This window comes from Hydractinia symbiolongicarpus, chromosome 4, assembly GCF_029227915.1.
Source record: "Hydractinia symbiolongicarpus strain clone_291-10 chromosome 4, HSymV2.1, whole genome shotgun sequence".
In the NCBI taxonomy this organism is placed as follows: domain Eukaryota; kingdom Metazoa; phylum Cnidaria; class Hydrozoa; order Anthoathecata; family Hydractiniidae; genus Hydractinia; species Hydractinia symbiolongicarpus.
This window is the reverse complement of record NC_079878.1, coordinates 20,168,675-20,285,181: the sequence shown is the minus strand read 5'-3', so window position 1 is coordinate 20,285,181 and position 116,507 is coordinate 20,168,675. Positions and strand designations below refer to the sequence as shown.

General features: G+C 33.7%; 9 protein-coding genes across 14 annotated transcripts; 5 read left to right on the top strand and 4 right to left on the bottom strand.

Moving 5' to 3' along the window:
- Positions 1–8,139: 8,139 nt before the first annotated feature.
- Positions 8,140–17,793, top strand: LOC130641734 (uncharacterized). Of its 2 annotated transcripts, XM_057448673.1 has the most exons (5): positions 8,256–8,275; positions 8,545–8,693; positions 14,183–15,067; positions 15,243–16,351; positions 16,730–17,793. In XM_057448673.1, the coding sequence occupies exons 3-5, from the start codon at positions 14,201–14,203 to the stop codon at positions 17,292–17,294; spliced, it is 2,541 nt and encodes an 846-aa protein (XP_057304656.1). In that variant the 5' UTR covers positions 8,256–8,275; positions 8,545–8,693; positions 14,183–14,200; the 3' UTR covers positions 17,295–17,793. The 2 variants fall into 2 exon arrangements, with proteins under 2 accessions (XP_057304657.1, XP_057304656.1); XM_057448674.1 differs by lacking the exon at positions 8,545–8,693 and having other exon boundaries at positions 8,140–8,275.
- A 3,342-nt stretch (positions 17,794–21,135) lies between these two features.
- LOC130641733 (uncharacterized) lies at positions 21,136–40,454 on the top strand. Of its 3 annotated transcripts, none has more exons than XM_057448670.1 (5): positions 21,136–21,320; positions 24,389–24,538; positions 27,557–28,306; positions 28,470–29,578; positions 29,734–30,815. In XM_057448670.1, exons 1-5 carry the CDS (start codon positions 21,318–21,320, stop codon positions 30,398–30,400), a joined length of 2,679 nt encoding a protein of 892 aa, XP_057304653.1. In that variant the 5' UTR covers positions 21,136–21,317; the 3' UTR covers positions 30,401–30,815. The 3 variants fall into 3 exon arrangements, with proteins under 3 accessions (XP_057304653.1, XP_057304655.1, XP_057304654.1); XM_057448672.1 differs by lacking the exons at positions 27,557–28,306; positions 28,470–29,578; positions 29,734–30,815 and adding exons at positions 35,626–36,375; positions 36,538–37,646; positions 38,164–40,454 and having other exon boundaries at positions 21,147–21,320; XM_057448671.1 differs by lacking the exon at positions 21,136–21,320 and having other exon boundaries at positions 24,373–24,538.
- A 9,474-nt stretch (positions 40,455–49,928) lies between these two features.
- On the bottom strand, positions 49,929–51,583 carry LOC130640675 (rhamnose-binding lectin-like). The gene is made up of 4 exons (XM_057447194.1): positions 51,395–51,583; positions 50,771–51,068; positions 50,397–50,684; positions 49,929–50,314 (listed from the first exon to the last, which is right to left on the bottom strand). The coding sequence occupies exons 1-4, from the start codon at positions 51,447–51,449 to the stop codon at positions 50,281–50,283; spliced, it is 675 nt and encodes a 224-aa protein (XP_057303177.1). The 5' UTR covers positions 51,450–51,583; the 3' UTR covers positions 49,929–50,280.
- A 2,540-nt stretch (positions 51,584–54,123) lies between these two features.
- On the bottom strand, positions 54,124–60,213 carry LOC130641731 (macrophage mannose receptor 1-like). The gene is made up of 9 exons (XM_057448667.1): positions 59,980–60,213; positions 58,278–58,449; positions 57,908–58,017; positions 57,649–57,714; positions 57,330–57,480; positions 56,542–56,804; positions 55,937–56,149; positions 54,945–55,157; positions 54,124–54,426 (listed from the first exon to the last, which is right to left on the bottom strand). The coding sequence occupies exons 1-9, from the start codon at positions 60,038–60,040 to the stop codon at positions 54,197–54,199; spliced, it is 1,479 nt and encodes a 492-aa protein (XP_057304650.1). The 5' UTR covers positions 60,041–60,213; the 3' UTR covers positions 54,124–54,196.
- Positions 60,214–65,040: 4,827 nt separating this feature from the next.
- LOC130641732 (protein UXT-like) lies at positions 65,041–66,372 on the top strand. The gene has a single exon (XM_057448669.1). It carries the CDS (start codon positions 65,250–65,252, stop codon positions 65,766–65,768), a length of 519 nt encoding a protein of 172 aa, XP_057304652.1. The 5' UTR covers positions 65,041–65,249; the 3' UTR covers positions 65,769–66,372.
- Positions 66,373–68,239: 1,867 nt separating this feature from the next.
- LOC130641725 (uncharacterized) lies at positions 68,240–80,262 on the top strand. Its single transcript, XM_057448662.1, has 22 exons — positions 68,240–68,411; positions 68,573–68,661; positions 69,437–69,970; positions 70,175–70,347; positions 70,640–70,685; positions 70,905–71,041; positions 71,769–71,942; positions 72,306–72,380; positions 72,590–72,726; positions 73,346–73,452; positions 73,958–74,028; positions 74,105–74,218; positions 74,713–74,937; positions 75,135–75,311; positions 75,771–75,897; positions 76,628–76,804; positions 77,066–77,248; positions 77,680–77,703; positions 77,851–77,922; positions 78,173–78,371; positions 78,986–79,140; positions 79,519–80,262. The coding sequence occupies exons 2-22, from the start codon at positions 68,575–68,577 to the stop codon at positions 79,600–79,602; spliced, it is 3,078 nt and encodes a 1,025-aa protein (XP_057304645.1). The 5' UTR covers positions 68,240–68,411; positions 68,573–68,574; the 3' UTR covers positions 79,603–80,262.
- A 2,390-nt stretch (positions 80,263–82,652) lies between these two features.
- Positions 82,653–115,843, bottom strand: LOC130641727 (uncharacterized). 3 transcript variants are annotated; one of them, XR_008982499.1, is made up of 14 exons: positions 115,693–115,842; positions 114,198–114,260; positions 112,446–112,742; positions 112,219–112,323; positions 112,014–112,055; positions 111,662–111,862; positions 111,186–111,293; positions 110,569–110,757; positions 109,751–109,855; positions 108,713–109,037; positions 108,047–108,171; positions 107,727–107,744; positions 83,518–83,652; positions 82,653–83,429 (listed from the first exon to the last, which is right to left on the bottom strand). XR_008982499.1 is itself a non-coding variant. In XM_057448665.1 (13 exons), the coding sequence occupies exons 1-12, from the start codon at positions 115,693–115,695 to the stop codon at positions 107,736–107,738; spliced, it is 1,572 nt and encodes a 523-aa protein (XP_057304648.1). In that variant the 5' UTR covers positions 115,696–115,842; the 3' UTR covers positions 104,131–104,372; positions 107,727–107,735. The 3 variants fall into 3 exon arrangements, 2 of the variants coding, with proteins under 2 accessions (XP_057304648.1, XP_057304647.1); XM_057448665.1 differs by lacking the exons at positions 82,653–83,429; positions 83,518–83,652 and adding an exon at positions 104,131–104,372; XM_057448664.1 differs by lacking the exons at positions 82,653–83,429; positions 83,518–83,652; positions 107,727–107,744 and having other exon boundaries at positions 107,889–108,171; positions 115,693–115,843.
- LOC130641726 (uncharacterized) lies at positions 95,253–97,417 on the bottom strand. Its single transcript, XM_057448663.1, has 2 exons — positions 97,282–97,417; positions 95,253–97,153 (listed from the first exon to the last, which is right to left on the bottom strand). The coding sequence occupies exons 1-2, from the start codon at positions 97,391–97,393 to the stop codon at positions 95,553–95,555; spliced, it is 1,713 nt and encodes a 570-aa protein (XP_057304646.1). The 5' UTR covers positions 97,394–97,417; the 3' UTR covers positions 95,253–95,552.
- Positions 95,550–98,488, top strand: LOC130641730 (uncharacterized). The gene is made up of 2 exons (XM_057448666.1): positions 95,550–97,422; positions 97,725–98,488. Exon 2 carries the CDS (start codon positions 97,749–97,751, stop codon positions 98,397–98,399), a length of 651 nt encoding a protein of 216 aa, XP_057304649.1. The 5' UTR covers positions 95,550–97,422; positions 97,725–97,748; the 3' UTR covers positions 98,400–98,488.
- Positions 115,844–116,507: the final 664 nt, after the last annotated feature.

Sequence of the window (116,507 nt, the reverse complement as noted above, 5' to 3'; positions counted from 1 at the left end):
GCATAAGATTATTATTCTACACTCACGTGTTTATAACTTCAATATGGCAGTCATTTGTAGTGTTTTGGAAAACAAAACGCTTAAAGCAGAGTACTGAAGAATCGTTCAAATAACTGTTACTGTGCAAGATTATATCAAGTAAGAGGGAGTGGGAAGCAGGGAAGCGTTTTGAGCTTTACTACAGGCATCACGGCCTTTTACCGCCCTTAGACAACCTAAACAGCATAACAATCCACTCCTGAAATTCCCTATTTTAAATCTGGTACTTCTCAACTTCGTCCCCGAGACCCGTTTATGTATTTTTGTATTCGCGCCGTCCCCTAGGAACAAGGTTGGTTACTTCTTCTTTCATTCACGCATAATTTAGGCAGCTAGTCATAGTCCAAGCATTTTAGGTAAGCTGACACTTCGCAGGGACGGGTCATTATAGTCGTTTTATTGATTATGAATTTTGATAGATAAAACTGTGCGTACGAGGTTGCCAAAACTCTGAAAGCATAAGGAGAAACAGTGTATAGATATACAAAAGGCATTTCTTTAAGACTGCTTATCGCCAACCGAACTACACTGTAGAAGACTTTGAATTCAAAACTTAATATTTTCTAGGATTTTGAAAAATAGTCAGCTGGATATAGCAATAGTTGTATAGGTTAACTGTCTGTTGTTAGTTTACCAACGGCATTTTTCAACCTAAATAACGAAATAAACTCTTTAACAACATGGTTTATGGGGTAGTCTTCAACATTCAGCTAGATGGTAAACTAACCTTTTAAGACTTTTGTTCTTCTTTAGCTAATTTTAGCAATCAAGTTTGAAAGTATTGATGTCTGAATCACAGCCAAACGTTATAAAACTGAAGATAGGAAACTCGCTATGACTAATAAAAATTGTAAATCATGTTTCTCCCACTGGCGCCATGTTGAAATCGTCATGTTTTTCTTCGCAACCGACCGTTTGACAATGACCACCCTTAAAATTAAATTTTTTTCTCGCCTCTGAAATGAACCTTCATGTAAAATGTAAATAATTTCATATCGGCATGACTTTCGTTTCATTTCTTCCCTGACATCAACTTTCATCTAAATAACCTCTTATGCTGACAAAAAATCAACACGGAAATGAGTTTCATTTTTGTCGAAGTTATGTAAACTATTATAAAGGGTAGACAAGAGACGGAAATTAAATTCTCATTTCGCCATCAAAATTAAATTCTCATTCCGCCCCCGAAATAAAATTCCCAATTATGATTTTAAATTAATCGTCCGATCGACGATTTTCTACCCGAAACACACAAAACTTCAAAACAGGGGGAGGTTAATTTAATGCAATTAATAATCGACAGAAATCTTGACTGCCAAGTTAATACCATACTAGAGGATTTTATCTTTTTCTTTGTGGATTGTTAATAAAATCTATTTTTTTGTTTATTCAGCTGTCATATTTAATACGGACATCCGAGACTTTGAATGGTTTAACACAGAAACTCTGGAAATGATTGGACAGCCTAATACTCACACCGAAGTATTGAAATATAACTGTGTTATTCCTGTGATTTAAACTGAAAAGCAGCTAAAACGAAGTAATTTAAGGTCATTTTGGGAGGCCTGGGATCCAATTTTTTTCAGCTCTTAACCATGTTGCACACCGTTTTGTGGCTCCTCTGTGTCGCCGGCACTTTTAATCGAATTCCCTTATAGAATATGGCCTCACGAGGGAAAGTCATTTGTTTGAATAATTTAAAGTCGAATTATCAGGATTCGAATTATCAGACAAACTTTAAATGTTAAAGGGAAACTATTTTATCTGATTTAAAAAAAAGGCAAATTGATGTTGAATAAAAGTTCATGATGCTAGTGTTGATTTCCAAAACCAGACTGAATGTTTTGGTCTGCTCCATAAAAAAGTGATGGACATAAGTCAATACACACAAAATTATCAAACAAGAAAAGGTTAAAGATTGAAATAGAAAAAATGTTAATTAACACGTGATAAATATTTTTATTTATATACTAGTCGATAAGGCCCGTGGAGAAATCCACTTAGGCAGAAGCACAATTATAAAATAGGTTGTTTTAGACGTCAGCAGTGCAGATACAAAAAAGAAATTGGCGAAATTTAGTTTCTTTGTTGTCTGTAATGGGTAGAGGCTGAAACGCATGATCAAAATAATCTATAGGATCAAATGTTTTCGACGGACGACTAAGGAGATATAAGGGTTTAAAAATTTTGTTGACGTCAGCAAGGACCTGCCCCAAAACACAATTTTTTTAAAAAACATTTGTATACCTGTTGCCTTCATCGTGTAGATCTTAAAATGCTGATCAAGAAAATGTATAGGATCGTGTATCTTTGACAAACAGTTGTTGATTCATGTTTGGAGAACTTATTTCGAGGAAAGGACGGTATTTGGAATTGTCTAATTCGCGACGAACACGGTCCATGACTTACAACCTAATATAAACTTGTTATGGGGTTAGGACATTTTTGCCGGCGCTATATTTCCCCCAATAGCTCGGGAATGGATAGGCTTAATCCCAAATATACCAATTTTTTAATATGACTTTCCATAACTTGCAATTAGACACCTGCCTGCCAAATTTTTAGTTTCCATAATTCCTAGAACCATCGATGAAATGATATTACTTGAAACTAGCCCTTTAAATTAATCAATAAAGTCTATCAATCTTCGTTGACATTATTAGAACTTGAAGCTTATACAATAGCTTTATTTCGTCAGGGAGAATCGTCTTGTGAAGTTATGATAAGTGATTGAAGTTCGTTTTAGAACTTGTGGAATATGATTTAAAGCAGACCATGGTATTGTGGTCAATTTTCGAGTTACTAATGACGTCACAAAAAAGTGATGACCTAAGCAAAAAATTATTGCCACCATTTTGTTCTTCTTAGGGTATACTAAAACTGCACCAAATTTTATATCATTTGGGAAAGCCACTTCCACTCCAGATTTATCAACCTCAAAACGGTGCAGTATATCTATGGTTAAAATTCCTAAATTCTTAAACTCAGAAGGTATAGCCATTATTATTTCTATTCTACAGTAGACTCCCGGTTATTCGAACCTGCACTTATTCGAATAATTCGGTTATTCGAAGTGAGATGGCGTTCCCCTTGGATCTGTTTACCCAACTCAGGCAAAAACACTCTCGGTTATTCGAACTTCAGTTATTCGAATAATTCGGTTATTCGAAGTGATTTTTATTCCCCTTGGGGCCAATTATAGGCTAAGTCACCCTCAGTTATTCGAATTTTTCTTATTGGGAGATCGTCGAGTGAGAACATTGATTTTCTGCGATTAAGACACTTTTTTTCTTCAAAAAATCAGGTTTCAATATTCATGGCTATTTACACTCTTCAAGCAATTTCTTCAAAAGTTCAATATTCTCCTTCGGTCCAGAGAATTGAAGCAAACAGGGGATCCTCAATCCCTTATCATCTCCAAAGTTAGTTCTTTTCCCTGTCACTTTTACTTTGCAAGTACACAACATCTCTGACTTCAGAAAGTAAAATATCGTTTTGGCAAATTTTCCTGTTTTTCCTTTAGGCAAATGACCAACAATATCTTATATTTACTAGATACATTTTCTTTATAACTTTCATATTTTAAAACCTGTTAACAATTTGTTCAAATTTATTCTTTCTTCAAAAAGTAAAAATTCTTTGTGTTTACACGCTCAACTGAACCACAATGCCTCAATTACTTAAGAAAAGTCCATCCCATTAAGGTTAAGTTGAAAATCTGGCGGGAAAACGAATTTTTCAGTTATTCGAACTCCCGGTTATTCGAAGTAAATTCTTATCCCCCTTGAGGCTTCGAATAACCGGGAGTCTACTGTATTAATTCCGAGTCAATTTTTTCTTTCTTGCATTACTACTTCGCCTAAGGAATCACACTATAATCGATTACCACAGCCAAGCTAACTGTTTTTTCTAGCCTTATGTTTGCGATTTAACTAGTGATAAAATAAGAAAGATTTTCTAAATGCACTAAAAAAATCAAGAACAAGTAGGAAACAAGGTAAAGTATGCGCTATTGTGTAAAAAAAAGCATTTTAACGAAATATACTTTGCGATTTATAAAAGGGCATTATCATACAAATAACACACAGTTATTGCACAATGCCCATTAAATTTTTTTAAGAACTTAGACTCAAAGAATGAAATTACCTCAACGGAATGTATTTTCGCGAGAGTTAAATGAGTAACACACTTATTGCTTATAGAATACAAATTTTCGAACCAGTTTAGTCATTATTCTTATTTCTCTGCTGTTATAAACAATATACTCTTTTGTTTTAATCTGAAATCCCAGCCTATTCTTATCAAACAAATTTTCACAAAGATAAAATCGAGTATCATAAGTTAACGATTATTCATGAAATAGTTAAAGGCATTTCGTCCTTCATCAGCATCTACGTCCCAACTAATTTGATCAGAGAAATCCTCAAGTCTGCCATTGACGTTAGAGTCCCCAAGACTTGGATAAGCAGTTACACTAATGACTTTTCCCTCCTTCTACAGCTTTCAAATTGTGGGCGAAAGAAAATATTTTTAATCTATAGATAAATAATCAAGGTGCGAATCAGGTCAAAAATTGGTTAATTCACGCAAACACAATGGCTCATTGTCCCCAAATTTTGCTAAACCCCCAGATTTTGAAAAATTGAATTTTGCCTAAATTTAATTTCGCGAATGAAAGATTGACAAAAATTCGCGAGAACATATTCTCGCGATTAGCAACATTGGCAACTAGAGCATTTCGTGAAAAGCATAAAATATTAATTTTGAAGTTTTGAGTTTTACCGTCAGTCTTCCAAAGTGAATTTTAGTTGTCAATGGGCACTTTAGAAAAAATCTCTGTATGTATATCTATGGGGTTAGATAGCGGACAAAATTCAATATGTCAAATTGATAAGTCAATAAGCGTAGTTTGATTAATCAATTTAACATTGCGACTATCAAATTGAAGATTGAAAACCATCAATTTGAAGATTGATATGTCAATTCAACAAACAGTTTGAAATAGTGTCATTCAAATTGAAAGATAGATATTGAAATCAAATTTGTGTATCAACATCGTTGTTTCAAATTGAGAGTCATTAAAACAATCAAGTTTCAGGTATTTTTCCGCCACTTAATATTCTTCGATTCGAAATACTTCAGTCCAAGGTAAACAAGAATCGGTCTGAAGAATACAATGTAATTTTTTAAAGATTACTGTGGTCGGTAAATTGATTATAACATTTGTAGTGTTAATACCTGTTTTACATTGCAAAAATATATGGCACGAATTATTTTCTTTTTTTCTAACTTTTTAAATTGTATAAACTAAAGTTATATTTCTATTGTGAACTGTCCTCCAAAACAACAACTAATTTGCAAGATTTTTTTATATTATTGTAAATATGAAGTAAAATTCAAAATTGTAAAAATATTTGTCAGTGTATACTTAGTATTACTTAGCGTATTACTTAGTCATGTTTCACGTGATGTTCATAAATCAATATAGCGAACACAAATCCTCGTGTTTCACCTGATGCTGAAACTTTCCAGGCATATGTTTTAAGAAATATAGATTATTTTATACAAAATTTGAGTAATGCTAATGCAGGCACATGCACGAAAAAGTTGTTAGATTACACCGCATCTCGCATGGAATATTATATTACGAGGCGAGGAAGAATCGTTCGTTTTTTTCTGAGGTCTTGCTTGTTCTTGTTCTCTTGCTCTCTGCTGTAATGGAAGAGAGTCTTCGATGAAATCTAAATAACTTTCGCTTTGGTTTGTTGTGGCCTTTCCCGCTTCCGCCGTTTTACAAACTTTAAACACAAAGGTGGAGTGCTTTAGGAGAACACGGTACAAACCACAGACCGGAATACAAAGTCGGCTGTGAAGTCAGATTATCAAGACTGACCTTGGCTGAAAGTTATACACGACTTTGAGAGTCAAACAATTCCATTGATTTTTTAAGTTGACGAATTTGTAATTCTTCGAAATGTCTCAAAAACAGTCTCGATTTGTTATCTCAACTTCCAATTTCACGACCGATTATGTGGGAATAGATATTGTAATTTAATGAATTGAATGTCAATTGGATAAATTGACTTATGAATTTGACATATTGAATTTGTCCGCTATCTAACCTCATATATATATGTATCTATGCATTAATTCTTGAATTTTGTTTACGCTTGGAGAGTTCTGTGTGAATAATTTGTGCTGAACGTTTTGGCAACCTCGTACCCATAAGACTTAAGACTATCCAAAGACTCCTCAGTTATGTTGATATGTTTGTCCTCAGCGTTATATTTTTCTGGGAATGAAAACATGTTATTAGGTATTCCAGTTGGTAATTCTAATCCTGATTGATGCCTTATGCGATGAGAGTTCCACATACGACAAAATGTATCGCATTCTCTTTGAAATACAGGAATGAAAATATAGGATAGCATTTTACGATCGAATGTGCAACTCGGGTCATACAAATGGGATAATAGTAAGACCATACATTGCTCCTTTAAGTATTTTTCGAACCGTTCATGCAAATCCTGCCACCATCTTTCTATTTTGTTAGAGGTTGATTTCCCATACTCAATACACTTAGTGCTGTCCTCCAGATCACAGAATTTGTCAACTAAGTATGCATGTATTACTCCAGTCTCGCTTCCACGATCCATGCGTAAATACATAGGCAATTTCTTTGTTTCTAGAAGATACTCAGTGTAGAATTTTTCCAATCAAATTTGGGTCAGAGTTCGACGTCCATACTTTAAAAAAAATTATTTTTCTGGAAAACGTGTCTAGACAACCATACACGGCGAGAGGAAATGTCGAATTTTGATATCCCATCATTTTGTCATGCCCATCAATAGAAAAAGTCCATCCTGGCCCATCAGAAATAAACGGTCTTTTCAGAGTTTTTTTCTTTTTTTCACATTTCTATACCCCATTCCATCAGGATCTAAATCGAATAACACATCTGCTACAAGATTCCTAGGTACACAAATATGGTGTTCCGTTCTGAGTTTATGATTCATGGCGCGATGTCCTAGTAATTTGCCAGGACCTTGCAACTCACATTAAACGGCTTCCTTAACAGTTGGTAAAGGCGTTGCATTGTCGACATACTTTATTTGAAAAAATTTCAATCGCCTGGCTAAGGTTGGAACAGTCCAGCAGTATTGTGGATACTTCTTTCGAACAAAGTCAACTATTTTTGACCGTTTCATATTCTGTTCCACCTAACATTTCAGTTCCTCATGCAAAGAAATATCTTTGCGCCAATCAGCCACGTTGTCTCATTTCAACAAGCCCTGCATAAGTTACGCGTATAAAGCAGATCAGCGTTGTGAAGGGGAACTTCCCGGTGATCTTGATTTTGATACTCATGGGCCACGTCGACGGTTTCATTTTAAAGAAAAAGAAAAGAAAGATAAACAATACAACAATTTTGTTTTGACTTTATATATTTTTTCTTTAAATAAATAATAATTAAAAAAAATAATAAAATTAAAATAATAATTAAAGAAAAAAAGAACTTCTAAGAACGATTTTTTTCAACATTTATTCATTTTATTGCTTTTTTACGTTGATATCCATGGACCACCATACATGTGGCCCCACATTTAGCAACTTGTACAGAATTACCATGCTGTAAAGTTTCACTTTTGAAGTGAAACTGTGCAGAATGAATGAGACTTTGACGTAACAAATTCGACCGACGAGGAATAATTTATTGAATAACTCACAATGTAAATTAAATGTAAATTTTTGCAATATTTTTCTGTTACCATATTTAGTAACTATACTCGAATAATTTTATCGTCTAGGGGGGCCCTAACTCCTTGCTTTAAACATTTTCTCTTTATCCAAAACACAACAAATGGCTGCCATATTAAACGTTACGAACATGCACGTGCAGAATAACACTCCTACTTATATTCATAAATAGTTTTGGAAGGCTGGACACAAGGTAAATCGATTGCTCTTTAAAAATACACTTGTACTTTTTTCATCTGCGTTAATTACGTATGCGTAAGTTCAAGGGAAAATCACCATGGGGAAATCCCCATGGGGAAATCCCCATCAAGGTGCACATGCGCAAACGTACAAACACAATAGTTGTTATTCTATATTATAATGTTCTAAGAAAACGCAGACAATTCCCTTGTTTGTTGAACTAGCCGAATGAACAAAACAAGTTGCAACACGTAAAAGGCGTTGGATTTTTCTTGTAAGCAAAAAAACACGCAGGATGGTAAGCTTATTATATTCTATATTTCATGCAGTTAGTGAATTATTATAAGAATTAATAAAATATAAAAGAGCGAGTGTTACGAAATACGAAAGCTACAAAGTTTGTGGTTGTTGGAAAAAGATATATTTATGTAGTAAAAATTAATTTTAAAACTTTCGAAATCCAGTTATTGATGTTAAAAGCTGGCTTCTGATATGAATCTCTTTGTAGTCTATCATTAATTTAGTTTTCTAAAGGAGTGTCAAGCATGCATCTATCTTTAATTCTAGTTTTAAATAATTTTAAAATAATTTAAGTACAGGTATTTATTCACGGAGGTTTCAATGCGTAGTAACAATAACACTTTACTTGGCTAGTGGAAAAATCGATATATGGTGACATTTGTTAGGCGAAATTGTATTTTTATCAGTGGATAGAAGTAAGTTTAACAAAACTATATGACTTAAATCTCCAGTTACTAAATCCAACCCAGGCTACTGTTTTCTGTGTGGTTTGTTTGGATTCTGTAGGAATCATAGACAAATGTGTTTATAGAAGATATTTATGTTGGTGTTACGAGACCTTATCATCATTGTAAACACTTTTTTAAGGATTTAGATGAGTAGAAAATGTGCTATCTAACTCAACATGCTTAGATAAGAAAACTGTCCATCATTAACGCTATTTTGATATCTCTAATTTTGTGTAAGAAGAAAAATATTTGGTCAAAAGTGAACTTTTTGTACAGGGAGAACATAAAGCAAATTTTAGACTATTAAAAATTTTAAAAATCAAAGATTTAGTTACATATTTACACTTCTTTTTTATTTACACGAATATTTTCGCACTCTAAAACTTTACACCGTATACATCTTTTTTGTCTTGTCTGTAAAATTTTTTATTATTAAAAACAATTTTAGGTGCTGGCTGAGATTAACCAGGAAAAAATTGTCTTCGTCATGAGACTGAGGAAAGTTATAATTGATCATATGAAAGTGTGGTTCTATAGGTCCAGGGAAAACAAAATTGTGACTTAAAATTGCAACAAAATAAGGAAAGCTCAAATCAATGCTTATGAAACGAAAAAAAGTCTAAATTTTGCCATAAGATAGGAACAACATGTAACATTCTCTCTAATAAATATTTTTTTTAAATGCGTTTGTTTCTTTTGTCATACTAGTCAGTGGCCCGTGGATACATCCACGGGTTCACCCGTCCTTTATTTACCGTATTTCGTGTGTCTCGGTACTGCAGTTACTATTTTGCGTTACAGGCAGACGTGTACGGGTATTATAATATAGATCTAATGACTGCGAAGTAATACTCATATTGGCATTACGGCGCTGTTTATAAACACATTCTGTAAATAAGGCTGAATCGTGAGGTTATGCCACCTCTTTCCCAGCGCTAATTGTCTCTATTTATATAGGGACGGCAAGACGAACGAACATGTCTTTTTCCGGTCATCTAAAAAGAGACAACAGGCGCTGGGAAAGAGGTTGGAAGTTATGTTCTCACTAGTGGGCTAAAATATGCTCTGCAAAAATAAGAACATCAAGTCGCAAAACAAATTTTACTGGTTCTGATAAAAAAGCATTTCTTTCTTATAAGCCTTTTTATATACATGTTGCCGTTTTGTAGTAACAAACCGTCAACGTCTTTCCCAGGGCTTTTTTTTATTTTTGATATTAGCACGATGTTCGTTTTCGCAATCTCAAATATTGAAAAACAAAACAAACAAACATGGGGATCCGGCCCACAAGCCGGTCATTTGCTTGTATCCTTCACTACAATAGTTTACAATCTTTCCTAAAAATATCGTTTTACTGAACGCAACAAGCACCCTCGTCCCTAGGGACTTTTTCCGTATTCAATAAGATATACAATACCTGGAGACGAGGTTGCGCGACAAGTTAAAGACTGAATATATGGCTAATACACGACAGGGCGTAGAGGTGAAAATCTTCAGTGTAAAAAGCTGTGAGCTATATATATATCTGTGAAAACAAATACACCAAAAAATTTGCTTCCAAGGTTCTTCTCTTGGAATGCGATGACTCATCTCTTGCATCACGTATGGTTGTACTATTATATTCTCTTCTCTGATCCTTATTCTGCGTAAATTATAACTTCCATTACGTCAGCAAATGCGCCATTATGAATGCAGCCATTTCAAAGCAGCGTGGTCATTTGATGAGAAAAGCTAAATTTGAATAAAATGTTTAGGCTTTTTTGGAGAAACTAGATCGGGAGGAATCTTATAATTATTGAATTCATTATCTACACCAGATATATTTTCGATATAAACAGGTTGTTTTGAAGTGGGAAGTCCCCTGTAAGTCTAAAGAATTGCTATTGTGAGCTTACTGCCTCACAAGCTTAAGTTGGCATGGTAACACAAACTATCTTTAGAATGTTTTACAAAACAAAAGGTGATTCTGGGAAAAGTAAAAATAAATGTTTTTGTAGCTACTTATGCAATTTGATAAACATAATGCACACCACAACAAAAGTTGTGGGTTATTAACAAAAACCATAATTTTTGTTTTGATTGATTACTTTAAAAAATCCAAGGTTTTTGATGAGTCACTTTGTTGTCAAGGAAAATAACGAAAGGACACTAAAAACCTTAATCTCATTCCACGCAAAAAGATATGTAAATAAACCATTTAAACAACCTCGCCCCAGGACTCTCCTACGCCTATACTAAAAGAACGCATCAGGCTATCAAAAATTAGTAGATTCGTGGGGACGAGGTTTCCAAAAGGACTGCGTCGAACAAATCTCCGTTTTTTATACCAGTGACTCTCTCTATCTCGAACTTGCGAAGGACTAAACAATTTGTTCGAGATAAAGAAAGTTTAAGATATAGAGGCAATTCTCTTAAAAAGTTAAAAATTTTGTTAACCAGAGCAAAAGTGCGAATTAAAGGTTGATTGAAAGTGAATTTGACTTCTTGATGGAATGCTTAGAAGAAATTCATACATTAGTTAAAGTTAAATATGTTTAAAAAAATATGTACTATCTCATTGCTTGAAAGATTTCGGTCTCTCGTTCATACATAGCCGTCCCAAAGAATCATTTCACCTGCTCACCTTTGTCGCTAAACAAGGCAGTATCTTTCAACACATCTAAAGTAGATTAAAATTCTGATCTTGACGGATTCCGCACAAAAGGATCAAATATTTCACCGATTGAAACCTTGTAATCTCTTTCTCTCTCTAAACTAAGAAAATTAAGTGGATTTTTCCACGTGTTCAAAAAACTAGTCTTATATAATAATGCTGTAAATGTGTGTGTGTGTTTTCACTAATGTGTGTTTACCGGCACCAAAGTGTGTATAAACACCGCCTTAACGGCACCAACTATTTTATCGGCACCAATTTTGGTGCCGGTAAATTTATTGCTGCTATGCCCATAAAATAGAACCAAAATTTTTGAAAAATAAAAGTGTTTTTAGTCTGTCATATATGCATCACATCTACTACAAGGCCGATAAACTTCCTTACTTTGCTTTCTTTTGCTTTACTTTAACCATAAACACTATAAATTTCTACGTGTGTTAAAACGTGGGTTTAGCGGAACCTGAAAAAAACAAACTTTATATTTGATTTTTCTTTTTTATGTTTTGTTTTTTGTTAACATATACTTCTGAGTAACTACTAACTAAAATATTCCGTTAAAAATTATTTTGGAGGTTTTGCAGTTTTTATTTAAGATCTCTACATATATTATTTTGGCCGCAAGAAATATGTAGTTCTGAAACCACACGAAAAAACTTTGTTGTGACAGAAATTGTAAAATTAAAAGACGACCAAACACGTGGTTTTTTCATGAGCCACTAAAAATCCTTTGTAATAACACCCGTGTTCTTTGTGTTCACAACGGTTTCACTGCAGATTTATTTTACTTAACTTATAATACGTGCATGCAATCTGCATGCAATTTACAGGACATTTAAACACAACAGTATTGTAGGCCATAGATATAATTTATTTTATCTCTATGTGTAGCCCATATATGGCGAATGAATAAAAGACTTTTGGTTGGTTTAATAAGTATTGTTGATTTGCTTTATAATATCAGTGAGGTTTTTGATACGTTTCACTAAAATATTTTATTAAGTATACATTTGCTGAAAAAATTAAAGAAACTCCTAGTCCTGGCTAATTCAGGAGTTGGAGTTTTAAGCAAAATACATTAATTCACAAACGTGTAGCTTACAAGTGGCTGGTGGTTATTTTTTGAATCACAAAAAAGTGCAAAATGAAATTATAGAGTGGAATATAACAAATTCCCACCAGGGAATTTCCTAATTTGATATTTTTGTTGTCAAATTTATACATAAAAATAGCTCTTAACCAAACAGAGTGGAAGGGGGACCAGAATGAAATTTTACATAAAATGTTTCCAAAAAATTGAACAGGACAAGCGATGGTAAGGGACAGCAATCCCAAACTGCAGTGATTATTACCAAAACTACAAAACTGTTTCCACAAGCGATGGTAAGGGACAGCAATTGCAAACTGCAGTGATTATTACCAAAACTACAAAACTGTTTCCAGACAGGTTACGAAAGGCAAGCCTTTTATCGTTAAAGTTAGTGATCTTAAGGGCTTTAGCGCCTACATTTTAGTTATTCCAAATGTATTATGTGCCATAAAAAGTCATAGGATGGCAAAAAGGCTTTCATGAACCTGAAAGATTGGCTCAGAAATAGCAATGTATTTCTTAAAGAAAAAAAACTTATTCCTGTTCTTATAGTTTTATACATAATATATTTATACATTTATGTCAGGGAAAACTTTTTCTGTTTTTTTTTCTGTTATTCTTTATTAAGGCAGTTCAGAAACCTGACCTTGCACTTTCCATCTGCAAAATTAAAACTAAGAGTGAAACACTTTTACAATATCGCGCAGTAGCCTCCTGGTTAATAAAAGCCCCACGGGCGATAAGAATTTGCTTCGAATAACCGAAATTTTGAATAACTGAAAATTTCACCCGGGTTGTGGAGGTGTTTATAAAAAAAGATATATTCAGATACTACTGTACTGTTTTAACTAATAATAATACCAGAAACAACTTATGAAGGCTTAAGAAATCTTTTATTAAAGCTGGCTTTTTTGTTTCACAATAGTGTTTACTGCCGTGGCTGTTATAGATGAGAAAGAGAATGTAGTGGGGCATTTAACAAAAGGAACAAGTGGAAAATACGCAAAGACCATCTTGGTCATGACAAAGAATAAGAATTCCTTGTTTTCTCTATTTTTCTAGAAATGGAGAAATGATGGAAGTGTTGAAAAGGTTGCTTTGTACATAGTTCTATTTTTATGAACAACATGAATCGAATATTTTCATCTTCAAAGCTTTTTCTTAAAGTTAAAAAACCTTATTTTTGCTTTACATTTTCAATAACTGGGTGAGTATTGGGTCCAGGGAGTAAGATAACAGCCTTAAATAACTGAAATTTTAAATAACCGAGGGAAATTTACATTAAATTCTGTTAAAACATTTGGCGGAAAATACAATCTTTTCATATAACCTAAAATTTTGAATATGTGCAGGTTCGAATATAGTCTACTGTACTTTATATAAAATATTGTTTGCCCGTGTAATAGTTTGCGTAAGTTCCTTGTTGTTAAAGCGCGCTGTAAGTCTATCTGTGGGCCAAAGATGATAGTTGCGAGCAGAGCTGGGAAAATTCTTGTGGATTTTTTCACGTGTTAACGACTAGTTTATCAAAAAAGAGCTTTCCTGTTTTACCGGACGTTGCGCAAGCTTGGTTCTTTCCAGTTTGGATAATTTATCCCATTACACATGACAAATCCATGTATATATTATATTTTTCGTACACATTATAAATGTGTAAAAAACGTGCTGAAAGAAGTTTTGAAAAGATCAATAAACATTTTGAGTTGCTTTTTTTAGACTAGTGATTAATGCACAATGGCGGAACCCGACCGTAACGCACTTGGGGCAGAGGGGGAAACTGAAACGAATGAATCAACTACAGAAACCTCCACCTACGGTTTATTAATGGCCGCTGGTATTGTTGTGATGGGCATCGCCATTCATTTAACAAACATTTCCCTCCCGTATTTGTCAAGAGACCTTCTAACCGTGCTTGCAGTAGTTTGTGGGCTACTAGGATTCGTGCATCAATTCATGACAATTCATATGCAAAACAAAATAAAAATGTTAGAAAAAGAGCAAAAAGATAGAGAAAGAAATCTGAAGGAAAAACAAAGGCAAGAAGAAGAAGAAAAAGAAAGAATTCTTCAAAAAAAGCAAGCGCAGGAAAAAGAAGAAAGAGATTTAAAAGAAAAACAAAGGCTACAGGAAGAGGAAGAGGCCACAATAAGAAGAAAACAGACACTTAAAAACGATCTAAAAGGTTCGTTTGAGCAGGTTCTCGATACAATGTTGGTATGTCGTACACATATTGAGAGAGAGCAAGCAAATGTCAATGATTATCTAGACGTTAGCGAAATGCATTTGGAGCTGGAAGCAATTAAACAAAATATAAATGACGCATTATCCCAATTTAGCACTTTACACAGCGAAAAAAGAACAGTTATATCAGAATCTTTTGATGTTCTTGATCAGATGAATGTAATTACCAGCTTCAATAAAGAAGCTGAAATAAAAAAGGAGGAGCTGAAACTATATCAGAAAAGATTGGAAGAAGTAAAAACAGTTTATGGCGCAACATCATATGGTCGACTAGCAAGAAAAGTTAAATCTCAATCAGTTCTCATTAAAGAAGAAAACGGTCTTGAATTGTATAAATTACCAGTAAAATTGATCGACTCGGTAAATACTTCTATTTAAGCTAGCTTCTATTTAAATTCTATTAAAAAACTATTTAAATCTAGTTGCGTATGTTGGCATTTAGCAATGCGATGGACACAGTGGTCTCAAATAGACATTCTGATTTAGAAGTTTCTATGTAACTTACACAGGATTCTATACTTTTCTCTTATTCTAGGATTCGACGAACAAGCTGAGACTCTACGAGTTAGGTCAGGAAAATCCATCGAAATCCAACAAATATATAATGATGGCAGGAATGACAGGTGCTGGAAAAAGTTTGCTAATTAACAACATAATTAATTACGTGTATGGCGTGACATACAGAGATAAATTTCGCTTTCAGCTGATTGTGGACGAAGAAGAGATAAAAGAACGTGGGCCAAATGCTTCAAGGAGCAAAGCAGAAAGCATGACTAGTTGGGTTAGCAGTTTTGTCCTTCATCATGATGAAGGATTTCGAATTAATTACAGCTTGACGATCATTGACACACCTGGTTTCGGTGACACACGTGGCATAAAATACGATGAAATGATAATTGACCAAATACGTAAATTTTTCGATAGTGAAAATGTATGTCCAGTAAAAGAACTTTCTTGTATAGGACTTGTGATACAAGCAAGTCAAGCAAGAATAACAGAAGAGCAAAAATACATTTTTGATCAAGTTTTAAACATCTTTGGCAAAGATATGACAGACAATATATTTTTGTTGTTTACATTTGCCGACGCTCAAGCACCTCCTGCTTTGGAAGTTGTAAAGAATAACAAAATTCCATTTAATAAAGATGCTTCTTTCAAGTTCAATAATTCAGCATTGTATGCTCCGAATAATGATGTGGCTAGCGATCACTCTTGGGTATTTGGTTACGATAGTTTGGAAAAGTTTTTCAATTACCTAGGTAAGATCATTTCAACAAGTTTAGATCTGACAAAAGAAGTGCTCAAGAAAAGAGATGGTTTGAAATCTCTATTGGAATGTTTACAAAAGGAAATTGACAAGGGGATGGACATGCTTCAGTGCATCGAAAATATGATTAACGACATTCTTGCATTAAAAGGCACCATGAGAGCAAACAAAGATTATAAAATCAAGTCAAAGAGGTATCCCCAGACAACGAAAGTCATCAATCACAATATAACAAATTGTAAGGCATGTATGTTTACATGTCACGATCCATGTTACATTGATGGCGATAACAAAGAGGGCTGTGCATCTATGAACAACGGAGAGTGTGTTACTTGTCCTGGAAAATGTCCTTGGGACAGTCATTCAAACGGAGACAGGTAATTTCTTTTGAAATATTGATTGACGTATCGCCCCACAATAAAATCTATTGTTTAATTATATTCTGTTTACATTAAAAAAATTCATTACGGTTACTATATGCTGGCAACAGTCAAAAAGAATCTCAGGTACCTAAATAAAAGTAATTTGTCTATCTATCGGTTTCTGTACTACTGTTAATCTTTTTCAGTGCGATAATAATCCTAACACCTATATTCGCGTTTGCATTTTTTTATATTAATTATTGTGCGCAAAATATGATGTGATGTCGGTCTCACAAGAGTTTTTGTTATTTTTAATTGTCTCTAATAATTTAATGTTATAATTTAAAGTTTCGTATTAAAGAAGTTACGAATTACAATTTCTCCATTGTTTAGAATTTATGTTTATGACGAGATTGAAGTTGAAAGCACAGTTGAAGACATGATGAATAGATACCAAATTGCCGTGAATGACAAAGATGGCAAAAGAAAGTTGTTACTCAGTATGCTAACAGAATACAGAGCGTATAGAGAAGCAACGTTCAACAACATACGATCCGCGTCGCTGGCTGCCAAATCCTTGGAAGAAATAGCACTTCGTCAAAGTTTTCTAACAAATGTGACATATATTGAAAGGTTAATCAAATCCGAAGAAGCCAGCAGTCGACCCAACAAGAAAGTACGTCTTGAGCAGTTGGATCATTTCAGGAAAATAGCTTTAACTCTGCAACAGGCGCGTACAGATCCGAACAGTCTCACTGCAACAGTTAGCAATTACGAAGCCACCATTTTGAATGCGATCAAAAACATCAAAGATGAAATAAAGGATGGTCATTCTTACTTTTCTGGTAATTATGAATCGAGGGCGCATAATAATTCGAGTAGAAACCGAAAAGTTGATGAGGTTAACAAAAAGACAACAAAATCAAATAAAGGAGGATTTTTTGGATTATTTGCGTAAACACAAAGACTTTTAAATATTTTGCAACCTATAAAAGTAGTAATCCAAGCCTTTAGGCGAGGAAAATAAAGACAAAAAATACCAGAACGATATTTTAATATTTTTTTTTTTTATATTTTCTGTTAAAGTTTTGCGCCATGCAACATATGAGATATTGTATTTACGTCTCCCCTCTTAGCCAATCTCGTTAGAGATACTTTCGTGGTAGTGATAATTAGAGTTATAATTAATTGTAGATTTATTAAAAAATAGTGAGTCTATATAATTGTCGCTGCTTGAGAGCAACAAGAATCCAATGTGGAGTTTAGCGCTCGTTTTCTTCTTTTTGTTTCTTTTCCAACAATATTGGCGTATCTGCAAATTCTTGTTTAAACGCTTTTTTATTTTTGCGGGGACTTCCACATGGTAAGACTTTATTATAATTTGGCACGTGTTAATTTTGGGTTTATTAGTAGTTATTCCTGTAGTTTATACTTCTGAATGTTCCTTTAAAAACGTTCTTGTTTTCTTTTCCGATGTTCGACTTAAGCCAATTCACTCAGTCTAACGACTACTTTAAGGGATGAAACTACCGCGAAATTTTTGTTTTGCAATTTTAGCATGGTTTATAGAAGAAAATAAGGTTAAATTACTAGGAAACGTTTTTCCGCAAAAGTTTTTTTTACTAAAATTCACTTCCCTTTAGTATAAATACTTCTTGTTAACACAAATCACAAATAATATTGTCTCTAAAAAACGGTCATTCTGAAATTTTAGCTACGAAGACCTAGGGACTTTGTGTAATGTCATTTTAAACAATGTTGAAGAAAGTGTAGTACACCTAAAAAATATACGGCTCTTATAATAGAGACTAGCCGGGATAGCCGGCGTCGAGACACCGGCTTAAGCCACAAGTGGAGTGACTAATAAGAACCATAAACTGTTTCACACTTTCAGGTGGAGCGCTTCAGTGAAGGTATGCAGTATGTCGTAAATAGAGTGAAGCTCATGCAACATTATGGTGTTTCCGGTGTAACATATTTTTAAAAAAACTTTCCTAAAACTTCAGCTGAAATAAAAACACAACCCGTTCATACCCTATCATAATTTTTGCACTAAGCCTTAGTGCTTGTTAGTGCTCGAGAAACAGAACTAATGAGCGACAATGGGCACTAAGGAGCGTTGAAACTGATTCTCACTTATGAAAAAAACACGAGATATCGCTCGTTAGTGCTCTTTAGTGCCGGGTGAGAACTAAGCTTTACAGTGAATGTTACTCCAGGCTGGGTACTTACTACATGTAAACATTGTCGCACATTCATATAGGTGTAATATTCTTTTCTAAAAAAACCTTTATCGAAACTTCGGTTAAACAGAAACGCAGGAAACAGCCTGTTGTCAACATTAGGCTAAGCGCTTAGTACAGGCAAATCGTGTTAACCTAGGCTGAAGGTACACTCTGTTGTTAACACTGGGCTAAGCTCTTAATATACCGTGTTGCACATGCGTATAGACGTAATAACCCCTTCAAAAAACCTTTATCGCAACGTCAGTTTAACCCTATTAAGGCCACAGGGAGAGAGGGAGGGGTAGGGCAAGAAGTTTTCACTAATACTTTTATGCCTGCGTTGCTGGTCAACAAGTTTTATATGCTTTTCTCATTTGTTTGTAAGCATTTCTCAATAAAAAAATGTATAGAACTAATCTTTGAACTATGTCTCTAACAAGGTGCGTATATATATTTGACTTAATATTAACATAATATTTGTTAAGTTGGCGCCTTAAAGGGTCTTAAACTTAGTCAAAAAAGCTATCGAAGAACATTAGCGTACGCGTTCCTGCCAAGAAAAGAAGAAAATGTCATTAGATTACCGATCTATATAGTAATGAAAGTAGTTACGTTTCCAGCCTCATCACTTGCATGCTCGTAAATTGTTAAAGGGATAAAATTTAACCCAAATTAGAACATGGTGTGTCAAAGGAGGGAGAAAAAGACTAGTCAAGAATAAAGCCAACCTCTGACATGCGTTTTGATGAAGAATTTTAAGAAAGCTCTGTGTACGAGGTCGCTAAACTTTCTGCATGTCCTAAAATTTTATCAACCATTCTTATCACTGCAGACAGAAGCTTCTTTTTAAAAATACATTCTTTTTTGTATGTAAGCTATAATCCCCTGCACGCGAGAGCTTATTTCAAAGGATCATGCACTCTCACACAAGCAAAACCGAGATGAGTTTTGCTTGTGTGAGAGTGCATGTGAAAAAATGAAAGAAGAGGCATGAACTTAATTTGATACAACATTGTCCTCATCAAACACAAAAAAATATACGACACACAAATTCTTAGCTGCCATTCTTAAATACATAGCTATATATACATTATAATAAAAATTAGTTTTGTTTGTCTGTTTGCTTTCAAAAAACAGCCAAAGGTATGGTCTTTTTCCAGAAGTTTATAATATCAGAAAAGCACAATAACAGCAGCTTTCAGCAAGAAAATAGTAGAGAATCTTTAATTCAGTGAAATAAGAAATTACGATAATTCGTATCCATTGTACTGAAAATGGCCTCACCACCGCCGCCGCCGCACCAAAGAGGTAAACGAACAAACCATACTACTCCGTATGTGTGATTTAATTAATCCAAACTGTGACCAGAGGTATTTGAAAATCAACAAAAATCAGTTATTTTGGGATTATTGCATAGAATGACACAAAAATCTATTCTTTTGACATTGTGCATATTGTAAATGAAATCATGGTGACATCTAGTTACTGACAGACAGTCTAAAGAATGTCTATATGTATATCTATGCACTCTTGGATTTTGGTTATGCTTACAGAGTTTTTTTAAGTACTTTATGCTAAACGTTTTGGCAACCTCAGTGTCAAGCCTTGGTTTGTCATCTAAACTTGTTATGCGTCCTGACTTGAGTGTCAAACGCCCTTTGTTTTACACACTATTCTGCCGACCAGGTGAAGTGTTTAAAATATAACTACTTGGAACCGCCTCCACATTATACGAAAATTAACGAAATAGGACAACTTAAGAGTTGTTTTTTACACCGATTTTACGGCTTCAGGGGGGTAAAAGGGCGGGAGTGCCCTGTTGTTGGGCACGCTACCCTTCTAAGAACCAGCTCTCGTTGATTTTAATTGCCCTTATATGCCGGATAGCTTCTTCAAAACTATTTTGTGACAGAGCTGGCTGAACCAATGTGGCTACAATTATAGTATCATAAATGCTTTAGAAAAATTTCGCTTGATGTAACCTAGCGCAATAAGTTTTTTCAATTATAAACATGATTCTCTAACATCTTGCTTTAGACGTTTTTCTTCATCTAAAACCCAACAAATTACTGTCATGTTGAATGTCATGAACACGCGAGTGCACAATAACACTCGCTATTATCTCTTTGTTAGTAACAGTCGTATTCTGTCTGTCTGGCCGCAAGTAAAACGTTGTACTACGGAAACACAAAATGCAGCATATAGAGGACGGGCGAACTGACTAATATCTCTATAATAATAACCATCGTCGTTGTGGCTATCTAGTTAGGCTGTTTTCTGTATTTTTTTTAAACCGAAGTTGCAATAAAGGTTTTTTGTGTGCGCTTCATTCGTTTTACGACATACTTCGTAACAATACTAAAGATGTGTGGCATGATTTACGGCTCTTATTGACGTGTAACGCTGCTTCGCACAATTACTTGTAGCTAAGCCCGGGGTTTCGACGCCAGATCACCGGGTTAGTTTATATAAAGTTACAGAAGCTTGGACACAAGTTAGTAGCTTTTAATCTTATAATGCACTGTTGTATTTTTTTATCTGCGTTCAATATGTATGTGTACATATTAAATATCAAGGGGAAACCACCATGGGGAAACCCCCATTTGTTATTCTATATTACCAGTAATGTCTGAAAAAACGCAGAAAGTTTCTTGGCTAAAAATAGTCCACGGTTTATTGAACCAGCGGAATGCATAAATCAAGTTGCGACACGTAAAAGGCGTTTGATTTTTCTTGCAAGCGAAGCAACACGCAGGATGGTAAGTTTATTATTTTCTATATTCTATGCAGTTAGTAAATTATTATAAGGATTACATAAATATATAGAAGAGCGAGTTTTGTATTTGATTAGTGTAGTAAAATACGAAAGCTGCAAATTTTGTGGATATTGAAAAGAAATTTATGTGATAAAAATTCATTTTAGAACTTTCAAAATCGAGATATTGATGTCAAACTGGCCTCTGATATAAATATATTTATTTATCTTTGTAATATAGCAACAATTTATTTTGAGGGTTTGACCTAGATTGGGGAAAAATCACAGGCAGGGGATTGCTTTCTTCTGTTTATTGTAAAGGGAGTGAAGGGAGTAGAGAGCACGAGTGAAGTCATCATAACAAAGCAACTTTCAGAAACATGCTAAATGTTATAAAACATAAAGTATAGGTGTTTACCAATGGAGGTTTCAATGTGTGGCAACAACAGCAATGTACATAGATGACCCAAAAAAAAAAAGAGTAAGAAAGTTGATATGTGTCTGCAGCTGTTACACTAAATTGTACTTTAGGCAGTTCACAGCAGTTCGTTTATAAGAATTAGGTTTAACATAACCATATCACTAAAATCTCGTAACTGTTACTGAATCCTACTGAGACCAATTTACTATTGTTTGTGTGGTTTGCTGGGTTTCTATTGTAATTTTTACCAAAATGTTCATAGAAGTTATGTTGCTGTTACATGTACAGAGTGTGCTAGCCCACCCCCACCCATATCGAGATGTGTGTTACCTCCAAACAATTTACTTTTCTGAAAGAGTGTCAGGCCTGCATGCAGCGTAATAACAGGAAAACAGGAACTGAGAATAAGGTTTGAAGTTATGTTTTTACAGCTAGGCAGAAAAATGCTCTGAAAATAAGAACAACTAATCGCTAAACAGATTTTAATAGATCTCATAGAAAGGCATGTACTTACTTTATGTTTTAGGGGTGGAACTAATAAACAACACTATGTGTATCATACAACAACTAACCTCCTTCTATATATACAACTCTCCATCATAGATGCTTCTCTTCATCCTTGTTGTCACGTTACACTTACTTTTAGGAATATTGTGGTTAAAAGTTCTTAATCGGGAAAATTGTTTGATTTAATCATTAATATTTTTCTTTTACGCATTTTTTTATTTTGCTGTTTTTTGGTAACAAATCGTCAACTTCTTTCCCAGGTTTTTTTTTTACTTTCGATATTAGCACGATGTACGTTTTCTTGCACAACATCACAATCTCAAAAATTTAAAAAGGAAAAACAAAAAACATGGGATGAGGTTGCAAGCCGGGCATTTATTTGTATCCTTTACTTCAATATTAAGAATTATTCCTGAAATTTCGGCTGATACACAACACGCCCAGAGGTGAAAATTATTATTTTAATATGTTAATGAGCTATAAATGTTGTGAAGTGTAAAAAAAATTTAATTAAAAAAAATTGGGTCCGAAGTTCCTCTTGGTATGCGATGACTCATTCCTTGCCTCATCGTTATTTTTAGTAACCTCATATTTGCCGCTGAGAAAACATGGTGGTTATTAATAACTAGTATTATAATCTCTTCTCTGATCTTATTCTACTCAAATGATAAATTGCATTACGCAGCAAATGCTACGTATTCGCCATTATGAATGCAGCGTTTTCAAAACAGCTTGGCAACATTACACCTTTTTTATCATCACATGATGATAAAAAAGCTATAATGTTTTGATCTTCTTTGCAGATACGAGATCAAAAAGAAACCAATAATCATTAAATTCCTAATCCACACCAGATACATTTTTGATGTAAGTTTTTTTTTTTGAAGTTGGCAGGTCCCCTTTAAGTCTAAAGAATTACGTTTACAAAACAAAAGTAATTTTTGGGAAAAGTAAAAATAAAACCTTTTGCAATTTATTTTGCAACTTGATAAACAACATAATTTTATTATTGATGGCATGCATTAAGAAATCCAAGGTGATTAATGAGTCACTTTGTTGTCAAGGAAAAAACAAAGAAGCACTTAACATGTCTGGTATTTTGAATCTCCACACAAAAAGTATGTATTAATGAACCATTTGAACAACTTTGTCCACAGGGCTCTTTCAATCCTATAATATTTTGACGGAATGGCTTCGTAATAGAAGTTCTCATCAGGCCATCATAGAATTAGTAGATTCCTGGTGACGAGGTTGCTATATACAAGTAGACTCTCTTTCTCTCTCTCGAACTTGCAAGGGACCAAAAAATTTGTTCAAGATTCATCTGCCCACCTCGCTAAACATGGCAGTATCTTTCAACACATCTAAAGCAGATTCAAATTCTGATCTTGACGACTTTTCCACAAAAGGATTGAAAATTTCTTCGATTGAATTAAATCTTGGATTGACAATGCAATAACATAATTGTCTAAACTCACTAATGTGACATTATGTGGTACCATAGATCTTTAAATGGCTTTTAAAATTGAAATCTTTGAGCAAGGTTCTTTTTCCTCCCAGGCTCGCTAGAGCCAAAGGGAGCACTTAGTCAACCATTTCGAAAAAAGAAAAACAACCTTTCACTCAAAAACAGCTTTCTTCTTCTAATCAACTACAACATGAAATTTCATGTCAAATTGTTGTAACAGTTCGCTATTAAGAACACCTCTTTTTTATGCAAACATTTAGGTTATAACAGGTTATTTAAAATAGTTGATATGTATCTTCTGTTTTTATACTTTACGACCATTAAGGGGGATTTTCATAAGGTGAATTGAACTGTGAATTCGGCAGCGAAATGTATCTTAGCTTGCGCAGTTATGTCTGTTTTGATTGTGCTTTAAAAAATTCGCTTTGACTTAAAATAGAAATAGTTTCTACTTTTTAGCGCCGAAATATTTCGCTGTAAACTTTAAACCAACCAGAACCAAAATCATTACTGGAAAGAATGTAAACTAACTGCCTTGCTTTTAATACCCAAAAGAGTGGTCACGTTGAATTCGCAATATGCTTTCTGTTTCACAATACTTATCATTTTTAACCAAAGTTCATTTGGGCACTGTTGTTATTTGGCTCCTAGTTATTGATTTTGCTTTTATATTTAGATGACGACATCAAAAAATGATGAGAAGATTGCAGGAAAAAAAGAAAATAAAACATTTGAAGAAAAAGTGAAGGAAAAAGAAGAAACTACTTCCCTGATAGATCCTACGACTTTACTGAAGGGACAACTTGCTGATGCGAAGGCCATTCAGGTTAATTTTTTGGAACCATTTATATCTAAGACATGACAGAAAAACTGTTTGGTTACTGTCTTTTTGAAAGTAAAGAAATGAGGGTGCCGAATCACAGAAAAACCAATGTCGGGCAAGCTCTGGTGACTTTGGGAATAAGATACCTGTTTTTTGGTCCATAACTCCCAAACTTGCACAATCTACTTCCTAACTTGCCCGATTTATTTCTGAAATGCAAAACAGCGCTTCCAATTTCAATGACAGCTACAAAAAAGGTAACCTTCAAAGTATTACGGAATTTTGTGAATCTATTAACTGTATATTTATCGATCAAATTTATCAAATGAAGCCATTTTAAAAACCCTACGCTGACAAACTTTCTTAACAAAACGTACTTGTGATACTATTACAGAATATCTGCAATTATGTTTTTCGTCAAAGTTTTGTGCAGGGCTTTTGGGATACAAAGTTTGGTGTCCTACTGTTATAAACCGTTATTGAACACTCCTGTCACTATAAAAGCATGTTTAGCCCACACAATTTTTCTATCTATAGATAAAGTAATGTTAACATAAACTCTGTATTTTTCTGGCATTAAATAAAGCATTGTTGCCTTTTTACAACCTTAAAGGATGGTTTTTTTTTATTTTTTTTAAAATGGATGCGGGCGGGCTATTTCAATCGAAAGCACTCTGAACTTTTTTGCTGTTTTACGGTGAGTAGGCACCTCTTCCAGAAGAAGTTCGCTCAGTCAAACTGCGATAAAATTATATGTTTTGTTTTTATATAAAGATTATATACAATATTTTACGAAAAAGCATCTCTCATATTCAAAGTCAACTGCCGCTATCCTTAGTCATACACTCAAACTACTTACACGAGCATGCCAATTTAACCTTCATCTTTCTACTTTCTATCTGATTATTTTGTTCTATCTACTGCATAATTATATTACATTCTTATAAGAAGATATATACCTTATTTAATTATGCTGCATACATTATAATGTCATAATTAAGTGACAACAAACTGTGACATTTTCTGCGTATTTCCATATATGACATCGGCAAGTTGCCTTATAAATTCGAGTGTTTCTCTTCCAATCCAGCTTGTTTACATGTAAACCACTTTAAAAAAATTTCTTGTGCTTACTTCACGCGCTAATAATGCCACACCTCAACCTCAGGACCCTTAGCTAGGCTAGCTAACTTATCCTCGCTTAGATAAAGAAAAATACAGTTGATATGTTTCTAACCAAAAAACTAATTCTTATGGTCAGGGTTTAGATATACATATGTTACAAAATCAAAAAAATGTAATGCAGCTGAATCAAAGCAAAGCTGGGTGAAAATCAGGATAAGAACTTTGTCCTCAAAGCAGCTTTTCAACAGCACCAATGGAAACATTTGGTTTATTTTCTATATATCCATATTCTATTTAGCACCTCATTCGAATTTCTGTTGACGCTCTGTTCAACGAGCGCTCCCTGACCCACCGGTAAGCGAGGACCCAAAAATCTCTTTATATTATATTTCCGTCACGTTGTAACAAAAATAAATTGTATAAAGTTAGATGAAGCCAAAATTCATTCAGAGGTCGTTGAATTGACTTAGAAGTTTTGTCGTACGATTTCACAAAGTCGTCGAGTCGCTCTAGAATTTTGTCATGCATATCACCTCACTTTAACTATCGAAGTCAAAAGTAATTGAGTGGTATTTCGATTTATCGTCGAATTGACATGCCGTTGACCTCTTTGGCCGCATTATCCGAGACTCTTTTACACGAACTTACTATATTCGTGTAAGGATAACATGAGTTTATTTTACACGGTCATGTCTGTTTGTTTTTATCGGCACTATAAGGGCATTGAGATTGAAATAAAAATAATAATCACTAACCACAAATATTCATTCTTGGACTCCAAATTAATGTGCGTTTTGCTCCGTTTTCTTGTTTTGTTTTGGTTTTTATTCCACTTTTGCTTAAATTAGCGAACGATATAAAGCGCTACGAAAAACCAATCAAATGTAAGGGATGTTGATGTTTTCATGTAGCCAGCTCTAAATCAAGTGATTTCTTGTAAACAGCCCAACTGAACCACTTTGTTCTGTGCTACCTATAGACTTACATACCGTCCAACGCCCTACACCCACCCCAAGTTGTAGCGAATCAACAAACTTAATAGCCATTCGACGAGTTCTGAATCGAAGAATTAGCATCGATCTAACTAAATAAATAAATAATCTAACTAAATGCGCTTCGCAAATTTAAAAAAGTATTTTTTAACGAAAAAGGCATAACAAATGTACAATTCTAAATGTGCGTTAACGCTGCGTATGAGATCAGGGATTTCTTTCCCTACAAATCTTTGTATTTACTGCCGTTTTAACTAAATTAAGAAAAAACCGTTTTGTGATAAAGAGCACAATAAACTAAGAAAAATAAAGTGCATTCTTTCATGTGCTTAAATAACCAGTTACTGTGTATGTGTGTCCCCTATTATAATTTTTCTGCATTTTATAGAAATTTTGTTTACGATTTTAATTAGCGTGAATAAATCATATGATAAAATAAAGTGATTTCATTAGTTGAGAATTTTATTGTCTTTTATTTAATTTGATTGTTCGTGTCTTTCTAGTGACATGTGATAACAAATTATTTTGTGATAAGAAAGTTGAAAAAATATAAACTTTGATGATGGCCGCTTTAGTGTTCTTCCAGCGCTCAATAGCCTCGTTGGTTTGTAAAAAAAAAAGAGTTTGCGCAAGTTCCTAATGGTAATGCTCGCTCTATGTCTATTTGTGAGCCAAAAATGATAGCCGCGAGAAGCGATGAGAATTCTTTTAGATTTTTGACCTGACGTTGCGCATTGGTGAGGCATACATGGTTCTTAATTTTCAGTTTGAATAATTTAATCCCTTTACACATGACAAAACCATATTCTTATTGTATTTTCTATACATATTTTAAATGTGTATAAAAAACATGCTGAATATTTTTTTAAAAATATCAATAAACATTTTAAATGGCTTTTTCTAGACTATTGATCAATGCACAATTGCGGAAGCCAAATGTAACGCAATTGGAACAAAGGAGGAATCTCAAACAAATGAATCAATTACTAAAACCTCTATCAACGGTTTATTAATTGCCGCTGGGGTTGTTCTGATTGCCATCGTGATTGTGTTAAGAGAATTCTTCTCGCCATATTATCCAACAACCGTTTTAGGCTTTGTTATAGGAGTTTGTGGGCTACTAGGATTCTTGCAGCAATGGATACCAATCTATGTGCAAAAGAAAAAAAATATTGCAAAAAAACAGCAACCAGAAAGAGAAAGAATTCTTCAAAAACTTGAAAACGATCTAAAAAGTTCGTTTGAGGAAGTCCGCGATGCAATGTTGTTATGTCGCAAATATATTGAGAAAGAGCAAGAGAATTTGAATGATTATCTAGACGTTGGCGAAATGCATTCAAAACTAAAAGCAATCCAACAAGATTTAGATAGCGCATTATCCAACTTCACTAAAAAACACGACGAAAAAAGACCAGTTATATTAGAATCTTCTGATGTTCTTGAACAGATGGAAGTAATTAGCAGCTTCAATAAAGAGGCTGAGGCTAAGAAAGAGGAGTTGAAGCTCTTTCAGAAAAGATTGGAAGAGATAAAAACGGTTTATGGCGCAACATCATTTGGTCGACTAGCAAGAAAAGTGAAATCTCAATCAGTTCTCATTAAAGAAGAAAACGGTCTTGAATTGTATAAATTACCAGTAAAATTGATCGACTCGGTAAATACTTAGCTTCTATTTAAATTTTATTAAAAAACTATTTAAATCTAGTTGTGTATCTTGGCATTTAGCAATGCGATGGACACAGTGGTCTCAAATACACATCCTGATGTAAAAGTGTTTATGTAACTTACACAGGATCCTGTACTTTTTGTTATTCTAGGATCCAACGAACAAGCTCAGACTCTACGAGTTAGGTCGGGTAAATCCATGGAAATCCAACAAATATATAATGATGGCAGGAATGACAGGTGCTGGAAAAAGTTTGCTAATTAACAACATAATTAATTACGTGTATGGCGTGACATACAGAGATAAATTTCGCTTCCAGTTGATTGTTGACGAAGAAGAGATAAAAGAACGTGGGCCAAATGCTTCAAGGAGCAAAGCAGAAAGCATGACTAGTTGGGTTAGCAGTTTTGTCCTGCATCACGATGAAGGATTTCGAATTAATTACAGCTTGACGATCATTGACACACCTGGTTTCGGTGACACACGTGGCATAAAATACGATGAAATGATAATTGACCAAATACGTACATTTTTCGATAGTGAAAATGTATGTCCAGTAAAAGAACTTTCTTGTATTGGACTTGTGATACAAGCAAGTCAAGCAAGAATAACAGAAGAGCAAAAATACATTTTTGATCAAGTTTTAAACATCTTTGGCAAAGATATGACAGACAATATATTTTTGTTGTTTACATTTGCCGACGCTCAAGCACCTCCTGCTTTGGAAGTTGTAAAGAATAACAAAATTCCATTTAATAAAGATGCTTCTTTCAAGTTTAATAATTCAGCATTGTATGCTCCGAATAATGATGTGGCTAGCGATCACTCTTGGGTATTTGGTTACGATAGTTTGGAAAAGTTTTTCAATTACCTAGGTAAGATCATTTCAACAAGTTTAGATCTGACAAAAGAAGTGCTCAAGAAAAGAGATGGTTTGAAATCTCTATTGGAATGTTTACAAAAGAAAATTGACAAGGGGATGGACATGCTTCAGTGCATCGAAAGTATGATTAACGACATTCTTGCATTAAAAGGCACCATGAGAGCAAACAAGGATTATAAAATCAAGTCAAAGAGGTATCCCCAGACAACGAAAGTCATCAATCACAATATAACAAATTGTAAGGCATGTATGTTTACATATCACGATCCATGTTACATTGTTGGCGATAACAAAGAGAGGTGTGCATCTATGAAAAACGGAGAGTGTGTTACTTGTCCTGGAAAATGTCCTTGGGACAGTCATTCAAACGGTGATAGGTACTTTTTTATACATTTAGAATTATCTCTTCTTCGTTATGTTTTTCTTTGAATTTTTTTACGACATTTGAAAATAAAATGTGTAAGCATATTTTCCCGCCATTGTCCTCAAGATAATTAATATCGATATATCTCTTGTTTTGTTTTTTTTTTAGAATTTATATTTATGACGAGATTGAAGTTGAACACACAGTTGAAGATATGATGAAAAAATATCAAATTGCGATGAATGACAAAGATGGTAAAAAGAAGCTTTTATTAAGGATGCTAGAAGAATACCGTGTGTATAGAGAAAGAGTTTTTAACGACATTTACGCAGCATCTGATGCTGCTAAATCCTTAGAAGAAATAGCACTTCGTCAAAGTTTTCTAACAAATGTGACATATATTGAAAGGTTAATCAAGTCCGAAGAAGCCAGCAGTCGACCCAACAAGAAAACACGTCTTGAGCAGTTGCATCATTATAGGAAAATAGCCGAAACTCTCCAACAGGCATGTACAGATCCAGACAGTCTCACTTCGACTGTTAGCAATTACGAAGCCGCCATTTTGAATGCCATCAATAATATCAAAGACGAAATAAAGGATGGTCATTCTTACTTTTCTGGCAATTATGAATCGGGGGCGCACAATAATTCGAGTAGAAACCGAAAAGTTGATGAGGTTAACAAAAAGACAATAAAACCAAATACAGGAGAAACTTATGTATTATTTGCATTAAGATTAATGATCTTTTACGTTACATTGGGTACAATTTTAAATTTCTGCAAATACTGTTGTGATCACATAATAAATCACTGTTTACATGTTCCACCAAATTGAAGGATCCAAGTAAGTTCTCAGTCATAGATCTTACTTTTCACTATTGCACATTTTGGATAACGTAATGTAATAAACTATTCGAAAGGTCAAGTACAAAAAATTATGCGCAATTCACAACTGTACAGACAACCTGTTTATGACTTTTCTATCATTCTTTTTGATAGCAAAATGATCTACAGTATGTAAAATTCAATATCAGTAAATCGAAAGCTTGCCTTGACGTGGTAAACCACAACTATATTTGGTTATAAATGTTATGTTACTAACTTTAAGATGTAAAAATTTCCATGTAAAAAGATCATCGGTGTTCATAGACATCGCTGGTGATTCGACTGGACTTTTCCCCAAAACATTTTGTTTGTCTTTATGTAAAATTTAAAAGCATAGTTTAACTAGCTCGTTCAAAAGTTTAAGGAAACTTTAAATTAAAACTTACTCTTTAAAAAATTAAATAAGGTGATTTTTTCTCAACATTTTGAACAAGTTGTAATAGAACAAATAGAAATATTCAATGTTCTCGAAATGAACATTTAATGTATGGGAATTGACATTTTTTTTAACACTTGATAAGTACTAGTTATCATCCGATTCTAATATTTTATGTTAAACACTTATTTTTTTTCTCTCACTAATTTTTTCTCTCACTAATTAGAGTTATGTTATAATTAATTGTACATTCATTAAGAAATAGAGAGCCTATATAGTTATCATTGCTTGAGAGCAACAAGAATCCAATGTGGAGGTTAGCGCTCGATTTCTTCTTTTTGTTTCTTTTCCAACAATATTGGCGTATCTGCAATTTCTGTTTTAAACGTCCTTTTTTTTTTCGTTGATAAGACTTCCATATAATTTAGCGCGTTAATGTTATTCTTGTAGTTTATACTTTATACTTTGGTATGTACGTGATAGAATATTTACTTTAAAAATCGTCTTTCAATGTTTGACCTAAACAAATGCACCCAGCCAAACGACTACTTTAGAAGAAAATTTTGCGATATCAAAACTATCGCGAACTTTTGGTTTACCAACTTTAGCATGTTTTATGGAAGAAACGCTCGCTAAAAATGCGGTTAAATTATCGAAAAGGATTTTTCCGCTAATTTTCTCTCTAGCAAAATTCTTTTCCCATTAGTATAATGGGAGGGGGGGGGGGGGCACACTAAAATAAAGCATTCTTAGTATAAAAATAAAACATGCTTTGACTAAAGCAAGTTGCCGGTAGCTTCAAAGGGAGAATTGTAAACAAAATTTAAAACGAAACGTTGATGTTGTTGTTTTTCTCACATACCAATGAACTTTCACTTTCATAATACCCGTTCAAAATCCTCACTTTCAATACTCAAATATTTGTGCATAATTTTTATTCTATTGTTTCATGTACCTTTAGCTGCTAAAATAAAAATAAAGAGTGCCTTGAAGTACTCTTTATTTTTGCTTTGTTTAAAGCATGTTTAAAGCAAGTAAATTTGAAAGACATTTTTATAAAGCAAAAATGCGTTCACATTATTAATCACGCTTTAAATCGTGCTTTAAATTTATAGCATGCTTTTAAAATTCTAGTGCAAACCCCCCCCCCCCCCCCCCTCACCCCAATTACCTCTTATTAACCCTATTCGGTCCGGGGGTGGGCGGATTCCGCCCCCCCTGACGGTTTTTTTTTTAATAACTTCTGATTGCTTTCTTATATGGCTATGATACTTACTGAGTTTCAACATTTATCTATTAGACACCTGCATGATAAATTTTTAGGTCCCATACCCTTCAGAGGCTTTGATATTGGCCATTACTCGATACTACCCGTAAAATCTCTATGAAATCCTTATAATGGGGAAAATATAATAACTCCTGTTAGGATTATCCTTAGAACTTGAAACTTGCAACACAATTTTGTTTCATCAAGCAGAATCATTTTGAATAATTTTGACACGTGACTAATCCGATTTCCCGATTTTGTCGGATTTTACCTGAAAATCGAAAAAAAACGGATTTTCGGGCAACTTTTGGCTTTTTTTTACTCGATCCATGTAAAAACCGGAAGATATGTTAAAAACATTTTATTTAGCTTCCAGAAACTTCAAACAGAATGTAAAAATTCGCTCTAGAACAAAAGTAACTATATTTTAAGCAGATACTGGCATTTGTAACAATTTTCAAACTTCTGATAACGTCACAGAAAATGTGCTGACGCAAGCAAAAATTTATTGCTGCCATTTTGTTCCTTTTATGACGTACTATAAGTGTGCCAAGTTTGATTCAATTTGAACAATCCTATAAAAAGTTATTGAAGGGGGGGGGGGGGCGGAATCCGCCCACCCCCGGTCATAGTATGTTCGAAAAACCCCGGACTGAATAGGGTTAACACAAATCACTGATAATGATGTTGCCTCTGCCAGTCTAAAACAATAGCCACGAAGACCTAGGGACTTCGTGTAATGTCATTTTAAACAAAATTTAAGAGAGCGTATAGTACACCTTAAAAATACTCAGAGGCCTTTCACCACATTATCTCAAGGAAAGGTTCTTTTTTATCTAGACAGAATTTAAAACGTTTTGACATGAAAAACAAGAAAGCTCTTGTGGCCCCTCGTCACAAGTAATATCTTGATATTTTGAAAGGATATTATTAAACAAATTTTGTTGCTCAACATGATAAAAGAATACAGGGTGTATAGAGAAAAAACTTTTAAAGGAGTGGTCCCACGAAAAATCAAAAAAAAGAATTTCATCTTATTTTACCGGAAATGTTTTACTTATTATTAAAAAACCTTTTGTAAAAAAAAGTTCTTTTTTTTCCTTGTTCGGCCCTTTTTTACAATCTTGTTTAAATAGCCGTGACGTCATAGTTGGCGAATGATTTTTTGTGTGTTCAGACAATTCAGCAAATAGAATGATATTTTAGAGAATCCAAGATCGCAATTTCATAATTAGAAATACTTTTTTTTTATTTTATTTTCTATAATTATAATCACATATATATTATATATTTTTTGTTTATTCTTCCGAGATAGACACCATCCTCTTCAGGGAAAACTTGTCTTATTTTCCACACAACACACGACGGTATAACTCGGCGATTGCCTTTTCCAAGTTGTTAGAAAACGAACCAAATGAACTGCTTGTAAGCAGCAAACCGAAATGATTTGTTTGTGGGCGTGGCTTGCAGAATTCCCCTCTTGTCTTGTGTAAGCATATTAAAACGTTCTGTAAGATAACTTGTAGGAGACAAAGCTGCTTGAAATCCTCATCCTCAGTAATACATTTTATTCCGAAAAAACAACGGATATTTGCACGATACATATCATTATTATTTCATATTTTAACAATAATTGTTATGTAGCTTAATCATATATAAAAAAATATGTTTAAGCACATATACCTTGGAATTGTTTGTCTGTTAATGCATCAACTTACGTGTAACAAAAACAATCAATCAACAATCAGACAAAATACGGCTATTATTAAAGAGACTAGTCGGTCATTCGCCAGATGCTAGACCTCTGTCCGTGTCAACATTGTCAAAAGAAGAAAAAATTCTAAAAAAACTACATGCATTAATATTAAAATTAATTGTAAAAAAAAGTGCTGAGATATGTGTTGGTGAGAGATGTTTACCTGAATCAGCTAGGTGTATATTATCAGAGAATAAATTTAAATTTTCAACTGTTGAAGCTGTGAGAATACATTTCTAACCTTAACCCAATCGATTTTTCGGGTTTTTCGAACATGTTATGACAGGGGGTGGGGGGGGGGGGGGGGGGCGGAACCGTTGTAAAAGTTTAAGTTCATTTTTTATCCCTTTATTTAAAGCAAACGAGGAATATAGCAAGCTTTATCGAAAAAGAGCAAAATTTAGCAGTCTATTGTTAATTTTTCTTTACTACTTGTACCCAAATGACTTTGTTAGCTACCTTTTTTTAATGCCTTCTACACTATCTAAGAAATTGAAAGTTATTTAAATGCCATGTGTGTTCTCTAAAGCCACGTAGAAATCTGAACTTGGTCTAAATGTAGAGTGAACAGAGACCAGGTGTCATAATGCGTGGATGTAAAAAGATTTTTTAGCGTAGTTACAAATTGTTGGAGTTCTCTTTCCTGTAAAAAGTATATTCCATCAGTCCGGGCTACTAGGAAAAATAGAGTGAGTTAGAATTTATTTTTGTAAAACTTCTGAAACGCAGGCAATACAAATGATTACTGAAGACAGAAAATGATTGACGTATGATGCTTCAACTTCTTCATCAGCTATTTTAAAAGGCCTGTTTATTTTGATTGCAGTGTTTGCACTAAATGCGCTTCGCAAATTTAAAAAAGTATTTTTTAACGAAAAAGGCATAGCAAATGTACAATTTTAAATATGCGTTAACACTGCGTATGAGATCAGGGATTACTTTCCCTACAAATCTTATGTATTTGCTGCCGTTTTAACTAAATTAAGAAGAAACCGTTTTGTGATAAGAAGGACAATAAACTAAGAAAAATAAAGTGCATTCTTTCATATGTTTAAATAACCAGTTACTGTGTATGTGTGTCCCCTATTATAAATTTTCTGCATTTTATAGAAGTTTTTTATTATTATTTATTATTATTATTATTTTATTTATAGTTTTTATAGAAGTTTACGATTTTAATTAGCGTGAATAAATCATATGATAAAATAAAGTGATTTCATTAGTTGAGAATTTTATTGTCTGCTTATTTAAAATTACCGTGACAAGTGCTTCGTTATAAATTATTGTATGGGTAAATTCACGGGCACTTAATGTTGTTAATATTGTTAAAAATTTCGTTCAAAAGTTTTTAATTTGATTGTTCGTGTCTTTCTAGTGACATGTGATAACAAATTATTTTGTGATAAGAAAGTTGAAAAAATATAAACTTTGATGATGGCCGCTTTAGTGTTCTTCCAGCGCTCAATAGCCTCGTTGGTTTGTAAAAAAAAAAGAGTTTGCGCAAGTTCCTAATGGTAATGCTCGCTCTATGTCTATTTGTGAGCCAAAAATGATAGCCGCGAGAAGCGATGAGAATTCTTTTAGATTTTTGACCTGACGTTGCGCATTGGTGAGGCATACATGGTTCTTAATTTTCAGTTTGAATAATTTAATCCCTTTACACATGACAAAACCATATTCTTATTGTATTTTCTATACATATTTTAAATGTGTATAAAAAACATGCTGAATATTTTTTTGAAAATATCAATAAACATTTTAAATGGCTTTTTCTAGACTAGTGATCAATGCACAATTGCGGAAGCCAAATGTAACGCAATTGGAACAAAGGAGGAATCTCAAACAAATGAATCAATTACTAAAACCTCTATCAACGGTTTATTAATTGCCGCTGGGGTTGTTCTGATTGCCATCGTGATTGTGTTAAGAGAATTCTTCTCGCCATATTATTCAACAACCGTTTTAGGCTTGGTTATAGGAGTTTGTGGGCTACTAGGATTCTTGCAGCAATGGATAGCAATCTATGTGCAAAAGAAAAAAAATATTGCAAAAAAACAGCAACCAGAAAGAGAAAGAATTCTTCAAAAACTTGAAAACGATCTAAAAAGTTCGTTTGAGGAAGTCCGCGATGCAATGTTGTTATGTCGCAAATATATTGAGAAAGAGCAAGAGAATTTGTATGATTATCTAGACGTTGGCGAAATGCATTCAAAACTAAAAGCAATCCAACAAGATTTAGATAGCGCATTATCCAACTTCACTATAAAACACGACGAAAAAAGACCAGTTATATTAGAATCTTCTGATGTTCTTGAACAGATGGAAGTAATTAGCAGCTTCAATAAAGAGGCTGAGGCTAAGAAAAAGGAGTTGAAGCTCTTTCAGAAAAGATTGGAAGAGATAAAAACGGTTTATGGCGCAACATCATTTGGTCGACTAGCAAGAAAAGTGAAATCTCAATCAGTTCTCATTAAAGAAGAAAACGGTCTTGAATTGTATAAATTACCAGTAAAATTGATCGACTCGGTAAATACTTAGCTTCTATTTAAATTTTATTAAAAAACTATTTAAATCTAGTTGTGTATCTTGGCATTTAGCAATGCGATGGACACAGTGGTCTCAAATACACATCCTGATGTAAAAGTGTTTATGTAACTTACACAGGATCCTGTACTTTTGTTATTCTAGGATCCAACGAACAAGCTCAGACTCTACGAGTTAGGTCGGGTAAATCCATGGAAATCCAACAAATATATAATGATGGCAGGAATGACAGGTGCTGGAAAAAGTTTGCTAATTAACAACATAATTAATTACGTGTATGGCGTGACATACAGAGATAAATTTCGCTTCCAGTTGATTGTTGACGAAGAAGAGATAAAAGAACGTGGGCCAAATGCTTCAAGGAGCAAAGCAGAAAGCATGACTAGTTGGGTTAGCAGTTTTGTCCTGCATCACGATGAAGGATTTCGAATTAATTACAGCTTGACGATCATTGACACACCTGGTTTCGGTGACACACGTGGCATAAAATACGATGAAATGATAATTGACCAAATACGTACATTTTTCGATAGTGAAAATGTATGTCCAGTAAAAGAACTTTCTTGTATTGGACTTGTGATACAAGCAAGTCAAGCAAGAATAACAGAAGAGCAAAAATACATTTTTGATCAAGTTTTAAACATCTTTGGCAAAGATATGACAGACAATATATTTTTGTTGTTTACATTTGCCGACGCTCAAGCACCTCCTGCTTTGGAAGTTGTAAAGAATAACAAAATTCCATTTAATAAAGATGCTTCTTTCAAGTTTAATAATTCAGCATTGTATGCTCCGAATAATGATGTGGCTAGCGATCACTCTTGGGTATTTGGTTACGATAGTTTGGAAAAGTTTTTCAATTACCTAGGTAAGATCATTTCAACAAGTTTAGATCTGACAAAAGAAGTACTCAAGAAAAGAGATGGTTTGAAATCTCTATTGGAATGTTTACAAAAGAAAATTGACAAGGGGATGGACATGCTTCAGTGCATCGAAAGTATGATTAACGACATTCTTGCATTAAAAGGCACCATGAGAGCAAACAAGGATTATAAAATCAAGTCAAAGAGGTATCCCCAGACAACGAAAGTCATCAATCACAATATAACAAATTGTAAGGCATGTATGTTTACATGTCACGATCCATGTTACATTGATGGCGATAACAAAGAGAGGTGTGCATCTATGAACAACGGAGAGTGTGTTACTTGTCCTGGAAAATGTCCTTGGGACAGTCATTCAAACGGAGACAGGTAATTTCTTTTCAAATATTGATCGATATCTCGCCTCACAATAAAATCTATTGTACTCTGTTCGTATTACAAAAATCAATTCCTGTTACCATATTCTAGGAACAGGCAAACAGAATCTCGGGTACCGAAATGAAAATAATTTTTCTATATTAAAACATTTATCCTGTTTATCCCAATGTCAAAATTTACTCTCTATATGTTTTCTGGCACTTAATATTTTCTTCTGATCAATGTACTGCTTCAGCAATGTATTATTTAATTCAGTTTCTGTACTACTGTTAATCTTTTTCAGTGCGATAATAATCTTAACACCTATATTCGCGTTTGCATTTTTTGATATTAATTATTGTGCGCAAAATATGATGTGATGTCGGTCTCACAAGAGTTATTGTTATTTTTTATTGTTATATTTTTGATTTTGGAAAAAAATCGACTAATAAGTAACTCTTCGTTAATAATTCAATGTTATAATTTAAAGTTTCATCTTAAAATAGTTGCGAGTACCTCCATTGTTTAGAATTTATGTTTATGACGAGATCGAAGTGGAAGAAACAGTTGAAGATATGATGAAAAAATATCAAATTGCGATGAATGACAAAAATGGTAAAAAGAAGCTCTTATTAAGGATGCTAGAAGAATACCGTGTGTATAGAGAAAAAACATTTGGCGACATCAAATCCGCATCTGATGCTGCCAAATCCTTAGAAGAAATATCACTTCGCAAAAGTTTTCTAACAAATGTGACATATATTGAAAGGTTAATCAAGTCCGAAGAAGCCAGCAGTCGACCCAACAAGAAAGTACGTCTTGAGCAGTTGCATCATTTCAGGAAAATAGCTTTAACTCTGCAACAGGCATGTACAGATCCAGACAGTCTTACTGCAACTGTTAGCAATTACGAAGCCACCATCTTAAACGCGATTGAAAACATCAAAGATGTAATAAAGGATGGTCATACTTACTTTTCTAAAAATTTAGAATCAGGGGCACAGAATAATACGAGTACAAACCAAAAAGTTGCCGACGGTAAGAAAAAGCCGAAAAAATCGAAAAAAGTCGAAAAAATCACAAAAGTCGAAAAAATTTTGACATTATTAAAATAAACACAATAAAATATAATTATAGGACTTCAAAGTATTTGGGAACCTATAAATGTAATAATCTTTTATGTTTGGGTATAACTTATTGCCATTGTTTTTATCACATATCAAATCACTGTTTACAATTTCCACCAAATTAAAGGGGCCAAATAAGATCTTCGTCAGTTATCTATTCTCCATCATTTCACATTTTGAATAACGTTATGTAATATGTAGACCACCCGTAGGGTTAATTACTAGAAATTAGGCACACTTCACAACTGTACAGACAACCTGTTTATGAAAAAATACTTTTTTTGCGATGAATTTGCTACCTTTTGTTGCTATTTTCTGAAATAATAAACTTGAGTATTCTTTGTGACAGTAAAATGGGCTAAGTCTGTAAAATATGTTAAATATCAGTATATCGAAAGTTTGCTTTGATGTGGTGATATCTATATTTGGTAAAAAATGTTATGGTCCTAGCTTTAAAGATGGTAACACGCACCTCCAAAAAGATGTTAAAGTCATCCCTGTTGCTTCGACTGACTTTTCTCTAAAAATTTCGCGGCTAGCTCAAAAACGTTGGAAGTATATTTCATCAGAAAACTTGATTAACAGCATTTAAAGTTCCTATATGCTAAATTATGGATATCAAACGCACGTAGAGTTTTTCTGTCATTTTCAGTAAGATTTGGATGTCCAATGTGGTATTTCACATGAGTTGAAATTGGTTTTTGTTCTCATTGGCTCATAATTTCCTTATCCTATGATTTTTGTTTACCTGCCGTGTAAGTTACCTAAGTTCAGAATCAATAGCTCGCTTTGTAGTCCCTTTAAGGAAACTTTAAAATACTTACTTTTTTGAATGTTGATTAAGGTGAATGTTTCTTAACACTTTCGGCAAGTAAAATAGAAATATCCATTGTTCTCGAAATAAACATTTAATGTATGGTGAATTGACATAAGATTTGTTTTATCACGCACGCTACAGAGTAATATGGTATATCTTTTTCGAGTTCTGATATATTTGTCTAGTTATTTTCCTTTAGAGGAGTAAAATAAAGATTGTGAAAATCAGAACGAGAACAATATATGCTATATTGTACGAGGGTTCAGTGCGATAACTTAGTGTGACAAATCTCAGAAGATGTTTCCAAAATCAAACGAAATCCGAAATGAATAGTAAACTTCTTTTCTAAAAGTTTGTTGTAAATTGTAATCGAATAAGAAGTAAAATGCAAAAGAATAACAGTTGATTTAGTGTGACCGTTACCTGATAAATCAAGTTAGTGTAGGTTGTTTTTTACAAAATATGGAACATTTTTATAGCGATGTTTAATTCATGTTATCTTAGAAACAATAAATTCGCATTTGCATGTCGCCGATAGCAGATGGCAGAGGAAACGTAGAAAAAAATCCTTGATTACCTTATTACACAGATTTATTTTCGAAATTTTTGTTTTGATAAAATTTGGAAATTTTTTAAATATTCTTTGTTAAACACTTTCTTTCTGTCACTAACCAGACCACTGAAAGTTTGCGCCGTCATACTTTACATGTAACATATGAGATACTGTATTTACGTCTCTCCTCTTAGCCAATCTCGTTAGAGATATTTTTGTGCTAATGATAATTAGAGTTATAATTAATTGTAGATTTATTAAGAAATAGTGAGTCTATATAATTGTCGCTGCTTGAGAGAAACAAAAATCCAACGTGGAGTTTATCGCTCGTGTTCTTCTTCTTGTTTCTTTTCAAAAATAACATTGTATCTGCAATTTCTGCTTTTAACGCTTTTTTATTTTTCCCAGGGGCGTAGCCAGAAAAAATATAACCTTAGTCGAACCATTGACCCGCAGGGTCAACATCGCACCCCAGGTGCGATATTAACCAACTGGGGGTTTGGGGGGCGTAGGGAGCCCCCCAAAGGGTTCAGGGCAGAGCCCTGGAAGCCGACGCCTTTTTACGCCCTTTAAGCACTGAAACGCCATAAAACCGACTCTCTGACATACGCGATAGACGTTAAGTATTGATCGAATTGATCGAAAAAGGAGAATAAATGACAACATAAAATACATTAAAATCTTTATCATCAAGGGTGTGATCAAGCCAGCAATAAGACAACACGACACCATCATAATGTTTTTTTATAGATTGAAAGTTATTAAAGCAATAATTAGAATGTTCATTCTTTTTTCTTCATATTTAGCACCAAAATAAAGTTTTCTGCAGATTGGAGGTCATTAAAAAATAACCAAATCAAAATCTTCTTTCTTCATAAATATAATAAAAAATTCAAAAATATAATGAAATGGAACCATGGACAAAATGCCTTCATACAAATCATTGAAAACCCTCGTGTTAATAATACGTTCTACATATCGTGTTACAAACATTAATATTATGGGCATTGTTGGGATTATTAGTTAAGTAAGGAATATTCTTGCATAAAAATGTTAACCTACTTTTGAAAAATTTGTAAAAATATGTTACGTTTGATTCGATTCATCATGTTTTAGAAATAATGTACAAAGCATGAATTACAGACAACTAAATTTAAGCAGTGAGAAGAACAAGGATATGTATAAAGCTAATCTGTTTTGCTTTAAAATGTTAGCATTACAAATATTTATTTTAACAGATACATTGCCAGCATCGCCATAACATTGACCTTATCAATTCTGTATATATATCATAAGGTTTTTAAAATGACCTTTAAAAAAGACAAACCTGAGAGCCTTCACTACAATGAATAAAATTTAGACGTCCTCAGAGGTGTAGAGCTTGTTATAGTGAGTGCCTACATTATACTTCCCAGTACCGTTAAAAAAACCTGAAGGGGTTGAATCTACCAATGCTCTAAAAAACTTGTTTAGGTTTAATAGGTTTCGATTTAGAAATCCCTTTGACGAAAAAGATTAAAAGTTAAAGGTTTGCTTTTTACAAATGAAAGAAGTCTCGTCATTAGTGCTAGAAGTACCACATTGATTAACTAACGTTTGGGCTAATGCAAAAGGAACAACTTCGAGATGATACACACGTTTCCTTTTCTTTTTCTTTTGCTTTGTTATCATAACGTATGACAACCTAGCTTAAAATATTGAGCAGAACGCTTTAACGTTGCTTTACACAAACTTAAAGAAACTGAAGGGATTAGGTTTAAATTGCCCAGAATGTTTGTCATTATCTCAAAATAAAATAGATACTGGTTGTAAATCTTTATTTGAGGCAGATGAGGAAAAATCTTCTGATTTAAAACCGTCTTGAATCATAGCTGATTTATCTGTACATGCTCAAGAACTGTTCTATATTGTCAAACCTTAAAAGTGTTTGTTAAACTGGGGATTCAAAAGTCACCATAGAAGTCAGTATGCACCTTTTGGAACATATACTCACTTTGTAAATAAGAGTTCGAAGTTTTTCATATGCAAAAGATATGCGTAAAAAACAGCTCGTAAGAAGGCAGCAAAAGAGAGATCACTGAAAACTGAAGTAAAGAAATCAAGGAGCAACACAGACATTGGACACTGATTGACTAAGTTCCAGACATGAACTTTAAAAACTGTCACAACGGCTATTTTAATAGCCACACATTTAATAAAAAACATTTTTCGGCTTAGCTTACCAAACAAAAAAACTGCTGCTATATAGTAGGTAAATTTAGTTCTGCAAAAATTTTAAAAATCCGTCATTCGCAAAAATATATATCCTACCAAATATTTTGCTCCCTTAAAGTACTAGGAATAAACTTTCGCGAAAGTAACTACGTTGTTTTTGGCCCAAATCCTGAAAGTTACCTTAAAGGAAAAAATTTTGGCGAAAAGGAAATTTGGCGTATATGGCGGTTTAAACAAAGATCCGCAAAATTACATTTTTTCGCCGTCCGAAAATTTTCACCAAATTTTCTTCCTGCTAAAATTTCTTCCCTTAAAGGAGAGGCGAACTGCGCACGACACGGCTACTGAATGAAAAAATCATGGTGACAGTGTTGTTTTTAAAGGCCAGACCGACTTAGATGGTCTACTCCATATTGAATCAATTTCCATGTTACAGCCATCATGACAAAAAAAGTCCTAAAAATGACTAATAATGTTTTTATATTGAAAATATTTGTAAGGTTATAAAAATTTGATGTTTTTCACACAAAAACGGTAAATTTTCATATGAAAATTTGCAGAACGACATCACACTAGACCAAAAATTTAAAACAGTCTCTTAAAAATACCAGGTTTGTTTACAGCTTTGTGAGCGCTGAATTTTTATAATTCAATATTTTTACACATTTACCAAACGGGTGGCTAAATTAAAAAAACAATGGGATATATTTCTACTTACTGTGATGGTCACGGCTTATAATGAATCAAGAAAAAGTTAAAGATCAAAATTGCAAAAATGTTGAACATGTGAAGAACATTTTTATTATTTTATACTGCTAAACGTACTGAACCAATTGATATTTACTATGTGAGTAAAGATAAAGAAAGTAAAGAACAAAGATGAAGTCACCAAATCGCGCGTTTGATTTGTTGTTGAATGTTTCCGGTCCGTAAATTTATTGGCACATTCTCATCATAACAAACTTCATCGTTCAAAGGTCGTAGCATTTTGTGAAAAAGGAACTCAAAGCATGAATATTGTTGTTGGTCATGACAGATATTTCTTAGGTTCAAAGAAGTTTAAACGAAAGTTATAAAATTCTGTTACTATTATAGTACGTAAAATATTCTTGTTATCTAAAGTGAAAGCACTTTTTTAATGTTTACTGGAAAGTACATCCAAAACATACTTATTTTCATCCCATACTGCTATTAAAATTCTGTAAAAATGTAGTTAGGAAGATTAACCCTATAATAACTGTTTATAAGGGCAATACCCGAGAATATTGACCGACGTCAAAGTATTTCCCGAGCTTGTGAGGGCAATACGTGACAAAGGTCAATATTCGAAGGTATTGCCCGAAATAAACAGTTATTATATGGATTATTATTAGGGTGCTGCATTTTACGACCAAAAATATAACATTAAAAGCAGAACGTAGAAACCATGTCTTTATAGAAACTATTCCCATATGGAACGTACATTCGAACTAAAAATATGTTTTTTTAAAATCAAATATCGTGTAAACATCATAGGTTTTTATTGTAGCCGCAACATAGAATTCTTGAAAATATGAAAGTAAGTTTTACTTATTTTTGGCGTTTTGTTTACTTTTTTCCGTGTTTATTAACATTTAATGCCACCATATTTAAACTTTAAACACGGTTGCTACGGTAGCGGGCAATACCGTGGAATATTGCACGCTATAACGTAAGTTCTAACCAATCACATTGCGCGATATTAAGAAATATTGATGCCGCCTTTTACCCGGGTAATAAATACAGATACTTAGTTATGAAATATAATTATTTATTTGTTATTATAGTAGTTACCGATATAGATTTCTTAATCCTTTATTCTATAACTTTTTTTCCGCGCTTAAAATTTATTTTTTGGCTGCCATAAAATAGTTTTTTGTTCGCCTCTCCATTAGGTTAAGCCCGCCAAATTTTTGAAAATGCCTAATCACTAAAGTTTGTAGAAAACAATATTGTAAAAACAGAGTATTATGGTTTAATCTGCCTAATTCCATAATAAAAAGCAAATGAGCATTTCTGGAGTTAACTAACAACAAAAGCCAATCTCTAGTCTTTTAAAATAAGGGGAACTAGAGAATAAAGCCAAAAAAATAATAACTTTTTTTCAAATTTGTGGTCATAAAAATAGCCGTTGTGACAGTTTAAGTTCATGTCCGGAACTTTTGGGTTTACTGAGTCTTCTTTCTTTTCAGTAATGGAGTGATGATGTTAAATTTACAGCTTGGCCCCTGAACATTCTCAGCAATTGGGTTTACAGAAAATTGAGCTTTGTTGATATTATCAATGCATCCAACATCTCTTACAGAAGGATTGTCACTGCAAGATTCAATGACACGTTGTCTACCAAATTTTCTAAATCATCCTGGCAAGATATTTCTGAAAGAATATATAGTCCGCCATATTTTAAAAGGAATTTACCAACTTCTTTTCCATTAAGTTCCGTTATAACATTTGAAAGGGTGATGCAAGGAGATGTTTTCATAGGAGGGTACAATTCATGATCACTAGGTAACATTCATCAAAATATTCTCAATGAAATCGAGAGAGATTGATCAATGAATATTTCATACTTTGGGATGATGTGGCCAGATGAAGTACAATGTAAGAATAACTAGTGTGTCTTGAATGCTACTCAATGACAGTTTTAAAATTCGTTGACTGAAGTCAAAGAAATTTCTATATATAGTGATTGGAGAAGAAGGAGGTGAAAGATCTTGGATATTATTGAAATCTTTACGTTTTTGAATTAAAGTGCTGGATCAAGGAGCTTTTAAAGTGGTTTGACCAAAACATGTGTCTGGAAGATTGAGATGAGGTAGCTTTCCTTCTTTCAAGCTTTTGCGAGTTGAATAAACTCAGATTTGTTCTGAAGAAAAATGACGTTCGCATATATATAATTTAAATATTGTGATACGTTTTTTCAGCTGATCATCAATGACCCTATCTTTCGTAATGACTTTAATAAGTTTCTTTCCCCCTTTCCTGTTCAAATCAGTATTCGGTAATGGAATTTAAAAATACTGAGCTCTTTGTTTCTCCTTTATGTGGGGCACCTAAATATTGCACAATTTTCGCCAAGCATAGTAAAAATTAGCAACAAATAATCGAAATACCAAGCAAGAATACCAAACGACAGCAAAAACAACAGTTATAAACGCGCCATTTCGAACTTCTGTTCAGGATCGAGGTTTGAGCGCCAGTATCTCTGACCCGAAAAGACATGAAAACAATAGATCATTGTTACTTACCAGACCATCTTTTTTATGATAGATTATATAAATGCAGAATGTTGAGTAAAACATTTACTCGAACGCAGGGTTTATCAGATGGCGATGTTTAGTAGAGAGCGGCGTTTACTAGATGTTGGCTAAGGAATATACCTTATCGGGGAAAAAAGTCGGGGAAAAGTGACTAAATTTTTTGAAAGTGACTTAATTTTTCCCCGACCAAAATTTCCCCCGATTATTTTATCCCCGACTAGTACTTTTACGCGATTGTTAATACCCGACTAAGAACTTTTGTTCTTAATCTCGTAATTTTTTTTGTATGAAAAACATACATAGATCAATAAAAAAAATTGATTTAAATTCTCTTGTGAGGTTACCTACAGGAAGTGACTTATTTGAAAAATTAGTCGGGGAAAAGAGACTTATTTTTCAAAAGTGACTTAACTTTTCCCCGATTAAGTTTTAACCCGACGAAATGTTCCCCGATAAGGTATATTATATTACTCGTTATAAATAATTTATTGATATAAAATTACATTTAAAAATCCTTGATAATTTATGAATGGATAATGCTTCTACGATTACAATTTCATTTTCATCAATTTTAAAAAGTAGCTAATCTGACTCCAATTCTTACAATTTATGGTTTATGATTTAGCAAATCAAACATAGCGGTGGAAACATGAAGAATCGAAATATGCTATTATTATATCCCTTTATTTAAAGCAAACGAGGAATATAGCAAGCTTTATCGAAAAAGAACAAAATTTAGCAGTCTATTGTTAATTTTTCCTTACTATTTGTACCCAAATGACTTTGTTAGCTACCTTTTTTTACTGCCCTCTACACTATCTAACAAATTGAAAGTTATTTGAATACCATGTGTGTTCTCTAAAGCCAGGTAGAAATCTGAACTTGGTCTAAATGTAGAGTAAACAGAGACCAGGTGTCATAATGCGTTGATGTAAAAAGATTTTTTAGCGCAGTTACAAATTGTTGGAGTTCTCTTTCCTGTAAAAAATATATTCCATCAGTCCGGGCTACTAGGAAAAATAGAGTGAGTTAGAATTTATTTTTGTAAAACTTCTAAAACGCAGGCAATACAAATGATTACTGAAGACAGAAAATGATCGACGTATGATGCTTCAACTTCTTCATCAGCTATTTTAAAAGGCCTGTTTATTTTGATTGCATTGTTTGCACTTGGGCGAAATCTGTAATTTCCCAATTCCCGAAAGTGCGATACAGTATTTTTTTAAGTTTATTCTTTAGTACATTCTGTAAAGACCTATTCATAACAGCTTATTCATACGAGAATTTCACGTTCTTTCATTCGCACAAGTTTTTGTCCTAAATTTTCCGGTTTCTTATCTATAAATTGCAGTGTACTGCCCTTTTGAAAACTTAATATTGTGAATTCTTCCATTGCTGTCTTTGCGACACTTTAATCAAATTTTAAGGTTACATCTATATGAATTGAAGCATTTTACGAATTTGCCGAAAATTCACAAAATCGCAAAGTTTGCAAAAATTTCCTGTTTAAGGTAAGTTGAAACCGCTGCCGTCTCAAGGCAATTTGGGTGGTTTGTTGCAGAGAAATAGTCTCTCCATACATCATTGGAGTTGAACAAGATTGATTGAAGGTGACTAAAGAATCATTGGGGTCATTACAGGTATTAGTAATTCGTAATACCCTAAGTAAGTACATCAGACCTCACCTGAAATTTAGAGTTTGTTGCCTTTTTTGTTACACTTTTGTAAATTTTAAATTTTTTGTACAAATTATAAGTAGAGATCTCCATCGTAGATGTTTTATACATGATAACAACTTTCATCACGCTTCATTGACCAATCATGGAGGTCTATTTAAAACAAATTGAACATTCTAGGTATTACGTACCTTAAAAGGCGATCTAATAATCTAAACAAAGAAAATTCTATAACATCACATTAATGATATAACAATTTCACTTTTTTGTTACGCTTTTTATAAGAAATTTAAGAATAAACACAGCTTGAAAGTAAGAAAACTCTGGGAATTTATGCCAAGCCAACAGTCCAATACACTTTTTTGGCAACAGTGAACACCCCAATCGTGGAATCCGCAATCATTTCTACTCAAGCACGTAGTATGAATGAAGATTACGTCTGAAGTTTATAGTGTTTGGTTGAAGATATAGCGTAGGAATGTTTTTAGATAATTCTTTAGGAAAATCGAAGAATTTTAAGGCTCAACTCAAAACATGGAAACTTCTGTTCAAATGTGGATATAGCCTTAACAGCTTTACTAACTCAACGCCAAATTAAACTTACGTAAAGACAGTCTTTACTTATAAGAAACCAGATATTCAATATGGTCAAAGATTACGCATGTTTATCAATAAAAATCAGCTGCCATGATATTACAATAGTCTACTCTGTCTATACAAGACTGGTTAATGCAATTCTCTAGCATTGTAGGATCTTTTCATTTTAAAACTTGTCAAGCTTCTACCAATCGTTATTTTACTATCTCTACCAATACTCACAGAATCGTTCTTGGATGGTCAAGGCAAGCGTATGAAAGAAATAATATTTTTTTACATAATAAATTCTTTACAAATTTTTGTTATTTGCTTATTTTCTTCAAAGTGGTTTTATCATACGAATTATATCAGCGACAACAGTGTTTACTTATAAAATAAATAAACAAACTAACATCAGCTCGTCTTCGTGATTTGTATGTACATATTTACTGTCCAATGAATTCTGCATTCCCATTTAGGGTCATGATTCTCCTTTTTTCTTTGTGTGCCATCATCAGTAATTTATGATCGGAGAAAACTACCATTACCTTAAGAAATCGCATTTGAGAATCTTCTTGGTAATGTTTTGAAATGTTTTATTTTGATATTCTGTTAGCAGTATAAAGATTTTATAACATATCCCGCATGTTTTTTTGCACACAAAAATGAATTGACACAATGCTGAAAAATCGATACTTCATATATTGGCGACAGGTGGCAAAACTTGACTGAAATCTTATATAATTATACGAAGTGTATGTGACGGTCATAGTGGATATCCTCATTTCCCTTTGATGTCGCCAAAATTTTCTTTGAAGTCGCCGAAAAAATTATGTCTCAAATGTTAAATTTTAGGACGTTACGGCGCAACGTCAATCACACTACTTTAACGTCAATATCCTATTAAATTAATGAAGCCATTACAGTGCACTTAAAACTTTGAGGCCAAATAACTTGGAAACGAAGTGGTGACGTCAATGATTTTTCACCGCGTGGGTAACTAGGGACCACCTAGGACCAATTTGGGTAATTTTCCCAAACCTGGGTCCCCAAATTCGTTTCGGAATGGGCGGGTTGATGACGTCATCAAAAAACCTTCAAACCCTAACATCTCTGCAACCATTTGTCAAAGATGCATGATCCTATACATTTTCTTGATCAGTGTTTCAAGATCTCTACGATGAAGGCAACAGGCATAAAATTTCTAAAAAAAAAAGGTTTTGACGGTTCTTTGCTGACGTCAGCAAAATTTGTAATCCCTGATATCTCCTTAGGCGTTCGTCGAGAACATATGACCCTGTACATCATTTTAACCAGCATTTCAACCTCTACACATTACAGACAAAGAATAAACAAATTTCGCGAATTTTTATATCTGCACTGCACTGCTGACGTCAGCAAAACTTCTAAAACAACTTTCTTTTTATTGACCTTTTGCCTATCTATACGATAAAGGCAACGGGTACACAAATTTTTGAAAAAATATTTTGTGTTTTGACAGGTCTCTGCTGACGTCAGCGAAATTTTGAAACCTTTATATCTCATTAACCGTTCATCGAAAGCGCGTAATGATATACATTTTTTTGATCAGCGCTTTAAGCTCTACACAATGGAGGCAACGTGAAAACAAGGTTCTCAATTATTACTTGTTATGGATCGGTTGCTGACGTCATCAAAATTCAAATGACTCTTCTTTTTCATTTTTATCCTGCCTCTTCAGTGGATATTTCTACGGCCCTTATCGACTAGTCTTTATATTAATAACACTTGTACTTTGTGAAATAGTCAGGCTCATGTGATCATCAAATTAAAATATATAGCATTTTCCGATTTTGAGAGTTCACTATAGTTGTTTTTAACAATATCTAATGATTAATGAAACCTACAGGTAAAGAAAATTAAGGTCTAGTCATTGAAAATATTATTAGTTTAAGTTTTAAAACAATGAAACAAGTAATGCAGAAAATTCGAATTAACGGCGGGCACTGCACATGGTTAAAACAAATGAAGCATAAATTAAGTTGTACTTAAGTTAAATAATAGACACTGTAAATTGATTATTAATAAAATATTTATCAGGCGAACAATCAGACAGCCTTGCAGTTTGTGAGCTAGTGTTATTACAAGTCGTAAGTCCTTCCACAAGAATTCGCCGTAACTTCAATGTCTACAACGAGTTATAATAATTCTAAAACTAAGTTACAAAAGGGGGCGGTATTTTTTTGATCAGTACAATAAGTTGAACTCAATTTATAAAATGGATAGAGAGAGTAAAGTGGAATACATGTGTAGTAAAGCTTTTCAACGCACGAACTAACAAAAGCTTTAATTAAAGCGGAGATGATTGTTTCATTACACGTATATGGTACTCAACCAAGCGAGGAAGGGGCTGTTATGCTGTTGAGCTATCTCACTTTGACGAAGCGACGACCCGGTCTCCTAAAAGTAATGTTTTAGTAGAAAAAGGGAGAATTTATAGACATCTAACTCGTTAGCAAGTGTACCACCAATATGTACTTACCTACAGGAATAGCCAACAACTAAATATTTGTAAACAGATGAACAAGGATCCCCAAAAACTTGATTAGATGCAAAAATGCTACATTCCGGTCTTTTATCACAAATAGATCTAACTGTAGGCAAGGAAGAAGATGCGCTACATGTTGTATGGCGAGACTTGGATCCAGGACAGATGCTAGTGGACAGGCGACCATAGTTGGCGTAGGTTATCCTAATCACAGAACTAGAAGGGCATCTTATCTTTAATAGGTTGTTCTCGCAAGCGATCTTGGCTGGAGGAAGGAAAGTTCTATAAAAAAAAGAGGTAAAAATATAAGTTCGGAAAAGCAGTGTAAAATAAACTTACTTAATAAACTTCCGATTAAAAATACTTACTTGCAGAAGTAGGCGACAGTTAAATATTTAAAGACGCCATAGCATGGATCACCAAATAATCTATTTGATGCTGAGATTCTGCATGATGTGTTTCCATTGCAAGCTGCTCTAACTTTGTTTGACGCCAATGTTGCTTTACATATAGTCGTAAGTTTTGAACTAAAACTTGGACATATATCCTGTGAAATGCGTCCGTAGAATCCGGAGACGACTGAAATACCAGTTCCCAGTGGACAGCTGATGCTTAACACGCTGTGTTCACAGACTGTTTCTTTTCGAAACCATGCCAAATGCTGGCCTGTAAAAAAAACTTCAAAGTTGTCTTTGTGATTCCGCAATCATGGAAAAACATGTTTAGTCTGCAGTTTTTCAGCTGTTTTTCAAATGTGATCAAACGCGTCAAATGCAAAGCAGCATGCTTTCGCAAATGCGTAAATTTGTTAACTTTAAAATAGCCGAAAGCCATGTTTATAATCACATAACTTGAAATATTCACCCAGAATTCTAGGTTTTAGGAAGGGAATTAACAAAGGGCGACATTGATGGCACTACAAAAAGTACTAGGCACAAAACGATCAAGGGTGACTAAGTCTTCATTCTAAAACAATATCATTCATAGTTTACCTGACACTGCATGAAGTACTAGCCACAAAACGATCAAGGGTAACAAAGTCTTCATTCTACTTGATATATGTTGGTTTAATATGTAACCAAATAGAAGCACTGTTTATAGCATTACATATGTTACGTGCTTCACTTTCAAGGTCCACTTTCTCCTCTTTTCAATCCTGAAAAATTATTTTGTTATGCTATAATGTTCTGCGTATGAATAAAAGCAGTTTGAAGTTAATTAAATCCCTTGTGAAACTGTTCCGCATCAGTTGAAGTTACATTATCTCTTTTTCTTAGGTGTACAATTAAGTTATGCACGGCTCGCTTTTTTTCTAAATGTACTTTGCGCCTTTTGTATAAAGATTTATAAAAATAATAAAACGGGTAGTGAAACCGCAAGAACGTCTAAAAAAAGGTTTTTACTAGCCGATTGAGTTTTGTGTTTAAACAGCTGTCCGGAAACAGCAAGCCGTTTATTGACCGCCTAAGGCCGGTCCGTCATCAGTTAGTTAGGGAACGAAATTTTTCCCCGGTTTTATTCTTGTTTTTTTATGTGGTTGAATATTGGTTCGCTTCTTTTGTTTCATTTTATATATTGTTTTCTCGAGGCAAAAATAACGGTACTCTTTAGAGAAGAAAGGTCATTTTCTCCCACTCGAACATGTATGTTTGAGACGACTATCCCAATCAGCTGCTACGTGAGTTCGTTTTTAACGGTTAGTTTTAAAAGGATATCGGAATTAAGGCCTGCCAAAATACGCCAAAATTAATCTGCGAAAAATAATACTTTAGCTCCGTTATAACGATGTGGTAATATAACTCAACACTGGACACTCAATATGTGTCAAAGATCAAAGACTATTTCTTTGGATTGAAAATACAGGATATGCTGCGCTTGATAAAGTTGCTTACCCATACTTTTAAATTGCTTTTCTAAGTTTGTAATACACTTTAATTCTTTAATTCTTCAAGAATTGTTTGATTTGCTAGCTAGCAAGCTAGGCATTTTTATTTTTAACTAAAATATAAAATAAACAGGTAGCTAAAAATAACAAGTAATGTCGTATGTGAGCTAGAGAGACTTGGATAATAAACAAAAATACCTGTTAGTCCATATAGCTACATAGCTACTGGTTTTAAAGGTACATCACTATATACTAGGAAGGCTTCACAGGAGTTAATACTGTGATGAACGTGCCATTTTTCAAACTAGAAAATAAAGGTGACAAATACGTAAAAATGTACGAAAAAAAGATTTTAGATTTGGAGTATACATTCGCCACGCCTAGTATTTTATCTACCATTAATAGATTTCAACTTTACCTGCATGTAAAGAAATACCATTTCGTTTTTCAGGCATGCGTGAAAACCGTAGTTTAATGTTAGACTAGTCGATAAGTCCGTGGAAAAATCCACTAAGGCAAAAGAAAAATGAATCAGTCTTAAAAGCTCTAGCAGGAGGCCAATATGTAAATATTAAACTGGATGTTTTTGTTTTCCCGGGACCTGTCAATTCGACGAATAACATAAAGACATTAGCGACGAGGAGATGTCATCTTGTGTTTTATAATAATCATTTGTAAAACACGTTTGACGGCTAGCGAATTATGCGGCTGAACGCAAAATGATTTTCTGACGCAAAATACAAAAGTTTTTTAGAATTTTTTTGCAAAATGATTTATCTCAATGAAGTAAATTTGTGTTCTAAGTTTTAAGTTCTAAGAATAATACTAATGAATTTTCCCATTATAAGAATTTCATAAGAATTTTTAAGCGGTAGTTTCGAGAAATGGCCAAAGGCTCTCAAAGGTGTGGGACCTAAAAACTCCGCATGCAGGTGTCTCATAGATAAATATAAAAATTCAGTAAGTATCATAGCCATGCATCATATCCCTCACGCCAGGAACAGCTGTAAACATTTTTTTAGGTTTTGCGAAATGACCCCGTTAATGTATTTAAAATATACTGTTGATAATGTGTAATTGACTGTAATTGACATTGACATGCGAGATAGTTTATGCAGCCCCTACATCTTTTTTCCCCTGATGTACCACAAGTTTCTTAAAATAATTTAACCAAAACTGGTTAGAATATTAAACATCCTCACCAAAAACTTAATAAAATAGGAAATTTTTAAAATAAAATAAAAATTTTACTGCACTTAAATTACCTGCTACAACAGTTAATTTGCTTAAGCCATATTTGATCTTTGTTTGAAAGTTAGGCTCGTGAGAGAAATCAAAAATTTAGAAACGTTGAGCGTAACAACAATGCCATAAAAATAGGACTTTCTGATGCTCAAATGAGTAAAGACTTTACATGCATGCTAATTTAGCTATACTGAATTTAAATATAAGAAAAAAAATCCTAAAGAAAAGGTTTAAAGAATAAAATTCGGGAAGTGTCCATTCTTCCAAACCAAAGTAATTTGGAAGTTTTGCCTCAAATTCCTCGGGTTTTCCATGTCTTTCATGAAGCTACCAATTATGCCAAAACCATCCGTCTTTTTGTTTTCAATTGGACCTCTCTCTTCTGTTCCAATATGTCAAGTCTGATGACCCTATGGTTTATAAGTTACACAAGTTCTAGTAGAAAATCGTGCTCAGTTTCTGAAAATTAGAACATACTTGTAACCGGCGTTCGCTATTTCATAAAGTTCCAAACCTCAGGCGTGACAACAAATGGCTGTCAACAACTTTCCCCGCATACATATTCAAAATTCAAAAAAGTATGAAAAGACGAAATCTTAAATAAATTATCTTTTAAAGAAATTTCATAAAAACATATTTACAATCATCTTCTCAAAGTTAAATTTCAATCTGCTTTAGAATGAGACATGAAACTGTTTGCCATGTCTCGAAATGTCATTTGCCTTGATCTTTCTCTCATTGATATATCTTCTTGATATGCTGCTTTGATGATATCTTTAACAGCAGTTCTCTTGTGTTTTTCATAAGCAGCATGAAACACGCCTATTATGATTGATAACAAGATGAGACCACCTATTATCATAGCAACATAAGCACCAGTACTGAACGAACGATCTAAAAAGCAACAGTAGCTTAAATAATGTTTTATTGTTAAACCTTAATTATTAATTTTTCAATATGCATTTGTAAATCAGGATAAAGCTCATTAAAAATAAAACTGCCGTCCTTTCTTCGACTCGATTTGAAAATAAGCATTATGTGATTGTTTTTAAAGCGTCGCCTGTGTTGGTGAGTTAAAAATGTCAGATTAAAACATGCGAAAACAGGATAATTTTTTTTCTTAAATTTTGCGTGTCCAACAGCTTTTTGTCAGCTTTTTTGTCAGCTTTTTTTGCCAGTTTATTTGACACTTTAGCATTTTACCGGGTTTTGAAAGTAGCCATATTTGTTTTGATTTTTTTTCACGTCGTCGCTTTCATTTAATTTTTTGTAATGAATTTTTGGCGCGCTTTTTACATGACAGGCTTTTTAAAAAGTTCTTGACAACGTCGTTGAAGATAATCTCTAATCTTGTTTCGTAAACTCGCCAACAAGAGCCGAAAAACAGCCAAGGAAGCATGAAGAACTCGTACTTCTAATTTTCTCACAAATATAAGGTAGTTTCGTCTCGCAACCCAAGTCTTGCCATGTAACATTACCACCAAACTTTTTCAGCTGTATACAATCCTCTCCTAGGCATTCAGGAGCAAGTGGTTGTGTAAACTTATCATTTGGTTCGCCAGAACCCCAATTTGTATACGAAGCTTCATTCGTTGATCCTTTGCAATCATTCCAGCAATAAAGACCTAAAACGTATTATCTATCTTTAACACAATATAACGCAGTGCGGTGTGTTGTACTTTACCTATTCACCCTATTCAGGGCAGAATCTGAGTAGTTAAGTAGTAGTAGTAGCTTGCTGTTATATCAATCATATAAATTCAAATATCAATGATAAAATAAATTAAAAAAATATCATGATTGTTTCAATATATACATCCCAGAAAAGCTTTAATGACCCCTTGAAGTGATGAAGTGATATTTGAAGCTTAAAAATTATGTTTTAGGTTTGTTCTCTTGTGTTCAGGATTTTTGTTTTTTTGATAACATGAACATTTTTTTCTTATTAACTTACAGTTAATTCCCAGTCACTTGAACCTTCAAGAAACTGAGGAAATTAGTTAGCAATTTAACGAAGCTCCCGTTAAATCTAAATTAAACAAAAATGAGAAAATAGTTCGAAATATTGCAAATTTGAGTTATTAGGTTCTTAAGTTACTTGGAGTTACTTGTATTATAACACATCTTTCGCATCAGAGTGGGATAAAATAGTGACAGTCTTCTCCAAAGTATGAATTATATGCAGATAGAAGCTGCCAAAACATCCAGGACAAACAGTACTGTGAATTCAAAATGCGAAATGCGAGAAAATCTCTGGGGTAGGGTAGGGAAATCTCTGGGGCAGGGTGTTCCTTCGTTCTCAATATGATCAACAAATTCATTCCTTCTTTTCCATTATCCGTGTTGTGTGAACTCTTTAGTTTTTTAAAATAATAAATTGCAAAATAAAATCTGACAAATATACCTGCTTCCCAAAGATCATTGAGACCTATCCATGCGTTCTCTGATAAAAGCAGACTTCGTACTAAGTTGTTTTCACCATCGGAACCAATGGTTGCTAAGTTAGCTGAAGAATGGATTTGTTTGCATCTAGTAAGAGCATCTTTCCACACTAACTGACTGTGGTAATATTTAAAACATTTTGATCCCGCACATTTCCACTCTGACCGGTCCGTTCCTAAAAGTATAAGACTTTAATGTTCTGCAAATACAACGTTAACAAAGGTTGAGAAATGGTTTACAAATACCAATTGGAGGTCGCATTGGCTAATAGAGTTTTTCTAAAACCGACGCCATGCATTTTACAAAAATGCATGGCGTCGGTCCATTCTACGTAAAAATCAACATAATTTTCAGAATTTATTCTACTGTGTTAGTATGTTAGGTTGGTCATTCTTTTAAGCCAGCTGTTGTTCAAAAATCTTCGATTTGCAAGGTACATCCATCAATTCTGCCAAGTACCAAAACATAAGATTTTATCTAATCGATAGAACATGCTTATATTTGTCCCAATATATATATTAAGGCCAATAGCAGTTGAAAAACCGTTGACCTGGTGTCAAGTCTTACCATTATAAGCTGAGCTTACTTCGCAAACGTACGAATTAAATGACTCGCAAACGATATCCAACCAATCACCATTCGACATTTTCATAGCAACGCAATTTTCAATATTACAACCTCTGTTGTAATTGCTTGGCTCGCCAGCACCCCATGTGTAAAATGAAGGTCTTTTGCTGGATTTAAAGTTCCAAATGTAATTATTTTCATCTTTTCTATCATTTAGACCAATCCAACCACCTGCGGCTGTTTGCAGCATGTCTCCAAGAAATCTAAGAATGCATTATTTTTTTTACTATACTTCAAGCTTTCAGACTACGACTACGTGAATATGTACAAAATTAAACACTATTATGTTATGGAATCGGGTGGAGTGCTCCGTACTGAAAAGAGAAAGGGTATTGTGTGCTCAAATGAATGACCCAAGAAACAAGACCTTCATCAGATGGAGTGATCAAGCGGTGATACTGATCCACGATGAAATTAAAACTACCCAACCTAGTGTTACTGGTCAGGTTATTATCGGCATGGTTAGGACGTATAAGACAAAAAATTATTATACAATTTGTTTATTGTTGGTCATTTTAAACTTATTTGGTTCTAAAAGAAGTAAGGAGTGGGCAGTAACGATGTAGAATATGTAACAGCATAAGATCTCAGATCTTGACATTAAATCCTGCATTTGCGGAAAAATATATACCTAATTAGCACTTTGTGTTCACGAACGATAGATAGGCAAAAACGTCACTTTTCCTTAATTTTACCTATACTAAAAGTCGAGTTAAAAAACAACGTACTCGTTTTCTTGACGTGTGTTTATAGTTGCAAGTTCCCCGCCAATCGATTGACAGCTTTCAGAAGCGTCTGACCAAGATTTTGGTTTGTCAAAATACTGGCAACATTTCGATGATGTCCCTGAGATGTATTGCCACTCATCAGGACATTTATCTGAAAATAATTTTATGCACAGATTCTTGCAGCAGTAAACAATGTGATAAACCGACGGACAGATGGAAATGTGGACACTCTCTTTAGACCTCTTCAGACTTTAAATTGAAATTGTTGAGAAAAACAACAACAACACTAAGAAAGTAAAAGAGCAAAATGCACACTTACCAACACATAACGAACTGCATGCAGCAAGACTTGATGACCTTTCCTCCTTTTGATTCTTTTTACATTCTAAGAAAAGAGTTTCATAATAAAACATAATGCTTACAGAATTTGGTAAACTTATCAATTGAGCGATTTTTTCAAAACCTTGCGTTAGAGCAAATTTGAAGCAAGATGATTATCAAGCACTCGTTATTAACAAACACTTGTATCCACTTTTTAAGTGAAAGAAACCTTTTAAAAACAATACAGCTGAACATACCTATTATATTTAACCATATATCGGTTACTTCAGTGATGCGGGTTTGTGGGTCCTTCAATACTACTTGGTAATACGCATGATCTTCTCGTCTCAATGAAGATATATACATACTGAAAGAAGAATCTTTTTTAAATCCTTTAAACTAACTAAAAGTTTAGTTTTAAGATAAAAGTTAAGGCATTCTCGGTAAATGGTAGGAAAGGGTCATGAACAATGTGTATATCTATTTGCTTGTGCATCTATTTGTATTCAATGTACATATAACCCAAATTGTGTTGTGTTCAATATCTAACTAAGAATCACAAAGATTGATGAATCGAGATCATCCACAGGTAACACGAATTTCAAGAAAATTCATGCATGACTTTACCTTCTTCTATCTGCAGATATTTTCATCCTTTCCGTGTTATGCTCAATAACTTTCATGTCCTTCTTCCATGTGATAATAGCAGATTTATTGTGAGGGAAATATACCAAAGCATTCAATGTAATACATTCTCCGATGACGATATTTAGGATTGGTGCTTCATAAGTGTAAATATCTAAAAATAAACATTATTTCAATAACGTTTGTCAATGTGTCATAACATACAAGCTATGACATAGTTCAACACATAGTGTCCAAGCCAACAGGTGAAAAAGTGCGTGATCGAGTGCGCGTAGTCCGTGGTTTAGTCTACAGCTCGGACAAGGACCTTTACTTCACATACGGGTGAACTCATACTATGTGGGGGAAATAGGCTATGCTGATGTCTACCTAATGTATACATTCTAACCCAAATTAACACTGAAGTGACTATCCTGTTTAAGCGTACGGATATGATAATAACTAGCTCTTAGCCAGCTAAGCTATTTTCAGGACGACATGTCGACAAGTGCTAACGCCATTGCGAGGCAAAACGCCCAGGAATCACGGTTTTCCATTGACAGAAGATAGCAATATTGTGAACAAGAAATTTATGTGTGAGACGAAGTTTTTTAATCATATTTGATCCGAGGTTTATCAAACATATCAGGACCAAGTTTCGTCCAATTCTAGCTGGGTAACAGATGCCACTCTTTCCACAGTTTCTTATAAGCAGTTTTTGAACAAAATGGTTACATCAATTTGTTGGTTATGTGAACACCCTTTCTGTGACGTGTTTAGAAGCACCACATATGTACATAGTATTCATATATGTCTAACATATATTTTCTACAGTTCTAAAACGAATTTTAATACACTGTTTTAAGTTGCTTGTAAAAGCTCTTTAACATATATTCTTCGGTTTTTTATATTCCTTACTCCGAGACGGAAAATCTAATTTTTTCCCCAACACCGAAGGATGTCGGGAAATTGATTTGGAGACGTGCACAAATTGTGCGCCATGATCTCCTTTTATAAGTTTAGATTATAGTTTAAATTAGTTGTTTCCATAACCATAACCACAATGAAAGTAAGTATATTCTACCATTGATATTTAAAAGGTAGTTTTGGAACCTATGGATGGAATTTGTAGGATTTATATAAGGCTAAATTTGAAAACTTTGTAGCTATGCTTTTTAGCAAATAAAATTTATTCCTAAAAATTGTGCAGGAAAAGGTGGGTTTATGATAAAGGTGAAGCCCCTTTCAATAACAAGCGTCCTCGCTAAAAATTTAAATTAAGTGCGATTTCTAGTGATCCTGATTTTTCTGAGCAAAAGAAAAGAAGAAGCTCTGAGTTGATGTTGGTGCCTGATTTAGAAAAATATTTATTTATCTGGTACATATGCATGTATGCATGTGTTAAATTAATTTATTTAAGAATCAGAAGAAAGCTGCGAATTCCTTTATTTACCAATTAACAGGCATTAAAAAGTTCCAGAACCTCAAAGGTTTTATGCAACATTTCCTGTATTCTAAAGAAACTTCGTTTAATTCGTTCTGTTTATGTTGAGAAAAGAGTGTGTAACTCGTCAGAGAAAAGTTCACAACATATTTTTACATGGCGTAGTAACACACCAGGTGTTGTTGCATAATTTTTTGTTAGCGTCTCATTCAAAAGTGTTACCAAAAGCGCAAATTTAAGAAGTGAATCAAAAATCTTTACCTGTGCTCTGTACACCAACAATACTTGCGAGGAGAGATAATAAAAACCCGAAGATAAACATTACGTTTTCTTTTTTACATTATCGAATACATAAACAACATCCACATTACAGCCAATTTTGAAAACTTTTTCTTTATTGAAATTATCATTTAAAAATGTTTTGGAAATTATATATTTTAAAGTTTGACATGTCAAAAGCAAATAAAATTCAAAACAAAAAACTTGACGACAGAAATATGAAGATATATTCCAGTGTTTATTTAACAAAATAACACATTGCAAAAACACGATGGATGATAAAGTGTTTACTTTAAAAAAAAAAAACACGTGCGTTTCAAGTTAATCTAAAAAAAAATAATTTCTTTGCTTTCTAACACAACAAAAAAGGCCTCACGATTAAGGTTGATGATTTTGGCTTGTATCTTTTTTTGTTTCTTTCGTTGTTTAAAGTTTGTATAACCCTTTTCGGCTTGGTCTTTCTTGAACTTATGACTAGTATGTACAGCGTCACCAAATTTAAAATTCCTTAATCTTAGGGTATTTGGATTGATCCAAAATCTCAATAGAAAATAATTTTTGCTGACGTCAGCACGCCCGAATTCCTTAATTACATGAACCTTTTAAAGGTCGGGAACCGAATTGTTCCACAATGCGGACATTGTAGTAGTACTAGTAGTGTGTATTCTTTTCGTCAAAAAGAGTTACAAGTTCGTTATCTATACAAGTTCGTCGTTTAAAAGTAAATAGAAAGTATATACATACATCAGCTAGTAATTTAAAGATCTTAAACCATACGAAAAAAATTAAAAGACTGACTAGAGCTTGCAGAAAGCAATTTTGCCTTATCACCAAGCCCCGCCATAAGTTTCGTTAGAGTAGAGAGTTATTATTCCTTGTTGTTGTTTAAAAGAAAGTAACTAAGTTTTCAAATTTCGCAATAAAAATTTTCACACACTGCTTAAAAACACATAATGATGTTAACTTTTTTAAATCTCTGTCTAAAAAGTTATTCCATAAACGCGGTCCTCTTCTAGATATAGCAAAACTATAAAAGTACCCCTGATATAATAACACTTTTTCTGCCTAACAGCGTGATGCCGTTAGAATGTTTAGACAATAGTACCTTGAGAATTGATCTGAAAAGAATTGTTTTCTTGACGGCTATACTATGAGCGTCTGTTTTTCAGAATAACGTAAGCTTTAGGTTTAGAACATTTTTTATACAGTTACCGTTTTATATGGGTTGTTGTCATTTGTAATTGTTGTAACGAAAAATTGTCCCATCTAAGGCATTTTGTCAGGTAGAAAGCATTGTAAAATTTTTATGCATGTTTTCGGTGTTTTATACAACAGGTCTCGGCCAATCTGGATGGACTTTGACGAAGACGAAGGGGTTTGAAGTGACTTTCAGTGCACCACCGGACAAGATTTTTAGCGGATTTCAGTGTAGTACCCCCATCCTGGGTTCTTTTCTCTCTCTTTGATATAAGGACGGCGAGGTCTCGTAGTACTCCGAGATTGGTTTTTAATGATTTTCAGAGTGCATGATGCATGCTTCACCCAGGAGCTAAATTACTTTGGCGCCCAATATATATTTTAACGTCTTTGGCACTGCATAACTGTTTAATCTAAAAAATAGAAATGGCGAACGTGGAACGAGGTTGAGCGACACTTTAACGCTTTCGTTTTATGTTTTTGATAGCAATATCTGCGTAATACTTTTACGAATACCATTTCTAACTCTGAACCAAGTTATTAATTAACGCATTATGCTAAATTGCTGTGCTCATACCGTGTTTTCACATCTGTTTTTCACAAGTCGACAAGTATTGCAACCATTATAATCAATAAAGGGATTCTCGTGTGACTTTATTTGTTTACTTTTTAGGCACTGGCATTGGCATTAGTGCCACAGGAAGAAGAGAGGTTTTATTATATATATATATGGATTTCTTTTCACGTTCAAAAACTATATTATATATTAAATGTAGATTGGTGCCTTATGATTTATTTGATTCATTTGAGGCCCTAACAACAATGCCTTCGTGTGGCCAAATAGGCTGAAAAAAACTTTCCTTCACCTAGTGCTCCCATATGTTTCCCTAACATGCAGCTGCCAGAGCTAAAAGAACTTACCCTAAAATTGTAAACAAAGAAATTCATCTATATATTCAGTGTATTTCACATTGGAAGAAATTTCCTCAACCCAGTCCAAACACCTGCCAAATTCACTGGAATTTTGCAAAGTTGTTTTTAAGATTACCTCACACTTATACTAAAAGTTGAAAATTTTGTGTCGCTTCCTGTTCTGTATTTAGTTTTTTTGCAAGCAGCCTTTCTTTTACGTTATGCACAATTGTATTTGAAAAATCAGTCAAAACTGTGGTACTAAGTTTTTCAATGGACTTAAACAGTACAGTGTCTCTATCAATTGCCTGCACTTTTCTAAAAAATTGCCATAAATTATTAGTGTCAATTTCCCTTTGTGATTCAATTCTTGGATAGAAAGCTTCTAATTCTTTCATTCGCGTTTCTTCACGAGGAGTTTTGTCAATTTCATTTAATGTAGCTAGTTTTTTTCGAACAAATAATTCAGAAATTCTCTTTGGAACAATTTCTTTTTTGGTCCCTTGATTCCAAGCACAAGGTTTGCATAATCAACCTTATAAAGGCAAGCAATAACATGGTTGGAGGTTTCATATGTACCCGCCATGCATTACCCCCCAACTGACACAATCTTGCTACCTTTGTCATATTTTTGTTTTATTGCTATCTACATTACTTTTGTATCACTTATACTTTGTGATGCTGTGACAGTACAATACGGAAAAATAAAGCCTTTTTTATCTCAGTTTCGTGTATATATATAGGTCCTACGAACCCACTGTCCCAATATGAGTAGGCTTTTTGGTTTTTATAATGGCCAATGTAATCTTTGTCCGTCATTTTTTTTTTTGTAAAATATATGCAAATATATTTCCTAATGTAACAACTGGCCACTTTGTAATATCGTCTATTCTTTTATCCTGTTTAATCCCTCTTGGATCTACCAATTCATGTTTTGAAAACATATCTTTATAATCCTTTCTCAACTTTATTTGTTGTTCTTCCGAGGAAGCTAATGTCCATTTTTAATTCAAAGGCTGCAAATGCACGTGCCACAAGCTCAACCTTTCTCCCACAAGAACAGATAAATAGTCAATTAAATGCTTCACAGAGAGTTCGAGAAAGTATGAAACATACTTTTCCAAATGCATGTTTTCGTATCCAAGAAGAAGAATAAGTCCAATTAACGATCAAGTTAAAGGGAGAAAGGTCAATATAATATTCTGTGTCCGTTTAGCAAATCCAAGTATCAGTTCTTTTAAATATAGCCAGAAGTTTTGTGTGTCATAATCCGAAAGAAAGTCCAAGGGTATAGTCAGGTCAAATCCAATATAGTTATTCAAAGTTAATTATTACATGTGAGCTTGTTGTTTGACTCTAAGATTATAATGAACATATGAGACATCATTTGTTTTAACAGACCGCGTTCGCCTAACACAAAATAATAATAGAGACAACAACTAGATGTAATTTAAAGTTTTTTTTTCTCTAGCCATATTAAGGTTCAAAGTTCAACTTGCACCACTTGCGGGAAAATTAAATATGGTTGCGCTAATTCCGAAATGGCGTATTTTTGTGACAAGAAAATACCTTTATGAAAAATTGAAAAAAGAAATGGAACTTGGGAGAATAATCAACATATTAAGTAAAAAGTTTAAATTATTATAGAACAGGCTTAATGAGTATCCACAATCACCAAATTTGTAAATACAAGAAAACTTAACCTTCTTGGTCAAACAAGAACTTTTCACTTATATCCTTTCTTTATTTTACAAATGGCAAAGTATCCGATCTCTGGTAGTCAGTCAAGAGTGATGTTAAATTTGGCTATAGCGCACTGTCAAAGTGTTTTTTTTAAATGCTAGAGTTTAGAAAAGTTCAAGTTTTTATTATGATAAATCAGCCAACAAATAAATAGAAAAGTTTTAAAAACACATGTTAAAATTTTATTTTTAATTTATAAAGTAGCACGAAGAAAGAACATAACTCCAACAGTGAGAAATCCGTACCTTCTAAGCACTTAGTCAGAAATCCTGATCACGCCTTTAATTGGTCCATCTTGTCTAAGGCGCCAAGAGACACTAGAAAAAGAAAGATTTTGGAGGCATTTTTCATTTGTTCCCATAAGGCCCTCTTGAATGATCAAAAAGAGACCAAATCAGTTTTGTTATTTAGGAATGGAGTTACATAGCTTTTTATCTACACAATCGCCTGTTTTTATTCTCTATTCCCTTGGGCAATTAGTTTCTGTTTCTTTTATTTTATTTTATTTTTACACATGGTGATTTTGCACATTTTCTTTCTTTTGTTTCGCTTGTCCATTATTTTTACTTGTATTCCCTTGGGTAGAACATTTTAATTAAATCAATTAATTATTTTATTGTAGATATTTTGTATAAAGGTTTTTAGCTTAGGATATTTTTATCACTTGAAAATGTAACTCAGTTACGAAAAGCTTCGTGCTATATATATACTTTATAAATTAAAAATAAAATTTTAACATGTGTTTTTAAAACTTTTCTTATTTAAGTTTTTCTTATGTATAAAAGCGAAGCATCGCTATTGTTATTTTAGATTTATGATTCCTGTTAAGGCTTTCCGAAAGCAAAATTGGAGGGTTTGTTTGTTAGCATTCTTTACACCCAAAATAAAAAGGCAACCTCGGTTCAAGCAATTAACAATTTTTTGATGACAAAAAGCTAAAGCTGATTAAACAGTTGCTGAATTAATTAGCTTTCAACAAAATTAATTTCTTCAAGTTATATATATATAATATATCTTTTCTTCATATATTTTGCTTATATGTTTTTCATTTCCAGTATTTTTTTTGTTCCAAGTAACCAAAACATTAAACTTTTAACTAAGCATTCATTTTTAGAGGATATGTATTGTATATACTATTTTTAATGTTCTTAAAAAACGCCTCTTTTAACGAGGGTTATTTCTAATGTGTTTTTGAACAGAGAAGGTGTTTTTTAAAATGTTAATTGTTGGTGAGGAGTGTATTAGAGAAAGAGTTAAAAAAGGACTTATTTACTATGATGTTTTAATGATCATGTTAGGCTGCCAGTGTATATATATATTTATTATCCATACCACATTTATCTTTTTTGTCTTATATGTTCTATGTTATTATGTTGTCTTTCTCTTAGAGAATATAAAGAATGGGAACACCTAAAGAATCATTAAGGGGGAAGAATTTATATGAACTAGATTCAAAAGTAAAGAAATATGAAGATTTTTTAAACGACAAATTAAAATCAGACCTTCAAAGCGTTCACAAGGAACGAGATGCGATATACAAACAAATTGCAGAGTATATGCAGCTGCAAAGAGTTATTAGTACAATTAAACTCATGCAACAGGAAAATAAAGGTACCAGTAAAGAACACATATTAAAAACAAAAGTTGATTTAGGTTGTAATTTTTACTGTACAGCAATTGTGAACGACTGTTCAAAGTTATATGTTTTAATTGGTTATGGTTATTTCCTGGAAATGACATTAGACGAAGCAAACGTTTTTGTTGATAAAAAAATCAGGACATTGACATCAAAAGCCGAATTGTTCACTAAAGACTCTGCAAAGATAAAAGCTCACATTAGACTAGTCATGGAAGGACTGAGGGAGTTACAACATTTAACGTTTTCAGATACGAAGCAAGAAAGAAGAGATGTGTTTTAAAAATGTTTTTTTTTCCGTATAATAAAAAGGTAGATTGCACTTTTTTGCTCAACTGCCATTTAAAAGAACGAAATTCTTGTGTACAGTATGACAAGTGTATTAGTGTATTGTGGAATATATATTATACAACCGTATATGTACGTGTGTAAATGCATCCACCAAGAGCGATGTTTTGTGACTAATGGAGCACATTTTTTTCTGGCACAACCTTTCACCACTTTTGTGAATTTGAGTTTTTTCTCAAAAGTGTCATTTTTTACTTTTAAATCTATTTCTTTTCCTGCTTCTCGAAACCTTTTGTTTGAGAAAATGATGGGATCATTTGCGAAAGTTTAAGCCTGTGAAATGTTTTTAATATATATCTTCAGTTCCGAAGGTTTATGCCTAACACTGTTCTTTTTTTCTTCATTTGTAAAAGTGAAACGAATTTTTTGCCTCGCAAAAGTTTGTACCCTGTATTCAAAACACCAGTGCCGGCTTTGCAGCATTTTTTAAGAGTCTTATTGTGCTTTTTTTTATTTTGTATATATTACTAAACGTTGACTTTTTTAATTTTCACGTGCCTAATTATGTTTATTTTTAGCAATAAATTTGTCGCAATCAACCTCGGTTTAATTTCTTTGTGCCATGCAAATAATAGTTTGCCACTCAGTGCTAAATCCATGTACTCCTTGGTTACCCTGATGCTTTCTCCTAACGATACATAAAACAACGAGACATTTTGGAATATTTAGAAAATACTAAAAGTAGGAAAAACCTACTTTCAATTTTGAATTCAAATTTTTAATAGAAAAGCACGAAAACAACTTCCCAATGCAAAACGAAAGGTTGGTTTTTATCAGAAAACTTAAGCGCTATTTTAGTGCTTTGGTGGAGTACAATCTGATGATGTGGATTCCATGCGATAATTGCGTTTTAACTTTTCAAGTCAAGAATAGAACCTAAGTGAAGTGTTTTTTTCTTTGTTTTTGTTTTGTTTTCAGTTCTATTAATTACCAAAAGTTTGCTTTGAGTATTTGAGATCTTTCGTGTTGGTTCAGTACGTTCGTTCTGGTAGCCCTACATTGCAGCAAATAAGGTAGAGCGCATTCGGATTTGTATGTGTGGGAGATGCTTAATGGAGAGAGGCGTTTACAAAAAATATTTGTTTTGTGTCTTCTGAGGCTGAGAATGAATACCTTTTTCGACTTACGAATGTTCAGATAAGCACCTTTTTTGACTAAAATATGCAAACGATTGTATGACCAGGGGTGATAATTAATTGAAGGAAACTGGAAATTTTCCTTGTCAAATAATGATCAAAATACTTAAAAAGAAGCCATACTGATGCTTTTTTCATAAAAATATGAATTGTTATTGTTAAAACAATTCATGCGTTGAACTTATTGCTGCAGTTATTCTAAGGTGTTTTCCAAACGTTCAAGAGGAAGTTAAAAAATGTTTGATCAAAGAACACCAACTTTGAATCAAAGAAAACTGAGAGCAAAAAATACGTTATCACAATTAACGTTTCAATCAGAACCATGCAACTTAAAACGTCAGTTATTTACCCATTTTCTTGATGATTGTATTTTCCCTAGTTATGCAGTAACGAATATCATTGGCAAAAGTTGTCTTTACCCTTTTTCCTTACTGGACCAATTTGCTGTCCAATTTTGACAATTGCTCCCAATATGCTCTTATAAATTTCTTTCTTGTATTAAGATATTTAAAAAAGGGCGCCGGGGAGATCACAAATTGATGAATTCACTCGCGATATATTATCCCAAAATTTTGCTGTGAATTTCGCGAGTGACAAGATTGACTAGAATTCACGGAAACAGAATTTATCCGAAATGTCTACAGTGACAATTAAAAACAGCGGCATTTTGCCAAAAGTCCAAACATTCGCGAAATTTAAATCTCACAAAATTTTGTTTTTTTGTTGTTTCTTAAAAATAGATGGACTTAACGAATGTTGGAGTTAACATCCCGTCAACATTTTGCAAGGTTCTGAATTTCTTTTGAAATTCTAGTTCTTCCAACTAATTTAAAAAAGTTTCGAAGCTGCAAGCTTTCCCCAAACAACGTCAAGCATTTACATACTTTTTAGTATATAAAACTTCGAAGGTAATTTTCTTTATGACCATTAATCACAATCTTTTGATTTTCTCTTTCCTGTGTTAAAAGTTCGAGTTTTTTAAAGTAATCAGTTAACCGGCGTTTAAGTAAACGAAAGTTAACGGTACCTGGCATATAAGATTTTAAAGTATTCTCCTTAACATAAATTGAACAAACAAAATTGTCGAACTAACAGCATAGAATTTACAATTACAAAGTTAGTGTGATATAACTAAGAAAAGTGTTTTTTTAAAGTGCTAAAAACATGATAATTAACATTCTTTTGAAACACTTCCAATATATTATCGCCATGATAAAAGAATAATTATATTAGATGTGTTCAGTTAGCTGATTTCCCATTTTGTGATATTGAAAGCACAAATCAGACTGTTGTATAAAGTTTTTTTAATAAACATTCCAAGTCATGTAAAATCTGTATATTTGATGAACCTGCTACACAAGTTACGCGTCTATACAAACGTATAAAATATATGATATGATTAGTTGTTGCATTCTTAAACCAATGGAAGAAATGAGAGAATGGTAATATTTCCTAACTCATAAAATAGTTCATTGTGCTGAATTCTTACGTTAAAACATTCTTTCTGCCTTATCTTAAAATATTTTAACCCTAGAAAAAGCGGTATATTGCTTATATAATGTATAAAGCTTTTGTAGAATTCCATTTTTTACGTTTTCGTTAGACATGGATTTGTGTTCAGCACATCTACAGATACTGCTACAACAAGACAAAGTATTTGCTCAATACTTTAATGAATACCTATCACTGCCTGTAGGTCAATTTTTTCGTTTTTCTATTATACCAAGCGTCTCTGTGTTACTTGAAATCTCAAATTTTTTCAATTTTCAATTTTATTATTTGTGTATATTATGTTTTATCACATATTTGATGTATCGGACACTCTGGTTAGATTAACAAGAGATATATATTTTCAAGAAATATATGCAGTTAATCTTCAATTTACTGACAAATCTTTGCAATTCTTCTTTAATTTTTTCAGTTTAACATGCGAAAAGTAGCTATTTTTAAAAAAGGTTAGCTAAAGTAGCGGTTGCTTTCTTGGTAAAGCAGCAACCTGACCAAGTTTGGTTTGAATAGAATAATTTTTTTTAACAGCATTGAAAATTGTTTGAACTTGCACTGGATAATTTACTCAAAATTAATCCAAGCAACTCTATTCTCCATTTCAGATTTTGCTGCTAAGGGCAATAATTTCGGCCTAAAAAAATGCTACTTCCAGGCATTTCATGTATGAGACCTGTTGTTTTATCTTTCTGTGTCTTTTTTGGTTACTTACGAAAGGGAAAAGACGTTTCTGTCTTTCAAGTCAATGTTCTTAGGAATTTCTTGTTATATTACCCAGCAAAGACATTGATGAATATTTACTTCTGTCAAAATTGCAAGCACCTACCGTACTTGATCTAGATACGAAATGAGTGGAGTGTTTCTGTTTTGAAATATGGATGGTTCATGTTAACATAAAGCTCTTTTTTAGCTACCTTTTATTCTTCATACGTTTTTTTATTACAATACGTATCACTTTTAGATTTTCAAAAAGCAGTTGCACTGGGATAAAGTTAAAGACGTTTTTTGCTTCAAGACTGGCTTAACAGACAAAGCTGCCAATGATTTTCAAACCAACTATCTTCCAGAATGGATTGAACATCACAGACTTCCACATTTTATGAATAGTTTGGTTTATAGAGAATATAAATTGTATTTAGCTCTGACTCAAAGGTTCTTGCCAAATGCTTCATCAAAAAGCGGTTCGAGCCTTTCGACAGCCAAGCGTAAGTCTGTCAACTTTAACTTTGACGTCAGCCACAAAGACAGACCATCGACAACGAAATTTTCCCTCCCACCTGTTGCCAAAATAACTCAACTGACTCGAAGTAATACGTTTCCAGAATTTGACAAAAAGTTTTACGATTTTTACGACGACCTTAGTGAACCTGGACGTGAAAGTGTTCTGGAGTTTCGTAACAGCAGAGATGATGAATCCATAATCGCTGCGATTGAGCGTGTATCGACAGGGAGTTTAAATTTGTTAAACAGCTTAATTGATACATATTTGTCAAATGTAAGTACAGCTTTTTTGCTTTATATAGTTTAAATACTTTATACTGGTACTTTATACCAAGTTCCCCTAGTGGCTAACAATCCATTTGGTGACATTAAAGAAAAATATCGAAATATCTTGCGAAAGTTAAATTAAGATATTTTACTCTTAAAATTATGTTTTAAGAAGATATAAGTTAATATGAACTTGGTCTCTGTTATTCAGATTCTACAAATGAAACGATTTATCGCATTTCTTCGTCAACATTTGCTAGCTGAACATCTCCTTACAATATGGATAGAGATCGAGTTATTTAAAACATTACGACTGTTGGATGAAACACAACTTTCTTGTGTGTCTGGAAACTCATTGAAGCAAATTAGAATCAGAATATTAAGGTTAATGTTTGTATTACCTCGAAAGGTTTTTACCTTAATGCAAAAAAAGTCGGTTAATCTGAAGGCCGTTTAGTTGACTTTTGTCGTAGCACTGACCTTACAAGAATCACTCTGTTCTGCAATACCTGTTTTGTTTTGTTTTGTTAATAAAAATATGTTCCATACGAAATAAAAAAAGGTGGATACACAACTACATAATTGATGCACCTTAAACATCGTTTTATCATTTATAGTCTCTATTTTCAACATTTAATATATTGTGATCTGATAGCATTTACGATCTATTTCTTAGATTCTTACAAGAAAGGTTTTGTCAACAATTAACTGGTGAGGCCAAGGTTGGTGTATGCAATGTTTATATGTTATGTTCATATCAATGTATCCATTTATTATTTCGTTAAATTTTTATGCTTGATTCGGACATTTATAAGAAACATTTAGCTGTGTAAATGAATATAGAACGATATTTTGTACAGCAAATCTCTTGTATTGCAAATTGCATTTGCAGATTATTATGAATTTGTTGCATTGGAAATTACTTTTTTTTAATAAAACAGCTTCAGTTGTTGAGTGGAGGGCAAGATAATGATGCGGCATTAATTTTGTTGTTACAAGCTCAAAGTGATGTCCTAGATCGCCTGCAGAAGTATTGGCTACCAAGATATCTTCTGCATCTAAATATTTCCAAAAACAAGTATAATATTTTTAACTACTTGAATCTACCTGCATTCTGTCTCTGCGTGATTTTATAGCCGTGTTACGAAATGCAATAAATAAAAGACGGACGAACCCGTGGATTTATCTACGGACTAACGACTAGTCTGTGCCATTATTTTGACTCGCGCAGTTTTGGTTTTTCTCGGAAGAACTAATTCTCGTTGATATCCTGTATAGTAAAAAAAAGCAATGCCAATTATGGCTAGTGTTGTTTTCTTCTGGGATCACATTTAAAGAAAAGCAATTATTTTTGTTGTAATTCATGAGAAATTCTTTATGCGCACGAATTTACTCAAATGTTTTTTAAGACAATTCTTAAGTTTCAATAATCAATAAAAACACTTGGTTAAAAAACAATTTATTTTCACGAAGATTTTCGTAATCTATGTTACTAGTCTGTGCCATTATTTTGACTACTTATTTTTGGCTGTAGACTTACACAATTCTTAAGTTCTCTGGAAAATTATTTGTTTTCTGACTTCATTTTCTTTAAAATGATTCTAGCTTTTTCTCAATTTACTGACTTAAACGGATCTTTGTTTGAAAACAAGGTCTCTTAGTATTAAGTCCTAAATTAAGAAGGTTTTGCTTGAAAAAAGAATAATCACCGATAAATATTTGCTACCATTAATTATATTCTGAGAGTCTTAGCTGTTGTTATTATTTTCGCTGGAATGTAGCTACCTACAATCATTCCTTTATAGCAATGAAACTCTTCAATATTCTCAAGACCAAATACCTGTGCAATTATCAGAACAGATGTTTCCATCAATATCATTGGCGAAGTCATTGCCGGTGCTTGATGACATGAAACCAAAAGAAGTTAATGCTCACACTATCCAGTATGGTGCAAATAGAAAAACTCCTGATGACATAAGGTATTGTAGAAGGTGTTGACATATATAAAACATGAAAAAGTAAAAAAAAAGAAAGGAAAATAAGAGTTAAAATAAACAATTTATTCTCCAGGAATCTGTACACCGTCTCAGGAGTTGGAATTTGGTGAATTTTCATCATTTTCAATGTCAAGACGATAAATAAATTTAACGCTTATTAGATAACAGGAGGTCAGAAATAAAATGGGACAATTTTTTTTCTTCTTTCAAATATAGTTTGGAGCTTTTTTATGCATTTAAGTAAGTGGACGTTTTTTAATCTAAAGTTCATGTTTTTTATTGCAGTAATAAAACTTTGTATTAACGAACAATACCTCGTATTTCAATCTTCATACATTTTATTAGTAACGATATGGAGTTGTTGGAAGCCTTAGCTGCAGAGAGAGATGCGGGTAGTCCTTTCTCCTGTTGGATTGCCAGGTATGTTTTCATATTAGTGTTCTGGATAAAATCACGTCACAGTGTTTTTGCAAAGTTTGTGACAAATCTGAAATATCAGTAAAAATGCCAAAATATCTTTTGATGAGGTTAAAAAACATTTATTTTTTTCTACTCAGCAATGGAAAGTTAGACAATTTTTTTCATTAAAAAACATAGGGAAATAGCCTAGTTTTTTTTTTCATTTGTAGTTGCCATGATGCTGCGTTTTCGTGGTTATCCTTATGGCTGGATGTCAATGACTATGTGAAGTATTTATATCATTCAGAAGACAGATTCTTGCGCCTATCTAACCTATGGAAATTATATCACAAACATTTTAGTCCAGGTAAGTTATGTTGTTAGTGGTGAATGGCCGCTATTAGAGCCAAGGAATAGTGAAACGTGTTCTTATTAGTTGTACCTTTCCTCCAAGGTTGATTTGGGGAATTTCAACTGACGAAAAAGTATAAAAGAGAAATGGTTGTTTTAAGAGAAAAATATAAACACTAGTGATAAAACCGTCAATATGAAGCCAGTCATCTCAAACGACTTTACAATAACTTCTTCGTTGTTGTTTCTAAGATTCATTTAAAGAATCAAACATTTTGACGTTAAAATAAAATGATATTATAAAAGGTTAATTATGGAATCCCTAGACTATGGCAAGAATAAATTCCATTACACACTTGAATTTTGGCGGACAAATCATCGACGGTCTTTTTCGTCGAAATTCTTTCCCGCCAAAATTTTTCTCTGTCGAATTTTTTCCCGCTGAAAATTTTTTCTTTAATGTACTGTGTATACCTGTACTTGTTTGGCTGCTAAAAACAAACGTTATTCCAGAAAATCAACTGATCAGTTTCAAAAGTGGATGCTTTCATTTTTTTGTAAGTGGGATACTGTGCTAATATAAATTGCAGTAGAATTTTAAAACAGGCTACTCGTCTCAAAAATTTCTTGTTTAGAAAGTGCGATTTCTAGTGCTGTTGGTACAGAAAGACTCCATTCTCAAATATCGTCGATAAAGAATATCACAGAATCAAAAGTTACAAATTTATTCTCTAAAACTCAGGTGTAATTTTATAGTCGGTGAATAACTTGTGCCATACGTTTTTTTTATAACAAATTTTGAGAGAATTAATTTTTCGCGAATTTAGCGAGTTTTTGTCAATTGTGCAGAAACTTTGTGTGTGAAATTCGCGAAGATTAATTCTCGTAAACTTTGATTACTTTTTTTAATTTTTAGAAACTAATTTTTTTACTTCGATATACTATCACTATATATAACAGATATGCGAACTTCAATTTCAGTCTTTATTTTATGCTTCCACATAGCTCTTGAAAACCGTAAAAAATGAGAGATAAGGTAATTAAATTCTTTTTTTGGGAAATTCCCGAAAAATAAGGACTTAATAATAACTTAATAACTGCGAAACTCGGTAAAAATTATTATAGCAAGTGTAAAGCTAAAATCTTGTCAGATTTGAATATTACTCTATGCAACTTCTTGGAGATGGAGATGTAACCATTCATATATGTTTGTCCAGCATATAACCTAATTAACCTAATTTTTTCAGAACATTGCATTGCAAAAGTTGAAACCATATTGGTTGAAATACTGTGAAGACGATGAACTCAGCCTGCAACTGTATGTATGACTTACCATCACATCCCCAATCTCGTTGATGGTAGATTATAAGTTGTAATTACTTTTCAATTTTTAGCATGAACAGAAGATCGCATGATAGAGAATCAGTATATCGACAAACTCCTTCAGAACGCGCTTTCTACGTATCGACAGCAGAATCTAGATTTTTAACTTCAAGGTGGACACAAAGGTAAATCTGTGTCATCTATTAATAACCGTAATCTGTCATTAACCGCGAATAATAAGGAGCAGGGTTTCTTTCCATCAAGTATACAAGGCTTCTACAAAATAACAGAAGAGAGCAAATCCTAAAAATTCAAATTTAAACTGTTGATGTGCGCTTTTAAATCAATTTTACGACTAGAGGTGATAATAACAAGGCAAAAATAACAAAAACAAGAATGATTAAAGTAGGGTCGTTTAATGGCTTGGAAACGACAGACAAACTTACGTATGTCACGGTAGATGTAAACAAACGCATATGTTTCTACAACCTGTACATATTTAGTCAACTACGTATCGAGCATAGGTTCAACGGAAACCACTTTTGATAAAAATGCGACTGGAAGTTAAACGACGATTTTCCAGTTGTATTCCCTCTTGACATGCCCTTCTGAATAAGAAGTTATAAAGTGTTTAATTTTAACTCGATGATTTATTTGCCTGACATAAAAATTTTTTTAGACATCCTGGATCATCAGAATCACAAAGACGAAGTCGTCTCCATACAGCAATTGCTTTGGCTGAACGCAGTGATTTGAAACGATTTTATAGAACTTCACGTGCAAGATATCGTGCTTCGAACAAGCAAGACAACCAATCAGAAGAGGATGAAAGCGAAAGTGAAAGTGATGATGATATAACCGAGAATAATGACAATGATTTCTTGGAATTTGTTGAAAATGTTGGGTAAGTTTCTGAGACCCAACTGTACATGCATCTGCAGAATGTGTTTCAATTTTTTTCGACATAAATCGGCTTATAAGCTCCTTTTTGAGTGTAAAAGACTTTGAGAGTAGACTTCGATTTTAACCTGCCGTTAGTAATAACAATTTGACCTCTAATAAAAAGGCGGTCCTTTATCTCCTTTTATGTTTTCCTTTTAGAATGATGTCAAAGTTTAAAGAATTTGTACAGAATGAAGAAGGTAGAGGTCTCACGAATGACTTGCTTATGTTCTTGGAAATAGAAGCATACTTTTCCATAGGATTTGGTAAATCAAGTCAAAAACAACAGAATGCCATGGCGATATATGAAAACTTCTTCGATCAGACATCCAGAAGGTAAAAATTTGGGTTTTTTTTCTTCACTCCGAGAGAAAAACATTTCGCATGTTGGCATTTGGAAATTTTTTAGAGGATTTGAATCAATGACTTTTTCCCCCCTCCATCGAGTTAAACCAACATTACGATCCAAAACGTATTTTTGCGCCTACCAGTTTTAGATTTTTAACAGGAGTTAAATTTGGAGGAAAAAAGAATCGAAAAACTCTTTACGCGAAAGTATATTTTTTTCTCAACCAGCAACCGCTATAGTCAAAAACTTAAAGGCGTTAATTTTACAAGCATTAAATTTCGCAAAGTTTAGTATCCGCGCTAAATTTTGGAAAGATAAAGATTTTAGACAAGGCTCTTTTTGCGTCCACAGTATACCTATTACCTTTGTCCACTCGCAAGAATTACTGCTTGAGATAAATCCAACAAAGTTGAAATATTCTTTTAAAAAGTGTGTATTTCTTTCAGAGCAGCACATCTACCAATCACGTTTATTGATCATGCTACAAAAAACAGACCCAACTCTGCAATGCTACGAGAAGCACAACAATGTGTTTTACCAGACTTGAATCACTGCTTTGAAACATTTTTGGAGGTACGGAATGGCGGTTAAATATTTTCTTTATAAGAGGATTACATCTTGTGAAAATCTCGATAAAAACTTAAATGTCTTTTTCGACTTTTACCATTATAACATTTTTGAAATCATATACATTGCAGTGACGTATTTTTTTAGCCTGACATAATTTTTTTTAATTGACAATGATTGTATAAATAATATAAAGCACTGTAACTTTTCCCCTTCATCTACCTCGTCCACTCGTTATCAAGACCGCGTTACATGACCTAATGAAATATAAAATTTTCTTTTTAATGTTCTTAAGACAATTTTTAAAATGAAAAAATGTAAATTCGCGAAATCAAATTTATTTTCCAGGTATTTGTTTCTTAAATATAATGGCACTTCTTAGAAGTCATATTTGAGAACCAAATATAAATGACCGTTTTTTAAAAAATGGCCCAATATTGTCCCAAGAGTGTCCCAATAATCGCAAAAACAACTGAACTTTTTTTTTAAATTTTTACATGAAGATATGCATATGAACATAGTTAATTTTACAAATAAACAAAACATCTAAAGGCAAAGCCGAAATATACTACAAGTTAACAAAAAACGTTTTGTTTTGAAATACTTTTAACTGCGACTATATAATATAAAGCAATATAGGACTCCGAAGCAGGCACTCCTCTATGATCGACAACCGACTGGGAAGAGAGAAGCCCGCACACCACAGCTTTTAGGCTACCTTTTACGTTACTTTTAGAAAACAAACATGCTAGTTACATCATCAAGTGGAAACAGTAGCCAAGTCGCATCCAGAGTTAGTATGGCGAGAAATACAAAACAAATGAATGGTTATACTTCTGATGTTGATAAGAGAGATGCTTCACAATTTTTGCAGGTGGAAGGTGGAAGAAAAAAACGGAGAAGAAAGCGCAAGGTAATTCTTTGATTTAAACTTAGGAAATCTTGGAAAATTAAGTAAAGTTAGAATACCCTATGAATTTTGCAGACTTTACCGAGGGATTAAATTCAAAGACAACTGTAATCTAATGCACAATATTACTTTAGGGTATTATCATGATGTTTCTAAATTTCTTAAAACCACTTGAGGAATAAACTTCGGATATGTTGATTGATATGTAATCAAGTTATTGATTCTTCTCACGTAAATAAGAGAAGGGTATTGTATGTTCTTTAGGGTAGTGGAAGAGCCGTAGTAACAAAAGAAGATCATCAAAGATTTATCAGTGTGCTATCCTCTAATTCTAAACACTCTGGCTTGATTGAGAAATTTCGGAGATATTTACTATCTTGTGGAGGTGGTGGATTTTCAAGATTAGAAAAAGATTTGTTATTCTGCGTCGAAGTTATGAAGTTCAAGGTATGTCATTTCTCTTATCTTTGTTTTGTCTGCTCAAAATGTATAACTAACATAAAAAAAACTTAATTTTTTCATTCTTAAATAAATATTTTAGTCAGCTCATTTTATCTTGATTTTTTTATGAAATTAAACATTAGTAAAAATTCTTTATTTTCATTGTGTGAACACATCTTTCCTATGCTATGCTCTCCATCATTTCATTGCTTGAATTGATTTTTGTTTGTATCGCTAAAGAGAGAACACAAGAAATTATTCTATCCCAATCAATATTTGCCATAATACGCAAGAACGAATTTTCGCAGAGGAGTGTGAGTGACAGTTAAAGTAGCTACCTTGTCCTCGCGAATGACAATAATGATATCACCAATAAGTTCCTTAGCGAAATCAAACTCTTCAATGAAGTGACGAAACACCTTTTTTCTTCTTTTTAGGAACTCTACAGCTACATGGATGAGGTATGTTGTCGTTATTTCAATGCTTAAAGGACAGCTTTCAAAAAAAGTTTTAACCACTTTGTATAATGTAAAAAAAATTTTCTTAAATTTTATTTTCTAAACATACTAGAGAAGATCTATTTTCTTTTCTCACCTCTTTTACTGCAGTTTGCTTTGAAGAGGAAAGTGGAGGTTATCGTTGATGTGTTTTTGGACTCGGCGTCACCACCCTGGCTACAGGTATGTAGATTGATTGTTACTTAAAAATAATATTCAATTCCTGAAATTCGTTAAGTAGTAGTTATCGCACAATGCTGAGAGAAAACGCAAAAGAATACACAAGCTATGAACATTTACGTTCATTCATATTGGGGCATTTGTGTAGAAAATTTTAGTAAAAAACTTAAATAAAAAATGCACTTGTTTCTCGGTAGAAAATAAATATACAGAAACACAGCATTTAATATTTTGTTGATCCAAATCTCCCTAGGTTGATGTGTCACCAGACATTGCATCAAAAATTTCGCAGAAATGTCAACACGTCCACTCTATAAAGCGCAACTTACCTCGAGATTTTAAAGATAGGAACATGTTTGACGAGGCTCAACACATGGTGATGGAGGAACTGCTGCCATTTTGGAGCGGTTTTTTAAGAATCAACAACCCAGATGATGTGAACGAACTAAAAGGTAAAACAATAGTTCTTAAAGTGGTAGTAACTTTGTTCAAACCGTGTAAAGCTAACATATATAAAGCGGTATTTCTTGGTCACCAGAGAATATCTTTGTTGAAAATAACCACCATAAAGCGGTCGATGCAACTTCTTTTTATAGTCACTACAACTATATATTCCTTAGGGTTAGGGTTAATTTACTCTCTTTCCCTTCACCCTTTATGTAATAATTACAATTCTTAATCTGTCTTTGGTTGACCATTTTCTGTCTTAAAGGTTTAGAACAAACGGCTCCAAAGCCGATACTTTTAGTGGACAAAAATGTTTTTACAAGTTATAGTAGCCTGTTAAAAATATTTGTTAGTATGCATAATTGATGCAGCGCTTTCGAAAAAAAATCATTCTCAATAACATACCAACAACAACAAAAATAATGCTATCAGAAGGAACTTTACAGCACAGTACAACCTCGTCCCCAGGGCATGTTAGGCTTTTTACATTTGGACTGCCTGTTCAGGCCGTCCAAATATAAAATGCCTAACAAGCCCTGGGACGAGGTTGAGCACAGTACTATTAAACTAAATTTAGAGGATCAAAAATATATCACCAAGAGGATGTCTTTCTTTCTAGAAACAAAGTGGGAAAAGAGGCAACATCGCTTGTACCAAGAATTTCTAAAATTTACACCGAAAACGCAGACAGTTCAAGTGACACCTAGCGCACTAAATCAAGATTGTTCCAAAACTCAACTAACTTTTTCATTAGCAAAAGGCTATACATGGAAGGTACGTTTGTTGGGAGGTGCACTTTGCTTGAAGTGGAGTAAAATCTTTTGTCACAGTAAATGATCATCGTGTTCATCAAAGTTTTACTACGCTGCCAAGCCTTGTTTTACACCGACCATATATAATAATAGCACATGCGCAGTAGTATAAGCTTGGCTTCAGCTTGGCTTCAGCTTCGCTTTAGTCTGGTTTCACACCGCCAGTTGAATTTCACTTCTGCTAATTAGGCTTTGTGAAATCCAGACAGAAATAAGTTTCACTTCAAACAACAGACTACAGTTTCATCCGAAGTGATAAAATTTCGCTTCAGAGGCAAAAACTTTCACGAAGACACAGCCTCAAAATGCTTCAAGTATACGTGTGCGTTTCTTTTTTTAGGAATCCAAATCACGAAAGAAAGCAGATGTTAATAAAACAGAGAGAGAGGCTCAAAGTGACAGTAAAGAAATGTCGGTAGCGTAACCTGTTGTTTACTGTCCGCGCAACAAGACTTTGACAACGTAATGTTGGATTCAGGGACAGTGAGAATGAAGATGGTGTTTTCAGTGGGTGGTCAAGTTATTGGCATCGTTTTGAACATTTTAATCGAAGGGCAATTAAGACTAGCATATTATCTTCAGTTAAAGTTAATGTGTAAATAATGTATAAAATAATCAAAATCTACGTGCAATCTCGCATTATCAATTTTCGTTTGTTAATGTTTAGAACTGATCTTTAAACTACTTAACCGATTAATTACATATTTCTTAAATTCTAGAATATATCACATCTTTTAAAATTTTTAACTTTTCGACTTTCTTACAGAAACATTATCAGGAAAGAAGAAATAAATAACTTTCACACAGTTTAAATTGCATATACATATGCTGTACGACCTAATGAAAGTCATTTCGAGTCTGCGTCGATGTAGAGATATCCCCACAACTACTACCCGTTGATTAGCGTCAACTCTGAGGGCTCCAGAGATCTAAAAATATGTCATATGCCATCGACACATAATCAAGAAAAAAATGACAATATATCGAACGTGTTTTGGAAATTTAGCCTGCCATTGTGACACCACTCGTCGTCGGAACAAACAGCGGTATCTGAATTAAATGCCGGAAGTTAATAGGCCATGGGCTCGACTTTCACCAACCTTGTCCCCAGGGATTTTATATGCTTATTATATAGTATCCACGTCAGAATATCGGCTGCAAAGCCCCTGGAACAAGATTGAACATGGAGAATGTTCGTTTTGCATATGATAAGGTTGGTTGACAGTGAAAAAATGCTGTTAGCCAAAGCAGAAAAAGTTTTTAACTATCATTAACTTCTTTACCTAAGGTCTGCATTTGAATGCCAGTCGATATTTCTTTCCGCAGATGTGTGAGAATCCCATCAAAACGTAATATTGAAACCAGTCAAAAGAAAGGTTATAATCGGATTGCCGCGGTTATCAAGCTAGGTAGCTGGGTGGTTGAGATGAAAACAGCGATTTGATGTGTTGCAGGCAACATGAAAAGGGACGCAAAAATTACATGACTAGGAGAGCCATGCTCATATGTTCAGGGTAACGCTTGTATAAATAAGAAACCATTTAAATAGGAACTCTCTTCCAGACCAATATTTTTTCTAAGTTTTGAAACATCTCCTGATGCAATCTCAAGGAAATAGAGAACTAAACAATTAAGAACTACAATTATCTTGGCTGCTGTGTATCATGATAATATAACAACTTTAACCTGCCTTGTATGGACTAACAAAGCAAGACAATTATTTGTGTAGCTTAAGGGGTATATTTAGTTAGTGTTGATATGCATGTTGGGCGCACAAATCTTTTGTTTTCCCAAAAAGGAATTGGCTACTAATTTGAGCGCTAAAATTTAGTGCTGTTTTTCCACACTTTGATTCCTTTCTGTTCCACTACTACTACCAACGGACAGAGCTGTTACACCAGGATATGTTGCAATCAACAGTTAATGTCGCAAACCCAACGGTAAATGTCGCAAATAATTTTGAGCTTCGAATATTAAAATCAACAGTAAATGTCGCACAGAAATTCACAATTAACAGTAAATGTCGCAATTTTTTTTCATGGTTTCAGACTTTTTTTGATTAAATAACATTAATTTAAATATCACTTGACTATAAAGAAAGAATAAACCACCTGCACCTTTCATATTATTGCTCAATGTGATAGTTTTGCATCATAAATTTTGAATAGCGGCGCGTGTCCCTATTGTTAAAGGTATTGAAACAATGAACTATCTTTTGAACTTTCAAACTGTTGCGAGTTTTGATTGCCTTGAAATTAAATGTGCTGTAGAAGATTACAGAGACTGTATATTACTGTCAGCATAGAAATATTTTTCAATCGTATTTAATTAACTTGGCGTTTTTAACCGGACGGAGGCGCAGTGGTGCTCTCAACCAATTAAAATCTCACCATTACAGATGCCTTTCACCTACCAATTATATTTACCCATGAAATCACGTGACTCAGTCTTTTTAAGCAACGAGAAAGCAGATTTTTCCCTTTCCTTTTTCACCTCGCTAATCATCGCACGTGGTTTGTTATCGATTACTTACCAAATCTGTTAATCATGTCCCACAAACAAATCGAGAAAGAAATATATAGAGCTATCCCTTCCGTTATAAATAGACCCTTCAAAATGACCAACCCGCCAGGTCGAGTTGTTTTGATTCTATCACGGATCAATTTCACTACCCGAGTAGAAAGTGGTATAAGAAACAAGGCATGTGCATCTGATAAAGCCCTTGTTTATTAGGTCATCCCTTTACCCACACAACATCCTTTCTCTACATACGATACTTTGAATCCTCCACTAGAGAGTAGGGCACCCAATCAAAAAACAAAAAAAATAGTTTATTTTGACGATTTGTCGAACTTTTGTTTTAACGTCTTCCCTTTCAATACACATTACAAAATCGTAAGGAAGTGGTCTTTTCATAAGTGGTGTTTAATTCGAGACAACATTAAAGTTTAGTTTGTTAGGATTATTTGCATATGTAAGAAAAGCTTTTTTAGCTTTTTAGCTTCTTCAAAATTTTTATTCCTTCCCTCAGTGTTTCTTATGTTGTAGAACATTTTGAGAGTAATATGTTGATTTCTATCTGTGCGACATTTACTGTTGATCATCGATTTTGGTGCGACATTTTCTGTTGCGACATTTACCGTTGATTGCGACATAACACGTTGATTGCGACATATCCTGGTGTAACAAGAGCAACATCAGTCCAAAAGTACCGTACAAATATTCAGTATCCATTATTCAGTATAAGTACTTGCCTTGCTTTTAAATCAAATGTTCTAGTAAAAAAAATTAGAACATTTTTGACCTAGTGAGCTAGCTATTTTCTTCTAAATTCGGCACAGAAACATACCAAATTATTGCATAAGTCACTTGAGGCAGCAAGTGAACTAAGATTGTTCTCAGAGGTGTAAATTACCTGCTTGAAATACCGTCCCCCGTGTTATTTTGATTATTTTTATCAGAAAAAACTTTCGATTTTACTGTTACGCATTGTATTGTGCAGACTGTATTTCATTTACCGCCAAAAAGAATACTGAAAGATAATGTATCTATTTTTAGGAAATATCATTAAAAAAGCAAATCATGTAAAGTAATTATATTAACTGGTTGTTTATATTCTTGAAATAAAGTGGGTATAAATTCTTATACCTTTTGCTCATTGAAGGGTTTTGTCGTTGCCATATTGAATACATATTGAACAGTGCCATTCTTACCATTTCCTGCACCTTGGTTAATTCTCTCTCCTGTAACCAACACCACAATTGTATGATTGGGTAAAGAAGGTAAAAGTTGAATAATACATTATTGGCACGTGGCGAAATAGGTTCAATATGGTTAGAATATATTACAGCCACTGTATTTCTTCGTGTATGTTATCGTCTTCTCGTTTACAACGAAGGCTGTTATCTCCTATTAGTAGCTTCAAAATGTCCATATATGCATCGTAACCGCGAGCACATGAGTTGTGTTTCAAAACCGAGAATCTGTTGTCAATCAAGATTTCCATTTCTGCATTATACATTTTTGTTCCGTGAAATTGGTACAATGCTATCTTGCCAAAAGAGAGCCACTCATAGAAGTAGTGCCAGCCGTTCGTTTCTGGCGTGCCAGCCATGCCATCGTGCTCCTCGTAGGCCTCTTCGCTCGCATCGATGAAACTTCTCCAACGTACGTGTTATAAAAATACTCGTCCATGTTGAGACTTTTCAACGGATAGTGGAAAAAGCCTTTCTTCTCGTGATAGGCGAAAACCTATTGTAAATATTAGTATGAAAAGATACCAGCCTCGTTTTCAGGTCACTACAATTCGAGGTGAGCAAGATAAAGTTCAAACACTAACTTGTTCAGTACTTCCTCTCGTTTTGAAAGTCAACGATTTTTTCTATCACGAAGAGCGACAAGAGTTGTCCATAGCACGTTTTTTAAAAGTACCACAGCATGGGAATCTTCATGTTCAGTAATACTTATTTTATCTCTAAAAGATAAAAAACATAATTCTAATATGGGCAGTTGCTTCCTGCGCACAGTGAAAAAATATGATAAAAATACTCTGCAACTCGAAATATTTTATTGTGTCAATATCGTGACAACTCAAACATTGCACCAGGACTTCACAGCAGAATTAATGCGAAAAAGAACAATTTGACTTAGGAACAATCTAGGGGTTTGTTTATGTTGTGCATAATGCGCAACAATCAGAGTACACGGAAAGTTCATGTTCCCATCGCCGTTTCGTGAAAATGCTCAATACTAGCTTTCGCGGAAAAATATACGAAGATAGACCAATCAGAAGCTGTGACGTGACTAGAGGCGGCTCAACAACTACTTAATGTAACGTTCAACTAACGGGAACTTTATGCGAGAAAAAGTTCTACAAACGCAATCTATTTATCGCGCCGAAAGGTTGATTCATATTAAACAGTTTACTATTCTGTCTGTCTGTTAACAAAACAAACGTCGTTCTATGGGCACATGAAACGACGTGTAATTTTTTCACAGGTTAAAGACTAGTCTATTTAATAATACCCGTATTTTTTGTGTTTGAATTAATTTTATGCCAGGTCCCCCGCATAGTATATAATATAATAACCCCGTTTTGTTACTTTAGGTAAACAGGCAGCATCCCCTAAGGAATTTTCCAGAGGCGACTATGTGTACAACAGTCGAGAGGCTTTAAAGCCATGACTGCATAACATATTCTTTGTTTTGTAACTCTTTTGTTTGAAAGTTAGTTTAAATTTATAATTTTAACTTATGGTTTCAATATTTTCTCTTAAGTGAGCGACTTGTACGGCCAAATGACATGTAAAAACGTTAACGATTTAGCGTATGTGGATGTAGCCTTCTTTATTTAAACCCGTACTTTGTTAAGTTAGTAGCCAAACGCTAGGTAATGCTAACGATGCAGGAAATGCCGATACCGGGATATGTGCGACGGATAAAAATCTGTGGACCGGCAGACCCGTGCATTTTTCTACGGGCTACCGACTAGTTCATTTAAACTGCTCCTTTTGTATGGCATACCTTTTTTTACTGTAAGAGACAATAATTGCTATCACTTTTGTTACTGAAAAGAAAAATACGCGATAGATCTGTATATTTCATTAAATTCTCTTTACTATCCCGCTTGCGATGATAGTAATGCTTTCATACTCCAATTATCTAACTATCCCATTAACCTACGAAAACTAATAACTAACAAGATAGCTGTACAGCTATGAAGCTGTGGAACCAATGTTAAAACGGATCTGGGTTGTTTTGTTACTCTAGGATACACAAAGCCTATTTCTAATCATCGACGTATCGCAAGCCAATAAAAAACTTAAGTCCGCTTGCCTAGCATTTGCAACAGGTGATGCTAGACTAATTACTAAATATCGTTTTTTCAATACTTTTCACAAACGCAAGACTGAAATATAATGAAATAAAGTTACATAGTTTTTTGAGTAAATACGGGTTTCTAATAAAAGTTGTACCAATAAAAGCATGTTTTAATAAAACAAAATCCCTGCATAGGAGCTAGTTTATGTCAATAAAGTAAATGCAGCACCAAGAAAACATTAAGCATGGAAGATAAGAAATTCATTAAAGCAACAAAAGGTTAGCATTGCAATTTAGGTTGACCACATAGTCCAGTTAAACCATTTCGCACAACCAGTGTGGAGTGCTTCCAGTAAAACATTTACGGAGGTCTGCTATAGCAAAAACTGTCAGACGAGATATTTTATTTCACTTAATGTGTTTCCCTAAAAAGGTTGCAAAACTAATGTTAAACAATGACCGGCCAAGCAGTCAATACAATAAACCACATTGACCATCAGGATACAGGTATATGTGTTGCACATCCAATGAGAAGCCCTTTTAGAAATGCTGTTTCAAAAAAAAAACACCCATGTAACTTCAGATCAAACAAAATAATAAACAGGCTACAGTCTGTCATGCCAATTAATTACCTCTCACAGACAAGATTGAATATATATACTGTACACACTGTTTTTTTATAAAAAACTAGTTTTGGCTACTGAGGCTCAAGTTTCTTACTTTTTTTTGATTTTGAGGCTAAAAGTTTCTTAACAGTTCAAATGATTTTGTTTGTACATAAGTGATATATACTAGTGCTGTGTTAGTAGTATGAATATTGCTTCTTGATAATTCATATCGCTTTTGGAAATGAAGGGTTGTTTCTTTCTTAATATATAGTTCTAGTTTTGTCTGCTATTTGACCAATTAAAAAAGTGCTAAGAGTTCACTGTAATATTTTCTGTAATAATTTATGGTTTGGAGGAGCTTGAGGTACTGAGCCAAGCTAAGTTTCTTAATATTTTCAAATTTTAAGCCTCGGGTTTCTTATAAGCGTTTTTCTTATAAAAGTGTGTATCACAAAAACAGGCTCTATTTGAGCTTACATTGTAAATACTTATTCATAGCATAATTAATAAAAAATGAGCTTTTGGTCCTTGTTTTATAGAGGAAAAATTAAACAGGCTGCCAAAATTGTAGAACCCCTCCTGTTTAGTCACTGAGCAGCAAGGTTAATAAATACGTATTTTATTCAAACTGGTATAGCCGAATTGTCATTTTGTACTGAGGACGCCCGAAAAAGGGATGGCAAGTCTAAAAATAATTTCCCTTGTTTCATGGGTTGAAGGCTAGTCCAATAGAACGCCTTTTCACACATGGTCTGCAGAAAATTTCTACAAATCTGAGCAATTTCAGAGTAGTTTCATATATTCCCAAGATCTTTTGTGCAAATCGACAGGCAAAATAAACATGCAATAATCCGTAGACCAACCAGCCTATTACAAACTTTAATTTTGAGTGGAGGCATTTTTTGATCTTAAAATTAAAATCTAGTTTTTGCATGCAGATTAATTTACAACATGCATAAGTGAAAAAATGCTACTAGCCTAACATTTTTTTTATCATAACTTAAACAGTCGGAAAGAACTGATAATTAGCCTTTAAAGGACAGTTAGCCAATACAAGAAATTTTACGGTACACAGTAAAATTAGCTGCTTATGTGACTAATTATACGGTAGAGATCTTATTTCTTCAATTTCTACACTTTTCTTCGATATCGATCTTCCAATAGTCATCTACCTAGTTTCATAGCATGTTATGCTCCAATAAAAAGGAAAATAAGAACAAGAAACGACTGCGCTTGAAAGATATATATTCATTTTCAAACCTTATAAATACGGACTTTCCTGGTACCGCATGGCCTCAGTTCCATATTTATAGTGTATATTATATAATTAGCTGATTCAATTTATAAATGCTCATGAAACGACAGCGCTGAGTTTATGGAAAAACATTGAAAAGACGTAGTCAGGCGTGAAAAATATGGGGAAGGCATACCCTACAATATCGACATATTGAAGAAATTGTGGAAATTTAGGCAAAAAAGATCTCCACCGTATTATAGCCGTATAAGCATCGACTAACTATCTTGTTACAAGCTAATTATCAGTTCTCCCCGACTGTTAATTTTCTTCTTCTATATAGTCAAAACGTAAACATTGAAACTCTATTGAAACTTTATACCACTGGGATAAAATATTTTATTCTGTTGCGGTGAAGCTAACACTATAAACTATGATGTATGGAAAGATACTTTGTTAAGCAGAGTATTTCAGCTAAAATTTGCAGGGTATTATTACAAGATTTATAGCTGACCTGCGCTGAAGCTAGCCACAAAAGTAAGGAGGCATTCCTTACTTTTGTGGCTAGCTTCAGGTTGGTAAAAGATAACACAAGAAGTAATAACGATGGATAGCACAAAATACACTCATACCAAACTAAATGAAAAACTTTGGAGAAAAGCACAAAATAGCTTAGCTAGCTGTCTGTATTGCTATCTACTGACACTGACCACGTTAGCTGGCCTGCTATATATATACGCCAGGAATAGCCAAGATAATTTTACTAAGATTTAAATGGATGTGATGGTATCTTTATTAGCATATAGAAGCATAGAAAACATAGACAAAAAGAGATCTGTATGCAACTATGAAACTGTATGCAACTTTTAAAATCGCAGATTAAACGTCAATTTTACTAACCGCGTCCGAGATAGCATATCTTCACTTAAATCTCAGAAGATCAGGATTTTGTTCGAGCTTTCAGCCGAAACTAGAAGCTGTGTGTTCCACAGCTAACTAAGTCCGAACGAGTTTTTTTTACGCCATTTTTTTTGATAGAAAAACTCAAGATCCAAGACCTCTGGGTTCACGTTATGACGTCTTAGCCAACTGAACCATTACGCCTTGAGTTATAAAAGTTTAATTCGACAATTAATATTATTAATTTGTAAAACCAGTTCTACGGCTAATGGATTTTGCCGCTGAACGCAAAAATGACTTATTGATGCAAAATACAGAAGGTTTTATAGAATTTTTTAGTGAAAATGTGTAATTGACTTTAGCATGCGAAATAGTCCCTCTTTTAACAAGAAGATCTACGCTTCCAGATAAAGGTTACCGCTGCCACAGAAAATCAAAACTGGATGTAATATTTAGTGAGTATTGGTTCCGTTATTCACTCCGACAAGTGACTAATAATGACTAATAAACCGTTCAGCCGGACACTACAAGAAAATAGTGACGAGGTTGTGACGTCATGTACCAAACGCAGTGAGGAATGAAAACAGGTGCATTACCGTCGTCATACAGCACGCAAAATAAAAACAGGTGCATTCGCGGTGGGTGATGATAGAGGAACTCAGCAGGTGTCGCGTGGCGGACGTTACGTTAAAAACAAGTGTTTTGACGTAGTATTGTTTTGTGTGCCGGCATAGGTCCCAACCTAAAATATGATCAGACTTATTTTTCTAAAGAAATAGTTGATGATAATTCGGGAGTGGTGTTAGGTGGATTTATTTCATCCTTGTTTGAAGAACTCAAGATGTGAGACATTCGAAAAAGGTGAGTTTTGTGAGCTGATTTTGTCGCTTTTGAGGGAGTCTATATTTTTATGACCACTGTGTTGTTTTAACAAAACTTCTTGAAAGTATTACTAGCATATTTCGTTCTCAGAGCTTCTTGATCCAGTATGAGTTGATCTATTTCATCGTACTCCCAAAACAAAAGCTTAAATCAATTATTTTAAAACATTTTATTTGCATATTTTAGAGCGTTCAAATTTTACAAAAGTTTATTTTTTTTGTTTAGATTTCAGCCGGTCACTACAGGAAAATAGCGCCCGCTCACGTGATCGATATCTCTTATAATAATACGGAGTGTATGTGACGGTCATAGTGGATATCGTCATTTTCCTTTAAAGTCGCCGAAATTTCCTTTGAAGTTGCCGAAAAAAGTATGTCTCAAATGTTAAATTTTATGACGTTACAGCGTCATAATCGCGCTGTAGAGGCATTATTCTAAACTCTTAAACACGTGAGTTTCACTATTGAAGAATCAAGCTGATTTAATCAAACTTACCCAATTTAAAGCAACATTAAGAAAAAAGAAATAACGCCATTAGGACTGGCGTCATTATCGCCGATTCTCATTTTTGAATTTACAGGAACATTCTCCTGTGTTTAAAACAGATCCCAAACCGAATTACCAAATGGCCGAACGGGGCCCAGACTTTATTGAGGACAAAATAACTTTGGAGAAAAAAGTGTTTCAATAGAATTAAGTTCCCTATTAACCTCGTTATGGGAGATGTTACGAAGGGTTTTTCTCGTCGTTATTAGGACAATAGATGTATTGCAAAGGTATTCGCACGTGGCAGGATGCTATGTATACGACCGATGCTAAACAACCAAAATGCTCGATTGATACAGCGTTTAATTTTAGACCCTATACTGCTCCATTTAGTGGCCAAAAAACAATCAAAGATATTCGCTATATTTGTGATCCACGGAGACATGGCAAAGAATTCACACTTGTTAATGTCAATTGGAAACTTAGTTTCAATGACTGTCAATATACATGAAGAATCCTGCTTATCGTAATCCTAAATCTGTCGACCCTACAAAGAAGTTAAGACATAATTATGTTATGTTCCCTTATGGTACTGATTTACAAACCACACGGTGACTATGCATGACCCTTTTAAAGAAGGAGACACAACTGATAATATGGCTGATCAATATTTCGAATGGTTTAAACCCTTGGTAGCAGTTATGCCTGTACCAAGCAAGTGAAAACGCACAGAGCTGGCTGATGAAGAAAACATGGAGATAATGCCGCCGCAAAAAAAAGTTGTATATATTATTTTAAAAATATGCCCATATTATCATTTACATTGTTTTTTTTGAAAGCATATAAGGAACATAACAAATCTTCTCATTATCTAGACAGAGTACCAATACAATTTACGTCTATTCGGGATTCCATAAAAGTAAAGTAGTCCATCTAATCATAGTGCCATTTAAAAATGTCACCAATGCTGTCAGCATTTATCTTTAAAATAGTCGGACGACGTATAATCCTTTTAGGTGCCTGATATTTTACCTTTGTTTGCTATCTTAAAGATCCTTCAAACAAATTTTTTATCTGCTGCAAAACACCCAAATTCTCGAAAACAAACTCGTCGCACTTGTAGACTAAACTGGCGCTTCAACTTTTGAACATAAACTTTGACAGATTATGGCCAATTGGACAGTTATATACTCCAATGGCCTCCTCCGGAAACATATTACAACGCAAATTAGATAAAAACGCTTTGCCACTATTTGAGCGCCTGAGATGTATAATGCTTTCTTCCTGGGATTGGCGTTACATGATCAGTTGGCTAGAATTGCAGATAAATCACATAAAGTCAGTTTTTAAAGGCTATTGGTTGTTTAATACCATTAATGTATTTGAAAGAGAGCTTGTTGCCCTGGTAAGACGTGGTCTTGCAGCTACTAAGTAGTTTTGCCTAAAGACTGTTTCTTTTAGGTCTCAAGTTGATTCGGAGAAAGTTTTCGTTCAAAATTACGCAGTTTTACATTGATAGCTAATCATATCCAATATCATTAGAAATTTTACATTCACTAAGATATAATTAACAAATAACAAACATCTTAGCCTTCTTACCCTTACAACAAATTTTCTCCTCTGTATCCTGCTTCAAACATCCCAAGAAAGTAGTGAAGAAATGTTTTTTATTTGCTGCCTTCAGTGGCAGTGTTCACTATGATTAAGGCTGGTATTGTCGTATCGGGCTCTGGTGCAGATTGGACAGGACTTGTTGGAAGGGTTAAGGCGTCGAACCATTTGATGGAGCATTGCGAAGTTGTTGTTCGGCTGGTGTTTGCTCGCATCTTGGGTTTCGTACACTGCTATGATGTAATGATAATGTAGCTTGCCGTGGCACAATGCTTCGGTACCATTTTGGTAATAACACTTGTTGTGTTGAAAAGCTCGTGAGGATAAAACTCGGCTTGTTAATCAATTAAAATTGCGAAGAAATTTCTAGGAACGATAGCGAGGTACAGAGAAAATTGATGCTGCCATTTTTGTTTCCCAAACATAAAATATTTAAAAAATCAAAGTGTAATTTTTCGGAGCTGGGTTTTCGGCCTGCAGTGCATCCTCTGTAAAGGGGTCTTTCAAGAGTTCCGCGGTCCTAGAAGCGCCTGGACGTTGGCTAGCGAACTGCGTAATGACGGTTTGAGTTCCTTCACGAGTTTTGGATGCAATCTCTGGCCTGATTCCTAAATATGGGTCTGTGTTAACAATCGGATTGCTTTACTCAGGTTTCTCTGCACGGTAATTAACAAATGATGAGTTAGGAAAGTAAGGAAGGCCTGTGTTCGACTCCTCCTCACACATAATGTCAACATGAGTTCGCAAAGTTCGGTGAGGATTGAGCGGCAACGCAACTATGGCTTCCGTTAGCGTCGTCAGCTCCACAAGCCCAACATACTAGCGTTCGTTCATCCCGTCCATGGAGAGACTTATCTCATGTTCTCGTAAAAATCGTGAGGTCTTTCGAAATATTTCTTCCGCAGTGTGCAACAGACACAGTGTCTCCCATGGGTTGTCAGTGATTAGAATACTGTCGGTGATTGTTGCGATTCGGCGGCGTTCGGGGTTCCATCGATTTTCGAAAGACACTTTAAGATTCTACGGTTGTGATATGGTGTATAAGCCGATTGTTAATAGTATTATGGTCAAGCACAGCAAGACAATCAGTATCCAGTAGATCATCCAGATTTGGCTATAATAAAGTGACCACATATCCCAAGCGTATAATTTATGTTCGTAGCACGTACTTGCACTGCAACCCATTAGACTGACTTCAGAGGACTTTTGTAAGCTCTTAAATAATTTAAGACCCCCCGCATTTGAACGTTCTAAAAATATTTTTTGCTCTTCCCTCCGCGGAGAAGCACACCGGAGGATTTAACTTAGTACACAGGAGGTTTGATAAATAGATTTGCGGCAGGATGTCCGAAAAAGAACCTTTATATTTTTCCGACCAAGATGAAAACCAAATCACCCATCACGCATAAACCTCTTCTCTAGGGGGATTTTCACGAAGCGAATTGAACGGCGATTGCAAATACGTGTACGTCACTCCAAACGAAGTAAATGTTTACGTTGTGAAGTACAACCCCCAATTGCGATTATTTTTTCATTTATTATCTTTTTTGAAGGGAGGGGAGAGCAATTTGTAAAAGTCCTATCTCAAGGGAATAAAAGTTCACGCAAGATAAGATTGCGAAATTAATGATTGCGAATTCATGGTCAAAAAAATCGTAAATTGCGCTTCCTTTAATGGACTCTAAAACAAGGGCCTTTTTCATTTTTTAATGTCAGATTTTTGATGAGAAAAAAAGAAAATAATGTTACTGGTGTGGAGATTAGGAGACTAAAATGGCATCACTTACGCTAGGTATCTTATAAAAAGAGATTAAGTCTAATGTGCAATGGTAATGCACGCAATCATTATTAACTAAATGGAGCTTGATTTTTAATATTCCTTAAATCGATGTGTCTCTTTACTACAACCTGTTATTCTTGTATTTAATTACAAAATATATATTTTTCGGGTTTAAATAAAAATGGCAGCAGTTATTTTAACACAAACGTAGCAACGGAAAAGATTCTTATAGTTTCTAGTATTGCAGACATAAATTCCGTTTGCAGAACATTTTGTGACGTCGCCTATTTATGTAATTATTTGACGCAACTTAACTCTCCTTCAAACTAACAAAGTGGAGGCGAAGATAAGCCAAAAACGTGTATATACAAAAAATGTAATTTGAATTTGTTTTATTTTGATTTTAATACACGAGATTTAACAATTAATTTTGTATTTAAAAAGACGTTACTTTAAAGGGAAAGATTCTTATTTTGTGTTTCAGGATCCGTTAAACAGCTTCGACTTCGACGAAGACACCGATGTTCCACTATTAACAACTACTACGAGAAAGACAAGTAAACCAGGAAAGAGAAAATTAGATCAGAACTAACCAAAAATCAAAAATCGGGTAGTGAATTAACCAATCTTGCTCCACCCTTGGACAAGAATAAAGAATCACAAGCTAGAAAAACATCGTGTAACGAAGGCCATAAGTTTTATACTGCAAATAAAAAGTTAGCGATTTGAAATTCACTTCTCCTTGGATTAAATAAAAGAGTAAGAGTACATACAGAAAGAATTGACCAAAATATTTACCATTGCTTCCCTACAAGATAACTCCTGAGCTACCCCACATCAACGACTGAAAAAACATTGTGACAGTTCTGCGTGGATCTCTTAACGAAGAAAGGTATAGTTATTTAATTTGTTATTTCAATGTTTCACCCACAAATTTGGAATGTTTTTTGCTTTTTGCCACGTGCACTTCGACAAAGTTAGTTCGTGTTATAACTAAAGTGAAAGCTATATATATTGGGTAGGTTCAGGCTCAATCTTCGCTTTATTTAGATTTGTACCGCGCAGCTCTACCTAAAAAATTTCGTTCTCTCTTCGGCGCTAATTTCATCTTTTCTTTCCATCATGAATATAATAAGAAAAAAATCCGTGAAATGAGCTTATTAAATTATCCAGGCGTAAAGGGAAACGAAGAAAAGTTCGTTATATCGAAACTTTTTTTTAACCCCACAAAAATTTAAAGCGTAAGTGCAACGTAATGTCTAAAGTTCTCAAGTAGAACTCTACTCGAAAATATTCCAAAATCAAAACAAATTCGAATCAAAGCAGAATTTTTGAATTTTTGTTTACATTACACAATGCAATCATAAACCCAGCAAACTATCTCTTACAGATCATTAGTTCTAACACTTGTTTTATTGCGTCAGCATTTGTCATAGGAAAATATAGCTGATGAAAATGTTATTGACAAGGTAATATCTTAAAGTTCAATGTTACTATGATTCAAACTTTTCGAGTTGGATGACAGTACATTGTTTTGTTTGTAAAATATTTATACCGATGACGCACAAAACTTCGAAAATATGACTGAGTTTCTGTTATCTTTAATTTAATATCTGATTTTCAGATATATGAAAAATACGATATACTGCTACTTCATTACTAGGATATAATACTATTTCTATTATATTTTCAATTACTTTTTTAATTCATGTTTAAACCTTAGTTCCAAATAGAAAGACAATCAGCGTAGAAATTTCCAAACGTGATTTATGATATGTCCATATTAAGAATTTTTTTTATTATGTTTTGCTGAAAACCAGTTTTCCTGACATGAGGAAACTGTGGGAGAAGTTTCTCTCACAAAATGCCTAATTCTACGATACTAGTGGTCTGAGAGATAATGTGCATAGTGGATTTTTCTTATTTTGTAGCAAATGTATACTTCAGTTCTTGGTTTTTAATACAATTGTTTATATTTTTGGCAAAATCTTGTGTTCTTATAAAATTGTTCTTATACCACGCATATCCTTTCTTCACGTCAATAAAATTCATAAGTTAGCTATACGTAAACAAAAATGCATGATGCGAGTTATAATCTTTTTTGTGTAGCAGAATAAAACGTAGAATATTTTAGGAAATAATTTAGAAATTTTAAGACATCGTCAGTCAGTATGCTATGATGTAGAATGTTTGTCCTAGTAAATTCTTAGAGCAGTATCACGAACCTATAAAAGTTTGTAACAGGCTTCTATATGTGCTACGCAATATCATTTTGTTAAATATAATTTTCGTCAAGTCTTTCTCGTTTTCTTTAGTGAAATCGTTAACACAAATGTCAAAAATAGTATCGACAATATTTGCCCAACTAAAGATGCATCAATTTATCGCAGGAATATTGTACCGATTGGCAAAGAAGATTCATTATAAAATATTATTTAGAAATAAAGAGTTTTCCATTTCGATAGATCTAGCTATCCATACCACGAGATGTAATTGTAGTTATTTATTTATTGAATTATATTTTACTTTTGTGTAGTTAACGTATAGTGCCGAGAAAAACACCAGAAATATTTTTTGAAAACAAGTGTGATAACTTGTTTACCAGATAACACATAGTTTTAGAAAAAAATCGTCTAGCAGCGCGGAACTTTGGCATTGTTTCGTCAAATTATCCTTAATTATCTTTACGGCCCAAACCTGCACAGAAGGTAGAAAATGGCTACCGAAGGACAAAGATTACCTTAAGGGAACTTATTTTGGCGGGAACTAATTTTGGCGGACGAAGGAAATCTAAAAAAAATTTAATTTTGGCGGGAACTAATTTTGGCGGATCAACGAAATTTTTAATTTTGGCGGGAACTTATTTTGGCGGGTGGCGGTTTTTTTTAATTTTGGCGGGAACTTATTTTGGCGGGTCAGCGGATTTTTTAATTTTGGCGGGAACTAATTTTGGCGAGTGAAGGATTTTTTCAAATTTCAACGAAAATTTTCTTTGGTAAAGATGTAGAAATAAGCATTACAAAGCAAAGAATTTTAAAACAAATACTAAAAATCTACTCTTCTTCATCGTCTATGATAATGTCAAATGCATTCCGACTAAAGTCTATGTCATCCTCGTCACGCGTGTACTCCTCTTCTTTGTCATCGTCATTTTCGACTCGCACGTTGATGAAGCTATCCTTTAATAAATCTGGCGCATTGATTATGTCGGTTATGGGCTGAGTAATTACACTATTGCTTTCTGGCAGCGGTGATAGATCTTGAAAAGGGTCAAGGGATTCAAGTGAAGTGGATCCCATGCGAACTGCGTCGTAAATTCCAGATGCTTTCCACCCATTCAAAACGACTTCACGGCCATCTGCCGAAGTGATATGGTTATAAAACTGGAGGAGCCAACTTGCATGAAGAGGCTTGATGGTGGTCAGCTTTAATTGAATATTTATATCTTCGATCTTTTTGTTAAGGGATAGCTCTTTCTCGATCTGTTTTGAATACCATTCAGTGAACAAATTTCTCATGAATTGCTTGCAATGATTATTCACAGTAAGATCCAAGGGCTGGAATATATGTGTCATGTTACTTGGAACCAAAACCAGGAAGATGTTGTTCTTCTTCAGCAATTCGGTAACTTCCTCAGTAATTTGTCCTCGAAAGACATCGAATATTAGAAGAGCAGCTTGCTTTGGGTTATTTAACTTCTTCCTCTGGTCTTCAACGTGCTTTAGAACGATCTCTTTGATGACTTTGATGGATTCTTGTGTATTGCTGTAGTGTTTGGGATTAACGCTTAGTGAGAACGATTCGGGGAATTCAAACTTTGGGAGGCTTTGATTTGTTTTCCCCCCATATATCAGTTGCATTGGCAGAAAAGAACCATCAAGCGTAATAATAAAGGTACCAGTAAGGCATCTTTTGTCGGAAGATCCAACGATAGGGACGGACGATGAACCCTTTTTCGCCATGGTGTGATTCATTCTTGGAACAAACTTAAGAGGTGTCTGGTCCAGATTCATAACAAGTTGGTGAGGGATGCTGTGTTGTTCGATGGTCGAAACAATATCGTGAAGAAATAGTAATTCGCACTCCTTTTTGGCTCCTTCAGTGATTTCAACTTTGGAGGTCGTTTTCATTCTTTTCTTGAAACCCATTCTCTTGAAGAGGCTTTTTGCCCAACTGTTATCAATTTTAATATGCCCCAACTCAAATTGAGGGTTTCGTGATATTAGAGCTTTCGCTGCAGCGGTTGCAACTGTTCTTGAAACAACACCTCCTCGATTTCTCAGTGCAATTAAAAATCTTTGTACCATCTCATCTAGACTGCCAAGGAACAGAGGTCTACCGCGTTTCAAAGGAACAAATTTGGTTACCACGCTACGTTTTTCTCGGGTTGAATCTTTCAGCTCTTTTTTGTAAAGATTGCCAAATCTTCGAGCTGTACTCTCACTTAACGGCCTGTCTTTGGTTTGAAACTTTGTGATTGCAGCCGCACCACCATGAATCGCAACATATTTTCCGATATCAAATCTTTCTTTTTCTGACCAACGGTTGTATGATTTTTTGCCACTGGATTTAACATTTTCAGTCGCGTCTGTAACAGCTTCGTAGTCTAACGAACCAAGGGATGATTCTTGCTGGAAGTCAGTTGGTTGTGGGCCTAAAATGAATAAAACGAACCACTATGTAATTGCGAATTTTGACCAAAAATTAAAAATTTTCAAACAAAGAAAGAAACTTCTTCGCAGGTAGGTATAACAAAAAAAAACATCAAAGAGAAATACTTACTTTGTTCCCTAGAACTGTTTGAAGGTGTTTCGTCTGAAGTTTTTTCCTTTTCAGCGGCCCTTTGTTGAGCTTCTTTCTCTTGTAATTTAGCTAACTTCCTGATGTAAGACATTTTGAAAGCCGGGAGATAAAAAAGGAAACGTAAGTTATCTGTATCCTGTATATTTACTCGAACATAAACATTCCATTCACTTGGCCTATATTTACACTAAAAATCGAACAAAAACATTCTTTTTTTCTTGGCTAAGGCCCGTTTAGACTACCCAATCGAACAAAAACATTCTTTTTTTCTTCGCTAAGGCCCGTTTAGACTAACCAATCGAACAAAAACATTCTATTTAATTGGGAAAGTTCGGTCTACACTGACAAATAGAACAAAAACGTTCTATTTTCATGCTAGGCAATTAAAAAATCGATCGATTGACATTTTTGTTTTTCATCAGAGCTAGAAAAGAAAAGACGTCCATATGGCTTACAACAAGACGTTCGAGTTTACAGCTGCTGTCAGAGGATTCCATTATTATAAAACTTATTGGAAACCTGAGGAAAATCAATCACTGGACTGCTTTCATGAGAACAACAATGTTTTCGATAGATTTGCAATCAAAGTTTGTGAATTCGGAAATGACAAACCAGTTGGCCATTTACCCAAAGAAATCTCAAGGGTTACAAAATTTCTTCTGGACAGAGGAGCGTCTATGAAATCCACGTTGACAAGTGTACACTATCGAAGATCACCTCTCGTTCAAGGAGGCTTGGAGATCCCCTGTAAAATAACTGTTACTTTACCAGGGACAGTAAACAATCTTTTGGTTCTTGCAAGATACCAACAACTTGTAGAAGCCTTGTATACAGAGCCGAAAGAGGAATTGATTCTTGGTTCGTTCTTACATATTGCAGTTATTTTAGATGTCGTGGTTCCAACCGAAGAGAGACCAAAGCGTAAAAAAAATACAGCCAAAAGCCAAAGCAAAGAGACGAAAAAGCAAAAAGATATTCGAAACTTTTTTGGAAACACCTCAGCTGCACCAGCCCCAAAAAGGCAAAAAGTTAACAACAAACCTAAAAAGTCGTCACCATCGTCAAGCAAGGACTTAGAAATCATAAATATTGATTAAAAATTATCTTGTATTAGAGGTTTATTATGACATAATATTTCTAGCGCAAAGGTATATTTCTAAAAGATATAAAAAATTGAAAAAAAGTTGATTTTTGTCGATTTTTTAAGGGGAACTTATTTTGGCGGATCAACGAAATTTTTAATTTTGGCGGGAACTTATTTTGGCGGGTGGCGATTTTTTTTAATTTTGGCGGGAACTAATTTTGGCGGGTGAGTAAAATATTTAATTTTGGCGGGAACTAATTTTGGCGGATTTTGCCCCAATCCGCCAAATCCGCCAAAATTAGTTCCCGCCAAAATAAGTTCCCTTAAGGTACCTTGTTGGTGCTGAACTTGATGATTTATTTCTGTGACATGATGGTGGTTTTCTGAACGATAATAATGGTTTTAATGAAGATTGAAATGTTGTTGTAACAGAGGTGGAAGATTATGAAAATAAGAAAGATGTTTATCGCTGTAAACATTGCAGCTAAACTCAAACTATATTTGATGATCATAGGATGGTATCTAATACTATTTAGACTGGATGATTGGAGAGGTTGTTCCTAAAATAACTTCATGAAGGGTGGGACAGACACTTGGTCACAACCAGTGAATAATGATATTAAATCATGGTGGGCTAATGTTTTCAGAATGGTTCTCTAAAGTAGTTTTTATTTCCAATTGTTTGCATGTTAAACGTTTGTTTTGAATTCGTTGGAATGATGTAAATTTACTGGCTGTTTTAACTTAACTGGTTCAAGCAACTTACTTTCTCTCCGGTTGGCATTCGCTACAATCTCCACATAATGAGAAGTGCAGGAGGCACGTGGATTTTTATCATTAGCCAATAGCAGCATTCTGCAATCATTGGACCGATAGTATTCATCTTGGTAAAGATGGCATTGGCATGACTCCTGTTGGAAGGAAAGATTTTTAACTACATGCTTTCGGTAATCAAATTACTAAAGGATGGTTTGTTCTTTACTTGTTTCTTCAGTTGTAATTGATACCTGTAGAAAATTACCTGATTCAGGCTGTACTTAACTACGCAATTCAAGCGACTAAAAATATTTTGAATCTGATGTACAAAAAATATTTGATAACTTGGAAAAAAAATAACTTGGAAATTTAGGGATTAACTTCAGCGACTAAAGAAACAGGAAACATTTCATGAGAATACCATTTCGCTACGAAGGCTTTTCAAAATGCCCGAAAGCACCCGAAATTTGCAAAAGTTGACGCTTGCTGTTCTAATCATCCACAACAACAAATTCCTGCAATTTGCTACTTTTCGTGACGGGAAAAAGACTGTGTTTGCTTTTGCAGAATGAAATTGATTATGCATAGGTATTCCTGTTAATTTAAATATACGTCAACAAATTTAATACACTTTATGTTCCATGTTTACTTTTGCATTGGACAGCAGAGTAGACTTGTTTTGCTCCAACATGTAGTATATTTTGTTGACAAAATTTCGCGCTCGCATATTAAAAACATTTCATAAAAGGTAGAAATAAAAAAAAATACAGGTAGTGTCGAATACGCCAAGATATTGCGGATTGCATGATTTTACTGGTAAATGAAAATTTCTACAGTGCGTGAGGTTTAAGGTATTCACGTTTGAGTATTTTAATTATCCATTTTCTCTTTTTATTGCCTTGTGTTCATAACATAAACTACCTCACTACGCCTTAGGCATTAAGAAAAACCGTTAAAAACAGAATATTTTGTTCATGTAGACTAAAGCCCGTAACACAAACAGGTATGCTTATCCACGCATGCTTAACCCCTTTAACTGCTTCGTTTATTCTTCAGTGTGGCGTTCCCACCAGTACTTAACGACTCTGTAATTCGAGGAGCTTCTACTACGAATAGACGACATCTGAAAGAAAATCTTACAGAGCATCCTTCTAAAGCAACAATGACAAAGGCTGTGGAACATAAATCATTACACATGGAGAGGAAAAGCTCTCTTAGAGAGGATTCTTCTCTATATCATACGTAATTGTTTGTCCTGCAAGTGCTGTCTTTTGAGACTTTCCACTGTAGTATACCACTGTCGATAGATTTTTTATATTTCTAAATAACTAAATAATAAAGCTGATACAAGTTTACTGGATGAAGGTTTAGTAGGGGGATGGGGGGGGGGGGGGGTGGCATCAAATTTCGGAAAACTTTACAATTCATTTGAATTTAGTACCACCACCTAAAAAAATATCGTAAAATCCACCTAATCCTTTTTTATTAGACCCCCACGCTATTTATCTTGATTGAAAAAACGTTTTGAGTACATTTGGGAAAACAAATAAAATGAAATCTGCATTCTTCAATAAGAATGTTCAAAAAAATCGTATAGAACAAAAAAATTCATAAAATAACAAAAGCTATCCAATCCTGTAGAGGAAATATTATAACAAAATATAACAGTTGAGAAATGTACTTTCTGAAAAAAAAGTCAGAACAAGTCCAAGGCATTGTGTTCGACGAATACGTCTGCGATAGCCAGTTGCACTTCGGTATCGTTAAAAAAAGTAGCCACCAAAGTAGCTTTGATAATTCCGTCAACACATGTTTCTTCGTTCATAAGCTACTTTCTCGATGTTGCAGATATGCCTTAAATTGAAGTTGCTTTATTCGGAGAAACTTTCGTGAGAGAAACTTTCGCGAGTCCGAGAACTCGCGAACTTTTCTGGCTAAATTTTCGCGAGATAAACTTTTGCAAAATAAGAAATTGGAAAGTTTTAGCCAGATAAACTTTTGCGATTTGTGATTTTTGTGTTTTTATAAAAAATGGCCTATATTTCTTATGATAGAAAATTGATTTCTAACGATGTAAATTTCTTTCTGATGGTATGTAAAAGCTTCTATTTACAAATTGGGTTCATCGTCAAAATCACAAAACAGATAAAACGCATTCCTAGGCTCGTCATCTTCCGGCTCCTACGCATCGTCGTCATCGCCTTCTTCGCCAGTAACTCGGTTACAAGTCATATATACATTTTAACCCTCGTCGCTTTTGCTTATTCCTAAGTTTATTCCAATCTCGTTCCAAGCGTCAGTTGTCTCTTTTTCTGCGAATAGCCATTTCTGCAAGTTTCACGAGGCAAAGTTTCGCGAAAAAGGCCAAAAAAACGAAATTCTCTAGCGAAAGTTTCACCGAATAAAGTAAGAATGGAAGTAAACTATTAATTGTTTTTTTCATCTGAGTCTTTAAATCTAATATCAGCTACATTAGCTGCATCAGTTTCTTGTCAATCTTCTTCATCATCATCTTTCACACGTTCATATCTTCAAACTGAACAAGTTAATCCTCTTCAAGACCCTCCTCTTCCCCACCCCTATTTCAGCTCCCTGCACGAAAATCTACCTAACCCATTTTATTAACACCCTCCTCAGCTTTCGGTTTGTAGGATTGTACTGACGACTATTTTCCGAAAGCCCGCCTTTTAGACGGGAATGAATGATCAAGGAGCTCTTTAGTATGGCGGCTAGGAAAAAAACAAATAAATTTAAAATATAAAGTTATCACCTACACCTTTCCTGAGACTTATTCCTTCTGTGCTTTTTGATCAACTTTCCTGTGCAGCAAGTAAACAACCTGTAAATCTAATTTAAAAATTTGCGGCATGTCCAACCTCTTTTTGAGCATTAAGACTTCAACTATGAAATATATCTCCTCAAAATAGCACTTCCTGTTGGCGTATGAAGTTGAACTTTTACACATAAACTAAACAGACTATGGTGAATTCAAATATGGCATTCATATTTTACGATTCTAAAAAAGTGTGACTCATGGTCTCGGGAAAGGTGTATTCTAGTAAGTTTAAATTTTAAGGAAAGTCGTAACTCTTGTTGATGTTAATTTCTTACACGCCTTTTTAGTCGATATCTGTAAGAATATTTTTATTTAGTTTATTTAATTTGAAAAAGTAATGATTTAAAAATACAGGCAAATAATTTTCAGATGTTTCATTTTTTTAATATTTTGTAGTTAGGTTAGTACAAAATCCTAGGTTGCCTGGGTGTTTGCTAATAGAGGAAATCTTTAATCTTGCTCTACATTCCTTTGATCTTGCGGGTTTCGCTTTTACAAAGTGTTTTACAAAGTGTTGATGTCATATTTCAATCAATTATAAGCTGTTCAAGACCTAGACGGGTCATTAGTAGTGGTAAACATCTAGGGATCCACCTTAGAACCGCTGCGGGATTCACAACGACACATTAACTCCTGAATTACTTAGATTGTGCGTACGAGTGTACAATACAATGTTCCCGTTGAACAGCATCGTATCCAGTTAAAAAAATGAGAACATACCTGGGTCTGCTCCTTTAATAGAAAATGAATCTTTAATATCGGCAATTGCTACACTTCTGCAATAATTTTATGCTGCCTTAACGTTGTGAGTGCGTTTTTCAAGCGGTGCACTAATTCCCTAACCATTTTGTTCAATCCATCAAACAGCCATGAAAAAATCTGAATTCCAGGATGCTCTGAATGTTTCACGGTTTTTCAGTTACAGAATTTTATGTGATTGTATAAGTCTTAAGAGGTGTCGGTAAAACATGTTACAAATTACCAATCACCAAAAAAAAAGAAAAAAAAAAGAACAGGAAAATAAAATCACAAAAAGTGAATCTTTACAATATGGTATCACACAGGCCGTAACAATCAAGCAAAATGCATATGTTAAGGAAAATAGAAGGAACATTTTTTACAAGCGAGTTTACGCTAAGCAAATCCCTCCCCTGTTTCCTTGTATGTATTGCAGGTAAAGGGCAGATGGGAACACATAAGTGTTAACAGCTTTACCAATAAGACGAATTCTCAGAATGAGAAAAGGATGATTCGGGATTAAGTATGTCAATATGTTATAATTTTCAAAGAGGTTGATTTTTTCTTCCAAAATAATTTGTTTTTTGTAGGGGAAAAAAATGCAGTTTGCATTGATGTTAAATGTCAACTGAATACCAATAAACAACGTTTTAAAAACTTAAGACAACAAAGTTAAACAGATTAAAAACTTCTAACAATGCAGCCAAAATTAACCCGTGCCTGCCATCATGGAAACCGTTGCATGCCTAAGATCTGGTAGTTTTGGACAAATCTAGAAATAATAATGCTCAAGTGGGGTCTTTGAAAACAACGAGATTATCTCAGGAGGGATCCTGTACATTCATTTTGTCCAACTTTAGAAACGATTGATAAAATATCAGCAAAAAGAAATAAGAAAGAAATCCAAGTATTTCACTCCATGAAGCACAATTGCAGGGGTGGAAGTGGTGTCAAATTTTTCTTCATTCATCAATTCTTTTGTCACTCTTTAAGACTTTAGATTGCCCAAAACAGCTACCGTAATCTCTGTAAAAAATACCAGTTGACAAGAATTATCGCAAACAAAAACAGACAAGCTGGATCCAACAGCAACTCTGAACGTATGGTTCTTTGATCGCATCGAAATCACTCCATTAAAGCGTATAGGAAGATTTTTAGCACAATTTTCTTTGACGTTTCGAACTCCCCACCGTCTCTTCATATTGGTGATGTGTCTGCTTCCATTTTTGGTGTTTTCATATTACATTTACTTACTCTTTGTTGAAATTGTTTGAACAACTTGAAAAGTATATACTTTGTGCTCCCTGGCTAAAGAATTGTTTCTGAAGGGAAAATAGGTTTCTTTACTCTGCTAAGATATTACTGGGATTTGGAATGACCTGAGGTTCGGTAATCGGAAATAGAAAACGAAATATTGACAAGTAAAACATTACCACTACAAGGAAAAGTAAGAAAAATGATAATAAAAAAACTATGATAAACATTTGGTTAAAATTATGGGAGTCAGCTCAACTGTTCAAGTATTAATGTCGTTAATTGAAATCCACTATTAGATAAAGACATCCGTATATACACCAAGTGAAACTTTAAAATATGTTTTCATCGTCTGCAGCTGTAAATAACTCCATTTTTCTTTTTCTTGCCATCTCCATTCTCCTAACAAATGAAAGAATTTTTATCTGCATTTTTAAAGAAATGCGTCATGGTAGAGTACAGATACTTACGACCATTGTTACCTTCCTGAAAACACATATGACAATACAGCAGAAAGATGTACAAAAATGTGAGATACAGGAGGAGTTGCAAGGTTGTAAGGGGTCCAGATATAACGGGCACGTTGATACCCCGAATAAATTTAATAAAAGTAAATAATAAGAACATAACAGTGTTATCTGAAGGAATTTAAAAAGCAGTACGCATGCGCAAATATACACAAAATTTAAATGACGCCGAGAAAAAAAGGAATTTGATACAGTTTATTTGGTAGATTAAAAGACGCCTTCAGAAACAGCTACTACCGGTGCGTTATAGCTGAGTAACTAGGTATAGTCTTCAACACCTACATATACACACTTTATTTTATATAAAACTATAGAACAATCAAATATAAAAGTTCGCGCATTGTTTCCAAGGTAACAACTATGGACTACCAACAAAGTGAAGAACTGTTTAGAAAACACAAGTCTAAGTTCGCTCCAACGGAATAAAGACGAAGGACGAAGAAGACGGATTTGGTAATAACACATATTTATACATGTCCAATAGCCGATATATATAAAAAAACGATTAACGGAATATAAAGCGTTAAAAATAAATAATCTAAACAATTAAAAGATGGTTGGATCTGTCTCCGCAGGTAGCGAAACATTTGCAAACAAGTTTTTCATAATTGTTAATCCAAAGCTGACCAAGCGACAACAAAAAAATACGAGTTTCCCGCAATTACTTATGAAGTTAAACTAATACTTATAAACGAATCTCAACTAACAACAAGGAAAACCTAGGAAATCATTACAACCACACAGAACAACTGTCCATATAACCATCGCAGAAGAGATAATCGCACGCAATAGAAATCTTGTTAATGTCATTTGAAAGATGAGGCAAATATTTACAGTGAATTTGGTAAAACTTAAGCGGACCAAGTGCCAATAAAACAATACGAGTTTCAGATCACAATAAAAACATAAGATATAAAATGATTCATACAACACAAAAAGAGAACAATAGCATTAGATTAAACAGCAAAGTATCACACAACCACCCCTACTAGTTCTTATTAAATATTATGGGATTACAATACAACAGACAGGGCTTAAACTAAAGCACACTAACGATAATATCGCGCAATTATTTATGAAGTTAAACTAATATTTATAAACGAATCTCGACTCACAACAACAAAATCCTGGGAAATCAACACAACCACACAGAACAACTGTCCATATAACCACGCAGAAGAGATAATCGCCCGCAATGGGAAGTGCGCCAAGAAAAATGTTGTGAATAAAGGTCATTCAAAATCTTTTAAAAATGATAAGGCGAATAATACAGTGAAAATATGGTTAAAGCGGACATAAGCGGATCAAGCAACAATAACATAATACGAGTTTCAGGTCATATTAAAAACATAAGATGTAAAATGATTCACACAACACAAAAAGAGAACAATAGCATTAGGCTAGACAGCAAAGTGTCACACAAGCACCCCTACTAGTTCTTATGAATTATGGGATTACAATACAACAGACAGGGTTAAAAATAGGACGCGCGCAATTACTTATGAAGTTTAACGAATTTCAAATCATAACAAGAAAAACTAGGGAAATCAACACAACCACAGAACAACTGTCCATACAACCATCGTAGAAAAGATAATCGCCCGCAATAGAAAGTGCGCCAAGAGAAATGTCGTTAATAGATGTCATTTGAAATCTTTCAAAATGATGAGGCAAATATTACAGTAGAATTTAGACACCCCTATGTAACAGTCACGTCCTTGGAACCAGGTCAAATTCGTACAGAACAGATAGTTATAATACGGACACTTTGTAAGACGGACTCTTTCATCTTGCACCAAATGACAAAAAAGCTCCGTCTAAAGCAGACGGAGCTTTTACATATTTGATGGCGGTCGAAGATGATCTTACAATCGAAGCTCTTGTAAGAGAGATCACAGCTAAAACATCTACTGCAGAGTATGCCAATTTCAACAATAAAATTTATGTATCTGCAAGCATCAAAGTAAAGGTACGAAAAAATAAGAGAGGAAAGCATTAATCCAGTTCAGAACTGATAACAACCACGACAGATGGTAAAATAGCAAGGATAAGGAAGAGAAAATTATCATGTTTCCAGAAATAATCACAGTGATTCACAGGATCCGTAGTTGTTTTGTTAATGACAGCTCAATTTATGCAGCCCTCAATAACAAAGAATGTTAAACTAATAAATTGCAAACAGAAAACAAACTGTAATTGAAGATTTCTTCAGTAAGAATGCGAAACGCGAAAATTTCACACCGTTAAATTTTATGAATGAAGATATTTTGTTTGTTTTTTTGTTTGGGGCTAAGGAAGTTCGTATTTAATTCGTATTTGTTAGTTCGTATTTGTTAGTTCGTATTTGTTTCATTTCTGACTTTGATGGTGCAGCAAAACAAAAATGTATGCGTATAAACACAAGAAGTCACCTTATCGACGAATCTATATAAAGCGCAAATCGGACACTTTTTTTTTGCACCGACTATGTTCGCTTATGTTCTCCAGAGATTCCATTTTAGGCACGAAAAGCTTTAAAGTCAACTTAATTGTTTAATGTCTGAAGCTTGAAAAATGCTGCCATTGATCCGTTTTTCTCATGGAAATGATTGATCGTGCCTTTCCTAACAGTAATAGCAGCAAGACGTGTTCATACCATATAATTAACACAAACATTAGTTTATGAAACAAAAGATTAGAACAAGTGTGGCCACACATGAAAAAATTTGTTCAGACAAATCATCAATCGTCCTTTACCAGTATTTTATAATATAAAGATATCCTAGGGTATTTTGTATCGTCAGATGTACTCTCGCTACATCTGACGATCGCATAGACGTAAAACTGATGCACAGTTTTCATTTTACGTTTTTAAATTTTGAATAATAAACATAACGAAATTCTTTCAGTAAGTCTTTTTTGCAAATATCTTCTAGTAATGTACTACTCTGATCTTAAGAAAATGTATTAAAAAAGTCAACTAAACGTGGATAAAAGGTTTGTATAGATAAAAGGTGATTATTAAAGTAAATTGAAACAGCAAGCTACCCTCTATAAGTACTATCATAAATTCCTTATTTGGTATAAATTTTACGCTATTTAAGCGCTGTCGCATTTTACAACATTACCGTATAATTTGCCTATGAGCAAATATCTCTACTTCATTCCGGAATTAGTATACTTTCAAAATTTGCAAATATAAGTTTTAAAAAACATTACATGAAAACAATTTATAGGAAAAATTGCTTACCCACGATCTTTATTTGATCTATAAAAAATATAAAAGAACTGTTTTACGATTTGCCAAAGAGTAAATGACAAACTCGACATGCATGCCATACTAACAAATTGTGGACAAAACTCATGCTTTATCTAATTTGTATCTTTTGCGCGTGTCAATTTCCGCGCATTCGTGCAAAACTTCCTTAGTACAGAAATTAAGAAAAATCATGCGGGAAGAATTCATTCATATTGCTGTTGCGCGAAAATTGTGCGCGTGTAATAGATTTTTTTACGATGTGAAAAAAATGGTTCGAATAAGGAATTCAAGATAGAAGAGGTTACACTAACCATATTCTTGAACTTCGCGATGTTAATCGCATGCGCGGCATCCTTGACATGTTTTTTTAGATCACCTTCCTTGAGAAACATGTGGCAAACTGCACACATGTAACCATTGATTGGAGTGAACCACACTATGGAACAAAAAGGTCATGGTTGAAAAGAAAAGCCACTCCCTGATAATTAATATCATAATAATCAAAAGATAATTTACAGGGTGTGCAAACATTTATTCTCATTACAAAGTTTCCTATAAGTAGCTATTACAGTTACTGCAGGATAACATCAAATTCATAAAACTTTTTTCATAAAAAAGCCTTGCAAAATCATAAATGATTCTAGATTCCTTAATATTCAAGTTTCTTTTACTTTAAGTTTTCACTATACATCATTTAGTATTTGCAGGTAATTTTATATCCCTAGTCACACTGGTTCCACCACAATTCTTTTTCCATATATTATTGGTGGTAATATCACACAAAATCCCTGACATCTCCAATATTACATTTCAGGGAAGAACCAAGTATAAGACAAGACCTAAAAGGCGTGTTGGCAATACTGAGGGGGAACAAAACATATGTAAGGCAACGTGACATTTCTTCCTTAATTTATACCAAAAGTTCTGTGTGCGAGTATCACGTAGCACGAATAAATAAACAGCATTGATAAACCTACGTTTCTCCTTGTCAGTTAGAATTACTTCTTTAGACGGAGACGCCTTTTTGAAACTACTTTCACTTGACTTTCTTCTTGTTTGCATGTCACCACCCATGGGTTGAATCTTATCCTCTTCCATCGGTTTTGACGATGATACCTTCTTTAGAGGACTGGTCAAACTTTTGGTGTCATCATCAGGCGCACTGCGTTTGCTGCCAACTGGAGGAACAATAGGAACTTTTTCTTTCTCGACACGTTGATACTTTTGAGGTAATGCAATTTTGTTTACTTTATGCCAATGTTCAATTGCACACTGCTTTGTTCTTTCCATCAGCTCTTTCACCTTAAAAGTAACGAAAGCACATCAAACAAGCCTTCATAATAGAACTTTTTAGAATGAAGCTCAAATATATCTTTTGTAATAAAACATCAGGTATACTGGTTTTCATATTCATTATACTTATTATTTGTAAAATAAAACTCAAAATATTATATATTTTATTTACTCGTAAGAAGTTATAGTCAAGGCCTGCAAAATTTGGCTTTATATATGAATGCAGATTTAGAATTTTTTTTTCCTCTCTAAATGCTATCAACAGCAGCTGATTTGAAAAAAATGTTGCAAAACATGTGCAAGCCAGAGTTTACAATTTTTTTTCTCCTCTGTTTATGCTTGAGGCATTTGGCTCTCCCTTTAAACAGTTTCTCAATTGCTTTGAAACATTCGGGGAACAATTATTCTTGGGATTTACAATATATGGTTAGGTTGCAAATTTTGCGGTGCCAGGCCCTTTTTTTTGGCAAATAAATGTAATAAAAAGTTATTAAATAACAAACTGAAACTAAAAAATGACACACGGGTTTTAAGATTCAAAAAAAATGCACACTCTTTGTTCACGAAAAGTAAAACAATTACAAGCTTAATTTCCAAAGAGTTAAAGCAACAAAAGTTTATGTAAAATATTTTTTTTAAAGGTTTTCAACTACTTTCATCAAAAGTTCATTTTTTTTTTCTTTAAGTATATGGGATGATAAAAAAAGATGCAAATAATTTACCGTATTATGTTTTCCTGTTGCTTCGTGCTCTTTCATGTTTTTCAAGTCAGTGGTATGTACTTGACAGTACAAACAGTAAGCATGTTTGTATGCCTCCTCCATTCTCTGAAAAAAAAGTACTGAACTTCAAAAAATCTAACAGCTCTGTGCTCTATCATTAAGGACTGAACCAATTTTTGAGAAAAACAGTTTTGCTTTTTAAATGTATCGTAATTTTACCACGCTAGGATGGAATACCAAGTTAGGAGATTGTTCCAGTAAAAGCTCAAATTCTAATGGCCTAAATAGCATAATTGTAATTATCACGTTCGTTAAGAAATCATTTTTAAGCTCGCTTAAAACAATAAATTTAAATTTTTACTGAGTCCTTTCACTGTATAGTATTGACCCTGAATTCTAAACCTGAAAAATTGATGTCCTTAATTTTATTTTATACTGGAAAAAGAAGAAAACTTATATGGGCAAAAAGAATCACTGAATAGTTTTTTATCCTTACGCGCAAAAATTAGGATTTTTTTCACGTTGGTATGCCTTAGGATTGACAAAAAAACACGATGTATTCCTAACCAAATAATGAAACCGGGGCAGTTCATATTTTAAGCAGTATAATTGTTTTTGTGTCAAACTAAATGATACCTGCTGGAAAACATTTTCCAACATTTAGATAAAGAATAATGTGGCGACATACTTTGAAATATAAAAACGTTCGGTGCTGGAAATACAAGTATTCGTCAAAAACATGACTACCATATTACTTCAGTTGTTGTGTGAAGAGATTTTCAATTTTCAAAAAATAAATGCCTTAAGACAGTATTTACCTGATGTTCTCTAGAAACATTATGGCGGTCTAATTCGTCCTGAAATTTAAACTCTTTATAGTTGCATATGCGACAGTAAAAATTGCTCTTTGGTACAGGCCAATAAGGTTTCATGATACTTTCATATATACCAAGAATGTAAGCATCCAAATCCATTGTAGATGGTTTTAAATCCATTTCAACTTCGGCCTGGAAGAGAATAATGGTTGTTTAAAAATGGTTGCACAGAAAGAATAAATTTTCGCGGGAATTAAGTTTCGTGAATTTTCCTTGTTTTCGCCAAATTTCGCATAAAAACAGTTAATACTTACAAAATATTAGGATTTGTTGACTTTGCATAGAATTATTTGGCGCAAAAATCTTCCGAAAATTTTTTTAGAATATTGGCTCGCTGCTTTTAATTTCAAAGTCAGAGGTATTAAAAGACTCAAGAAAAATAATCATCATAACAAATCCACAATTCAAACTACATAAAAAAAACCCTTGCCTTTGTAACGAACTGATGTCAACATTGATCTGTTATTCAAATTCAATACCATAATGTAAATACTTCGAACCTTAATTCCTCTGTTATTTAAAATAAATGCCATATTGCAGATACAACAGTCAACACTTACCCTGGCAACACTAATCATGGTAGCGTCTGGCTTTTCTTGCGGCGGTGGAAGCTTGTTCTGAGTGATGAGTCTTGCTTGTACTTTCTTTATTTCAAACATGTCGTCTAACTAAAATCCAAAAAACAGATGCACAATTAATTGAAAGCAATACTGAACTGTATACCAATATGTTATATATATTTTCCCACTGTTTTTAAATAATGATATAACCAAGTTGGAAACAGGCAAAAAAAAATTGCAAAAGACAACGTTAAAATTATACTATATTAAAAGAAGAAGCATATTAGCAGTTCACATATGGCATACAAGTTACAGCAGAATAGGCTGTAATATTGACTAAAATGGGCCCCACTTGAAAAATGCCATCAAAAATAAAAAGTCCATGACTATTTATTTTTGATGGCATTTTTACCACTCAAAAACAGAAATGTCTCAGCTGGATAGAAAAAAAAATTATTCCAAATTCTCAAACACACCTCTTTATGTCCAGGGGATTCGTAGTGCTTCTCCAAATTTTCTCTTGTCAAGAAATTCACTTTACAAAGAACGCATGTATGATGACCCACACCTGATGGTTTACCAGTAGGTATTGGCATGCCCTTATTACCATAGTATTCCCTTCTTGCAAAGTCTAATGCAATATTAGTAGCAACTTGGGAAACAGTATTTGGCTTTATCTAAAAATAAGGTAATTCACTGACTTCTAGCTGACTACTACCAGAAAAACTGAAGTCACACCAAAATTTATTGTGTGTGTGATAATTCAGAAAGAAGGCAGAAAGTCTAATGATCGCAATTGGCTTAAATATATATATGTGCAGTACTCACCATATTAAAAAATGCAGTAGATAAAGGAGCATTCGTGGCCCTCTAAAAATATAAAAAAGCACTTTTGAAAGTCGATATCTTCTATACTCCACTAACACAATTACATCAAGTTCTTTCTTTGATTTTTGGCATTATGTTAATTAACTGCTTTACTTTTGTAAATTAATGAATTAATGAGTGAGACAAACATGGAGCATATACATACTTGTTCTATGCTATTTGAAGTTTGTTTCTGTGGCGCAGGTGAAGAATACTGCCTTCTATTGGAAGTAGGCGTTGGTGGTGAGGCTTTTCGTGGTCTGTTTTTATCCTGGAAAAAGGGAAACGAAACTTTATTAACAGAAATGCTTCAACGGTTGGTGAATATATGTTTGAATATTCTTATGCAATTTTAATCTAAACAAACAGAAGAAAAACATCATTATACAGTACCTGTCTGTTCGAAAAATTGGATTGATTGTTATATCCCATGTTATTTCGACCTCTTTTGGATTGCATAACATTGCCTAGCAAACTGGGTGGTTCCATTATTTTCTGTGGTCCATCCCAAGAGCGCCTTCCTCCTAAAGATAATCCATCAAGTAGACTTCTTGGGCTGTCATTATTCTGTGTGTTATTTCGACCAGGTGGGGTGTTTAAAATACCACTAATATTTCGTGGAGGTATTGGAAAAATGTTGGGACCTTGGTTGGGACCGTTCATCTGATTCGTCTGCCATGGAGGTATTGGCTAAAAAAATGTAAAATGGTACCATAAACAAGTAACCTGAATGACACAAATAATATGACATACCAAAAATAATATGATGAGTATTATGACAATAACTTATACATTTATGGCCACTAATCTCAGAAATGTAATACAGGCATACAGGCACAAAGGGACAAAAAATCAATGTTAGCTAGGCCTTCGATGAATGAAAAAGGAACCCAGCTGAGATTATAATCGTAGACTGTACATCAGCAGCCTAAGATTGACGTGGTAATGAAGGCATTAACACTGCTGATGTAACTGCAGTTGTAAAATTACAAATAAAAGTTACTGTAGAGAAAAGTTTCTGTTTCTAGGAGCAAAAATTATACAATACACACTTTACACAAGCTACAATATCTGTATGGGAAATAAAAAATATACCTATAAAAATAAGGTTAGAGAGCCAAAAAAAATCCTAATTTTAATTATATACTGTTTGGCATACTTAAATTCAGGAGTATGATTTTAAAATGATAATTGTATATAACTTCTTTTAATACGCGTTTTAGATAAAAACAAACTTTCAAACACCATGGACACTTATGGACATGCTTTACATGTAGTCAAGATTTTGGCCTTTGTGAATACTCGTACATGTTACGCTGTTATCTTTGGAGCTACTTTGTTACTTATTCTCCTCATTGCATGTACACATTTGAAAAAAGCTTTAAAAACACAAACGAAGAAAGACTGTAAAAAGGTAACAAGGGTATTTTTTCCAAAATTATACAAACCTCTATTATCTTTTAAAAAATAATTGTTATGTATATTGAGATTTGTTACTTGCATAGGCTTAGGTGTAAATAAAAAAAGTTCCTTTTGAATAAACGAACAAAACAATAATCCACAACAAAAAACAAATTATAGTTTCGTTTTGTATCTCAAACATGTGACTTTTTTTCTAAACTTATGTTACCTTATTGGTCCATATTGATAAAAGAGTGATCAGGGTGATCACTAAATGATTGCACGAAATCATTCTTACAAACATAGCTGATTGAGCTTTAAGGTGGGTTTCCACTTAAAAGAAATTTGGTCAAGATTGGACAACACCAATCTATGCAAAGTAAGATTTCTAGTATTAGTCAAAATCAATCAAGATCAATCAATTGATGTTTTGTTAATGTCAATCGATTTAGACCATTTCCATTTAACAAAAATCCGCCATAAGAGAAAAGTTGTAAAATCATGTTATATAAATGAGAAAAATTATTCGATTATATTCAATTTGGCATTTTTTAAATTACAATCATTTTAAAGGAGTCCATTCACAGTACTTACTTCAATTGTGGTTATACATGTAATCAAGATCTATTATTTCATTCAAAGATAGCTTTAAACTAGTTTACTAAACAGAAATGCACTAAACTGCACTATTTTTTTAAGCAATTTTTTTGTTTACGCCAACTCTCCAAAAAACAAAAATCTTACCATATTTCTTCTTATGTCATCTCTGTATGATTGACCAGCATCGAAAGAAAGCAACGGACGAGCCTATGTATATACAAAATATAAAGAATATAAACAGAAAAATTTTTCTGGATTGGCTGTAAGGTATACAGGCAATTGTAAACATGTCACACAGTAAACAACATAAAAATAATAATAACATGTACCAGCCATGAGAATATAACACACTAAAGAAATGTCTAAATAAAGTTTCTTATAACAACTTCTTTTACGTATTATGTATGTTATGAATTATTGCATATGTATCTTGATCTTTCAGAACATTGAAGTAAATGTTTTCCACAAATACTTTCAAAGAAGCCAGGTGTTCTATACTAATTTTAATTTTTTTCTTCGCAAGAAGTTAGTAATAAAAGTTAAAGTGTTTTCTGATATTGATTCTGAAATATTTAGAATATAACTATTTCGGCTTTAATATTTTAGACAACTCTTGGTTTTAAATTAACTTAATATGTAAATATTTTATACAACCATGTGGACTGAGCATAACAAAAAACGTTTTTAACAACGATTTTGTGTCACGAAAATGGCTCGTCTGAAGAAAATAATGTTGCATAAATAACCCTAACCTAGCTACATGCAAACGTGAAATAATTTAAATGAACTCCACCACTTAACATAGCTGCGTCAAAAAAAGATAATAATCAAGTGATAATTTTTATCGCTCAAAAAGTTGCGACTGCATTTTTTTTGGCGTCATCAGTGCAAAGTACGAAGGCATTTATGACGACATTGCCAATTCACATATGGCTGTGTACTAAATTATAGAAAGTATATATATTATCTATATTACAAATTTTGTCATTGTCATATCATCTGTAGAGTATCATTAATTTGTGATAGTGAGTTATCGAAAGGGCATATTGTAAAATACAAATAATTTTTATATGTGAGGAAAATTTATTATATATGTCCCTTTCTATTGGTTAAAAATTTGTAGTGCGCTTCTTAACCAGCTCATGTGTAGATTCCTTTTTATTTTGTTGGAAACTAATAGGAAACTAATTGGAAACTAATAGAAAACCATTGCCGTATTTCTGGCCTGTTTAGGGTAACAGTTTCCCAAATGGGAAACTGTCGTTAATATTCCCAAATGGGAAACCGTTTCCCAGATGGGTAGCTAGTGGTTTCCCTTTTTGACTCAACTCCCAAATTGTAAGCTAATTAGAGACTATGCGCAAAATATTTTGCCGATTTGGATCAAAATCTTTTAGTTCATTCGTACAAATGCAATGATCAATCAATCAAAGTTTTTGAAATTTGGCTGCAGAAATAGCCAATAGCCTAATTAGTTTACGGTATCCTTATTTGCTGTTTTCCCCACTGGCACTGACCATTCAAACCAACCACACACCACCCCACACAAACGTTTCCGATATTTCCTGTCGTGGAAACATACTGCAACTTAATCAATAGCTTAGGAGATGACAAATAAATCCTACTGTATTATTCTTACCATGATCCTTGATTAGTTGACACTGAAGTAAATGGTTAACTATAAGATAAGGATAATGATGAATAGTCACCCAAACAAAAATGCTTGATTCAGCCGCCGCAGAAGTTATTGGTGTAAAATGTTCACGAAGAGAACGCGCACCTCCGTTGTTATCCCGCATATAATTTCTGCGCGCAGGGCATTTTTTCATCCGGGCACTTACCGCGCTATATATATGTATGTAGGTATATTTCGCATAAAAAGGTATAGTTACAAAAGTTTCCATAGACTTATATAATATGCGAAACCTTATAATACATATACGTAACATATACATACAATACTACAGATTAAATGCAACTACCCTTAATAAACCAGGTGACTCGCAGAAGACAAAAGTAGTCTTATCATCGAGAACCTGTTATTTCTACGCAAAGCGTAGTTTCGCGGTGCCTGTTTGTGTGAAGATAGCTATTTACTGTTTAACGTTACAAACAAGTTTATTAACAACAAATATATCCTAATCAATATAGCTATGTATAAATACAAAAAGTATAATGAAATTAAAAAAAATGAAAGCTAGCGTCCGCCGCCGCCGAGTGAAAAACAAAATGAAGGGAGCATAGAAATATCATGCTTTACTGTTTCAAAACAGAATAAAAATATGACCAATATTGATCATAAACTTGATGTTCACAATAATATTGATAATAATCTAACCAAGCTAAAATACACGTGTGTCCAAACTTCACCACATTACACATTACACGCGCAGGTTTGTAAATTTTGAACCCTTCCATAGAACGCAAGGCATTTGCTAGGGATAGCATGGTGAT

What these genes read in the sequence shown, in the direction of transcription:
- LOC130641733 (XM_057448670.1), top strand. An exon ending in CTGATGCGAAGGCCATTCAG is followed by an intron (nt 24,539 to 27,556) that starts GTTAATTTTTTG and finishes GGCTTTTTCTAG; the next exon opens with ACTATTGATCAATGCACAAT. An exon ending in CAGTAAAATTGATCGACTCG is followed by an intron (nt 28,307 to 28,469) that starts GTAAATACTTAG and finishes TTGTTATTCTAG; the next exon opens with GATCCAACGAACAAGCTCAG.
- LOC130641727 (XM_057448664.1), bottom strand. An exon ending in ATGACATAAGAAGAAATATG is followed by an intron (nt 112,743 to 114,197) that starts GTAAGATTTTTG and finishes ACATTTTTTTAG; the next exon opens with CCAATACCTCCATGGCAGAC. An exon ending in ATGTTTCTAGAGAACATCAG is followed by an intron (nt 109,856 to 110,568) that starts GTAAATACTGTC and finishes CTTTTTTTTCAG; the next exon opens with AGAATGGAGGAGGCATACAA.
- LOC130641726 (XM_057448663.1), bottom strand. Translation starts at nt 97,393, where the DNA reads ATGTCTTACATCAGGAAGTTAGCTAAATTACAAGAGAAAGAAGCTCAA. An exon ending in AAACAGTTCTAGGGAACAAA is followed by an intron (nt 97,154 to 97,281) that starts GTAAGTATTTCT and finishes TATTCATTTTAG; the next exon opens with GCCCACAACCAACTGACTTC.
- LOC130641732 (XM_057448669.1), top strand. Translation starts at nt 65,250, where the DNA reads ATGGGAACACCTAAAGAATCATTAAGGGGGAAGAATTTATATGAACTA.
- LOC130641725 (XM_057448662.1), top strand. Translation starts at nt 68,575, where the DNA reads ATGGATTTGTGTTCAGCACATCTACAGATACTGCTACAACAAGACAAA. An exon ending in AAAACTCCTGATGACATAAG is followed by an intron (nt 71,943 to 72,305) that starts GTATTGTAGAAG and finishes ACATTTTATTAG; the next exon opens with TAACGATATGGAGTTGTTGG. An exon ending in GATGAACTCAGCCTGCAACT is followed by an intron (nt 74,029 to 74,104) that starts GTATGTATGACT and finishes TTCAATTTTTAG; the next exon opens with CATGAACAGAAGATCGCATG.
- LOC130640675 (XM_057447194.1), bottom strand. Translation starts at nt 51,449, where the DNA reads ATGAAGACTTTGTTACCCTTGATCGTTTTGTGGCTAGTACTTCATGCA. An exon ending in ACTGTCGCCTACTTCTGCAA is followed by an intron (nt 50,685 to 50,770) that starts GTAAGTATTTTT and finishes TTTTTTTTATAG; the next exon opens with AACTTTCCTTCCTCCAGCCA. An exon ending in GTTGTTGGCTATTCCTGTAG is followed by an intron (nt 50,315 to 50,396) that starts GTAAGTACATAT and finishes CATTACTTTTAG; the next exon opens with GAGACCGGGTCGTCGCTTCG.
- LOC130641734 (XM_057448674.1), top strand. Translation starts at nt 14,201, where the DNA reads ATGGCGGAACCCGACCGTAACGCACTTGGGGCAGAGGGGGAAACTGAA. An exon ending in CAGTAAAATTGATCGACTCG is followed by an intron (nt 15,068 to 15,242) that starts GTAAATACTTCT and finishes CTCTTATTCTAG; the next exon opens with GATTCGACGAACAAGCTGAG. An exon ending in AGTCATTCAAACGGAGACAG is followed by an intron (nt 16,352 to 16,729) that starts GTAATTTCTTTT and finishes TCCATTGTTTAG; the next exon opens with AATTTATGTTTATGACGAGA.
- LOC130641731 (XM_057448667.1), bottom strand. Translation starts at nt 60,040, where the DNA reads ATGTTTATCTTCGGGTTTTTATTATCTCTCCTCGCAAGTATTGTTGGT. An exon ending in ATATCTGCAGATAGAAGAAG is followed by an intron (nt 58,018 to 58,277) that starts GTAAAGTCATGC and finishes TTCTTCTTTCAG; the next exon opens with TATGTATATATCTTCATTGA. An exon ending in TATTTGTGAGAAAATTAGAA is followed by an intron (nt 54,427 to 54,944) that starts GTACGAGTTCTT and finishes GTTGCTTTTTAG; the next exon opens with ATCGTTCGTTCAGTACTGGT.
- LOC130641730 (XM_057448666.1), top strand. Translation starts at nt 97,749, where the DNA reads ATGGCTTACAACAAGACGTTCGAGTTTACAGCTGCTGTCAGAGGATTC.